General features: G+C 35.4%; 3 protein-coding genes, 1 long non-coding RNA gene and 1 other non-coding gene across 12 annotated transcripts; 3 read left to right on the top strand and 2 right to left on the bottom strand.

Moving 5' to 3' along the window:
• Window positions 1–21,298: 21,298 nt before the first annotated feature.
• LOC142348049 (myeloblastin-like) lies at window positions 21,299–22,120 on the top strand. The gene has a single exon (XM_075399216.1). It carries the CDS (start codon window positions 21,299–21,301, stop codon window positions 22,118–22,120), a length of 822 nt encoding a protein of 273 aa, XP_075255331.1.
• A 4,625-nt stretch (window positions 22,121–26,745) lies between these two features.
• Window positions 26,746–32,127, top strand: LOC142348623 (myeloblastin-like). Of its 2 annotated transcripts, none has more exons than XM_075400032.1 (2): window positions 26,746–26,767; window positions 31,256–32,127. In XM_075400032.1, exons 1-2 carry the CDS (start codon window positions 26,764–26,766, stop codon window positions 32,077–32,079), a joined length of 828 nt encoding a protein of 275 aa, XP_075256147.1. In that variant the 5' UTR covers window positions 26,746–26,763; the 3' UTR covers window positions 32,080–32,127. The 2 variants fall into 2 exon arrangements, 1 of the variants encoding a protein (XP_075256147.1); XR_012760756.1 differs by lacking the exon at window positions 26,746–26,767 and adding an exon at window positions 27,325–27,414 and having other exon boundaries at window positions 31,256–31,340.
• Window positions 32,128–52,979: 20,852 nt separating this feature from the next.
• Window positions 52,980–100,727, bottom strand: LOC142348177 (anoctamin-7-like). Of its 2 annotated transcripts, XM_075399417.1 has the most exons (14): window positions 100,400–100,727; window positions 99,700–100,063; window positions 91,891–92,087; window positions 83,147–83,253; window positions 77,487–77,599; window positions 74,298–74,501; window positions 70,914–70,928; window positions 66,710–66,913; window positions 63,490–63,660; window positions 58,710–58,950; window positions 56,119–56,364; window positions 55,331–55,520; window positions 54,569–55,000; window positions 52,980–53,721 (listed from the first exon to the last, which is right to left on the bottom strand). In XM_075399417.1, the coding sequence occupies exons 2-14, from the start codon at window positions 99,987–99,989 to the stop codon at window positions 53,303–53,305; spliced, it is 2,829 nt and encodes a 942-aa protein (XP_075255532.1). In that variant the 5' UTR covers window positions 99,990–100,063; window positions 100,400–100,727; the 3' UTR covers window positions 52,980–53,302. The 2 variants fall into 2 exon arrangements, with proteins under 2 accessions (XP_075255532.1, XP_075255533.1); XM_075399418.1 differs by lacking the exon at window positions 70,914–70,928 and having other exon boundaries at window positions 99,700–100,726.
• Window positions 100,728–121,251: 20,524 nt separating this feature from the next.
• LOC142348624 (uncharacterized) lies at window positions 121,252–127,663 on the bottom strand. 6 transcript variants are annotated; one of them, XR_012760762.1, is made up of 3 exons: window positions 127,585–127,663; window positions 125,943–126,197; window positions 121,252–121,952 (listed from the first exon to the last, which is right to left on the bottom strand). It is a non-coding gene; the product is annotated as an uncharacterized LOC142348624 (long non-coding RNA). The 6 variants fall into 6 exon arrangements; XR_012760761.1 differs by having other exon boundaries at window positions 125,943–126,194; window positions 127,549–127,663; XR_012760760.1 differs by having other exon boundaries at window positions 127,549–127,657.
• A 1,180-nt stretch (window positions 127,664–128,843) lies between these two features.
• Window positions 128,844–129,036, top strand: LOC142348852 (small nucleolar RNA U3). Its single transcript, XR_012760782.1, has one exon. It is a non-coding gene; the product is annotated as a small nucleolar RNA U3 (small nucleolar RNA).
• The last annotated feature ends 1,552 nt before the right edge of the window (window positions 129,037–130,588 follow it).

The following is a 130,588-nucleotide window of genomic DNA, read 5'->3' on the forward strand; positions in this document are numbered from 1 at the left end:
AGAATCTATTCGCTCAACAACACGATTTTTTGACGACAATTTTTTTACTGTGGGCTAACAAGCATAGAGCGATATTTTAGTGGTATCAATGGAAATAAAAAATTCGGACGTAGAATATTTTAATTAACAGATTTTTTTGAATTTCAGCGGCCTCAAAGAGATATAGAGGCTGAAACTTTTTTTAAGACGTTAAGTTTTTGCACTACTTTTGTTTTTTTGTTCACTTTTTTTTGTTGAATTTAGTTTTTTTGCCGTTATTTCACCATTATGTAATTAAATGGCTGCTTAACTGCTAGGGCGAAATTTCAAGTTTAACTTTCAGTTAAAAAACATTAAAGGTTCTGATTGATATATGTATCTCAGCCACTTTTTAGCACTTAAGCTGTGATAATAATTTTGAGGTCGAATGGTCAAATTATTCGATGTCTAATGCGATTCTAATGCTCAATTGTAAATCTAAATTGTCAGTGTTAAAAGTTTACTACTGTTTATACGGACCAAAATTTTCAGCTAAACTTAAGTTTTTTACTATCATGGCGTTTTTACTATCGTTCAAAATTCAAAAATCACATTTTCGTGATATTGAAGCTATACTCCAAGTTATTGAAATGCATGATAAATATCTTTTTAGAACGTTCTAGGTTAATACAATACTGGTAATTGAGTGAGATTAACATATACCTTCAATATATACCTTTAATTTAGTGAGTTCATACACTTTAAGCATTGGGGTGAAATTTGTTGAGCCTTTAAGTGTCACCTAATTTCGACATTATATCGGAAATAAATGTCAATGACTTCTCTTCTTTCGATAGTATTTTAGACAATTGTCAATAAATTATGCAACAACTTTTTACTGCAGTTTTATGTCTGCTCGTTTCTTGTTGCAATCTCACTGTAATGGAGAAAACAAATTTTGATCAAAAAGATGTACCAAAAAAGGAAACTCTTCTGACGTCACTCTCATCTCTCATTATCAACGGAGTCGATTCAACGCCGAGATTGTTTTATGCTCGGCTCCTTTATGGAGAACAATTTTGTGGCGCTACAATTCTAAGTGACAGATTCTTTTTGACAGCTGGTCATTGCGTGAACAAGTTACGACACCAGACAAATTTGCTCAAACTTGAGGTCGGCGATTTCAGCCAAAAAAATTCGCTCAAAAAGCTGTACAGCATCGAAAGCATTTTCGTGAACACTCTCTATATAGAAAGAGGTCAAATGCCCAGGAATGACATTGCACTGGTCAAAACTGAAGGAGCAATTGAAAATGGTGATGCGATTGCTATTCGTTTATGTGAAGATTCAATGATTACAGAAGATATGGATAAGACAATTATTGGATTCTGTGGAATGGGATCAATTAGTACAAAGTTTAAGAACCTTGTTATTCCGGAAAAGCTTCAGCAGATGATCTTCAAACAGACAGTGCTGTATGAACTCAATCAAGTCCTCGGGTAACTATTTCGTAACCAAATACTCAGCACTGTTGGGCTTTGTACTTAGAAAGTTTGCATCTTTCTCTCTACCCCAACTCCCCCCCCACACACACACACACCCACACAAGCACACACACACACACACACACACACACACAAACACACACACACACACACACACACACACACACACGTACGCACGCACATACAATCAAAATTTTAACCCTACTGTCCCTCCTCCCAAATTATGAATATTTGCGGTATTTGTTGAGTGCATGGTCCCATTGAGGAGGAGGAGGAAGAGGAGGAGGAGGAGGAGGAGGAGGAGGAGGAGGAGGAGGAGGAGGAGGAGGAGGAGGAGGAGGAGGAGGAGGAGGAGGAGGAGGAGGAGGAGGAGGAGGAGGAGGAGGAGGAGGAGGAGGAGGAGGAGGAGGAGGAGGAGGAGGAGGAGGAGGAGGAGGAGGAGGAGGAGGAGGAGGAGGAGGAGGAGGAGGAGGAGGAGGAGGAGGAGGAGGAGATGGGAGGGGCAAGGCTGTGAACACTCTCGTGATGAGCCATCGTCCTCACCAAATTATCGCCAGGACAATTTTTCCCCTTTGCACTTGAAACAAGTCGGTTTCTTAATTGCTCTCGAATGAGAAGCAGTTCTTGAAAACGTGTGTGTCTCTTTATAACTCGAAGAGGAGTATTGAAATTCTACAGGTTTTTACGACTCGAAGAGAAGAGGAATATTGAGATTCTACATGTTTTTTTTACTCGAAGAGGAGTATTGAGATTCTAGATGTTTTTACGACCAGAAGAGGAGTATTGAGATTCTACAGGTATTTACAACTCGAAGAGGAGTATTGAGATTCTACGGGTATTTACAACTCGAAGAGGAGTGTTGGGATTCAAAAGGTTTTTGCGACTCGAAAACGAGTTTTGAGATTCTACAGGTTTTTACGGTTCGAAGTGGAGTATTGAGGTTCTAGAGGTCTTTACGGCTCGAGAGAAAAATTGATAATCTACAGGTTTTTACGACTCGAAGAGAAGAACAGTATTGAAATTCTACAGTTTTTACTACGTGAGGAGGAGTATTAATACTCTACTGATTTTTTTAAGCTGGCACAAGTTTGTTCTTTACTTGAACATTTGATTTTTGTTTTCGAAACTTGAACTTTGTTTTTGAACGTTGATTTCTTTTTTTTCGAACAACTCACTTCAACAGTAGCATAGATACAACTACAAAGAAACAAAGAACTGCTGATTAAACTCAAGTTTTCCCATAACAGTTTATTCTCACTATTCAAACTACAGACACCATCTACCCCCACAACCTACCAACCAACCGCAGTAATCAGCTATCCACATATAGATACCTTCACCGCAATTAAAGCCCCCCCCCCCCACCGAGACTATCACACTCAATTTATAAAACTGCCCCCTTCCACCTCCCCCCGCCGCCTACCCAGATCCCTAAATCAAAACCTGTGCCCTCATTTATTAGATTCATGTCTATATTCAAAGCAATAGCTGAAGCTAATATTGGTCTTCTCTTGATTTTTCATTTCGTCGAAAAGTTTTTTGTTTCAACGATATGACGTCAGAATCACTCACAAATCTGCTTTTGATCATTCATTCATGCAATTTCAACTAAACTTTTTGTGAGAATACGTATTTTTTCAAGTTTATTTAGCAAGTTCTTTTGTTCTTTCGCTTGATTAATTTTCTTGTCACACGTGATTTACCTCAATCTAAAACTGACAATCCTTCACTTTAATTCAAAGCGATAAAATCAAATGAATGTTCGTCCTTCTAGTTGAAGATTTCGTGAGAGCATTTAATAGAAGCAGCAGTAAGTTCTACAGATTCTTAATCGAAAAATAACAAATAAGCACTTAATAAAAAGAAATTAATGTTCATTTTTGCTTAGCTTCATTTATTATCTTTTTGAGACTGCAGAACAACACCGCTATTGCAGCTATTGCTAGCAATCTACCGGCTATGTTTTCAGGTAAGGCAGGGATAGTAAAAAATTAACACTACTAGTCTATCCGTTTTGGGTGTTCTATCGGCTATGTTGGTGTAGATGACGCAAGTTTGTTCATTATTTATTTGAACTTTATTTTTTTTTCCAAAATTTACTTTCCTGTAATTATCTTTAATTCCACCTTTAATTAAACGGATAACTTAGTTGAAATTTTTTTACACTCTTTACATTCTTTTCCCTGTTATTTTTCGGGGAAATTTTTGATTTCCCCAAAAATAACGGGAAAAAGGAATGTAAAGAGTGTAAAAAAAACAAAACCCTATTTATCCGCTTAATTAAGACTGGAAATGTGTAATCACATGAAAGTAAACTTTAAAATTAAAAAGTAAGAGCGTGTAAAGAATTACTTACACTCCAATTCTTTGCTACACTCTTCCTCTCTGAATTATAAAATTAAGGGCTTATAGTTTGCATCAGTCTTCTTTTTTGTGTACTCTTATAAGGAAAGAACAAGGTATAATAAAGTAAAATAATTGATAATAATGATGGAAAAAGCGTGCAATTTTCTTCGGTCCACACTAAGTTTTACTCTTTGCAAGTTCAAGAAGAGTGGAGAAAAGAGTGTACATATCATGCAATTTTTCAGAATTACACTCTTACACTCTTTTATTCCGACCCGGAGCACGAATCATTATGTTTTATTCCGTTTTTTAGACACTGATGAAAAGCATTTGAAAAATCACACCCACGCGGTTCAGAGCAGTTCTACTAATGCGGTTTTTTAAATCTCAAATAAATTATATTGTACGTTTCGTCAACCGAAAGTTCTTATCGCTTCCCTTTAGAACCTCTCCAAAGAACTTGGATCAATGAATTCAATGCGGCCTTAAAACCACTTCTTTATCCCTGATAAAAATGGGTCATTTCCGAAATTCTAATATAGGTTATCCAATGAATAGTCAGCTGCTCATTATTTTACGGCCATTATTTTACCGCTCTACTTTTCTTTAACTGGCTTTACATTTTGATCACGTTTTTCGTTTCTTATAAGTCAAGATTTTCACACTTGACTTCTGACTAACCTCACTCACTTTTTCGACTGAATGGATTTTAACCTATTAAATGCATTTAATTATGCAATGCAATGAATTCTGTCAAAGTCAAAAGAACAAATTCAAGGAAAACAGGAAAATCATATACAGCACGATCATACTTTCATAGTGCTTGAGCTTCAATTTTGTTTTTGAAAATTGTTATTATGTCTACTTGATGAGTTTAATTATCTTTATGTGCCTGTTAAGCCTGTTTTAAGCTTAAAATTAAGTAACTGAACAGTTTTTAGAGTCAATGGCATAAGTTTAAAGACAAAAACCTCACGAAATATATAATTATTTCATTAAAATTTTCAATTGTTTTCAATTGAGGATCTGAGCCCAAAGCGGTGCAATTTTTCAGTTTTTTTGCTAGTTTTCAATTTTTTGTATGACCAGTCGTGAATTGAAGTATGTAAAAACTGATGACGGCTTTTGGTAGACCCATTTTTTTCTGACCATTTTGTGAGCTATATGTTTGGGTGCTGCAAATATAAACTGGCAAAACTATACAAACTTCCGCAACTTTTTCGAGTCTTTTGAAAAGTTTTTGTCGTTTTACAAAGTTTCTAGCACGTGCACCAGGAAAATTTCTCTAGGGTAGGGTAAAAAGTCACTGCATATATTTCTAATAGCAAATGAAGGTTTTCAAATTTTTAAATTCACGAAGTTTAGCAATTTCTTTAAAAACCTTCAACTTCCTTCAGGAATTTGGTCCATTTTTTTGAAACTCTCAGACCCAGGAGCACGGTAAGCTCCTCTAGAGTCCGTTTATATTATACTGCAACCTTGCTGGCCACAATCGAATGAAAGTCAATATTTTAATATCAAAAAAAATATTAGTTTGATTGATAAAAATTTGAATTTGTTTTCAAATTATCTGAAAATTCTTCTCATTTTACCAATTTTACCAAAAATTTGCCAAATTTAATTGGCATGGGGGCTTGAAATTAGGTTGCTGAAAAGTCTCTGGAGACAGTTATTTGGTTCTGAAGATAAAAATATCACGACTATCAGCAACATTTCATAGAAGTTGGTAACTGTTTTAAAATTTTTTAATGATTTTTGTCAGTTTCTGGTTTTTTTGGTCTTTTCGGCCTTTAAATCGGTTACTGGAGAGATTGAGATAGCTTTCAGTCTTTTAACACTACAAATTTTTGTAATTTTTTAAGCATGTAATTTTTATCATTTTTTTGAAAATTTTTATTATGCTCCGAATTTATTGATCTTTTTGGGCCTGTGATGTTTTTTTAAAGCTTGAGATCAGGTTTTTAAATAGTTTGCGGAGACAATGGGATAGCTCTTAACACAATAGCGTCACAAATTATAGCGATATTTCATTAAGATTTTCAATTGTGATCAATTGAGGATCTGAACAGAAAACGGTGCAATTTTTCAAGTTTTTCGATTATATTTTTTACTGGCCCTAAACCAACATCAGTAGTCATTCAAGTGCATAGAATGGTCTAGCTGCTAAGAATGTCTTAACTCAAGGTTAAAAGATCGTTTTTCGGAGTTTTTGAGCGCAAAGTTTTTTTTTAATTTTTTTTTTGAGTTTCTGCTGGATTACTCTTGAGTTGACGTTTGTCAAAGTTGATAATGGGTTTTTCAAGATATAAATAACATTCGTCGTCAGCCACTCAACGGCCATTATTTGACCGCTCTCCTTTTATGAAACTGGCTATACCTTTTGATCACGCTTTTCGTTTCTTATAAGCCACGATTTTCACACTTGACTTCTGACTCACGTCAATCACTGTTTCAAATTTAATGAATTTTAAAATTGAATTAAGTTATGTAGTGAATACTGTCAAAGTCAAAAGAGCGAAATCGAATTGATCGGGATAAACATATGAAGCCTGTTCATTAACACCAAGTACTTTAGAGTGATTGATAGCTGGCATTTAAATTGTGCTCATTGGCCTTCAATTTAGAAATTGAATTAAGAAGTGCAAAATCATGAAGCTAATCGAATATGAAGAAATTTCACGTCAAATCAGAACACTCTGACTCTTAGAACAATTGCGTCAATTTCTATCTCTTAGTTTTTTTCCTTTTTTTGTTTCAATGCCAATTTTTGTCAAGCACGTCAACGGTTGCAATTTTCCGACATTCTGCCGGCTGTGTTCACTCTTTTTTTGCCCTTTAGCTATATGTTTTGGGTAATGCATACATAATCATAAAAAATTGATGCTAATTTTTGCTTTTATTGTCAAACTTATTAAAAACTATGTCATTTATTGAGTTTTTCTAGCCTCAGGGGCCATAAACCTCTCTGAGGGTTCGACTATAATTTACTGCATAGTTTTTACTTAAATTGGAACAGTATTCAACATTTAGATGTCATAAATTTTGGCGACTTTTGAAAAGGCCTGTAAACTTTTCAAGCTCATCAGATGCCAGAAAACCTACTCTAGGGTCCGATGATAAGTTTCTGCAGTTCTAATTGCAAGTAATTTGTTTTCAACAATTTATTATTACAAATTTTAAGTTTTCTCTGACATTCAATTTTTGTGGTTTCAGTGGTCAGGTTTTTTCTACTAGGGTTTGCTAGTCTGTTTTTGCATAGTTACTCGGGGTAATGTAATGGTTTCGACTTTTTAATAATGCAATTTTTTGCAATTTTTTGATAAATTTTAAAATTTTTTGCAAAATTTCAAAAATGTTTTTGTCACGCTCCTAGTTTTTCGATTTTTATGAGCAAATGCTCATAAAGACTTTAAAAGTCTTGCTATTTTTAATAAGCTAACTTTTTAGGGCTTGCTATTAGGTTACTAAATGGCCTCTGTAGAGAAAGAAACAGTTCTAAGGAAGCTAATATCTAAAATTTTCGCCGCATTTCCATAAGAATTGCAACTGTTGTCATTTTTTAAAAATGTTTTTAGTCATGTTCTAAGTTGATCAATCGTTACGAGTCAATAGCCATTAAAACTCTTTCAGGTCTTGCAGATTTGTTACTGGAGAGGTTCCAGAGCACAAAAAGTGGTTTTGAACTTTTTTATATTGTAAAATTGAGAATCATTCTTTAATTTTTGCTATTATCAATTTTTAAAAACATTTGTCTTTTTCTCGATTTTTGTTATCATTACTGGCCAGTAAACTTCTCTCAAAGTTTCAGTGTTTGTGTAAATGGGTATGTTTAATTCGATCAAGTTTGGCCTTCAGAGTAAAAATACAAGAATTTTTGCAATGATTTTATTTTTTTAAGTTTTGTTTTAGTTTCTCAATTTTTGAAATTGTTTATATTTTGGTTGACGTTGCTATACAAATATGCTGGTCAGTTTTAGTACTTCTAAGTTTTTTTTTCATACAATTCTTCAGATGGTATTTAATGACTTGTCTGTTTCAGAACTGCTATGTTATGAATTTTTGCTTTTTAGTCTTCTATATTTAAGGATCCCTGTAGTGTAATTAATCATCAATAAAGAGACATGAAAGGATGTAGGAGAAAACCTCATTAGGAAGAAAATTTTTTGAACACATTTTAATTCAATCAACTTGGAGCTCTTATTCAGAATGTCTGCATAGTTCAGAGCGTCAATTAAAAGTTGACGTATGAACAAGAAATATTGGAAAACCATGATAGGCGCTCAACTCAAGGAATACTTTTTTGCCACCTTGGGGAATTGGACCACAAAATAAATGCTTAATCTTTTTGTCGCCATATATAATTATTTCCATTATTGTTACACACATATTAGGGTACGTTAGTTATATTAAGGTTCATTTTTAGAAGTATATTATATTAAGATTAATAATAGTAAGGTATGTTATTTTAAATTTCATAATATCAATATATGATATATTAAGATTCATTGCATTGACGCATTTTATACTAAGAATCAAAATAAAGTGATCTGTTTTGTTAAGATTGATAATTTTAAGGTATGCCATATTAAAGTTCATAATTTTTAACTATAGTTTAATAATTTTCATGATATTAAGGAATAGTAATTAAAGATTCAAAATATTAAGCTTTGTTATATAAAGATTCATAAAAAAGTAGGTTGTAGTAAGACTCATAATATAAAATTAGGTTAAAATAAGATTCATATTATTAATTTACTTTGTATTAAGACTCATAATTTTGGTGTATGTTTTCTTAAGGTTTATAAAATTAAAATATGTTACATTATGATTCATAATATTAGGGTATGTAAATTTACGATTCATAATATTGAGGTATTTATAAAAAGATTCATAAATTTAAGGTATGGTATATTAAGATTAACAAAATTAAGGTATGTTATGTTAAGTCTTAATATATTAAGGTATGTTGTTTTAAGATTCATTACATTAAAGTATTTTAAATAAAGATTCATAATATTATTGTATGTTATATTAGGTTTCGTAAATTTAAGGTATGTACTAATAGTTTTTAGTATATTAAAGTATACTGTATCAAGATTCATCTTATTAAGGTATGTTAAACTAAGATTCATAACATTTCGGTATCTTATATTAGGGCTCAAAATTTTAAGATATGTTACATTAAGATTTCTAATTTGAGTGTATGTCATGTTAAGGATCATAAGAATGAGGTATGTTACAATAAGTCTATTAACTTTAAATTACGTTATCTTAAGATTCTGAATTTTAAGGTATGTTGCATAAAGGTTCATAATATTAAGGTAGGTTATATTAGGATTCATAATATCATAAAATAAAGGTACGTTAGATTAAGATTCACAATATTAAGGTACGCAATTTGAAGTTTAAAAATGTTGAGGTATGTTTCATTAAGTTTCATAGTTTTAAAATGTATTTTATTAAGAGTCATAAAACCAGGGTAGGTTTTATTAAGATTCATAATGTTGAGGTTTGTTATATAAAGATTCATATTACTAAGGTATGTTAGAATAAGGTTCGTAATATTAAGGTATGCTTTATTAAGATTCATAATTTCAGTGTATGTCATTTTAAGATCCGTAAATTTAAGGTAGTTTACTTTGAGACTAGTAATTTTAAGGTATGCTATCTTAAGATTCAGAATAATGAAAAATCTTACAAAGGTTCAAAATACTATGGCATGTTATATTAGCGTTCGTCATAAAAAATATGTTAGATTAAGATTCAAAAAATTAAGGTATAATTCATTAAGTTTCAAAATATTAAGGTGGGTTGTATTAAGATTCATATGATTATAGTATGTGATATTAAGATTCATAATCCCAAGGTATGTTTTTTATGATTCATGATATTAAGGTATGTTATATTAAGATTAGTAATACTAAGGTCTGTTGTTTTAAGGTTCATTATATTACGGTATTTCATATTAAGATTCATAGTTTAAGTGTATGTCATTTTTAGGTTCATAAAATTAAGGTAAGATACATTAAGAGTCATAATATTAAAATAAGTTTTTATGGATTCATAGTATTATTTATGTTATATAAGGATTCATATTATTAAGGTATTACAGTATGTTAAATTAATATTTTTAACATTAAGATGCATACTTTTAATTTATGTTTTTTAGGATTCAGTAAATTAAGTAAGGTACGTTTTGTGGAATTAGGAACAAGTGGACATTAAGAAAAGGAACCAAATGGTCCACAGTCATTGGTATTTGTGATCAGTTGAAACGCTATGTCAACTGAGTGCGTGTGCGTGTGTGCAGGTGTGTGTGTGAGAGAGAGAGAGATTTGTGCGTTTATGTGTGTACGCTTGTGTGTGCTTATGTGTGTGTGTGTGTGTGTGTGTGTGTGTGTGTGTGTGTTTGTGTGTGTGTGTGTGTGTGTGTGTGTGTGTGTGTGTGTGTTGGGGGGGGGACTCGGGGCTTTTCCTCGAGATTTCAATTTTTTGGGTTGAGCATACAGCCAACGGCAACTTATGTTTCGCATTGTTTGCGGCGGAAGATGGACGCGGTATGGGTAGGGCGTTCAGTCGACAACCAAAAAATGAGAAAATTAGCCGACCGTTTACGTAATATGAGCGAATAGGTTCGTTCTTAAGCTGTTATTGGCCAATTTAAAACGGTATTTCTTAAGTGGACAAATAGAGGGCAGTTTTTATCATGAGTTTCAATGAAGGCCTATCCGTGGTTGCAACCCTCCAACCTCTCTTTTGTTCTTATAAAAGATGGAGTGAGCTAAATATTGTATATACATTTTGCGGCGTGATGCATTGACTATTGAGGGTCAATAAAACGACAACATTTAATATATGAAACAATGATTGAGTAAAATGTTGTTTATTGACAAATACATTCCACAGGGAGCGAAGGAACCTAATTCGTTACAATTATCCTAGATTCGCACTCCCATGTCCTGATGAGTTGATCTGTGTGAAACCAGTGATAGAAGGAGGTAACATTTGCGGAAGAGATGATGGGGGGCCTCTTTACAAATTCTTCTGTGGTACTATGGTTCCAGACTGCCTTCTGGGAATTGCCAGTTTTCCAGTTGCCAGAGACGACACACCAGACGACGACTGTAATGATGGAAGCTATTTCACCAACATACCTCTGTTTAAAGACTGGATAGAGTACGTCATGAGTTATCACATGTAGTGACGTCATCATTGTAATATGTAATGCATCTCAGATAACAGTAACCTACATGATAGGAATGTTACCGTTTAGATAATATAAATCGGTTTTGCCCACGTTAACATGCCACACTCAAATCACCTCTGTCCAGAACATAAAGGTCGCACACGGAAGACAGTGCGCCTAAAAATACAGGGTCTGGAATGAGATAGGGCCGCATAATATTCTGGTCAATGGTCGAATAAAGCCGTTGTCAGAGACCAAAATTCTAGACATAGTCTTATAATATGTCTCACAAAAGCCTGATCACAGAACGATAACTGGCCGTTTTCATTTGGTATGGTTTTATTATAGCGTGTCACGCAAAGTTGAAATAAGCGAAAGTTTCAAAAGTCACTGGAGAGGTTTCAAAGGCCATAGTTCAAATTTAAAACATGTATAAAAGGAAAAAAAGCGTTGACATTCAAATGACCAAGTTAATGCTCAATTGCATGTTTTTGCAGTTTTCGAACATTCGATTATTTCAATTTCATGGGACAGACTATACCTCTGTTGCCTTTGACTCAAATTTATGCATGAATTATGTTTGATGGCATAAGGAAACAAACATTGTTTATCATTTTGTCGATTAATTTCCCCCTAACGTTAATAATATGTCCTGCCTTATCCAAATAAAACTACGGTACTGGGAGCTGGAATTGCTTATTTCATACGAATCTGCATAATTCATACAAAAAGAACTAAACTTCATCGCGAACAAATGGCTAATCAAGCGTCGCTTTGGTGTGGCATCGTCTGATCAGAGACTATTACGGTCGCGCAAAGACCGCACTGTTTCTTGGGTAGCAACAAATGTCTGATCGGAAACCATTCTAATCTGATCGTAGGAGAAAGTCTGGAAAGGGCTGTATCAGAGATTGCATGGGTAGAAAAAATCCTCGGTAGAAAAAAAATACTATTGGACATAATAATTGCAGACATAATAATTGCAGTACCATAATAAAAGCATTGGTTTTAACTACACTGACAGTTAAAACCAATGCCTTTTTCAGCCCTTATTTATCAGGTTTTTAGATTTTTCCCAATGGGGTCTTTCAATTTGACGACATTTTAAGCTATCTGCTTAGCCATAGTCAAAAATTGAATTTAACTAGCTATCCCTAGGTTGAATTGCGGAAGCCAAGCCAGCTCTGAACAGACCGTTCTGGGTCAAGCATAGGTCGCCCGATTAATCGGGTTGCCCACATGGGGTACCCAACCCCCTTGCATCTGGGATTGGAATTGCCACAGGTACTTGCGTGACGAACTTTCAAAAAGCACTGTACTCAAACAGGTTACTTAACTATTCTTTTTCCGGAGGCTGCATGTTTTTACGACTGGACTTCATAGTTCTGATTAGAATATCCAGACTCTGGAAAGGCTCTGATCAGAGTGCAAGGCTGTGGAAAGAGCTTTGTTTATATTATCCAGACCATACCTGCAGAATATCCAGGCTGCAGAATGTGCTATGATCAAACTGTTCAGGCTTTTGATGTCGCACTGGCTTGACTTTCACGACCATAGATCTGCTGTCAGAGAGACCTGTGCCCAACCCAAGTCACTCTGATCCGGGCTCAGAACTGGTTCACGAACTGCAACATGGATTTTAACTATATTTTACTGCTATTGTGAGTATTGATTTGAACCCTTTGCCTCTCCTCGATTGAGAAGGTGGTTGATGTAAAAAGAATAAGAAAGCAGTGGACTCACAGGGAAAAAAGATAATTCCCTACTGGATAAACTTACAATTTTGCTGCAAAAAACCAAATGTAGAGAATAAGCAGGACGAGTAAAACAAACGCAAGAGATGAGTGAAATGCACGAGGAAAATGTATCGTGACGTCTATAGAACATATGGCACGCACAGAAAAATCCGCTCAAAATTTGTCTGTTTTTTGAGCGGAAAAGACGCCGCGAAGTCATTTTAAATAGAACACTCACGTGTACATTTTGAAATGCCGAAAATCTGTGGCACCAGAGTATATGATTGCAGAAGTTCCAATATACTTAGCCAGAAGTTGACTTTTGTGAATTTTTGTCATTTTAAAACGCCGTGCCCGGACAAAATTGTCCCAGAAAAAACAGTCCCAAATTGCAAAATATTACCAGACAAACGAGTCCCAGACAAAATAGTCCCAAATAAAATATTAAAACAATTTAAATATAATATACAAACAATTAACAAACATAATCTATGAGTTAAGCTTCTGAATGCAATGTTTTTGATTGATATGATTTAGGGTTAATCCAGAAACTTGTTCCGAAATGGATAATTTTTCAAAAACTATGTTATAATCAGCTTAATATTTGTTCAATGAACATCAATCATATGAATAACTTAAGACATTTCAGTGCTTAACTCTATTTTTAGAACGGCCTATTTTGTCTCGGACTGTTTTGTTTGTTTTCTTTGGACTATTTTGACTGGGACTGTTTTCTCTCGGATTATTTTGCTATTATGGACTGTTTTGTCCGGGACTGTTTTGTCTGGGACTGTTTTTTCTGTTCACCCAAAACTACGTATAGCCAGCCATAGTAAATTAGGTTTTGACAAATTCTTGAATAATTTTAGTCTTTTGTGATCATTTTTTATCATAATGGAAGTAATGAGCAACATGAATGACATATTGAATAAAGATGAAACAAAATAAGAAATGGTTTATTCTTATTAGGTTAAGATTACACGGTGCATACTGAGATGAAAGTTCAAAATTCACATTAGTTAATTTAGACAAACTGCTAGGTTTTCTTTACCATATAAGCGCGGGGGGGGGGGGGGGGGCTCGTATGCAATCTTATTGGCGCCAATAATTGTCAAAACAAACTGTTTTGATTTCAATCATTTTTGAACTTAATTTGATAAATTTTATAATTAATATTTTGACTGTGCTGTGTTTTTAGTTCAATCAAAACCAAGACTGAAACCAGAAGTGCAAAAGTATGAAGTAAAAAAGCATATACTGTAAGATAACTTTCGGTTTATTGTTAATTGGTGAATGTATCAATTTTTCTCAAGATTTTCTTTTATTAGATATTTTCGAACATAACAAATATATTTACGCCTTATTTACGAACTCAACAGAATTTCGCACCTATAAAACAACTCCATGTCTCACTTGAGCTTTTTTTCACTGCTGGATGCTCGGATTTGCTTGAGGATCTTGTACATTAGTTACTATCATTGGTTCATTCTTTTCTCCAAAATGAACGTCATGTCTTTATTCATATATATTGATCGTTAAATTTTTGGTCATCTTTTTGATATCATATAAAAAAATTTGTAATTTTGTCGAAATTTCTCAACTTCCAGATTTTTTGTTGAAAAACACAGACCACAACGTCATCTGCTCCCAAAATTTAAGGAGAAATATGGAGCGAAAAAAAACCGCTTGCATAAATCACTCGCAATTAATGTCTCAATCCTAAAATCTTGAGTTTTTATTTATTCATCTAGCACAAAGTTCTATAATCCATAGAGGTAGCTAAGTCCGTAAATGAAGTCAATAGTTCATTTTCTAAGACATTTAATCCCCTTCTAGAGTTCTTGGGTTTAAAAGTTATGCAGTTTTTGTTCCGACCCTCTTGAGGGGGGAGGAACTATATACTCAACTGGGTTTTTTTTTTTTGTTCCGTGAATTTTCGCCGCTCGATATATTCATCGTAGAGAGTTGAGACTGGTATCATTAGAAAGCTCATCCAGCGTATAATATGGAATTAAAAAGATTTTTTTAATTTTCGATTTCTACAGAGAGTTATCGAGGTTTAAAGTTCTGAGAAAAGAAGAGTGAATTCACGTTGTTTTTATTCACATTTTCCGGAATTTTTGCCTAAATTTTCGTCAATTTTGCTAAAATTTGTTATAATTTTTAAGAATAGTGTCGTTGATTTCATTTTTGAAGACGAGCAAGCATTGTTGATTGTTTTGATTTATATTTTTTGGTCAAAAAATCTGGATAAACATTTCAAAATTTAGACTTTTTCATCAAAAACAGCACGAAATAAGCTAATTTAGTCCACTTTGATTACATTTGCCGACAGTACATCCCCAAACAACACTCAAAAAATCTTTGTAGACACAGAGGGGGGCTATTTCTACTTCAGAGTCCGCTGAGAGTGCACTGTAGTTAAAAACTTGCCGTTTTTTGCCAACTTTACTCGTTGATTATCAAAAATGCAGAACTTATTTTGAGTTTTCAACTAACAAATTATCTATATGTACAACATTCGAAAAATCAGTTATTCCTAGGGGACAATAAATATTATTAGGGCTTGTTTTTGGCCATTCTAGGACTGTTACAATCCAAAAATATCGGGTTTTAATCAGTCGGTCTTTTTTTAAAAAAAAAAAGACTTTTTTTAATAATAAAAAACAGAACATATCAAATCAAAGCTCAGGAGTGATAGGTCCAACCAATTCGCTTGCTAAACAGCTCCAGGCTAAGGCATTTAGTTTTTTAATTGAAAGTTTATGGTCGTTTCTTTTTTAAAAATAATTGACTTTTCAATAAATTATGGCTTAATTAACTTTTCCTCTATTTTTTTCTTAATTTGTTCAACTTCCAGCTTAGTGTCAGCAAAAAAAAGACTGCTTCTTCTTTCTACTGAGTTAACATTTATTCTCGGTTGCAGTTTTAAGTCTGAAATTATTGTTTTCTGGCTTTGATACTACAAGATTTTAGATTTTTGTTAGTTTTGATATTTGCCAGTTTTTCACGTTTTCTAATTTTGTCACATTATCACATTATTGACAGTTCTCATGTCACCTTATTAGCATTCAAATTAAAGCACAATTGAACATATTAAAATCCTGAAAGATATACATCATCGTTTTAGCGGCCTCGACGCCTCTTTCTTGAAGAAATCAATTGAATTTTTTAATTTTGTCTCTAACTGTCATTTATACTTTGTCATTTCGGTCGTATGAAATTTCCTGTATAGTGATAGTTTTCATTGGCTTTTCATAAAAGAGTAGAAGAACCGATATTCTGATATTAGTAGATAGCTGATGGCTTTCATGACGATCAAAACAATCGTTTTCCAAAATTTAAAAAAAAAAATTTTTTCAACTTCGCAATTTTGTTCTTTTTATGTTTCTTTTTGTTACCTAATCTCGTTAGTTAACTACAGGTCAAATATAAAATTATGAGTGTCAAAGGAATAAGAGGGATTGGTGTCCCAAAATCTTTTAAAGAATTTGCTATGACCTTACTGGCTTCGACACCGGTTTTTCACAAAAAAAAGTAAACTAATGTGATTTTTGTCATATTTGACTTTCTTTTTATAGATGCAAGAAATATTCTGGATAATTACATGTCTCGAGGGCTTTATTTTGAATAAACGACCCTATTTAAATAGCTCTTTTTGTTATTAATGCCTTTCATGACATTAAATGTAATTTTGTTTCGAAAAAAAATTACATACTTTAGCACTTCGCTTTTTTGTCTGCTTGTTACCTAGTCTTACTAATGAATAGCCACGTACTAAATTATAGCTGTTTGAAGAAGGCGCAATCAAATGTATTTTGAGTGCCAAAAATTGGCTTCACGGTTTTGACAGCGTTTTCTGGCAAGTTTCAATTGAAATTTTGTTTGTCCTTTGTTGTTCTTTTTAGCCGCTTTAAAAAATGAATAAGGACAGGTCCTAATGCCCTTCTATAGAAGTAGTGGAAATCGTAAATTTGTGTTAATATTAATTGATTCCTAATGGTATTTATTACTTTGAAGTTAACTGTTTCAAAAAAATAAGTTAATTTCTTTACTTTACTGTTTTTGTTCTTTCTTGTATAATTGTTACCAAACCTTTTTATGGACTGGTCGCATATGTTTTCTGGGGATTTATAAGTTATTTTTGTTTAGTTTTGGATTTATCTGACGGTATGTTGATTTTGTTATTATATTTAGTTTTTAAGAGGGACATAAATTTTTTGATGTAATTAATGTTTGTTGTTGTTGTTGTTTGATTTTGCTTTTCGTCTTGACTCGCTTTCTTAATATTGGCATATTACAGCAACCTAATGCATCAACTTTTACTCCACTGAGTTATTTGCTTTGGAGGCTATCTTATCGTTGATACAGAATTTTTTGAAAAAGACTTGGGCTTTTTTGGGAATCGCAAAAAATAACTTTTGGGTTCTTCTATCTGTTCCTCATTTGGTAGACAATTATGCCAAATTTGTGGATGGGCGGGGTCGGAACCTTATGTGCCATCGCACATTACCGAGCCGCCTTGTTTTACATTTATTGAATAACGTTACTACTATAATTTACTACTTTCCACAAAAACTGTTAAAGAATGGTGTCAAAAACTATGAAAACAAAGTGCAGTTATAATTTACAAATATGAATGTTGGATTGACCTATATTGTAGCAACGAATTGAAACATTGCTGTGTCTCCTGTTAAACAAAAATGAAAAGATAATTTACGCTCTGCGCAGAAAAGCTTAGTCATAGAAGCTTCCCCGTTCACATTAGAAACATCTACTTTTTGTAAACTGACCTTCTTACGTAGAAAATGGCTGCAGCTTATAAACCATCTGCTTTAAACTGGTGTAAAAGGTTTCCAAATTAAGCATTTTTCCAAAGAATAATACCAGTTAAGAGATAATGGTTGAGAGTGAGGGAAATTTACATTTACTCTACAGTTTGGTTATCTTAGACGTTTCAAACTACAACCAAAAGTGCCTTTTCTAAATTAGCTTTCCATATGGATATAGTTTCAGGATAGCAATAGCGCGCCCTGTTATTGGGCGTCCCCTGAATCTTCTAAACTAGTTACAAATAAGCAAATCTTTTGGTAATTATATTGAGATCATTTTTATAAATAATCAAAATAATTTTAGAGAAACGCATAATCATATCTACTATCGGATGAAGCGCAAAAAAATGTGAGATTGGCGCTGAATGTGATCAATCTGGGAAAGATCAAAGCTAAGAGCGTTAACTACAAAACGTCATAATTGTTTGTGTCATAATCTTATGTTAATTCAACGCTTATATTTTAGGAATGATCAGACGTATTTCACATTTTTTAGCATTAAATTTTACAAAATCAACGCTTATCTGTTAGCGATGATCTTACTTAAATTAAAAGCTTAATTCTTGTCTAACTGTTGGGGTAGCATATAGCCAGTTGTTGGATAATTTGAGGTTCTATAGATGCGCTGCTGTGTAGGTGATCAGTCTAGTCGGCCCATGTGATCTTCAGCGTTGAAAATTTATCTGAAATTTCTACAAAAAACTTTGAACTAATAACAGTGCGTGAAATATCTTTTGAGATCAGTGTAGTGTAAAAAGTGATCGCGGGAGTTTTTGAAGACAACGGTTGTTAGCCAGGTAAGCTGAAATATTTTTTAAAGACATTAGTTTCTCATCAACTTTAGAGTCTACAAAAATGAAGTTTTGGATGTCGTAATTTTTCATTGGGGAGTGAGCGTTGAGAGGAGAAAAAAAGCGGGAAAAGAGATGGGGGAGGGCAGAGAATTGGAATTTTAGCAATTCCTTAACACACGTCAATCTTGAAAATTATTTGATTTCAAGTTTTTTTTTGAAAAATTTCCAAACTCTTCTACCGGTGACTTTTTACCGGTTGTTCAATTCCCACCAAACCTTGAATAGGCAATACACCCCTGTCTAGATCCGGAAGAGAAAAAGATTTTCATTTGCTGATAAGCAAAAAATTTTTCAGAAAGTACTATCTTTCACTCGGGTCAAGGAGTTTAAGGTTTTTTATCGGCTATTCTCTGTTGGTGCCTTTTCTTTTTTTCTTGCTTGACAGTAAAATCAGCTTTAAATTGGTTGAGGAAGGAAACGGCGAAAAATTTAAAACGATGTAAGATTGCAATTTCTTTGCGATAGTAAATACAAGAGAAAAGGATTGAAAAGTTTGAAATTTTTTAGTGTCACGGAGAGAAAACGTAATTTTTGTTTAGTTTCAACGCTAGAAACAATTGAAGTTGTGTAAGATCCTTGCAAAGCACTAATTTTGTGAATGATTAGCGCTAGAAAACGATAATTTATATAAGATGAGCGTATATTTGTTTTGAAAATTAGAAATTTCATATCTTTTGTCTTACACAGTTTTGCAATAAATGCAGTGAGGAATCTCATAAATTAGTAGATCATCGCAGAGCTCGAGAGTTGATCTTAAATATTGTTAGTGCATTCACCTCGTTCACTGCAGAATTATGTGAATTGCAGTGAATTTTCAGCGCTAGATGAAATTTCTCGGCCCAGAAACATAGAGGCTTACTCCTATTCGAGACCCAATCTTGTGGTAATCTGGCAGATTTTGGCAGAAAAATGGTTATCCACCAATATCTAGCAGAAAAAAAAATGTTTTCTTGCACGATTCTGACAGAAAATGATAATCTGGCAGAATCTCTCAGCACATGGTGTTATCTGGCAGAACCTGTAGAATTAAAGAGATAGTAGAGAGAAACTGTGGACGGTTGTATCTTGCAACAAAGAACGTTTCACGGTACCGTTGAAACAAAATTTTAACTTAAAAACGTCCTCTCAAAGTGTAAAATGGATCAAAAGTCAGCATTTTTGCATGGTTATTTTATATGAATCTGGCTCATTTTGGCAAAAAGTGGTTATCTGCCAAAATTTGTCAGAGAGATCGCTATCTTGCACAATTCTGCCAGAAAACGATAATCTGGCAGAATCTGTCAGAATATGGTGTTATCTGACAGCACCTGTTGGATTATAGAGCCAGTAGACAGAAATTGTGGACGGTTGTATCTGGCAAGAAAAACGTTTCACAGTAACGTTAAAACAAAATGTTAACTTAATAACGTCCTTTCAAAGTTTAAACTGGATCAAAAATCAGTTTTTTGCATACATTTGATCTAACATCAATGATTCAAGATTAAAACAAAACACTTGTTAAGGAAAATTTCAACGTGTTTTTTTGGTAGAATTAATTGATCAAACAGCAAGGTTTAAATTTTTCCTTTTAACAAAAATTTTTTATTTCAAGAAACTCTTGTTGTGAACAAGAGTTACAAAAGCAATTGAAAACTAACATGCAGGTTCGTAACGGGACCCGGAAAACGTTCTGACTGAAATGCACATTGAACTAAGGCAAATTTTTGGGTATGACAATGAATAACGAAAAACGTTTTCAAAAAAACCTTATGTTACTACGTTTTCCAATCTTCGATTTTCATTTTCTTTTTGGTTTTTGGGTACGCTAAGTTCTCTTTGCTTTTGCTTCTTCCTGCCCTTTTTTGTTTTACTTTTTTTTGTTTTGTTGCTGTTTTTGTGCTGATTTTGTTTTCGTTTTTTCTTTGTTTGTTTCTTTGTTTTGGTGCTGCGAGCCCTCATTTTTTGACATTTTTCGCCTATTTTTTCTCGTTTTTTCATTTCTGTTTTTGTTCTGCTGACTTTTTTCCTTGTTTTTTGGCGCCCTGCGCCCTCAGTTTTTGCATTTTTCTGGCCTGTTTTACTGTCTTTGGACACGATGTGCTCCTTTTTTAAATGTCTATTGTTGAGTTTTTCTCTCCGCCATAGCTAGTTTGGAGGCACCGAGTATTTGTCTTCAACCCAGCCTCAACCCAAGAAAACCAAGAAAAAATCACGATAACAAAAAGTTGATAAAGTTGTGAATTAAAAAAAGACGATCGAAAATGGAAAGACTTCTTCTCTGATATCTTAAATTAATAGTTTTTTGATGCTTTTCTCTCTTGTTTTCTTTTGTCGATGCTCAAAATATTTGTAAAAACAAATTTTGCGATGTTTTGACTTTTTACGAGCTCTTTAGGAACCTAGGACGGTTTGCGCGTGCTTTTTTGCTGTAGGAAATCCTTGAATAAAATGGTTATCTTGTAAGAATCTAGCAAAAAAATGGTTAACTTGTAGGTCTGTTACGGAAAAATAGTTATCTTGTAGGGATCTGGCAGAAAAATGGTTGTCTTGTACGAATTAGCCAGTATCTGCCAGATTCCTACAAGATAACTATCCATTCTTGTCTAGGGTCGACAATAATAATTTCTTTCAAAGCTGTGACTCTCATTTCTTCTCTTTGTCCCAAGAAATGTAATCAAATTGATGAACCTGTTGTTCAACGATAAATATATTTAGGGTGTAATTTATTGAACTTTAATGTTCGTCAATATTGATTGCTTAACGTAAATACAAAAACCAATCGAGTTAGGTTTTGGTTTAAGAATAAGCATTTGAGAATTTACTTAGTCAAAATATGATTTCTATTTTTGCAGCAATATTTCTTCTTTGGGTATCAAAAAGTAACCTGTTAATTATCGAGAATATGATGAGCTCTGCTTCTTCTGATATTTCAAGTAATTATCCAATTATGATGAAAAAGGTGACATCCTTCATTATAAACGGCCATAATTCAGCGCCAAGGTCATTTTATGCACGTTTATTGTACCAACGCGAATACTGCGGAGCTACAGTGATAAGTGACAGATTCGTTCTGACCGCGGGCCACTGTGTTAACCCCGTTAAGCACCACCCCGGGCATCTTAAAATCGAGGTGGGCGATTTCTCGCAGATAAATTCACCCAGAACCCAGTATAGCATAGAACGCATTTATGTTAACCCTCTCTATAATGGACGAGGCGAGATTCCCCATAATGACATTGCTGTTGTCAAAACTCACTTTGAGATTGAAAATGGCAACGAATTAGGAATCCGTTTGTGTGAATTAGAGGAAGCGGCAATTACGGATGATATTGATAAGGAAATAATCGGGTTTTGTGGTATGGGATCATGTGCCACAGATGCAGACCGGTCCGTCCTTCCAAGAATTCTGAAACAGATGATCTTCAAGCGAACTGTAATGAATAAACATATTCGAGATCCAAGATTTCCGGAGCTTTGTCCAGAGGAAATGATTTGTGTTAAACCAGTGATTGAACATGGCAACATTTGCTTTATGGATGATGGGGGGCCTCTTTACAAGTTCCTCTCCAGATCTATGGTTCCAGACTGTCTTTTGGGAATTGCCAGCTTTTCTGTGGCCAGAGATGACACCCCAATGGATGTTTGCAATAATGGAAGTTTCTTTACCAACGTACCTTTATTCAAAGACTGGATTGAATTCCTAATGAACGGTTACATACATTGACCTCCCCAGGTTGAGATCCTCGTTCAAAATTCCCTATGAAAATACCCATCCAGACCATTTTTGTCTGTGAAAATACCCAGGCAGACCAATAATGCTTATGATTCAGACATTGCCTCGTTCAAAATTTTGGTGCGTTCATGTGCTCGTTCAAAAATGCTTATGAAAAGACCTGTCCAGACCAAAATAAGATATGATACAGACTTTGGCTCGTTCAATTTATGAAAAGACTCACAAAGACCAAACAAATTATGATCCAGACTTTGGCTCGCCATTTCCTTTTTGCCCATTTGGGGACCGTTTCTCACGTGCTGTAGATTAAATGTGACTTAATAAGTGTGCTATAAAGACCCTCGATTGTTTTTGCTGCCAGGAAAACTTGAACATTTTGTCTTGTCGTCTTGGACGGCAAAAAGTGCTCGAGAAAGTACAGACTTCGCCGGCTTTGCATATTGAATTTTTTTTCGAGGGCCAGTTTTTTCTTTTTAACTTATGTTTCAATTTAGACGGGGATAGTCGCTTTCTGTTGAATGTAAGTTCTTCTTGTCCACAGTATTTAATTCGTTGCTTAGATCTTCCTTGCTCAAAAATTATTAGGCTCTCAGTTAAAAAAAATTTAAATAATTATTGCTTCAAAATGATTTTAGTTTTGACGCAGCTTTCTTTCATTTGTGGTGTTGCTATTTGCAAACTGTGTTATTTAAGCTTTGTTTCGGTCCATCAAGTTTTTGGAATCCTCATTTTTTGGAATTCAATATGTCTTCTTTTTTAAAATTTATGAAACTCCTTTGTGAGTTCTTTCTTTGACAAATCGCACAAAGCAACCTGCTGGGTTATGCGAGGTGGGAAATTAATCCTACTTCGTGGAAGAAGTTTTGAGCGTTCAGAAAGTACAGACTGCGCTTGCTTTACATCCTAAATTTTTTCCGAAGTCCAGTTTTATGTCGCTTTGTTGGATTTTGTTTGAAAAATATAAGTTACTAGCTGAAAAATCGGAGCATGCTTCACGTTATAATGATTTCTTCTAAACTACTGTGTCAATTTAGACGGTCATAGTCGTTTTTTGTTGAATGTAAATTCTTCTTTTCCAGAGTGTTTAATTTGTTGTCCATTTCGAAAAAAAACTTGGCATGGAGTATCACCAGTGTGATGAGAGTGTAAAGCAAAAAGAATTTTCGGTATAGCTTGCCTAGGAAAAAAGTTAGTTTTTCATCGGAAATTTGCCGATTAGCGAATTTTAAAATTGGTCTTTTTTCATCGGATAAAGGAGTTGTTCAAAGTGAACCAAATTGATATCCCAGACTACCAGAACTATTTAGGTTGTAATGCAGAGAGAATGGTCCGCCTAACTGTCCTAGAAAAAAGTTCGTATTTCAATCGGAAATATCGACTTATTTGCTTTTTCTATTTTCAATAATATAGAAGTTTTATCGGGCCAAGGATTTTTTCAAATCAATCCAAACTTGGTATGTTTAATAATTATTCATTATTATTTGTTTCATGATATAAACTTGTCATTTATAGTTGTCATTTTATAAAGTTGTCTGTTTTGGAGAGAGCTTTTCGAGCCTAGTTTTTTTTTCTAGTGCTCTGCTCAATTCTCTTATAGTTGTTTGTTCGTAACTCTGCCGTAGCCGGTCCCCAGGGAAACACACCCAGAATATACTGAAAAATCTCGAAAGTTGGTTTTTGCAATCAACTTGAGACAGTTTTCCGACAGTACTGCTATAAAAAAGATGTTTAAAAATTGTATTGTGCAGACGTCAGCTCGCCTATGATAAAATTTCTAGCTCGTCTGTGGGGCTGAAGGTGGCTCGTCTATGTTGCAGAAGTGGTGCGACTATGGGATAGTTTTTGGATCGTCTATGTTGCAGAGTTGGTGCGCCCATGGGGCAGTTTTTGGCTCGTCTATGGGGCAGACTTTGGCTCGACCGTAAGTACTGGTGCCTTCATGTTGCTCATTAAAAAATCCTCGTCTGTGTATTTTTGAACGCACCATAACCCCTGTGTGCGTTCAAAAGCGGTCTGCGTCATTACCTCGACCTGGGTCATTACACAGGACAAATTATTACCTCGACCTGGGTCATTGCGCAGCGAAGACAAGAGGGACTGACCACGCCATCGGCAGACTGTGATTTTCAGTAACTGATATTTTGACTTTAAAGGGGAAAAAGAAAACAGACTACCCCTTTATTATATTATATATAGACTTTTAATAGACAGTTGTCCCACTTATTGTTAATTACAAAAGAGAGAAACCTTCAATTCCAAAGACAGATATAGTTACCATGACAATTGGAGCATGGGTTACATGAACAAATAAAGTAACGATGAGTTGGGGAAAACTGATTGATGAATGACTTACGCCAATACCACAATTTACTCTGAGCTTTACCCGTTATTAAAAAAATTAGTGCACGTCTTTGAAAATAAAAACCAATCTTTCGGCAACAAGAAAAAGATCTGAAAAACTCCTCCTGTGCAAAAATGTCTCTTCCTCATTTTATTTTCCTTTTTCCTGTGTTTATTTTCTTTCAGCTTTCTTTCCGTTGTTTCTAAACACGGACAAGGTAAACTTTTGCGTTACGCTATACAATTGAAAAACCAAACTAATTCTGGAAATTCTCATCGTTCAAAATCTGAAAATTTTCTGACACATCATTAGTTAAGCGATGAAAATTGTTAGGCAGCTTTTATGTTAAGAATTCAAACACAGTAGATCTTAGAGAATTCTATCTACCAAGAAATGTGTTGTAGTCTCATAAGCCCTAAATTAGATAATGATTCAATCAAAAGTAGAGATCAGAGGTTACATAAGCTAATTGCAGAACTTAGCAGTAGAACTATTGATTAAAAAAAACTATATTTTCAGCATTGCAAAATGATTGTCTCTGGTATACCTTCAAAGATCTTAAATTAAGCATAAATGAAAAATGGATTGAGCTCGCGTATTCATTGATCACAGTTCTAAAGTTTTCTTTTGGACGTAGCCAATGTTTTATATATTTTTTCCAATTGATATATTGCTTGTGAGGGCATTATCTTTAATTTTTCAACAAAATTTTACTTTTTTGTGTACATTTCTCTTTTTGGATCTTAAACGATAAATATCCTTTCGATCAAAAATTTGGTCTGAAAAATTCGCACATGAACTGAATGGACATAATCGATGTATAATTCTCATTGATATCATAATTCTCATTGATATCATAATTCTCATTGATATCATTGATTCATAAAATTGCAATTTAAAAAACATTGAAAACTGAACTATCATCCGATTTGACCTTTTTCAAAATATCAAACCTTACACGATAATAACTCAATTATGGCGGAAAATTTCATGTGTAAGAACTAGTAGACAGACTCTAAAAAAGGAATATTTTTTAAACTCCCAGCAGAATAGTCTAAAAACTGGGAAAAGGCACTAAATTAAACACATGCAGATACGAAAGTCTGAAAATAAAATGGCTTATTGACTTACAGCTATACTAAAGTGAGTGTAACAAGTCCGTAATTCTCATTTAATTCATGGTTCAGCAAAAGAGAACTTTAAGGCGATAGGCTTCATTCAAATTATTTAACATAGAACCATTCCACGATTCGTCCAGCGTGTTTCACAGATTTTTAACCAGAATCTAGGACTAAATTTTGGTTCTGTAATAATGTGTTAAAATGGTAGAACACGGTACAGAGAAACCAAGTAAACTTTTGCCCTGCAAGTTTCAGTCATCTTTGCATTTACGGACTAAAATTTTGTTGTTGACTTGAAGTTAAGGACAGTTAACTCGCAATTCACTAACAAAACGCAAGTTTCCCTTAAATCACAAAAGCTCCCTAACCTAATAAATTGCGTGACTAAAAGTTGTTTTTATAGACGCATTATTCCAAAACAAAAGTGGTTTTTAAAATCAAAAAAGTCAAAACTTGACACTCTTGAGAAAAAATTTTGCTTGCACTAATTGTATTTTGTATATAGACTATCGTTCATGAGAGCTGTTTTAGAAAAACCAACAGTTCAATAATTAATTGCGTTTTTGTATCGTCCTTAAAGACTCCACTGCTTTTTGCCGAAAATGAGCGCGAAAGACTCGCACAGAGAGAAACTGAGTATAAAATATTTTAAAGAAACAATTCCAGGCATCAGCTCACAAAATGAGAAACAGAAATTGATATTCTTTAAAACTTTGAAAAGTACCCAAAACAACCTGTTCAATTTTACTAGTAACAAGTGACCTCTAGCAATTCAACTAGTGTCAATATGTCAACATAATTTTAACTTACCTATAAAATTTGCAAAAAATATCAACGAAACTTATGCCCAGGAAACGAATGAAAAACTAAAATAGAGAAATGGCATTATTTATTTTCTTACATTATTAATTTTAAAATTTTGTTAAAAACTCCATATTAGTTTTTGCGAGTTCATTTTAATTAAACTAATTGAAACACAAATAGTACATTTTCAGGCAAACAACGGTGCTTATGGACTTTGATCTACAAAACACCATGAATGGTCATTTAGCATTACTGATGAACAACCAGGAAACAAAATTGATCAATATCGGCTGAAACAATTTTAATTCTATTTAATTACGCAAACAAAGAATATACTCTAGTAACAAACACTTCTTCTAACCATTACAATGAGTAAGTTCTATCAACTATTCTCCCGGGAGTTTTGAAAGTCATGCCACATTTAGGAGCAGAATCTTGAAGTGGACATAACTGGAGACAACGGAGTACGACCATTCTTTTTAGCAAAAAGCTCATTTCGGCTGTGAAACAAGCATTTTGGGCGAGAAACAGTGTAACTGTCCCCTAACTTGTGTGAAATTATTTTACCTCAATCAGAGCATTAAGCAAAAAATCAATTTCGTCAAACAAATTTTGTTGTAATTTTTTTTCCAGCAACGTGATGCCGAATCATCCGTCTGATCACAAGTAGCAACCGATCCAAATTATCGTACAATCATCAGTTTGTAACTTTTGTAAACTTCTTCATTTATAAAAACACTACAAGGAGGCTCGGCAATATGCATTCTCACATAATGTTCCGACCTCACTCATCCACATTTATGACTTAATTGTCTGACAAATGAAGAAGTTAAAGATATACACAAATAAATGTTTGTCGACAAATTGGTATTCAATTGGTATTAAATTGGCATTCTCAAAGTGGTGTGATATTATCTCGTCATGGAATTCGGAAATCGAGTTTGTGATTTTATGATAGTAGTTGTTGAAAACTATTTAGTAATTTGTTCACGTGTTAAATTGGATTTTGTCTAAATCAGGTTTGTGATTCACGCACTATAGCATAATTTGCAAAATAGCATTAAGATTTTAAAGTCATGAATCTGAGTGTAGCACAAGTCAGTACCTCCCATCCCTGTTCATAGGTATTTTTTCAAAACATTAATTTTTACAAGAATAAATAATTTATTTAGCTTTACTTTGCAAAAATTAAGCGTTGAAAGTATTTGAGCTTGAACACCTGTTTAAAGTTCATGGTGGCTTCTTAATATTGAGAGTTTTCCTCTTGAAGAAGAAATTACGATGACCTGAGTTATATAGTGCGCATCAACTCGACTCATTAAACAAGCTGCTAGTTTATACCTCATCGCAAGCAATTGAAATCTGTCGTTTACCATAATTTGTCTGAAAACCACAAAAAATGCAAATACAAAAAAAATAATTGAAATCATTAAGAAAGCGGTGCTGCAACAGTTAAAACAATTAGCCATTCATGAACCACATTAAAATTTTTCAATTGCACATGCAACGCCAAATCAGCTACCCCATTAGTGTGACAATGTGGCAGGAAACCAAGGAAACGCAGAAACGGGCAAATATCCAAAAATTACTTGCGTAGTACAAAACAAATATGTAGAAACCCTGAAAACGAGTAGTACCTAAGCCAAAAAACCATTAGCTGAAAATAAAACCATTAAAAAATGGAACCTCTGTAAACCAGAAAATGGAAGTGAACTGTCGCTACAGAGACCAAGCTATAAAATGATAAAAATTGAATAAGCTAAAAAAAATCCACTGAATATTCACCATAAATATTTTCTAAAATTAAAAAATACTATAAGTTGTCAACCTATAGCAAAAAAAAATTAAGTGGCAACTGCTTGGGAAGCCAGTTGTGCCTGCTATTATCAAAACCGAAACATAGAGTGACAAAATAGAACAAATATGGACAGAACACAAATAAAAATATGGACAAAAAATTTCACAAACAATTTATCGAAACAGCAGTGTTGAAGACATTAAAATAACACTTATTTTTTCCATACATATGCGAATGAGACCAATTAGCAAAAAGAACATTTCATTAAACCAAAAATAAGGAATGCTTTTTGTATAATTATTGAGTTAATTCTTTGAAAAAGCGGCAAAACTGGAATTCCAGAAGACTCCTACAGGAAACAAAAGTCACAGTAGACTTTTTTTTGAAGTTGACAAGGTTTGTGACAGCGGACATTAGATCTTTTTTTCCTGCATATTTAAACAAAGGGAGACATAGAACGTACTTGGAGCCATTGTTAATTTTAAACGTCTGAAACTCGAAAAGTTTTTCAAATTCGAAAGAATTTTAACCAATGGACTCCGATAAAACCAACCAACAAGCCTCCCTTAAAAGTGAAAACACTAACATTTTGTTAACAATTTCAACAAATTTTTGCAAAACTGGCAAAAATTTGGTCAAATAAGAACGGAAAATGTGAAGAAAACAACGGAAGTCCGTTAAATGCTCACAAAAATTTAAACCTAGGTTAATCTTTTCACGCATATAATCTATGTAGGATGGGCTCTTCAAATAAACAACTCACAACTCTCTACGGTGAATATATCGATCAGCAAAAGTTCCGAGAAACGAAAAAGCCATTTGAATTCATAGTTCATCCCCCACTAAAGTGAGGCCGGAACAAATATTGAAAACGTTTTTTCTATCAATGTGATGCCGTTTTCTTGGCACTCACACTGCTTTGGCTATTGTTGATCTCAATCACACTACACTTTTTTACAATGAATGTGTAAGACTGAACAGAAACTTCATGTGAAGGCCTGACGTTGCACGAAAATCAGCAACAAATTTTTCACCTGTAGGCCTGAAATTATTTCAAATAGAAAACAAGGGCAATCAAAGTTATGTGGCACAATGTAATTTTGTGTCAACATTAAGAAATCTGAAGAAAAGTAAATATAATTGTATACAAAATATCAAAATATCTTTATTTCGCATTTTGATACATTACATTTAATTTGATTCATGTTCTTGATTGAATGAGCCATCTGATTACCAGTAACAGCCATTACCAATGATCTTCAGATCAAAATTTTAAAAATTTTGTATTTTTCATTTATTTTTTATTGACAACAGCTATTTTGCTATAACTTTCTTAAGTAATGATGGATTTTTGTTAGCTTTAAAGTTGTCGCGAATATTTCTGTGCAACAAAAGGCTGACTAATGTAGCGTCTGAAAAGACTGTTTTTTCTTCAGTGAAGTTTGCACTTTGGGCGTCAATGATAAGCATTTTTCATAGTTTCAAGCGAACTTTTACTGAATTGAGCATGCCAGTTGTTTGGTTCTAGAGATCTGGAAAATGCGCTCGTCAGAATGTCATTTTTAAAAGAATTTTTGGCTATTGTATTTGGCTTTTGAAATTTAAGCAGAATCAACGAGTCAGACGGGTTAAAAAGAGTTTCATAAGTTTAATTACCAGTTTAACATCTAATAGTTTTGTTGATCTTGTTTTTTCATGCATTTTCATTTATTGTATGGCCGAAGCTCGTCAATATAAGATTCTAGTTTTTGGGGATAACAATCTGAATTCGAAAATAAAATGTTGATGGAGATTTTTTAAGAACTATCATTAATATTTGGAAAGGTCTTCGTATTGGTCTCAGTAGTTAGTGGGGGAGGATCCGAGGTTTTTTATATTGAATTTTTTTCCAAATATAAATGACAATCCTCCGTAGAAAATTCTTAGTTCAGAGCTTTTCAGTCCAATTTTTATGGTTTTGAGGGACCACCAGACTACCTACGCAGCAAAATTTAAGGCCGCATGATAATTTTGTTAAGGCAAAAATTAGAGAAATAGCGAATAAAGAAATAGCTGCACACGCTTCAAGTCAATGCAGAAAAATTTAATAGCAATTTTCAAAAGATCTATTGTTTTCTGGTTACTCCAAAATTTTTACCAAGATCTTGAATGATAATTTTCGTAATAATGAGAGTAATTAAACCGCACTCAAAAGACCCATGTATTTATATTTATTGTCCGGAAAAGCATTTTCCAATTAAAAAATCAGGGTTCTGGGCTTTTTTTGAGATTTATGTAGATATTTCAGGTTATAAAGCAAAAAAAAGTTCTGCCTAAGGAAGTTACATTAATTTTGTGTACTTAAACTGTAGAGTATTCGAGTTCTAAGCTTGTTGTAATTAAAAGTACCTTCCAAAACTGATTTAATGGTTAAAATTTTAAATATGTGTTTTTTATTGGCACAAAAGAACAGTAAAGTAGAAAAATTAAGCATAAAAATTTAAGAAAATTCCTCAAACATGAATACCGAAAAAACTTTTACAAATTATATCAAAAGTTTGTTAATTTTCATTTGATTTTAATAGTTGTATACTCTGATAATTAACTAATTTGAGCACTTAATTAGATATCAGATCACAAGTTGTGTATGGTCATAACTATGGCTGATATGAACATTGAAAACAAACAAATTTGTCATTTACTGACGTGTACAAGAGGTTTTCAGCAGTATCAATTAACAGCTGCATCGCCTCTTGACAAAGTTATTCTGTCAAACACCTTCTTTGCCGTTACTTTTCCATGAGTTCAGAGAGTTTCAAAATTCTAGCACCTCTTACATCTATGATGATGATAGACATGATACTGAACCATTTGCTGAAGCTACCGTATATTTCTTATTATATCCAGTCTGGGGTGTACAAATTGTCCAGCGAGTTTTGTTTATTGTAAATACACAAACAAGCATTTAGAGTTTAGTTTGTTTTGTGATGGCAACCTTGAATACAGATTTAATCAAAATATGGATTTAACATTTTCAGCAATCCTACTTTTTTGGATATCAAGTTGTAACTCTTTAACTATAGATGACAGGGTCTTAACACCGAAGACAAACTCAACTGATAATCGCATTGTGACGTCAAATCTAACTTTTCTCATTGTAAGTGGTATCAGTTCAGCTCCAAGGTCATTTTATGCACGTTTACTGTACCGACAAAAATACTGCGGAGCTACAGTTTTGAGTGACAGGTTTGTACTGACGGCTGGTCATTGTCTCCACTCTATAAAACACCTGTCAAAATTACTCAAAATCGAAGTGGGCGATTTTTCTCAGAAAGAGTCACCCCGGACACTTTACAGTATTGAAAGTATTCATGTGAACCCTCTTTATATGGAATACGACCAACTTCCCCATAATGACATAGCATTGATAAAAACAGACGAGGCGATTGAAAATGGCAACGAAATTGCAATTCGTTTATGTGACTTACACGAATCAACAATTACGAAAGATATAGATAAGGAAATAATCGGATTTTGTGGCATGGGCTCGTGCGTTAGAGATAGAACCCGCACGATTCTACCGAATGAATTACAGCAGATGATTTTCAAGCGGACTGTGTTAAATCATCACGTCAAAGATCCAAGATTTCCAGAACCTTGTCCGGAAGATATGATATGTGTTAAACCTGTGATTGAGCATGGCAACATTTGCTTTATGGACGATGGAGGTCCTCTTTACAAGTTCCTCTCCAGATCTATGGTTCCAGACTGCCTTTTGGGAATTGCCAGCTTTTCTGTGTCCAGGGACGACACCCCAATGGAAGTTTGCAATAATGGAAGTTTCTTTACTAACGTACCTTTATTCAAAGATTGGATTGAATTTGTAATGGATGAATACCTACCTTAAGTGAAGTCATGGTAGTTCTATAACTACTTGAGACCATTGATCGAGATCGCCGAGACAAAGTACCCATTTGAGTTCTAATTCAACTAATTTCCTCATTGTCTTTTACCCCTTTCAATCATTTTAACTTATTGGTAAGATCAAAATATTTTTTGCGCGCTCTGCAAAATTTTATTGAATGATACGTTGCTCTCATTCACTCATCTATATAGAAAAATTTTCGAAAGAAAAATTTGTCACAAATATGAGTCATTCGACAACCATTCTGCGTAGATTGAGTGTTGGAATGAAATATGAACTCCAATAACAAAAAAGTAGAAATTTAATCTAAAAACTGCTGAAAAAATGAATATAGCAGATGCCTTGTAGGTCATAATTTTGACGCATCCCAATTTAGGTTTGGGAAAATTTAGCTCATTATTGAATAGCGCCTGATTGGGATGAAGAGAATCCCTTGTAATTTTAAGACTGATGGCCCAGATTATAAAAAATTATGATAAGGTGACAATGATTGATATTGAGTTGTTAGAGCGACAAAAAAACAAACTTTAGTGTTTTATTGAAACAAACAATTTAAAAAGCAGAAAAAAAACTTCCAAAACACTACTGGTTCGTTTCTAATTTCGTTTTTGTGATATATTGCTCACATCAAAACATAGAGTCTAAAATAAAACTTCGATACAAACAAAATTTTCTTACTTGATTTGGTTGAAGTACACTTTTGAATAATGGCTACAAAAATGAACAGAATCGTTGCTTCAAATTTGTACATACCACAAGTTTACGAATGCTCAAAAACCATAAATTTGAGCCATTAGTTCGACATATACATCATGGGGAAAACCTATTGATACGTAAGGTGTAAGTTAACCATTATCAGTTTATCTATATCTAGACGGTTATGTACATTTTCATACTGATAGCGCCTATAAAGAGCTTCGGAATTTACTGTTAGGCCTAATGAAATTCAAAAATTTAAATAACAAAACTCTAGTTACCCGTGCTCGAGATTGCGACAATGGTGTTCAGACCACCGACCAACAAGAAATTTGAGATCCACAGAATGCAAAATCGGCTACTGAGTGGATTATGTCCTTTTTGGCAAAATATTGCGCAGAGACGAAAGAGGACAAGATCAACAATGCTGCTACAATAGTGGAACTACATGTAACTAACCTCTTTGTTTCTATGTGCGGGCAAAATTCAGTTATTAAACTTAGAAGCCTAATGACTCCCAGGGATGTGATAGGCACTCCGTATAAAGACATCAGATCGGCTAATCAAACTCAAGTTTCTCCTCAAAAAAAAAAGAATAATATCGGCAGAAAAAGCTTGAATTCTGTGCGTTGGCCAAAGCGTTGGAGCATCACACGATGTTTTTCTAGGGTGCCTAAGAAAAGAAGCACGGTATTGTGAATTCGAGACACTAAAAACAGTGACTAACCTCGAGTACAGTTGGTTTCAAAAGTTAACTTTGGGTTTCAGAGTCCCTGAGGCAAAATTGAGACTATTAGACAGCATCAAAACTAAATCAATGATGATTTTTTGTAGAATTACAGAAAACATACAGTTCAGAAGTCAAGAAGAGGTTTTTTTGAGTTCTTCAACAGGTAATAAACTGGTTATAGTTAAGAAGGAAGTGAGATACAACTTCAAAAACTCCTTCAGAAAACCGAGTAAAAATTTCACGGATAGTAAAGGCAATGGTCATTTGTGTGAAAGACAAGAGAGGGTCAAAGAGAAACTTGAGACGATTGTATTTGTGGTATGGGCTCGTGCGTTAGAGAAAGAACCCGCACAATTCTACCGAATGAATTACAGCAGATGATTTTTAAGCGGACTGTGTTAAATCATCACGTCAGAAATTCAAGATTTCCAGAACTTTGTCCGGAAGATATGATATGTGTTAAACCCTTGATTGAGCAAGGCAACATTTGCATGATGGACGATGGAGGTCCTGTTTACAAGTTCCTCTCCAGATCTATGGTTCCAGACTGCCTTCTGGGAATTGCCAGCTTTTCTGTGTCCAGAGACGACACCCTAAGGGAAGTTTGAAATAATGGAAGTTTCTTTACTAACGTACCTTTATTCAAAGACTGGATTGAATTTGTAATGGATGAATACCTACCTTAAATGAAGTCATGGTAGTTCTATAACTACTTGAGACCATTGGTCGAGATCGCCAAGTCAAAGTACCCACTTGAGTTCTAATTCAACCTATTTCCTCATTGTCTTTTACCCCTTTAAATCATATTAGCTTATTGCTAAGATCAAAATATTTTTCAAAGGCTTAAAAAAACGAACTTATTTGCGCACTCTGCGAAACTTTATTGAAGGATACGCTGTTCTCATTCACTCATCTACATAGAATATTATTTGAAAGAAAAATTTGTCACAAATATGAGTCATTCAACAACCATTCTGCGTAGATTGAGTGTTGGAATGAAATATGAACTCCAATAACAAATAAGTAAAAATTTAATCTAAAAACTGCTGAAAAAATGAAAATAGCAGATGCCTTGTAGGTCATAATTTTGACGCATCCCAATTTAGGTTTGCGAAACTTTAGATCATTATTTAATAGCGCCTGATTCGGATGAAGAGAATCCCTTGTAATTTCAAGACTGATTGCCCAGATTTAAAAAAAAATTATGATATGCTGACAATGATTGATATTGAGTTGTTAGAGCAACAAAAACACAAACTTTAGTGTTTTATTGAAACAAACAATTTAAAAAGCAGATAAAAACTTCCAAAACACTACTGGTTCGATTCTAGTTTCGTTATTGTGATATATTGCTCACATCAAAACATAGAGTTTAAAATAAAACTTCGATACAAACAAAATTTTCTTACTTGTTTTGGTTGAAGTTCACTTTTGAATAATGGCTACAAACAAAAATGAACAGAATTGTTGCTTCAAATTTGTTCATACCACAAGTTTAATAATGCTCAAAACCATGAATTTGAGCCATTAATTCGACATATACAGCATGGGCAAAACTTGTTGATACGTAAGGTGTAAGTAAACCATTATCAGTTTATCTATATCTAGACGGTTATGTACATTTTCATTCTGATAGCGCCTATAAAAAAATTCGAAATTTTCTGTTAGGCCATTTGAAATTCAAAAATAAAAATAACAAAACTCAAGTTACCCGTGCTCGAGACTGCGACAATGGTGTTCAGACCACTGACCAACAAGAAATTTGGGACCTACAGAATGCAGAATCGGCAACTTCGTGGATTATGTCTTTTTTGGCAAAATATTGCGCAGAGACGAAAGAAAACAAGATCAACAATGATGCTACTATAGTGGACCTACAGGTAACTAAACTCTTTGTTTCTATGTGCGAGCAAAATTCAGTTATTAAACTTAGAGGCCTAATGACTCCTAGGGATGTGATAGGCACTTCGTATAGAGACATCAGATCGGCTATTCAAAATCAAGTTTCTCCTAAAGAAAGAATAATAGCGGCAGAAAAAGCTTAAATTCTGTGCGTTGGCCAAAGCGTTGGAGCATCACACGATGTTTTTCTAGGGTGCCTAAGAAAAGCACGGTATTGTGAATTCGAGACACTAAAAACAGTGACTAACCTCGAGTACGGTTGGTTTAAAAAGTTAACCTTTTGTTTCAGAGTCCCTGAGGCAAAATTAAGACTATTAGACAGCATCAAAACTAAACAAATGATGGTTTTTTGTAAAATTACAAAAAACATACAGTTCAAAAGTCAAGAAGAGGCTTTTTCGAGTTCTATAGCAGGTAATAAAGTGGTTATAGTTAAGGAAGAAATGGGATACAACTTCAAAAACTCCTTCAGAAAACCGAGTGAAAATTTCACGGATAGTAAAGGCAATGGTCATTTGTGTAATAGATGTGGAGTTAAGCCACACAGTAGCAGGCGATGTCCGGCTTTGAACAAAAAATGTGACATCTGTGAAAATGTGCGGTACTTTGCGAAATGATGCCGAAGTAAAAACCAGTTCAAGTCAGGTAAGTCCGACCGGCACAACATCTTCTGCGAGGAACACTGTAATTTGTCTGATCAAAAACCTTTCGACATGGAGAAGGGAATGAAATATACGCGGGAAAATGTGTTTAGTATGTCAGTGACATCAGAGTACATTACGTTGAAAGACCACAACAAAAACAATCCAAGTTGACAGCGGTGCTGATAGTAATGTAATATCATCATTCATCCCGACAGTTTGGTAAGCCTCAGTTAGATGGGAAAATAAGACGTCTTGGGGCCTATGTTGAACATCAACTGACGCTTCAGGGATCACCGACTTTTGATGTTGAGTGGAATGGAAGTAAGTATGGGCAACAACAACGTGCAGTTGGGTAATCGGACAAAGAATTTGGACTACTTGGGAAAGACATTCTACACCAAAATGGAATCAACACAATGTGTGATGGAAAAACACCTGAAGTCAAAAGACACAAAGCTCTTCTGATACTCTTACCGGTAAAACAGCCTATGTTCTGCAAGGCTAGAAACATACCTCCACTTCTACAAGAGAGGGTCAAAGAGAAACTTGAGACGATTGTATTTATGGGCATCCTGGAGCTCGTGCAACCTGGTGAGCTCACGGATGCATTACCAGTACCAGTAGTTTGGCAGCGGTTTGACAAAGTTATTGACGAGGACTATCTTACCCCAGACAAAAAGAACATATTCCATAAACTACATTGAGTCTTTTACATTGGCCAAATTGAGTTACCAGATGAAAAATATCAAATCGAGTAGGCCGACGATTCAAAAAGAAGGATTGCAAACGAATCTTTCGTCGGCTTAGCGAATTTGTAAGAAAGAATGATACCAGATTTTGCTTAAAAATTTTTAATTTGAAGGAAATTCAAAAAATTGACTTCAGATGGGGAATAGAAGAACAAAACGCTTTCAAAAACAAAAGAAGTGAATTATATCCTAACCCACTAGTACAGCCTTTCAGCTTGACGAAAGAAGCGAAGGTCGAGGCTTCTTACGTGAAGGACATCCTATGATCTATGTCTCAAGGAAGTTTTCACAAGCTGAACAAAAATAATCCAACATTCCGCGAGAAGCACTTGCACTCGTCTTTGTGGTCACAAGATTGAAAAAATTTCTGCTCGGAAGGAGGTTCAATCTGCAAATTGACAAAAAAATTTTTTCAAATACCTCCTTGCACCAAACAAGGAAATTCCTAAAAACTGCATCAGTATGAATCACGAGATGGGTAATAGCGCTGATGGGATTCGACATCGACTTGGACAATACAATCGGAGAGCAGATTCACGGCGCTAATGCTTTGAGCAGATTAGACTTCGACGACAGCGATGAAGATGATTGGGTCGGCTCTGCTCTTGACAGTATCTATTCTGTTCCCATCAACCTCGTGACCCAGTCAAAAACCAAAATGGAACTGAGATCGAATCGACTCTTCCGAGATGTCATCATACGAATTAAAATCGGAAACTGGAATCAGTTTTCAGAAGCAAAGAAAGGTTTTGAAAAACAGAAAAACGCCCTAACAATCACCAACGGAACCTTCTTTTGTGGAGCTGTACTTTTCAATCCACCCGAACTAAGACATGTTGTGGTGACCAAAGCTCATGATATCCATCCAGGCAAAAACGCAGCTGAAACAGCAGTCCGAATGATAGCTTGGTGGCCCGGCATTAATCAAGACGTTCTTCGATATATTAGTAATTGTAAAGAATGCCAAGAGCACAAGCCTAAAATGGGGAAAAAAGTATCTGCTTGGCAGGCAGCAGAACTTTGGAAACGACTCCATGTGGATTTAGGTTACGCTAAGGACAAGGGTAGTATCTTAGTCATAGTAGACGCGAAATCAGGTTGGATAGAATCCGTCCAGCGGCAAATAGAGCTTCATTCACAGTGAAGTTGTGCATGGGTCAAATCCTTGCAAGCCACCAAAAATTTGGCATACCAAAAACGTAGTATCAGACGATGGTCCCGAATTTTTTAGCGGTTACCTAAAACAGTGGTGTGAATCACTGGGGATTAAAACGATGGATTCATCCTTCAATTATTCAAGAGCAAATGGACTTACCGAGTGAGCAGTCAAAACAGTGAAACGGGCTATTCAAGCTTGGAGTCCAAATCCTAGTGTGTCGCTTAACGCTTTCCTACAGCAGGCTTTGATGACACATTGAGATTTCCATCAGTCACTGACTTTGATCTTTGAGAACAAGACTTCTTCAAACCAACGAGCAGATCACCAACAGCTCCAACTACCTTCATTTTACTCAAAGGAACGACAACTTTATTCATCCAGCCATAATTCGAAGAAGAAAGTGTTTGTTAATGACAACCAATTTGTGTGGCTGGAACCTGATGATATCAAGACTGAATCTACTGATCATTAATCTACAGGCTCTCAATCTGAGAGCAGTATGAACAATGTAGAATTGGCGTCGTCCAACTCCACAACAGACAAAACTCCAGCAACTGAAGGAGGACAAACTTCAGGGGCCATGAGAACTTCAAGCAGACATAAAAAAAAACAAACAGCAGGACTTTTGAGAAGCTGTCCCTAGCAACTTGCTTTAAAAAGAAGGAGAATGTGATATATCACAAAGATCACAACTTAGAGTGTTAAGTTAAAATTTAAATATAAACAAAAGTTCTTATTTGATGTCTTATTAGGAGTAATTTTATTGAACAATGGCTAATCAAGTCAACCGAATCATCGATTCAAATTTGTTCATACCACATTCTTATCACTGTGCATATACCATAAATTTGAGCATTTAATTCGACCTCCCCACGATTAGTGCTGTCCGTAAACCAACTCGATTATCCTCCCTGTAGATACCAGAGACATGTTCTCAGGTTAGAAGAACAATGTGTTTAGTGCGAAAAAACTGCACAAATACTTGCCATTTACAGCAAGGGGAAAATTTGCTTACACGTAAGTTGTGAATTAACCATTATCAGTTGCTCGTACTTAAGGTGTAAATTAAACATTATCAGTTTATCCTTATCTAGACGGCTCTGTGAACTTTCATACTGGTAGCGACTATATATACCTGTGATTCTTTGTACTGTTAGGCTCTTTTAATTTCAATTATTGAGATAATAAGTATCGTGTTGCTTGTGCTCGAGACCACTACAGTTTTGACCGTTCTTGTTGGCTGCATTTACGGGCCAAAAAAATCAGGTTTTAAAAATTGTTAAAGAAAATCGATTAGAATAAGCACAGTGCATTAACCTCATTTTGTACATACATCGAACACAACGACCTCGAATATGATTTCTGTGATTGTCAAAAAAAAAGCTGTTCAAATATCTCAATCAAACCATTTTTTAATATAATATTCTTTCTAACCTAATGTTTGCAACAATTATCATAAATTGTTACGCAAGAAAAAAGACATCTGTACCTTATCAGAATAAAAGATTAACTGCTTGGACTTCGTTCATATGTATCCTTTAAACGGACCCAAATTTTTCCAAAAATTACACAAGCCCAAGAAGCTTTTAAGAACTGTTCAGCTTCCGCGTTTTGGAAATAGAATTTATCAATTATTAAAGAGTGTTTTCGAGTTGCTCACTTGGATTGATGCCAAGCCAGAGTACAGAAATCCATTTACTGTCACTACTTGATAAAAGAGAATTAAGGCCCGGAAAACTTTTCCAATAAAATTCATTTCGGTTGAAAAAGTTTTGGTTTGCATAACCGAAACAGCGCATGTTCCAACACACGGATTAAGATAACCATCAACCAATTTCAATTTAAAGCTAAATAGAATTTAGTAAAAAAAAATTGTGAACAGATTAAGATGAAAGATATGTAAAGAAGAACAATTTTTATTAAAGAGAACTTTTTGTAAATGAGAATATTCTATTTATACCTTGCTGCATTATCAAAATCACCTCTACCATAAGCTTATTTCAGTTCTCATTTGGAAATAAATGTTCGCAACGCAATTAAACTGATAGGTATAAGATCAAGAGATATTTCAAAACATAAAAACCACGAACTGTTTTACAAGCGTAGAAAAAATTTAATCAGCTAGAGTCCGCTGCTCTCATTAGTTTTTATTCCAAGAAACGTTTTTCACAACCAAATTTTGTCACAAACTTCTGCTTAGACTGATTGATGAAATGAAGTCTGATTTCTAATCACCAAGGAATGTACAAAATCACCAATCAGTCAAAAAGCTGCTAAAAAGAATTTTTCACATGCCTTTTTGTTGATAATGTCGAAGAATTTGGGTTTGAAAACGTTTAACTCAATGTCTAGATTTTTGATTATTAACTAACTGGAATGAAGAGAATCCCTTGTCACAATTTAAAATTGATTACTCAAATAGAAAAAATTAATGTTAGTGATAAAAACCCAAAAGCATTTTTCAAGGCTGCATTCACAGTCCGAAAATAATCAGCTTAAGTTTGTTAAAGGAAGCTGTTTCAAATAAGTACAATTTGATACATCCATTCACAACAAGTTCGAATAAATTTTCCGAAATTTATCAAACAAATTTTTTAAATATTCCAATCGAACCATATTTAAAAAAAATGAATAATGCAAATTTTTATCTTATGGAGAAAACTATACTCAGTTTACATATAAAAGTTAAGAAGTTTGTAATTTATCAGAAAAAATGGTAAAATTATTTTTTTTGTCGTTGGTTCATTTGTAATCTATATATTGACACAACTTTTTCCGATAATTTTGTAAAAATAACTAAAAAATATGATTCTAAAGCACCTTTGTCCAAATATACAGACAGCGTGTACAGACCTAAACAACATACACTAAGTGAGGACTGTAATTAATTCCGCTTCCTGGTTATCCGGAGCTAAAACGTTTGCTTTTGGATCTTTATCCCAATTGCGAAATTTATTCTTGATATATTAAATTCCCCTTTGCTAAACGATGGATTACGCCTAAATTTGTAAAAAAGTAAGCATTTTTATTTGTCGTATAGCAAATAGTATTGCCAATTTTGGTTTTATTGATTTGAGTGCAAATTTTTGCAGTAAATTGGGTTAGCATTATATTTGGCCCTGTCCTATAAAATAGACCTTGAATGTTTAGGCCAATTTCACACAATACTGTTTTCATTTAAAAGTTCACTAAATGAGTCGTCTCGTCTACAACAAATTGAATCAGAATGAACATGTATTTTGTTCCGAGATATAACGTCATGGTTTTTAGGGCTTTTACAATGTGCTTTTTAAACATTTATTGATTATTTCTTAGTTTTGCTTCAATTCGATTCTCCGGTCTTAGTCTTACGCCTTAATCTGAAATGTAAATAGTCTCAATGGATTCCCCAAGAGGTAAAGACTAGCCCTTTTTTGAATTTATTTCAGCCAAATCGTACCTCAACCTCATTTTTGAGCTCCCATCTTCTTTTTATAGCAACGAAAAATTAACCTGTAAACAGTATTTATGTTTTAAGTGAAATTGTCTTAAATTTGATTAGCCAATTTCTTTTCAAGGAAAAAACATTAGCAAAAACATAATACTTGTAAGCAGAATAATTTTTGTTCTGCAAGAAAGAGGATGGGACCTGTCATTACTGTAACTAACCTATAAGCTGGCTGAAATAAGAAAAAGGGAACAACGCTAAAAAACCTGTTTTGAAAGAATTTGAAGGAAAAAACTTTTTCCTCCAAAATCCTAACAGCCAACAATGTCAATTTAATAGATTACATGGGTACAATTATAATATTTCGGAAAACTGATTGGATCTTTGGTTAATGGGTCTAAGTACTAAGAAAACAAAAAACAACAAATGCAACAATAACTCAGTATTTCATTAAAGATTCACAAAAATACTTCCAGTATATGCAGTTTTGTAGGTGTTTTGTTACAATATAATTGCATTAACAACCACAGCTCCCTTTGTTGTTGAAGGAAGGTCCAATTCAACAAACATAATGTTTTGAGTAAATTTTGTACGCCTTTATTGGTTTCCACTTTTCTCATAAATTTTAATTGAGTTTTATCCATATTACATATTCTGATTAATAGCATTTCTAAATGGCTTTGTAAAGAGATATCAAACTTTGTAGTAACTTCTGTTTATAGAACGTCAGTTCTGTTGACTTTACGTTTATTTGCTTCAAAAAATCTATAAACAGCTTTGAAGATTTTAATTTGATTTTTGGTCAATTTTTAACTTAGTTTCATTCAAGACAGGATCCGTTAAGTTTTGCGAATCAGGCTTTAGTCGAACCAGTTTTCTGTTTTAACTGATTTTTTTTATAAATTTGACAGTAAGTTATTACTTTAAAAAATGTGAATTTTGATAATGGTCAAATGTTTTGGTTCCTTTTGTTATCTTTTTTACATTGCCCCTTAAAAACTTTTCACCGGAGGTTGACAATCACAAGCACATTTATTGACAATCACATGAGGCCTAAAAAACACATATAGTCATTTTGTTCAATAAGCTTTGATTTCAACGTCCTCAGCACTTTGAATTTTCTGAATTTTATTTTAAAATTTTGAGTTTTGTTAGTTGTTGTTGATAGCTGATAGCCTTATGAAATGGTCTCATCAGTGGCAGGTCCCAATGAAATCTCTTGAATGTACATGTGAAGTAAATGAAAGAAATTTTGGGTGAAATTGATGACCGTGACTTCCGAAAGTATTTGGTGTAAAAATTTCCATGGATATTTGAATTTTGTCCTATTTTGTTATTGTTTTAGACTTATTGTTAACTAAACTCAATAAGGACAGATCCCATTAGCTTTGTGGTGAATAAAAACAAATGAGTTTGATTAGCGCAGCTTTATTCCGATACTTCATTGTTGCCAGGCGTTTTTTTCTGAAACAAATAAAGACTGAATTTTCACCGTAATTAGATTTCTTTGTTTCTTTTTGCTGTTTTGACCTCTCGTAATCTCATTAATAGCAAGCAGTTCTCTATAGTCCAAGAAAAAGCCAAGATTTTATTTAGAAAATTTAGTTGTTTGCATGTTTTTACTTTTTTTTAATTAGTTGTTTGATTTAAAAAAATTTGTACCCATGCCCACACAATGTGAATTTTTGGAAACTTTGTTTCTCGACAATAAAGTCCAAATGTGTATGAGCGGCGTCGGAATGCTACATCTGAACGCACATTTCTGAGCCTCATGTTGTTATAGGACACAGATATAGTGGAAGAGAAAAAAGTAAGTTAGTACAGAATTCAGTTTTTGCGGAGAAATTCTAATTGATAATTTCAATCAATTTTTGTTTTTTCTCGAAAATTTTTTTATCAGTTGGTTTCGAAATTCCGTGAACTTTGTGTGATATACTGTGCTTAGCTTTCTTAAGAATTTAGGCTCACAAATATATAATGGAGCGTAAAATTCTCAGGATTTTTGAGTCTTCTTCTATTTTATATGTACTAAACCAAGTCAGTCTGTCAAAAATCATCAACAAATCCGAGAATTGAAAATCTTTGGAAACCATTTGCAACAAACAGATTTCACCAATAATCCAGGGAGAAATATCAGTAAAAAGTTTACTAGAAAACCTAGAACTTCTGATGTAAAACTGGATAATATTTTTGGCAACCTACTACTTTATCAAATTAATCATTTAATTTTGAGGCTTTGTGGACAGTAACAGTAACACATCAAGTTTTTTACTTTGCACGATAGTTGTTCACAATTTAGGAAGACGTTTTGACAGCTGGCATTATTGATGAAAATGCGCGGATTTTTTTTTACTCGTGCTCTTGGATAATTTGTTGCCAATGTCCACGCTCCTGAAAATAATAACAAAATTATACAAAGAATTTGAAAGCAAAAAAGTTGCACATTTTTCGTTTTTGGAAGAAATTTAAAAAATATCTTGGAACTCATACAAGGTCATATAAAACACTGACTGATGTCAAAGCTTCCCGCATAATGTATTCAGAGGTCATTTGAATTTAATATAATGTAGGTGCAGTCCACACTGAAACAATAACTTTGGATTTGATACGTATCTAAAAAAGATTTTTAAAAAATTAATGGCAGAAAATGGTATTTTTCTATTGAATGTCCATTTATTGGAACAAACTGGCTTCAGAGAAAATGAAAAGGCTAGTCATATATATATATATATATATATATATATATATATATATATATATATATATATATGTGTGTGTGTGTGTTTTTCAATTAGCCCACAATTTTGCGTTTCAATTAGCACACTTTTGAGAAGGGAAATCAATTTTCTACAAAAAGAAATTAAAAGGGCATTAAAACGTTCAAATGAAAGTCTAAACAGAACGCTAATTGACGCAGCAAAAACAGCAGCAAAAGAATAAAGGGTTCCGGAGAGCAACTAAAATACTCACAACCGATCAACAACAGCCAAGCAGATCAGATTTACAAATAACGTTTAAAGACAAAATTTCTGTAACTGACCATGATATAAGTGAAAGGTTCAAAGCCCACTGAGTGAGACAAGGAAAGAACAATATTACTAAAATGAGGAGCTGAAGAGGTGTACTTTTTTGAGACAGAATTAAACATAAAAATTCAATTAGCAACAGATCCAAACAAAAAAACTCAAGACAGTTTTTGAAACGTTGAAGAGTTCAATGAAATTTCGAAGCATACAAGTAAATCATCTCCCGGGCCAGACAAAATAAGCTATCAACTACTGGAGGCGCTACCTAAAAACGTTAAATTTTTCATATGCATATTTATATCAAGCTCAATCAACAATTCTTACGTTCCAAGTCTTTGAAACAAAACTCTCAAGTAATCATGCTTCAAAAATTCTCTACAAGACAGGAGGAAAACAAGAATTTACAGACCAATTAACCTTACCAATTGCATTGCAAAAGCTTGTAAAAGTGTTATTTTACATCTCATACTAGACAACAGTGAAGCAACTAAAAACTTTGGATCGCAACAAAAGAAAACAGATGCACAACTGATAATCTCGATGTATTGACTCAGCATGAAAGTGAAGCATACCAGTGATCAGAATGATGGGACTTGTTTGCTTCGATATAGAAAATTTTTTTGATACTCTCTGGAGAATAGGATTGGTTGACTAACTAATCAAAATTGGTATACAAAAGAAAATCATCAAATGATTAAATGTTTTCCTCTCACAAAGAAAAGTGTACGAGAATAATAAGATTAGAAGAAGTAATAAATATGTCTCATCAAAATCTTGTGTCCCTAGGCTAGCGTTGTGGCGCCTATTTTGTTCCTAATTTCTGTCTCAAACATTCCTGTTTCTCCAGATAAAATTTCTCAGATTGCAGATGACGTCGCACTATATTAAAGGTAAAATTGCAGTCAATTAATACAGAGAATACTCCAAGCATCACTTGATAAACTCATAAATTGTAGTGATAGGCTCAAGATCAAAATAAATCCCACCAAAACCAAGTACATGCTGCTCAGAAACACTTCGAAAAAACAAGCAAGCCTTAGTCTAAGTGTCAACGGTAAACAAACAGAAGAAGCCAAGACCATGAGTTTCTTAGGAAAAACAAAGACACCACGCCTCAACTGTAATGACATAAAAACCAGAGCAAACAAGCGAAACGTCCAGCTGTGGCGTTTAAGCAACTTGAATGTTGACCAAGACAATTTACTTTTGCTGGAGAAGTCCCTCATCCGACTGTTAGTTATTTATGCAAACGCTTTTCGGCCCAACCAATCGAAAACAATAATCTCTAACATGCAAAAAACACATAACAGAGCACTAAAAATCTGTTTTAGAAAACATCAATGGTATAACATGCAAAAGTTAAACGAAGAACTTAACGCGCCTAACATAAGGAAACTTCAGGTCCGACAGATCAGAGACTACATCAAGCGAGCAAAATAGAACAAAATTGAATCAATTTTACATTTTATAGGAAAAAAGTCAATGTCCGAAGAACAATTGCAAAACCACCTTGGCTTTCTGATTGGGCAACCTACCTGACAATCAAACCTTTTTTTTTCGTCTTTTTACTCATTTAGACGTCAGTGATCACCGAGTAAGACCGAAAGAATCTTTTGGACAAAAGTCAGTGTTACATTTTTTTTCAGGATGCCGATAAAAGTCAGGATCACGATAAAAGTCAGGATCGCTATAAAAGCGCGATCTTTTTGATTCAGGTGACCAACGTTTCCCATTTTTTAAAATACGCCTTGGACGTCTCCGAGCCCTATACGCCTCAACAAGACCAACCGGTATTAACCTCTCAAACAGACGAAACTTCTTGTAGGCAACCTCCCGGGGCACCCTGGCTCTGTCACCAAAGCTCTTTGGAGGTGTCGTACGCGAGTGAAATTGCGTACTTGATCTTGAGTCGCGAGTTGTGTTTATGTTCTATGTCCTACTTGCGCGGCGAGTGCGCTTTACACAATTTCCAAATGAATCCGCTTTGCGAATCACGTAAGGACTAATTGTTTACTTTACTCGATTTGTAAAGACAGTTAATGAAGAATAAGTTAAATTGAGCAACTGTACGCGAAGTGCAAAACTAAGAGAATGAAGAATAAGGCAACTGGTATTCCAGAAGTCATAACAAAATGTGAACATTAATTTCCCGTTGTGGGAAAATGGGAGCAACAGACTAGCATGTGAAATAATAATGACTTATGCACATGCCCCTCAGGAATAGGTACATTAAATAAAATTAAGTACATCGTATGATAAGTTTACTGCACTAAATTAATTTATGATGTATGACATTTCTCCCGCTTCAAAGAAAATTAAAATTGCATAAACTAAAATTTTAATAACAATATGAATAATAATAATACTTATTCACCGGTTAAATAGTATCAACAATATATTTACTGGTTATCATAGCTAGTCATAATTAATAATGTATCAGTATTAATGTATCAGAGTTTTCACATGTCTTCTTCATCGATGATCAGTTCATTTGAAGTGCTGTGATCGGCTGGCCGTATACGGGGGTCAGTCGGAGACACCTGTCCTATGATAGGCGAGGGAAAGTCGTTATGAATCGGTTCAACTCGAGTAGCTGTATCCACAATTGTTTGTATCACTGAAGGTTGAATCGATTCGATGTCGCCTACTCGTCGCTTCCTACGGGGTGGAGCAAAGTTCGGAGGACACGAATTAGTAGAGTCACCTGATGAATCTTCTTTGTCATATCCATAATATTTAGGACTTTTCCTAGTCCCTTTGGTTGTTCGTGTTAGAGTATGGGCTAAAGTTGTTGTTGGAACTGAAGGAGATGATATGAGTGCTTCTTGCTGAGTATTTGTAGGCGGGGTGCAATAAATACTTCTTCAGTTATAATTGGCTGTTCGGGAGCAGCCTCTGGAATTTCGAGTACTACTTGGGGAGCGAAATTGTCCGGAATTTTCGGCATGCGTACTCGCATTGCGCGAGCAATGTTGGATTTATTCGAGGATACGCCACTACCAGTTTCTCGTTTTCTGTGTTTCATTTTTCTGTCTCCTTTCTGGATGCGGGTACACTCTTTAATGTGGCTAAGTATCTTAGACTCAGTTGTTTTCTCGTGTGTGCGGGGTCCTCTGCGGTTTATGTAGTCTGTCAATTTGGTTTTTCGTTCTTCACGAGTAACAAATTTTGCAATATCGCTATTGCGTATAGTCACTTCCATCTTACCCGGCTCGCGAATGACCGAAGTGTATTGGTCGGTCTTTTGTACTACCGATCCTGGGGCCAACACCTCATACAAGCCGTCCAGATTCTTCTTGGATCTCTTATGAAGGTGCTTCTTTCGGGCAATGTTTAATTGGACGGCGTGTTCTTTCAATGGGAGTAGACGATGTGCTTGCGTGGTGCGAAGGAAGCGTGATTCATTATCCGTTGCTAGCCGTTCGCGAATGGTAGCATCCTTTGTCGCCTTACACATATTACGTTTGAGTTCGTCGTCACTCCGGCTGTTTCTTAGTGTTCCTCCGGCAGCAATTCGTTAGGGGTTACAGTATCTTCATCTAAATAATGATTCAAAATTTTTTCATAACTTAAGTCAGATGATTCGGGTTGAGAACTTATATTACTAAGTGGTGTATTGGCCGTACGCCCGAAGTGAGATTCGAATGGCGAAAGCTTAGTTGTTTTATGTTTACATATGCGAAGCTGGTATATAATTGATTTTAATGCTGCTTTAATGGTGAACGTATTTACTTCTTTATGTGCGTCTTTAATACATGCCAAGCGTTGTTTAATTGTACCAATTAGTCGTTCAACTAAACCTATTGCACGATGATCATTTCCCGGAGCTGGTATTAGTGTGATATTATTTTTTGTACAAAAATTTTTTACTTGGTTACCTATAAGACAACGGGCTTGATCTATTCTTAAGGAACGAGGAACTCCATGAATTTGTATATAATTATCTAAAGATTTTATGACATTCGAGGCATTTGCATTATCAACTAATTCCGCAGAAGGGTATTTTGAAAATCTATCAATGCATGTTAAAATGTATATTTCATGTTCTTTTTCGTTATTAATGGGCCCTGCGAAATCTATTTGTATTTCTTGGTTTGGAACTATACATGGTGTATGTGCTTTAAATTGTTTTGCAGGAATAACAGATTTTAAGTTTTTACCGATAGCAGTGCAAGATTTGCACTCTATTGCTTTGACAAGCAAATCGCGATTCATGTAGGGCCACCAGCAGTGCTGAGCCATACATATCATCCCCCAGCTACCCGGGTGAATTGCATGTAGATCGTCAATGAGGGCCTCTTTGAGTGCATTCGGAATGGCCACCTTCTCGTCCATGCAAACACACCCGCCGGTCACGTGAAGGTCTCGCCAATAACTATGAAGGTATGGGTTGAGGGCCTTCAGTCTTTCTTCATCCCCCCGAATTATGCAGTCTCGCACTTCTTTTAGAACTGCATCCTTACTTGTGAGTGACGCAATGAGACCTTTGCTAAAGACTTTTCCCACCACTCGTTCAAACGACATTACTTGGGGGCTATCCGTTAGTGGGGTACTTAAGTTTGAATGCGAGGAGGATCTGCGTGGCGTACTCGTTGTTGCATTGTCAGTGAATGACACTTGAGGCGAAGCTCTGGTAGATCGAGAGGAGAGTGTTTTTCCCTTGAGAGAAGAAGCTTGTTGACTCATTGTTGATGCGAGTTGAGTTTTTTCAATTAAGTTAATTGACATGGAGGAAACAGAATGTATTTTTAAGTCCAATCAGAGTGTAATCCATTGCCTTCTGAAACTCAGCAGGCATGTCTGTAAGACCGTAGAATCCTGTCTTGAATCGATATGTGCCTGTCATGTCACCACTTATAATATTAAAATTACAATGATTAGCAGTTTCAGGGTGTAAGTTTAGTTGGTTGTAAGCGTATTTAAGATCAATAGTAGAGAAATATATTTGCTCCGCGGGTTCTGTTTTGTAATTTTTTATTATTTGTGATATCGAATCCATAAGTGTTTCAATATTTGGCATCTGATATTTGTTCTTATGTATTGCTTTCTTAAGAGTTTTAGAATCTAGTGCTAATTTTATGGTTTGATCTCGTTTGACTGTGATTACAATAGGTGAAATAAAATATTGGTCAGAACAGTTATTCAATTTTTCTATATGTCCCTCTGCAAGAAGTTTTTTAATTTCAGTATTTACTCGTTCTTGCAAATTGATGGGTACTCTTCTACCCTTTTGATGTTTTGGCTGGAAATGACGATGAAATTTAGATTTGACAATGTGTATTTTTGAGCGACCAATACGTGTAATAAGTTGAGGGAATTGTTGTGCGATACGTGTTTTAAATGGACATTGAGATGTGATAGTGTTGACCATACTACCTTCCTGTTTTGGAATTTGAGTTACTGATATTCCAAGAGCGTCAAATAGATCTCTTCCCACTAGTGGTTTTAGTCCATCACGGACTACTACAAATTCAGCTTCTTCAAGTCGCCATCCATTGCTCGCAATTGGTGCCTGTATCATACCTATCACGTTTATGGGTTCGTTTGAAAATGTTTTGAGTTCCTGGGGAGGCGCTATCATCAACCAACGAGCAAGAGGAGAATTTGCCACAATTTCCGAAGCAAGAGACTCGGGCAAAATACTGCACACAATGCCGGAATCAATGAGAAGTCCAACATGGGTGTTACCAATTTGTAGGATAGTGTTCTTTGGTTCGATCTGAATTGCGTTACTTGCGATGCTAGCGACCATATTGTCATCTGAGCTGTCGTAATCCGATTCGCATTGCGGGTTATAATTCATATTTTGTATGGCATTTACCGTTTGATCAATTGTAGTTTCTTCAACAGAGTTAACATTAGAGCGATTAGATTTGTTTGATGATGATTTCGGTTTTCTGCACACTCGCGATAATAGTTTTGGAGGCCACAATTGTTGCAAGTCTTGCCTCTCGCAATGCACTTGACTTTATGATTAGCTGACCAAGTTAAGCCACAGTTCCTGCAGAGTTAGTTTGGTGATCGAGGAAAGCTGGATGTAGTCGGCAGTTGATTCGGTGGTCGAAAAGGTCGTTGAGGAATTATTGCATTACCTTGCGGAGCAGATTGCGAGTTTGTAATTTGTAGTTGGTTTCTTTGACCTAGTTCCATATTTATGGCCAAACGTAATGCTTGGGCTGGTTCTAAAGTTTCTCGCAACAATTCCCGTTGAATTTCTGGATCTAACATATTTGCAATAAATAAGTCTCTGATGAGGGTGTCTTCTTGACTTCCGAGCTCACAATTTTCAGAAAGTTCTTTCAATTTTCCGAAGAAATGTTCGATAGACTCTCTTGTCTGTTTCGTGGTGAGAAGTACATATCTGTCGAATGTGATGTTGCGCTGACGAATAAATGCTGTTTCCATGATTGTGCACAGTTCTGCTGTTGAGAGACTGTCCATCTTGAGATGTGGGTTTTGACTACAGACAATTCGACGTCCTTCAGTACCCAAACTGACATATAGCATTGACACAGTCTTTCGATCGGCTTGTGCCCATGGCTTGTCTCCGCACATTATTCCTATCTCCAGTTGTCTCTGGCACCGGTTTTCCCAGTTCATTTTTGATTGAGCGTTCCTCGCCAATCTTTCCCGCTCCGATTGTGCCGATGATCCCGTTATCGTAACCTCATAGATCGGTTCAAGTGGTAGTTGCACTGTTTCAGGTTTTGGTTCCAACAAAGTGTCTATTGTGATATTTTCCTTCGCAAGAAGAGCTAACTTGGCCTGCATCTGCCACTTTTCCCATTTCAGCGGCGGGTCTACACTAGGTTTATCCCAAAATGGCTCAATGCCAAGTGGAGTTCGTTTTTGAGCTGCTGACTGCGCCATGTCGTACGCGAATGAAGTTGCGTACTTGATCTTGATTCGCGAGTTGTGTTTATGTTCTATGTCCTACTTGCGCGGCGAGTGCGCTTTACACAATTTCCAAATGAATCCGCTTAGCGAATCACGTAAGGACTAATTGTTTACTTTACTCGATTTGTAAAGACAGTTAGTGAAGAATAAATTAAATTGAGCAACTGTACGCGAAGTGCAAAACTAAGAGAATGAAGAATAAGGTAACTGGTATTCCAGAAGTCATACCAGATTCATGTGAACATTAATTTCCCGTTGTCGGAAAATGGGAGCAACAGACTAGCATGTGAAATAATAATGACTTATGCACATGCCCCTCAGGAATAGGTACACTAAATAAAATTAAGTACATCGTATGATAAGTTTACTGCACTAAATTAATTTATGATGTATGACAGGAGGAATCACCCAAATAATTCTGTGTTGAAACTTCTCCTCTGGAGGAGGACTCTCGTGAGTGTTGCGCACATACATTTTGTTACTCTCCACATACATTTTGTTACTCTCAAGCGGAAAAATTGAACACATGTATAAATTACGAGACATATCGAGACCGGCAAACTTCGAAATTAAGGATTTTAGAGTTTCTAATTTACGTATAACAAATTTAATTCAAAACTTGAGACAAACTCATTGGCCACAAAATTGAACGAAAACTGTACCGGAAAGGCAATTCTTCGGCCAAAACGTCTGTATGTTGGCGCAATAAATCAGTACACGAAAAAAAGTCACAGCGGAAGTTTGATCCCCTCACGCGCTACAGTTCTCTCGAGTAAAGAGACATAGCAGATTGATATTCAACTCTGATTTTATTTTTAGCTTGAATCACTTTCTTTTTTTCCTTTTTTACTTGCTTATTCTTTTGATTTTCCTCGCGGACAAAACAGTTATTTACTTACCTTCTAACTTACCTTTCAAAAATGACAACTATCAACCGCAAACGCTGCTAGCCAGAGGTACACAACGACAAGAAGTCACATCGATCAAAAACCAGTAAAAAAGCCCTACACGGTGTTTAAAAGGGTTCCGTGCCCCAGAAACAGTGCACAGTTTAGAGCCAATGACCCAAAATCAAACATAAAGTAACAAATATGCACTTCAGGGTGTTTTGGTGGATCACAATGTGACACCGGGCATTCATATAAAAGATACCTTTAGGATAAAAATGAAAAAAACTCAACTCAGGGCAAGAGATGTATGATTCTTCGTAATCACACTAGATCATAAATGATTTCTGAAATCATTCGAGATCATATCGAGCATGGACAGTATGAAATAATCAATGATCCTTGCATGAAATCAACTTCAGCCCGATTTTTAGTAAAGAACTGTTAGATATAACTAATCGCCAATTAATTTTTGCTCAGATAAAAAGTTTCACGAAATAAGATAAATGTACTTTATATGATTTGATGAATTCCAACTATTTAAAGATTTGGCTGGTCATTGTTATTTTTGAGCAAATCTAAAACCAGGACACCATGAAGGAAACGAATGATGGAGGAGTTATTGTCTGATCATGCCTGATTATCCTCATGATTGTCTGGCTTCTCACAGTGGCTGACGTTGTCTGGGTGACCCTAGCTCATTGCTCATTTTAAGTCCGGACCTTATCATGCGCAGATGTTCTAAACAAGTTTCAAAAAAGCCGGTTTGCTCAAGTTTCTGTTCAGTTGAATGATTTGTCAACGGTAAAGGAAAAATATGTGTAACATTAAAAGGAAAGTTATATTTACAATTAAAACATTGAGTTAGCCATGAAATAGTCGTCGGGTTTATACAAAACTACTGATTCTCGAACCCCCCTCCCAACTCATGCCCAATTTTTAAAATCGAAACAGGCACAAATCAGGCAACATATTTGCAAATTAATACTAAATTAACATTAACCTTGCATTTAATGAGGTAAGATAGATTTCTGTGATAAAATTAAGGAAAAGTCAATAATTTTTTCATCAATTTCTTTGTTCTGTCTTTATCGCTCATGGACGTTTTGTCCGGGCGAATCCTGTCTATATGTATCTTTATGTTTCTTCTCTCGTTTCCGGATATTTCTGGGAATCTGTTTGTATGGTGTTCCTTCCAGAATCTCTCGCGAACTTCGATACTTGATCTTGGATTTCAACGTCTCGCCTTTCTTTGTCGCTTCCTCAAGTCGGTTCTCGGCTTCATAGTTCTCCTTTCTCATCGCTAGGACCACGTGACTTGGCGTGTCGGGAATGACGTAAGCCAATAGGAATTTGGCAACGAAGCAGATGTGTTCGAATATGAGGAATATGAGCAGCTGGTCTTTCAAAGATTCATCTTTGCCGAATGAGCTGGTAAATGCAATCACACCTGCGTTTACGACTACAGCCACCCACGCAATGAACTCCAAAATTGCATACCAAGTTCCTAAATATCCAGATATGAATTTTACTTTGAATGAATTGATAGAACAATTTGTATTCTTTAGTTACAATTTGTGAGAAAAACATAAGAGTTCAACTCAACGACCGTCCTTCGCATCTTTTCAAGTCCCTAATAGGTTCTCACATAATAGTCTAAACAATAAACTAGACTAATAGTCTGAATGTTAACAAACTAAATATGTTACAAACTAACATAGATTACAAAAACTAAATATGAGATATTCACAAGGTCAATAACTTCATCATGTCCATCTTACTACAACATTAATAGTTAATCTGATTTTAAAAATTATCTAATAAAAATTTATACGAGTTAATAAACTAAGCGAGCCAAGACTAATAAATACTCTATAAGAATATAAGGAAACCAGATTTTGACACAACTTTCATTCATTAGTTAACCTCGCGTTAAGTTCCAGCCTGTCAAAATATTTTTAGAGTCCAGTTTTTGTTCAATCTAAAATGAATGATATCGTTTCGGTTATCGCTGCTACCCAAGTTGAGGTCCCAGACCAAAGCGACCTCTGATCAGATGATCCTCGAGCCCACACCTGCGCATCGTGGGCTCCAATTACATAATCTGCAAAAATTTTATCGCGCACGAAAGTCGACAAAATTCTCTTGCGCACGAAAGTTTGGACAATAGTCTGGAACTTGTCTGATCAGACGTCACTTCGGTCTGGGCTGGTCTCATCAGAGGTCAATTCGGTCTGGGCTGGTCTGATCAGAGGTCACTTCTGTCTGGGCTGGTCTGATCAGAGGTCATTTTGGTCTAGGCCAACTGGGAGTTTGAACAGAATAATATAAGTGATGAAGGAATTATGACATACCAATATCTTCAGCTATGTAGGCCACCGGTCGCCGATACTGCCACAACATTCTCTGGGGATCCAGTCGGATATCGACCAGCCAGAAAATCAACGCCACCAGCGGACCCAAAGGAATCGATGGAGCAAACAACACCTGGTACCCAAACGCAATCGTCTTTTCTAAATACTCTTCCAAGGTAAAATTTTCCAGCGGAAGCTTAACGTATTCCCTGATCATCATATTTTCCTTCAATTTTTTCATGTCGTTTTTCTCAGGTGAGACTTTGGATCGTCTGCACTTTGAAATGCAGTCCAGTGCGAGTGACTTGACCCTGGGTAGAATTATGTCGTAGCAGAACTTGGGCACTGGCTTCGCGGCCATCAGAACCAGAGTTTGAAGCGCTAACTCCGACATACAGTTGTCATTTGGACATTCATCCGTGAATTTGTGACCTTAAACAAGTCAAATTGACCTTTGATGATAAACGAGATTTTTCTAATAGTTATCGTATGAAAATCATGAATCGTTTGTGCTTTTCAATGATGCATGCTAAGACAATGTGAAAAGAAAAACAGTGTATTTGGGAACAAATTCTTGATTTCAGGACGTTCAGACGATCTTTGAAACCCTTGATCCATTTTTTAAAATAATGTTGATGCAAAAATTTGAAAGTACTCCATAAATTTAAGATTTTTTGGTGGGTTCGGTTGTAGAAATTTTATCGTTGAAAATGAATTTTTTCAGCCAATGAGAATCTGTGAAGAATCTGTTTTAATATTTACCCAATCCCAGTATTCCCTTAGTTCCAGTGCCTCCTCTGATAAAAGCAATGTAGAAGAGTGAAGAGTAGCTGTTCACAAAGTAGAATGCAAATATCTTGATGATTAGGGCATCGTCATATTCCGTCTGAGTCCTGTGGTTCTCCCAGTCTGTCAGAATCCATGCCAGTTTCTTGTAGATCTGCTCCAGGATCTAGCAATTTAATAATCCAGATAAGATTTAGCTCGACATTATTGAGGACAGTTGTTGCCACATATATTATGCTATATATGTCTTTAAAATTTTTCTAGTTTTAAAAAGGTTTACGCTAAAAAAAACAAGTCCATTTCCCCAAATTTACAACTTAATTTGACGCCAGAACAACCTGGAAAAGGTGATATTTGACTATGCGCCAAAAATTGAAGTAAAGGACCAAGCCAAGTTCAATAATTCAAAATAGCTCTGGCAATATTTTCAAAGCTCCTGTTGAATTCCGCTTGCTAATTCAGTCTTGTGGATTACAGGCTAGTATCACAATCAATTGCAACACGTCAAATTTCGAGCGAAAAGAGCCATTTTGAAGATATTTTTGAAGCCATTTTTCAACGTTTCGTGAAGCCATTTTTCAACGTTTTTGAGACCGTTAAGGTAGAAACCAAAAGGAACAAAAACAACGTAAAAAGCGGTTATAAGATACAATAAGATAAGCAATTTCAAGGATGTGGTTTTATATTAGAGAGAATCTTGCAAAATTCTTTCGAAAGTCTTGCAAAATAAGTGTCGTCCGGTTTTTCACTTGAGAAGATCTTACCAAAATGGCACAAGCGTTCATCACAGCAGCCAAACCAGTAGAGAGAACCAACTGACTGAAAGCGGAGTTCTGCCATTTCCAAGAGGAGAATGCCCTGTAGATGATGACCCCTATTGTGGCAGCCAGCACTACACACACCATGAACAGTAGAGTCACAAATGACCCAATCAGTCGAGGGATCTTCCGGCTGAAGGGGAACACTTTCACCATCTGACCAGTGAAGGGGTCCATTGCGTCCGTGTCACCCTGGAAAAGTTCATGAACAATTATTTAAAAGCCCGTATCTAACGCTCAGAGAATGAGAACATCAGTACAGATTCAGAACAATTTCAGAGAAATCTTGATTTTCAGTACTGATTCAGAACGATTTCAGAACAGTTTTGTATCGATTCTGAAACCTCTCTGATTCAGAGCAAAATTCAGAATGCATTTCTGAATTGGCTCGGAAGACTTTGGAGCAAAATGCCAAAAACTCTAGCCAAAAAAATTAATCCCAACTCTGCTGTTAAATTCTTCTATACTGGAACAAATTGATAGTGATTCTCTGCAAAATTTTTGAACTCAGACAACCTCATTGAACAATATTTTTTGAACTCGATTTATATTTTTTAAGGACTCGAGAGCGGAAGCAATGGTAAGACCTAGCTTGGCTCATAAATTTAGCCGAGTTAAGCACCCAGAGCATTGCATTGCAGAAACATTGTAATTCCAGAGAATTTATATAGACTTTTTTACAATTCAAAGAATTCGAATTGTATTGGGGCGCTGTCTTTTTTTTTTTTTCGTTCACACATTTTCATGATTTTTGAAGTCAAATTGGAGTAGTGATTTTGGTCACGCCGAAACAGGAAGTGGAGCGAAAAAGCGAGTGGTTTTGCGGCGTGAAATTTTTTCGCTCTAAATTTAAAGTAGAGTGAGAAAACGGGGTTTGAACAAAAATTCGCTTTCTCGCTAGTGGTTTTTTGTTCACATGCGGCAATTTCACTTTGATTTTTACAGTTTTTTTACGATTTTTTGGATCGGATTTTTTTCTAAATGGTTTTCCCAATCCATTCATAGTCCGTTCTTGGTCTAGTTTTCTGTTTAGTCAATCAAAATTCTTTGAATTGTACGTCAGGACTTGTCCTGCTATGTTTTTATAATTGTACAGATTCTGTTCATGTCAAAATCTACACTGAGCAGTTTTTTTCAGAGTAAAATTGTACTTCTGATTTTATCCTGATTTTGATCTGTTCATAGTTATTATCATGCAATTATCAGCCTAATTAACATTATTGAATTACTCTTGTAAGCTTAAAACCATTCTGTTTTAAACCTGTTTCATGATTTTTGCATGCTTTTCTGACATGCTCAGGCAGTTTCATCGTTTTCAAAAATTTCTTTACTAATTTTACTATAAAATTACTCTGCACAGCATGAATAGTTTTACTGGTTTTTTTTTCTGGAGATAACGACCTACTTTTTTGACGAAAATAAGTCGTTTCAGTACTGGTTTTACAAGTTAATATTTTTACGCAGGTTTAGTTCTGAAACACTCTGGGTGGTCAGCCTGGGTAGTTATGAATTTTCTCTAGTTCAGATAAAAATAAGTCTGAATCAAAGCTTGACTTCGAACATATACCTTCCTTTTTGAATGTTGAATTCTGTTTTTGAAATCTAGACTTTAACAGTAGCTTAGTTTGTAATAAATAGTAATTAGGAACTGCTGATGACAAGATCATTTCGAGAATTTTTGATCCCATATAAGACCCTATCTATCTAACCTACACCCTCCCCCACCTACACCCCACCTAACCCCTGCGCACCCCCCGCCAGCCCAGCCTCCTATCGCCATTTAATACACTGGGTACCCGCCTCCCACAACAACGGACCCCCCAACCCTCTTAATCTCGGCTATTTTTTTCCTATATAGTCAACTTTTACTTGAGCTGGGTAGTGACGCTACTTCAAGAACGGCCGACAGAATTTTCCAATTTTTCGAAACTAGTATTTGCAATTAACGCTGGGATTTCTCAAAGCAAAATAAATGACGCAAAACCAACAATATTAACCAAAAACTGCCACAAATGTCTTTTAGCCACAAATGTCCCAGAGTCCATAAATAAGCCGTTTAAAAAACATTGAATCGGCCGATGCTTGTCAAAGCCAGAATACCCTTATGTAAAACTTGACCCTCATTCACCCATTGCCTGATTTGGGGGATGTACAAGAACTCATTTCATAATCAGTGGTGATTTTTTGGTCTGATCAGGTATGGCATATTTGGCTCAAACAATCTTCTAGCATAACTTTTAGGATCCTTTTTTTGTTTTCCTCAATAACCATTATTTCATAAAATGAACATTGCAAGGGCAAAGAGTATCAAAGACATGTTCATCTATTTTGGGAGAAAAAAAACTGTCCAAATAGCTTTTCTCATCCAGTGAAACTGCACATCAAAAATATTTATTCTACAGACACTTATTCTCAGACTTTTCATAGAATTGTCAGCCGATGTGTAAACTGGGTCTTAGATTGCACAGAAAAACAGATGCGCGTAATTCATAGTGTCGATAATCAAAAATAAGTCGATATCCAAGAACAAAAGAAACCTTAAATTGAGGTCGATCTGGCTCCAAGTCTTCAAAACTGTTCACGTCCCACTCATATTTTAGGGAAGCGTTTCTCCTCTTCCACAGTTCAAGGAAGACAGTGGCCCAGAGACATATGAACAGACTGTAATAAGGGGTGAGAGTGTTGTCCACTGCAGTGTTCACTATGTCCAGGATCTCCTGCACGTCCAGTCCAGTCGAGTTGCTGTCAGCACTGCTGTTGTCACGCAATTCAATGTATCTGGACAAAATAAACACCCGAGTTGAAAACAAAAGTCAATAAAAGTCAGGAAATAGGATAATATATAATATGGATAATTTTAATATATATTTTCGATTATTCCGAAGGCATGTAAACATCAACCTTTCGGTTAAATTACTTATTTACATGTTTGGAAAAAAGTTCTGAAAAGAATATTTTTTTCCGTATGCTTAGTTTATTTCATTTGCATTTCTACACAGTAAATGAAATTAAGGTAAATGTCATAGTCTAATCTCGTGTCTGTACGCGAGAGTCGTGTTCGTCTACTAAGTGCATAAGATGCAAATAGGAAGAAAATACTAAATGTTACAAAATGTTGAAATGCAACCGTCCTAATTGAGAACTCAAAAGAGACAAAGATGTTCAGATAAATTAATGCAGAGACAGACAATAAGTATATGGCAATTGCAATAAGGAGATAGCAAGGTTGCACGATCTTAAAGGTCACATAGCTAGAGAAATAATGGTAAACGTACCAAAAACTGATATCTATCAATGGAGAACTATATAGTAACGCGATTGTCGGATACCAAACGTAACCGATATGAGTCGCGTGTACCACATTTCCCCTTTATTGGGGAAACTACGAATTGTTAGTCTGCGTAAAAGAAAATTAATGGATATGCAACACTGAAAGGTGTAATCAAGTTTAAGTAAAACAATGCATGATTGAAATGAATGAAATGGTTGAACAAGTTTGGGTAACAAATAAATGAGACAAATTATTTGAAGATTTGTTACAAATTAATTCATTATATACGAAGTATAAGTTATGAATCAAAGTAAGTGATTGAAGTTTTTATGGCAACATAATTTTTTGATGATCACGCTTCATTTCTTTCCACTAGCAAAAAGTGCTCTCTGGAGAGAAGTTTTGCTCTGTTTCTAGAGCGGATTTCTCAATTGGTTCACAATTCAACATATCTTATACGTATCCGTCCAGGGTTGAAGTCGATAATGAACAATATGGGCTTTTTTATGCATCAGAATCTCTCTGAGTTCTCTCTGGTGACGCAATATTCACGTATAAATTCTCGATAGCGTTTTGTACGGACTCGACTATCGAAAATTTAGTCAACAGGGATGGGATGCACCTATCTTCCTGATATCTGGTTAACAGGGGCATAATTTTTACTCCTTTCTGTTTTGTGCTGCATGATGACTGTTTCATGGATTTAGGTCTGGACTCTCTGAAGCCGAACAATTACCTTACGAATGTGTCTTCTGCTAGTGCTTGTGCTCTTCATGGAGGAGGTAGGGCGAACTTCCGTCGTATGAAGATCCTGACCGTCCTGTTTGTCAATTTCGGCTTTTTAATGGATATCGGCGCTTCGTCTTGATGTTTTTTTGGGCTTTTCATTTTTAGAACCTTTATTTGCAGGGCCCGTTGCACATTTGAAGATTTTGTCTTCCTTTTTCCCTAGTTTAGACCTTGTCTGTTTCAATTAAGTTAGATATCGCTATTTACACACCGTCTCAGTTCCGATGCGTGTACATTGAGTTTTTCTTTTGTGGATTTCTTCGTTGTCTGTTCTTCGATCAAGTTGTCTGTTTGCGTACTTTGCAAGAGGGGTCGAACGTTCTTTTTTGGTACCAAGTTTTGGCAAAACACAGTTTTTGACGGGAACCACCCGTCGTCCTGGTTCCTAAAATTTTGATATTGACGCACCTGAATCAATCAATTGACCCTGCAGCTAGAAGTTCAAACGATATATCCAGATGCTTTTAACTCGCTTTTTGGGGTCGACTTTGCGGGATTTGGCAAGGCGATATTATTCGTCGGTTCTGGGGATCAGGTTACTCACATCATTAAGATAGAGATAGCGGCTTCCTAGCACTGGATTCTCGTTGTTTCTAACATTGACTTCCTTGATAAGAGCTGACTTCCTCGACTTGATCTCTTCATAACTTCTATAATTAATGTTATTCAACTGCTCATCCGAAAACAACTCAATACTTGTCATTGTTTCTGCTTCTAAATAATACATTTTGGTGGTATTATAATCAAGAGTGTCCGAGTTCGGACTTGATGATATGTTTTTAAATGGTTTATTCGGTGAACGCCCATAATGAGCGTTAAAAAGTGATATTTTGATACTTGTTTGTGAGCAAATACGTAACTGATAGATGACATCTGTAACTATCTCCGGGGAGTTTGTATTATGTTTCTTTATTATGTTTTGATTATTATGTTTCTTTATTATGTTTTGATTTTTAATGCAAGCAAGTCTGCTTTTAATCGTCCGGATCGTTCTCTCAACTAAATCAATTGCTCGATGGCCATTTGCCGGAGCATCTATTAGATTTGTATTTTGTTAGATTCGGAAAAACTGAAACCCTAACATTGTTGGAGGAGATTGTACAAGCACATACAGGTTTAATACAAGCTTTTACGGTCTCACGGACAAACCCGTCGAATTCCAAAACGCTATGAATTGTACTCTATCATTGTTGAAAAACACGTACTGTTTCATAGATGACATTATAATTGTCTCACCAGGCTCGAAAAAAGATCACACCAAGGACGTCTAAGCGTGCCTCAAAGTACTGGAGGAATAGAATCTTCGAATTATTCTCCCAAGATTTTTCTTCGTAAACTTGGAGTTGCACCTGCTTTCGCTACGTCAAAATCTGATTTCGTGTCTGTATGTCTGAGTCATGTTTGTCTAAATGCATAATCTGAAAATAGGAAGAAAAGACTCAGAGCTGCAATATGTTGAATTGCAACCGTTCTAATTGAGAAATCAAAAGAAATTGAAGGATGTTCAGACAAATTAATACACAGACAGACAAAGTGGCAATAAGTGCATTGCAAGGTTATATGTTCCTAAAGGTCACATAGCCAGAAAAAATACAGGTCGTCGTACAAAAAAGTGATAGCAAATGTAAATCCGATAGGCGGGATCAATGGAGAACTATTTGGTAACGCAATTGTTGGATACAAAACGTAATCAATATTAGTCGTGTGTACCATAGTAGATTTACCTATAAAACGTCTTAACATTCCTCAAGCGTTCAAGTATTTTGCTTTGCCTGAATTTGCTTTAACTTATCTCAACTCTACCTAAAAACAACCTGAAAAAATAAAAAGGAAAATCACCTGAAGTTTTACTCGAACATATCTTCAAATTGATAGAAAAGCGCAGGTGAAACGTTGATGTAAAATTACATCAATTTACCAGAAAAACTTTCAAAATTTTGCTAATTTTTAACTACAAAAAACGAAAAAAAAATCCTGAACTTCAATATGAAAATACCTTAATTTTGAATTGAAAGTTTAAGGTAAAAATAACGGTTAAGGTAAATTTGCCGTAAGAAAGGTGAAAATATAATGTGTTCTTAAGGTAAGAAAAGTTTTGTTCCAGTAAAAAGCATTGATGAGTTAATGTTATACCGAAAAACATCTTTGATCCACTTTACCCTCACTTTGTTTTTGGCAAGCATCAGCTTTTTGTTCATATATTTAAAAAATCAAATTATAGACTGCAGAGCTTTATGAACAAAAGTTATGGTAATTTAAGATAAATTTACCGTAACATATATAATGTAAATTTTCACCTTAACTCAAGTTAAGGTACCGTTATGGTAAACTTTACCTTAACTTTAGCTTAACGAAAGTTTCCTTTAACTCCGTTCAGGTAAATTTACCTTAACTTTTTTAGTGTGTAATCGCATCAAATTTAATGGCTGTATTCGCAGTTGTCTTTCAAAACCAGATCATACAAAATAAATTTTGGTTTGAACTAAGGCACATGAAAACAAATTGAGATCTGGGATGGTCTTCTGGATTTAGTAAGCTGTTTTCTTTACCTAATAGAAGCAAAATATTCTGTTTTCAATAGACTGTGAGAACAGTATATTGATGTCTGTTTTTGCACTGAAAGTGGTTTTTGTTGCCTAAAATGTTCTGTTCTCATCCATTGCAGTTTATAAATACTCTTGGGGGCTGTAAAATTAGTTATTATTTTGAACTAAAATGGCGCAAGAGCATAAACAGCTCACTAGGGACTTTAACTACCCAGGTTGAGGTGTCATTCGGAAGTGACCTATGATCAGACCATCCCAGGCCAAAATGAGTTAACCACTACGCCAAGTGAGACAGGAAATGATAGATTTTGAGGGAATATAAAGGGAAATATAGTGGATAAAACAAAGGGGAATAAAGTAATGTGTATATGGCCGCAGATCGTGGCTCATTGGCACGGATGCGGCCATATACACATTTCTTCTGGCACCTCAACCTGGGTAGGCTTAATCGGAACAAATATTGACCAATGTTATACTTTGTAAGTCGAAAAGAATTTTGTTGAAAAATAATGAAAATTAAAAAAAAATACACGTTTCACATTAAAACTGTAGCAAAATCTTTTTCATTAATTAGAACTATCTTTCTCTTGACTATTCTTAAAATTTCATGACAGAGTTATCTTTCACATATGCATTTGTTAACTTCAAATTTACTTCTCTGCCTCATTAAGAAAATAGTTGCTGGGTTTAATGGGAGGGGAGTGTACTAACGTGTTGACAGATCGAGTGAGTCCGAATACGAACACAATGATTCCGAGTATGGCTGGAATCCAAAGTGCCATGATCATTGTCTCAGTCCAGGCGAAGTAGAGTGCTATCTTCTCTCCAAAGTAGTTTCTGATTCTCATCAGAGGCAGCATCTTAAGAATAGGCACGCACCACCTGCAACAGATACCCAAAAAAATTCTCGAACAATGCGGCATATCTTGGATTGCCAAAAAACGGCATAATAATTTCAGTACAGGTAATATACCGGCTTACAAAATAAGGGATATCAGCCTAGTAATTTCTAGGAGTGGTAAAATGTGTTTTTTAAAACCGATGGTGTGTTCACTAAATAAAGTTAGACCAAAGTCTGATCATGAACAAGTGTTCATCAAGTGAAGAAGTCTCATTATTATCGAGCTAGCGAATTAATTTTTTACAAGAAAAAAAAGCGAAAGTTTTAAAAAAGCAATTTTAGTTTGCTAATTTTGTTTCACTTTTATGGCTTGTGCTCAGTAAAGAATGTGGCTCGTAGCTGTGCTAATATACTATGAAAACTGAGAAAAAGAGAGAATGTTTGTTAAAATGCGCACTCAAGTGGGTCGTCGCAAAAAAAAGATGAACTATTATGTAATTTAGTATTATTTTTCTCATATACGAACCAAATTAGAGGACATTTGTGATGGCAAAAACAAAAACTATAAAAAAAATCACGGCATTTTCAAAATTGCAATTTTTTTATAAACGATGATTTGGAAATAACAAAGAGAATATTTTATGTCCAAAAAAAATTGTGGAGTAAATTAAGTGATTACCTAAAAATGAGTCGGAGCTACATCTTTACAAGTCTTATCTGAATGAGCGTGACTAAAATGAGCTGAAAACAAGTAACAACTCGAAGTAAAAACAAGTAGCTAAAAACGAACAAAATATTAAAAGCTAGCTAAAATCTAACCCAGCCTGATTTTTGTCTGGATGGGTCTGATCTATGACAACCACATCAACTTGAGAAATAATTACAAAATTGAGGAAAGATTGGATAAATTCATCATAAAGGAATGGTTTTCAAGCAATCTACTTTACGAAAACTTAACAACGAAATGGAACCATTATGAGCCCACTCTTATCCAAAACTCCCAAAAAGATAAAAGAAAACATTTCAACAAAGTTTTTATATTCAATTCTAATCTAAATTAACTGTCATTAGGCAAGTATCCAGAAAAAATAGCCTTCTCAATTTTCCGCTGCTTATTCCAACTGTAATAGAAAAGCCTGAAAGGTTCTCAAAGGCATGACTAAAGACGGGTGGCATATATTTCAACAACTTGATGAACCAAGAGTTTTTTAACCATAAACATGTAAAATTATTAGGAACTTAAAAAATATTTTGAAGCTATAGATCGGTCAATTTTTGTCCCTATAATTATAATTTTACAAACTAATTAAAGATTTTGCCCCAAGGCAGTAAGAAAAAGTTCTTATTGGTAAAACAATAACAGTCCTTTAATAGACCACTAGACTTTTTGGATTAGCTTCGGAGTGTCATTTTTATGAACATATAAGCTTTATAAGGAGAAAGCCCTAATAGGCCTTTCCAAAATTAATATTCGAAATCAAAAACTCAAGCCTCTAATAATCAAGAATTTGGCACTACTTAAATGCACACTAATCAAATCAGAAGTCATTTTATTGATCGTGATAATTCACGCAATTGACCTAAAAAAACAAAAACGCGGGACGCAGGGTAACACGAAACAAAAATCTGTTAGACGAAGTAAAAAAACATAGCAGGACCAGTACCGACGTACAATTCAAAGAACTTTCATTGACTAAACAAAAAACTAGACCTAGAATGAACTGTAAATGGATGGATTGGGAAAACCACTTGAAACAAATCCGATAAAAAAAGCGAAAAAACAGTAAAAATCAAAATTAAATTGCCGCATGTGAACAAAAAAAACCACTAGCGAGAAAGCGAATTTTTGTTCAAACTCCGTTATCTCACTCTACTTTAAAATTAGAGCGAAAAAATTTCACGCCGCAAAACCACTCGCTTTTTCACTGCTCCAATTTGACTTCAAAAATCATGAAAATGTGTGAACAGATCTTAAAAAAGACAGCGCTCCAATACAATTCAAATTCTTTGAATTGTCAAAAAAAAATAGGAGCGCAATAATAGCTGCCTGAAATTGCTGACGCGGCTATCAACAAGTATTTGAAAAATTACTGTTAGATGGATGAGAGAGAACAACCTAAAGTAAATTACTCGTAAGATAAGCTTGACATAGCTCTTCTTGTTCAACTCATACTTGGCTAGAGAAATGATGCCTTGAGGAGCAAGACAGAACATGGGAATGGGCTATGAGTTGCCATGTTCAACAGCTGAAGAAAAGTTGGTGTAATGGTTAGCATACTAGGCTTGTAAATAAGAGATGCCAGCAGAAAACCAGCACTGCTCCGTTTTCACACTAGTTGCGCCTGTTTAGTCCCCGTAACAATTACGATTTTTGAAATACTATGACTCGTTTTTACTAAATGCCAAGGATATTTTTTCTTAGTTATAGACGGCTATATTCAAAACCACTCGCTTTTTCGCTCCAGTTCCTGTTTCGGCGTGACCAAAAAATCACTGCTTCAATTTGACTTCAAAAATCATGAAAATGTGTGAACAGATCTTAAAAAAAGACAGCGCTCCAATACTCCAATACAATTAAAATACTTGAGTTTATGAGGATTTATTTTGAGCTTTTTGATCTAGGAATGAAAAGCAAAGAGGGATGAGTTCTACAGAAAAAAATATCAGAAATTAGTTGTTAACTTCATTACTGCCACAAATAATTAACAGGATCTTAGTTTTCATCTGAATTTTATAACGTGCCGACTACGGCCTAAGCGTTTTTGTAATTTAAAAAAATCAGTCGATTCTTTTGCCGTTCCCAATCAATCAGTGTTCAAACAATATGAACTCAATAATTGGGGGCACAAAAGGAAACGATAATGTCAGTTGCATTTTTGTAGGGAACAGCAAAAAACCACCAGAAGTTACATCAGCAAAAGACATCAAAAGGGTGAAAATTACCGGTTTGGTTGAAATTTTTACATGAAGTGCATGATGCCATTTTACATGAAGTGCATATGCATCAAAAACAAATTGCCGATTTGCATTAGTGAAAAGGCAAGAGGTTTACGTTGAACCCAAAATCAAAAGTCATTACAATTTTGCAACCTAAAGTGGAGATCTTTTCTGGCGTCATAATAGAATTTCTTTCCTCCTCCTCCTCCACCTCCTGTTGACTTTGATGACTGTTTGTTATTGGCTGTGCCCTCTGATGACCCTTTGACCTCTGTCTCCGAATCAGACGATGACGAGTAAACTGTTTCCTCTTTCAGAGCAATTGCAGTTGAACTCGATGCAGTTGATTTGTTCCCCCTGAAGAGCACTAATTTTTTTAGCGTAAATAAATTTTCATTTAAATAGGATTTTTGGTTAGTAAGCTATGAATGTTTGGAAATAGTTATGACACGGACGCGTTCATGGAGATTTTACAAAGACATTTTAGCATTTAGTTTTTTCATGGTAGAAGCTGGAATAAAAAGGATAAAAAAGGAAGTCATCAATTTAAAACAAGGCGCTGTAACTAGCTGGGAAACGGCGTTAATTAGAAGAAATGAAGTAGACGCAACAAAAGCAATCAAACCCGGTTTATTGAACTGTTTTTTTTTTCAATCATCAAACAGAATTTTTATACAAGAAAAATACTGTTCTCAAAATTTCTTGTTTCGTCAATTATGGCTTATAAATCGTAATTAGAGTGAGCACGTGTCATTACAAAGTAAATCATCATGTAATAATTATGGTATGTCCGCTTGGAGGTAGAAATAATACGCTACCACAAAGCTGGGAGGGGCACAGACTGAAAACATCTAATAATTGTATGAACGGTCGTATTCCACATTGAGGGTTGGGAGAGAGAGAGAGAGAGAGAGAGAGAGACGCGGAAACAGTTCGCATTAACAGCATGATATCAATACCTGACATCAACATTGGAACATACAAATATAATTATTTTTATATACTTTGATTTGTAAACCTTCAATGGGTTCAATGTTAAAGCAAGTCTCTAAACAGAATTAGAGGATTTCAAAAACTGAAATTTTCTCAAAATTTAAGGTTTTTGGTATTTTCAAAAGATTTTCAAAAAAAATTGTTCTCACGTTAAAATTAATTATTTAAACTAAATGCTTGTAAAAATGGAAGCATTTATTGATTAGATTTTTAACGATCCTAATCAGCTAAAATTTAAAAATGGACAAAGTAGCATAGACAAGATGTAAAAAGGATCAATTGTAAAATATAAAGATTTGAAAAGATACTTCCAACTGAATTAGTGCCAATTTAGTTAATTGCATCTATCGTGCAAAAATTGCATGCTTTTGCAATCACAAATAGATAACATAATGACTTTCAGTATGTTCAAATAAGTTATTATCATCACGATTTTAAAGAAATTTTTAAATTACTTTTTCGTTCTAAAGAATTAAAAAAGTCATAAACTTCATCGAACTGTTTTTGCACATCAAAATTGATGCCAATTTTTGAAATTAATTTTATTTTCTGAGCGAATCTTCTCCAACTGAAAAAAAATGTAGTAAGAAATTTCGAGGAATCAGACTGATAAACACTTAATTTAAAATCTTTTCCATTTGATCCACGCCAATTAAAACCATCAAGAAGGAAGTCTAGAAAAACATCTGCAAAATACTTCTAGGCAAACAGCTTTATCGTAATTTAATTTTACAGTAATTTTACAGTAATTTTATCGTAATTTAATTAACAGTTTAATTTTTCTTCCAGTATAACATGATGCCAGATAATAAGAACTCTCATTACCGATCCACTTTTGACATTCAGTGTAAGTGCTGGTAAAAAAACATATAGCCGGCAGATTGCCGGAAAATAGCCGCTGATGACGCGCTTGGTGCACATCGGGATTGAAATAGAAAAAGAAAAAAAGAAGAGATAAATTGACCAAATTTTTTCTACTTTTTCTCAGTGTCAAAAAGTGTTCTAATGGGGCGTGCGCTTTCGGTTGGATTCTAAAACTATATTTAATTCAGCTTCTAAATTGAAAGCTAATAAACTTAATACCAATGTCAGCTAGCAAAGACTCTGATGAACTTTGATAACTTATTTCTCAACGACTTAATGACCGTAATTTATCGGTTTATCCCTTCTCTTTTTGATTTTGTTCTTTTGACCTTGACTGTATTCCCTATCTTGCGTATATCATTGAGTGAATGTATTTAAAAACCATTCAGTTGAAATAATGAGTGAGGTAAGTCAGAAGTCAAACGTGAAAGTCGTGACTTATGTAAAACGAAAAACGTGATCAAAAGGTAAAGGGATTTAAAAACACAACAGGACAAGTCCTGACGTACAATTCAAAAAATTTTATTGACTAAACAAAATTTAGACCAAGAAAGTAATATGAATGAATTGGGAAAACCAGTTCTAAGGAAAATTCTAAATCAGATTTAAAAAAACTGAAAATCAATGTCAAAATGACGCATGTGAATAAAAAAACCACTAGCGAGAAGAGGAGACTAGGTTAAAACAAAAAACTAGGCCTAGAATGAACTAAGACTGGATTTGGAAAACCATTCAGAAAAAAATTCGATCTAAAAAATTGACAAAACAGTAAAAATCAAAGTGAAAATGTCGCAAGTGAACAAAAAACCACTAGCGAGAAAGCCTATTTTTGTTCAAACACCGTTTTCTCACTCTACTTTAAATACATCCCAGGTTGCATTTTAGGCTATTTTTTTAAAATATCGCTAATTCTCCAGGTGCTTGTTTAATTGGTTCAGCGATTATAAATTTTGTGAAGATAAATATGGCATTAAATTAGGGCCTTCAAAAATTTCACGAAGAAATATTGTCTCCGTTTTTTGATTCTCTTTTAGTAATAATTTATAAAACACTTCCAGATTTTCAGAAGAACCTACTTATTTGATAGTGTTTGATGGTTGCAGAAGACACAGCTAGTAGTTAATTGGTAGACAACCAAACCAACAAATATGAAAATGCAGGCTTGGCGTTGCATGAATTAGTTGAGATTCTTGTTTTAATTTCCGACAAAGTTAATTTGGTGAGCAATAAAATCAATATTTGTTTCATCTTATTTTTGTTTTTGATATGTATTTATCAACGGTTTTGTCAAAGCAAGCACAAAAACATACCGAAGCGTCAAATTATTTTTTTGTCATTGTATTCGGAACGGTGACGCCCTCTTTACATCATATCATGTTTTTACATATTATCGCATTTTGTGGAAATAAGAGTTAAGATGGACCAAATGATCTACTTTAAATGCTAAGGGCGCTGGCTTGTAAAGCGTTCTCTGGAATATTCTCCAAATCTTGAGCTAAGAGAATTTTGGTTCTTTAGGTGTTCTATGATAGAAATGTAGTAGAAGGTTCCATAAGAAGAAAATAATAACCTTTTTGAATCGTTTTAACAGTCAAGCGAACAGCATGCTTTTACGTGTTATCATTTTCCTTATCATTTATTAATCTAAAATTTTCCATTATTATTTTGCAGACTTGATATTATATTTGTTGGTAAACGTTTTGATTATACACTCATGAAATAAAAACGAACAAAGTATTCTCTCAATTTTTGAGTGGCTTTTACAATTTAAATAATAATTGAATTAATCATCGTTTTGTCTCATATGTCCTCTTTTTGAGCTCGATGTTGTGTAAAATTGAGCTCGGTTTGCAGGCTAGCACATTTTACCAAGCTTCCTTATTTACTATTTTGAATCCTTTTTCTCCTTAAGAACTTTTCAATTGATTTGTCGCGTGAATATCAGCATTTAAGAATGAGCATTGCGGCGTAGCTTACAAAATAAATCCCGATAATCATAGGTGGTATCGTCGGAAACTTTAAATATACAGGTCACCATTTTGAGAACTATCTGGGATCGCTTTGTTTGGATTTGACACATGTTGAGGTCTCAAACCGTAATCAAGTATGTCTAAACCAAAAACGGTTGCACATGGATGGCGTGGTGAGCTAAAAATTACATGGTCTCAAAAAAATAGAAAAACAGACAAAAGTCTGGAAGTCTGGACACAACCAATTTTTGTCTGGGACGGCCTGGATGCATCAATTAATGGTCTGGCACCCAAATGACACAAATGAGTTTAGTGACGTGAGTTCATTGTTTCGTACTGGTTTGAAGCTCAGTTCTGATTTAGAGTGATCAGTTTTAAGCTAAAAGCTCAGACGGGCATTCTATGCTAAGCGAGGTGAAGAATTTAAATTTCAAACAAATTTCAGCTGGTTAATCGTGAAGCTGTCTTGGAACTCAAGCATTATATAAACAAGTTTGGATCGAAGAGTTTTGTTTTCCAAGAGAACTAACCATTTCGATAAAATCCTGCCAAAATAGAATATTATGTTTTCTGGGTCACTTTTTGAGAAACCGAAAATTGAATGGAGGACGACGAGCTCTAAAAAAAACTTTCTGACTTTTCTGGGCCACACAATCTTTTCTGATATAGGACCACAATATATTGAAGTTAGAGGAGGAAACATAACAACATTACGTGGCAAAAAATATATATTCGCTGTTATAGCGAATATATATATATATATATATATATATATATATATATATATATATATATACACATATATATATATATATATATATATATATATATATATATATATATATACCCTCGCCTGTCAATGTTTTTGGCGCCTGTGTTTTAATATTAAACATACTCTCGTTACGATAACATTAGTTGCATAACTTATTAGCAGCCAAAGACTACATTACTACGAAAACATGAAACAGTGGAGAAACTCTGCATTAAGATTAGACATATCTTTTCTACCACTCTCTTCTCACCACCTGTTATATGAATAATAGGAATAAATAGCAACAGAAAATTATCAACAGCCGTGTCGCCAAGATTTTAGGTTATGTAACTGTTTTAATTGAAATGGGGGCTAATTAAGAGCATTACCACACGGTTGTTATCGCTATCTCGAAGTTATTCAACAACTCAGCTTTACCTCGAAGTATTTTAACTTCTCGGTGGCGATAACAGCCATCGGAAATAATTGACAAAACGGCTGCACGAGTGAGAGAAGTGACAGTTTGCTCAACCTCAGAATTAAAATTTTGCAATTATCATCAGCGCAATTGGTTTCAAATTTTTTTCAAAAATCAGTGGCCATTTTCTGTCAACCTTGTTTGGTTTCACCTTCAGAATTCTCGAATGCCAATGTAAGGATGTCAGGAAAAAAATCCCAATGCCAATATACCCAATGTGACAATCCGAAAAAATAATTACCAAAATATACCCAATATTTAATTCTAAAGTTGAAACTACAAGAACGATTATTCAACATAATATTTAGCTAGTGCATTGGCCACGCCTCAGCGGTCCTTGGAACTGGATATAAACCATCACAACTGAACATGAGAGTAAATTATCTGCTTAAATATGATAAAACGTAATTGAAATACCGAGTACTAATTTTGTTATCGGATTATTGAACGCTAATATCAAACAGAATAAAATGGACATAATGACAACGGCATAATGGCACATTGGGTATTTTGCCATTGAGTATATCGTCATTTTACCGAAGGTAAGTTTTGTACAGCTAAACTGTTTGAGACTGTTCTCAGAGGGAACCGTCAAAATTACACTAAAACAGGATTAGAATCACTTTTTCATCAAATTATTATAATGAGTTCTAATTCAGATTTCAAAAATTTTGAGATAACTTGATTTTTAAAACAAAATATACTACAAAAACATAAAACTTTTCTAAAACTTTGAATCTGTCACCTGGTCATATATAATGGTCACCTGGTCACCTGGTTTTTGATCTATATTTCCTGATTGTAAATTCGAATTTAATTTTAATTAAAAGTCCTAAAATTTCCCAAAAAAAACCTCTTGAAATCAAACGCGTAGTCTAATTTGTCCTCAGTTCATAAATTTCTGTTCTACACTGTTTTCTCCCAAATCGCTTGTTTTTAAGGCTGGGAATTTAGCTACCCTATTGGCGAGGATGGTTTACAAATATTGTCAATAATTTGCCATTATTTTCACTTTTCAACAAAAACTTTCCGAAACGTAAAACCAAAAACAGCTATTAGCCACATAATGACGTTCCAAAAATACTAGTGGTTATGCAACTTAAAATTATTTTCATTTTCAGTACCAGTCAGTGCACTTGGTTTCACTCAACTGGACCTAAACACCTAAACAAAAAACACTTCAACAGGTCAACAAGTTACGATCTAGCTGACATTTAGGTGTTTATTAGACTACTGCCTCAGATGTACAGAGTTATTAATGGATTGATTGGAAAGCAAATTTGATGCTTACAATTTACAAATGTAAGAAATTTTACATTCCGGCTGCACTTCCTATCCAGTGAAGGATTCTCCTAATGTAGATTTGGATTATTGGGAAATATTGACGATCAATTTTGCTCTTACTGTTTGGTTAAGGGATACAAGAATGACGTCCTTTCTTGTAAATTACAGTAAAATGTAGATGAATTTTATATCCGTTAAATTGGCAGTGCATACCCGGGTCGAGGCCGAATGGTTGTCTTATAAGAACTTCTTGCAGATCTTCTTCAAAAACTTGCAAGTTCTGACAAGTTAACCATTCGACTTGCAAGTTCTTACAAGGTAACCAATTGACTTACAAGGCTGTTACAAGTTAAACACTCGACTTACAAATTGCTTACAAGTTAACGATTCGCACAGCCACCACACACCACACACACACACACACACACACCACTCACACACACGCGCGCAAATACACATATCCGCATACATATATATATATATATATATATATATATATGTATATATATATATATATATATATATATATATATATATATATATATATACACAAACACACTAAACCGTAAAAAAAACGTTGCAAGACATGAATGTAAACGGATGTTTGGAAAAAATAGAATCTGGAAAAGTGTGAGTTGAAATTATAAAAAAAGGTATAAAAATGAAGACCTACTAAATTATTTTGAAAAAATGCTGACATATGAATTTGAAAATTTAATCAAAGTCATTATTTTGGGAACATTTTTTAAATCAATCGTGAAGAAGCTAATTGAGATCTACTGTTTTTTAATGGAATTGCAAAAGGAACTCTCTTGAATTGAATATTAATAAATTGAAAATTCAAAAAGTAACATTTTGTCCAATAGGTCGATTTTTATTATGTTATCCAAATAAAGCAACTAACTCCACCGCGCTTTCTACGGTAAATGACTAAAAATTTAAATTGAATTAACCAATAAGAGTTGTGCTCGACCGGAACGAACTTGCAAGAAACTTACAAGTTAGCCATTTTCCTTGCAAGTTCTTACAAGTTAACCATTCGACTTGCAAGTTCTTACAAGTTAACCATCTTTTGCATGAAACTTGCAAGTTCTTACAAGTTAACCATCTTTTGCAAGAAACTTGCAAGTTCTTACAAGTTAACCATTCGGTCTCGACCCGGGTATATTTATTTAACAATTGTGTTTTTACCACATTTTGTCATTTACACCGTAGAATACTGTTTTCAAGGCCAGTTATTAATGCGGTCACTCTGTTACCTTCGGCGTTGTTTAAAGCAACTAATAATGCGATACGGCATCAGGCAGTAGTCTAATACATCTTTTGAGAGCTGTTTGGAAACTTTATGTATCAAGTTAGCAGCTTCTGAAGTTCTTCCGTTTTATCATTCTGTTTTCTTACTTAATAACGGCAGATGTTTTCCCATTTTTGATGGATGCGTCTGGTGCAGGGTGGAGTTTCTTCCACTTGAGCTGTTTGATTCTCTCGTTGATGTAACTCTCGTTTTTCAGTTCAAACGGATCCTCAGATGACTCATCGTGCAACACAAAAGTGTCATCAAAGATCTTCTCATGCAGGAACCAACTCAGATTCCACTTCTTCAACCTAGAATGATTAAAAGTCAGTTATGGATAATTTTTATCGGGCATAACTTTCACGTCCCTCCTCCCCCAGGCACACGTGCTATATTTTTACATGATAATGTGTTTGTAAGTGGGTGTCATAATTGGTAGCTATAATGGGAACCCCGCCCCACTATTTTAAGCCTCAAAATATGAGACACCCGTGCTAGACCACGAAATGGTACAAAACTGATGAGCTCGACTTGTGTCAATAACTTGACCTTAGGTCGAACCAAAAAGGGATAATGGACCTAAATTTTACCTAATATTGATACCAGAATGTAGTTTGACACAATACCTGATGTTACATCAACTCATCTTATCACTTTCAGTAACGCAGGCAAGACAAGCACGAAAGTTGTCATTATAATTACAGTTGAACACGAATTATGAAAGAAGGCAACACACCCTCTATCACTTTAAGTGAAACAAAAACTTACCAGGGAAACCTATATTTTTGATAAACAATAAAAATTAATTATGAAAGAAAGCAATAAACTTTCTCCCAGGCCGAGGAATTTTGGTGACACTATGCAAGATAAGCGGCAACTCGCGTTGAAGAGATAGAAAATTTTTCGGCAAATATTTTTATTTTCGACCTCATTTCCTAATTCACCAAATTTCATGAACAACCCATGTTGTAACGAAGTAAAACAAAGTTAAATTAAATTCTCGGCCAGAATCGACCGAGGTAATTCAGGTCTGCTTTTGCGGTGTAATGATAACTTGGGATTTCTAAACCTAGATTTTACCTTGTTTTGGCGTTTCTACGCATAGTTCTTAACTGATTTAACCCTTTGTAAGCGCAGATCTTACGTACATTTAGAGTTTCTACAGTTTGCTCTCACATTGTTTCAACTCTTAGAGTTGGGTCAATGATGTCAAAACACTGACCTCCGCGTGCTTTTCGTCTGTATATAAATATATATATATATATATATATATATATATATATATATATATATATATATATCGGCATCTAACTCCACGTATCTTACGTGGATATGCACGCGTTGAATTATTTGTTTTTTCCAAGGGTAGATCTCACAGCGTTTAATTTACGTTGACCTGACATAACATTTTCGTTTAAGTTTTAGCATTGATCTTTTATTTATATTATGAAATTTTTTCGTTAAACCACAAATGACATCTCGGCGCTCAAATCTAAAACTTTAAAATCCCGTAGAAAAATCACGTTTTAGATTAATGAAAGTAGACAATTTGCTACAGAGCCACAAAACGTCATTAGACGAAACTATTAGCCGTGAAAACTTGTAAGATCGACGCTAAGATGGACGCTGTTCCCTAGTTCAAAACTAATGCCAAATTTGCAAACATTTGCAAATTTTTGCTCAACAATGCCAAATTTGTAAAAATTTGCAAATTATCTCTTCACAAGTTTCAATTTTATAAAATTTTGTAAATTAATGTTAAGTTTGCAAAAATTTGCAAACGATGGGCCGAGTTCGTTCCGGTTGAGCTCTGTTTAATTTATCAATTTGGGTTATTTTTCTAACCATTTCTCAGAGATTGCTTACTTTAATTGAAAAATGTTCAAAGTACACCTTGTAAACGACTTGTGTGGTAAAATCACCCTGCAAGGCCAACTGCGAACTATAAGAGACACAAATATTCAGATCTGTTTGCAAATATTTGTGAAATTAATGCATTATTTTACAAAATTTGCAACTTTCTTTATAAATAATTGCAAATTTGACATTAACTTAAAACTGGGGTTATTAGAAAGATAAACTTTTAGATCAACAACCAAAATTTTAAGTGTTGAATTTATTTCAGCTGAACGCGCGAGTAAAACGCTAAAAAATATAGGATCAATGCTAAAAGTTAAACGTTGAAATTATGTAAGATCAACTCTAAATTAAACACTCAAGTAGGTAAGACGCTATATTCTAAGCTTTGAAGTTAAATAAGAACTGCGCTGCCAAACTAAAATTTATGTAAGATCAAACGTGAACTCGGCGCAAAATGAATGGTCTAGGATTAGAACTGCAAATTTATGTAAGATCAAAGATATTAAACGCAAAATTTTGTGAGTTATACACTTAGAAACCCAAAATTAAAGATTAAAAGCGACAATAGTTACTTTCCAAGGAGTTAAATGTAGATCTTACATAAATTCAACGCATTCAGCGCCATTCTTACATAGTTTAGCGTTTTTAAGCGTTGGAATTTCGGCCTGGACTCATTTTAAATTGAGTTGGATCTCAATTATTACAGAGCATAACACACCTTCTATCACTTTCAGGGACACAAAGCAACACACACGCGAAAGTTAAAATTATAATTTATTATCGACAGAAAGCAACAAACACGTCCGGACGCCTGCAAAACTTATAATTTTAATTAAATATATTAAAGAGATTAACTTACCCCCCATCACCTTCAGTTACGCGGGCAACATACCTGAGGAACATATTATTTTGATAACAATCAAAAATGAAAAAAAAGCAACTCACCTTTTACCACTTTCATTGCCGCTCGACACAAATCAGTTTTTGAAGATACCTTGACTCAACAACCCATCTAAACACGCCGGTTGACCTTAATTAAAAGACCGTGCTTGAGCCACAAAAAGACTTCAGCTCGAATTTAATTGGAATCTGGATAGTATAATTATAGTAAGTATTGACCATATACTGTCAAAATTTTTTCATAAGTCGAGATCTAGACTACAAGACTGAGGAAGCTACGTCACGTTTACTTATAAAGCAGTTCAAATCTTTTCAGTTTCTGCCCCCCCCCCTCCCTCCGCAGTTCGTTATGCACCTCCTGGGGGAGGGGGGGTTGGCAAACGGAAAAGATCCCACAATTCACATTTGCATCTGCTCGCAGCCTTCTAACAAGGAGAATCAATGAAAAAATTATACATCATTCAAACTGAGCAGCCAAGTTTGATTAATTAGCAATTAATCCAGGTTTTTAGTTAGAATTGAGTATTGTGACTAACTTTTCCTCCTCCGTGATCTCAGCCTCTGCTCTTGCATCCATACTCTCTAGTATGTACTCCGCCACCAAACTTCTTATTGAGTTTCGGAACAATACAGTCTTGTCAGTGAAGCCCTATTAAACACATGCGAGAGTCAGCAATTAATGGTCTTGCAACAACCCAACTGAGGTATTAGCTAACTCCATATACTGCTATAGAATTAGAACTTAGAGGACTTGAACCTACTTTCTCCAGAACCGCGGCCAGGCATGCTACCGTTGCACCACAGCCCTGCTGAAGTTTCAACTTTGTTGGCTTGATATACCACAAGATGATTTATTACAGTCCACTGTTTTTGAACTTGTCCATCACAAATTTTAAATTTTTCGCTTAGAAACAAATCGAGCGGTTTATGGTTAATTGGAACAGCCTGTTGGATAACCTAAAATTTCCAGATATCTTTTTAAAAAATATTTTTTAATCAATTACTTTTCTCTTTGATTTTCCTCCTTTTAAAAATTAAACATGATTTTTTTTCGCTACTTCAATGAAAACAATTTTCCATAGCAAAATGAAAAGTATCTAATTCATGGAATCGATTTTTTCATTTTGTTCTTTCATCAGACGATTCTTTTTCCTCAATACAATTTTTGTCGAGACAAATTTTACAAATATCTTGTTAGCACTTCGCAAAGATAATCGTAGCTAAATTTGGATGCAATCATTTGGAGACTTTGATGATTAATGAACTAAATTAGGTTCTCAAGACTTTCATCAGGCTTAGTAAAAAATTATGGAACAAAGCAAATACAATGTTCACGTTGGAAAAGCTAGTTTCTTCTCTTCAGGCTCTCGTTTATTTTCATTGGCACATGAAATGTAATTTACTACGGTAAAAAAATTCAAATTTATAGTTAGACCAGAATTCTTTTTAAAGAAACCATTAACGGCAGTAAACCAAACTTCAGGCGTTATTAAAACTGTCGATCAAGCAAAATTGAAAAATAGTAAAAAGCATTGCATCAATATAAAATGAAATACCTAATATTTGCTGGAATTGCGAAAATTACAAAATGACAGTTATATGATATTTACAGGTTTTGGTTTCCTGCATCGATAGAATTTGTTCCTGAATGACTTCAAGCTTTCACAGGTAAAATGGTCAGCACAGTTACATGAGAAGCACCTATATTTTCAATTCTAAATAATTAAATCCGGAGAAAAACCAAAAGTTTTATTGAACGCGTGCAACTAAAATCTAATAATTCTACATTCTGTTTAAGAGAATTCCACTGAAGTGATATTTCATGTAAAATTAAATGAAGTTTTAGTTTACAATAACTGTAATTTTTCAGGTATAGTCCAAGTAAAATTTTGCAATTGTGCAAGATTGCTTTTCAATTTCATCATATACTTCAAAATAAACAAGACGGCTCGGTAATGTGCGATCGCGCATGAGGTTCCGACCCCGCTCATCCACAATTTTGGCATAATTGTCTACCAAAAGAGGAACAGATAGAAAAACACAAAAAATTCAAGTATTTTTCAAAAAAAAAACTGGTGTATGAACGAAAAGATAGCCTCCAAAGCAAATAACTAAGTGGAGTAAAAAATGACGCATTAGATTTTTGAGATATACCGATATTAAGAAAGCGAGCGAAGACGAACGGCAAAATCAAACAACAACAACAAACATTAATTACATCAAAATATTTATGTCCGTTTTAAAAAACAAAACTTAATAACAAAGTCAAAATAGCGTCAGATAAAACTGAAAATAAACAAAACAACTTTTAATTCACCAAAAAAATGTTTATTCACCAGTTCATAATAAAGCTTGATAACAATTAGACAAAAAAGAACAGAAACTTTAAAGTTAGAAAAATCTCTGAATTTTAAAAAAAAAACAATTAATTTCAAAGTAATGAAAACCATTATGAATCAACTAAAATATCCCATAAGTTAACAATTACCAATGCTTCCATAGAAGGGAATTAAGAACTCTCGGTATTCAATTTTTTATGCAGTTACAAAAAGAACAACAAGTAGACAACAAACTAAAAATCAACTAAAACTTGCCAGAAAATCCTTTGGAAACCGTAAAGCCATATTTTGGCGCCTAAAATATGTCCCATTGCACCTTCGTCGGACACCGATATTTATTATCTGGCCGCTCATTAATGAAAATCAGCAACAATTAGACAAAAAAATGCAAAATTATGTGGTACTTGTTTTCTTTCGAAAAAAATTTACTTCCAAAGACATGAAAGCCATTAATTACAAAATGAAAAAGATCAATAGATTCGTCCATTCTTCCAATGGAAGCCTTTGAGACCTGCAATTAAACAGAATATGTCTTAGATCTACAAAAAGAACGTCAAATATGACAAAAATCAAAAATTCATTTTCTCTTTTTTTGTGAAAAACCCGTGTGGAAGCCAGTAAAGTCATAACGAATGCTCTTAAAACATTAGATTTTGTGGCACCAATCCCTTTTGACACCTTCCCTTGAAACATATTATGTGACCTCTCATTAAAGAAACTAGGTAACAATTAGACCAAAAAGAAAAAAGCAAGATTATGTAAAACTTGTTTTTATCGAAAAAATTTTATTTCCAAAGACATGAAAGCCATTAATTACAAAACGAAAAAATTGAACAGGTTCACTTATTCTTCGAAAGGAAGCCCTCGAGACCTGCAATTAACCAGAACATGTCTTACGTCTACAAAAAGAAAGGTCTTACGTCAAATATGACAAAAATCAAAAATTAATTTACTTTTTTTTGTAGAAAACCCGTATCGAAGCCAATAAATTCACAACGAATTCTTTAAAAACTCTTTAGATTGTTTAGATTTTGTGACACCAATCCCTTTTGACAACTTCCCTTGACAAAACTAATGTCATTCTTAACCATTAATTAACGAGACCAGGTAACAAACAGACAATAAAAGGAACAAAATTGCGACGTTGAAATGTTTGTTTTTTTTTCATTTTGGAAAACAATTATTTTCAAAGTCATGAAAGCCATTATCTATCTTCTAATATCTGAACGTCGGCTTATCTACTCTTTCGGGAAAAACCAATCAAACAGGGTCTTTGTACAGGAAATTAAATATGACTTAAAAGACAAAATAAAAAGTACAGTTAAAGACTAAATTAAAAAATTCAATTAAATTCCTCGAGAAAGCAGTGTCGAAGCAGTAAAGAACCACAATCTTTAAGGATTTAAATAGTACCAATTGTGCGTTATTTTGAACGAGAAAAATGTGATATATGAACTGACAATAACGTGACAATTTGACAAAATTAGAAAACATGAAAAATGGGCAAATACCTAATAATTAAAAAAAATTTGTTAAATCTAGTAGTATCAAATCCAGAACACCATAATTTAAGGCGTAAAACCACAATAAAGACTAAATTTGAATTCAGTAGAAAGAATGGGCACTCTTTGATTGCTGACACTAAGCTACAAGTTGACCAAAGTAAGAGAAAAATGGAGGCAAAGTTCAATAAGCCACTTTTTATTTTAAAATGAAATATTTTAAAAGTCAAAGCGACCTTAAGCTATCAAGCAATCAACTAGATAAATTCATTTCAAGCTAATTAGGAAGTCAGTAGGATCTACCACTAGTGAGCTTTGATATGAAATGTTCTGTTATTTAATTAATATAAAAAAGATCGTACTTTTTTAATAAAAAACCGACTGATGACAATCCGAATTATTTTTGGAATGTAACGGTCCAAGATTTGTACAGAACTAGCCCTGCTAATGTTGATTGTCCATTAGGACTAATTAATTTTCGGAATGTCATTGATATTGATATTTTGTTTGTTAAGAAATCAAAAGTAAATGCTGCGTTTTTGTTTAATCAACGAATAAAGTTAGCAAAAAACGACAAAGTTTTATTTACAGAGCACTCTCAACGGAAGTTGAAGTAGAATTAGCCCTCCTTTGAGTCTACAAAGATTGTGTTAGTGGTGTTTGGGTGTGCACTTCTCGCAAATTTAATCAGAGTGGACTAAAGAAACTTATTTCGTGCTGTTTTTGATGAAAAATCTGAATTTTGTGAAATTTTTAGCCGGAATTTGTGACAAAAAAAATTCAATGAAAATAGCCGACAAAGTATTTTGTCTTTAACCGTAAAATCAACAACTTTTTTATGAAATATTTTATTAAACTTTATCAAAATTGGCGAAATTTTAGTCAAAAATTCCGAAAAAAAGGTGAATGAAATCAACGGAATTCACTCTATTTTCTCGAAAGTTTAAACCTCGATATCTCCCTGTCAAAAACGAAAATCAAAAAAAAAAATTTAATTCCATATTCTACGATGGACAAGCTTTCTAATGATACCAGTCTCAACTCTCTACGATGAATATATCGATCGGCCAAAATTGACTGAACAAAAAAAAACCAGTTGAATATATAGTTCCTCCCCCCTCAAGAGGGGTCGGAACAATTAATATCGCATCAAAGTATGGAAAACACAAAATTGAACGTTTACTTTTCACATGAGTTTTGAAAGATGTAAAATCAACTAAATATGTACTTAGTTTTAAACGAAGCATGACTCTTTTCATCTGCATGAGGCAGGATGGGATATTGTAGGAGCTATTGTATCAACAATTGATGAAGACAAACTTTTTTCAATAACCAGAAAACCCTTAATTGAGGGATAAATAACAATATTTTCGTATTAGTTCCAGTATTATTTGTTCAACATCTATGCAGAAAAAAGGTCTTATTATATTTCACACAAGAAGAGTAAACTTCCGAGCATTGAACTTTTTATTACAAAAATTTGTATTTTTATGTTATAAATATTGTTTAACGCATGAAAATCAAACACGCATCAATTTTTCCCTAACAATAGCAAGTGTTGCGAATATTAGCCCATTGTGTAAGATGCATCTATTTATCATTTTCAAATCTAATGTCTTGATTATAGAAAATTTAATTGCTTAAGATCTGATTGGACAAAATTGGTGTCTTTTAATGTTTCTTCATGAGAATTTTGTATCTTGCATATTCTGAAATTAATAATTTTTTATCGTTTAAGATCTCTATTTTTAGTTCGACATCTTTACCGGAAATTTGTCAGATTCTACACGACGGGAATTCACGAATCACGGATGAATAATTTTAATTGAATTTAATCTATTTATATAAACGCAAAAATGTAAACAGTTATCGCCCGATTTGACAACATCTGTTGTTTTTTGTGAAAACATTGGTTTCCTTTTTGATCTATGCGATTCGTGCGATTCGTGCGATTCCATGATTCTGTGCGATTCGTGCAATTTTGTGAGGTTCTGTGCGTATCATGGCACGTTACGAAACCTTATTGGTCAATTCAAAATTTTTAATAATTTTTTATTACGACTTGTCAAGTTTTGGTTAAAATTTGAAATAAGACGTGATCAGTACTGATTAGCCGACCCAAGACTTGTATTTCACAGGAGAAGTACTGATCAAGACTTGGAACTCGTTCCGGTCATGGATCAACCTTAAGCTTATTAAAGTTAGATGCTGTATCGCAAACTATATATGTGATCTGTGTAAAGATCTATACACAAAATAAAACAATTAGCTTAACAGAAAAGCCTTGCTTCATAACGAAGCCTGTAGTCAGTAGATAGTTCACATGAAGAATTTGAAACAGTTTTGAAATCTTGCCTCAAACAAGTACATCTTTTCTTTGATAAATGGTGCGCTGATGTAATCCGGGTCATCTTCAGTCCCAAAATGATCCACAAATTTCTTCCTGAAGAAACCTGTCGCTCCTGAAATGCCATATTTATCTTAACCTGTTAATCTAAACCTAATATTGTACCTCTTGTCAGTCTTCTAAGCTATCAAAGTCTGTATACTCTTAATTCTTTATTGCTACACAACATTCCATTCTGACCATCCAACTCTTCTTCCATTCTGACTACCCTAGCCCACATTAATAGCCTCGCTCATGACTCTCTACTCTTTTCTCTAACAGACATCCCGATTGGGATAATTAAGGGCACATGAGAGATAGAATGGATCGAGAATTCGAAATGAATATTTGCTCGCTACGACGATGATCATCATAACAAATCCCATCACAAACAAATCCTGTATTCTGTAACGAAGTCATATATGAAATCACAGTTTGTTACTAAATTTCTAAGTTCTCTTATTTTTTACATAAGTGTCTTCGAAAGAATAAAAACTTTGGGTGCGTCCAACTGATCTTGCATGATTTGCAGTCTTACCATTTTTCTTGGATATCGTTCCCCTGTGTTTTACAGTACGCAAATCAACTCCCAAGTCTCCTTCACAAAAACAATTTAGAAAAAAAATGTTTAATCATCAGTTAAAAACATTTTTTTTAAACATGTAAATTACTCAGATATAACCCTAAGGTTAAACATCTATATGCTTTAAAAAGTTAAATAAAATAATCCGCATTGTTATTAGTATAATAATCTTCAAACTGTGGTTATTCGTTCTCATAGGTAAAAATAAGATTTGAAGGCTCCTATTTGTCAATTAACGGGTACTTTCTTGTGTTGATCGAGCAAAAACTCGGTTAAAACATTTTTAAAGCAAGTTTTACTATTAAAAGTTCGTATTGAGGAGGGCAATTTGTTCCATTTTTGAACGCTTTTCAAGATTAAAGATTTGTTAATCCACTTCGTTTTCGTTTTCTTTTTATAATAATTTGATCTGTTCTCTTGTTCTGTCTAGCGTTATGGCGACTGGTAAACATTTTAAAATTTTCGGATGTCTCCCAGTGTCTTATATCTGTTTGTAGCTTCATTAGGCTAACTTTTGAGATAAACAATTCGGCTGGCAGGATACGGTCCTTAATGAGAAGATCAATGGAGTGGTCAATATTTTGTCGAAAATAACAAACTTTTATTCACCAGTTAATTTGCCTGTTTATGCGGTTTATGTTTTTTGCTGTAAGATGCATTAAAAATAAGCGTACGAATTAAATATATATATATATATATATATATATATATATGTGTTTGTGTAAATCACACTTTTCTGCCATTTTTCTGCTCCAGTGCACATATCCCATTGCTTTGAGAGCAGAAATCAAGCTAACAAATTATTATTCAAATGAGAAAATAATTGGCTTCTCGACCGTCATATTTAGCATAATTGAAGCAAGCTCAAATCGCACCTCAACTTTGACCAAAGCTGTCGGTACTTATTCATCAGACTTTCAGAAGAACCAATCCCAACCCAAGAAGACTAAAGCATAGGTTCGGAGATTTATCGGAGGTCCTAGTTCTTTGAGTAGTTGAGTCCCGGAGTCCCAATTCCTCTTAAAACCATATTCCGGGACATGGCAGAGCGTATTTTTTTCCAGACTAAACTTGTAGTGCAGGCAATCCTGATCATTTTTAGCTCTGCGGTCAGCTGCAACACTACACCTTAGTGTTATTATTGACGCTATCACTAGCTCTATTTGGTTTGAACCTTGCAAACAAAGCCTATCGTACTAGAATTTATATCCAGATACAAATTTTGCACAGCAAACACACACAGACTTTTCTTCCACTGTTAGTATTCTTTCGGTTACAAAGTGAATCAATTATCCCAACCTCCCTCAAATCAATTCTAAGCAAACCTTGAATTCATTGGCTAATAACAATAAAACTAATTTTGATTGGAGTTCCGAAGAGACTATTAGTTCCAATTTCACTTTAGTTATTTATTTGGTTTTTTATCCAGTTTGACCATTGGAGACATTTCAAACAGCAGAAAATGGTGATACATGAATACAAGCGCCACTTATTTTACAGGGCCCCAGAAAAAACCACTTTTACGCTCTTTTTTCAAGGATGCAAGGGATGGTCTGTCTCAACTTCTTCATTCCAGGTTCTCGCTTGTGCTGATGAGTATCGGAGTGGCGAGGAATTCAGAGCGGAAATTGGTTTGAATCGCAGCTGGTTTGTTCTGTACATCATCGTCAGACTATCCGCATAGCGAATAACCTTAACTGAGCTGGTAGTAGTCAAACAGAGACAACAAGTTGAGGTTGCAGATCACGTCTTTGCACCTCCGTTGGTTTTAGCATAACCAAAGCAAATTAAAGGTACATTTTCTGATCTCAAATCAAAATTTGAAAATGGCTTCTAACTGAACAAAAAACATTTGGAAGTCAAGTTGTGGGCAATTTGGTGGAAATAACAATAGCCAATTACTCCGAAGATCTCGCCATCTATTATCTGACAGACTTCTGTCAAAGTTGTCATATCAGGACTTATAGAAAAGTATGTTGACTGACGGAAAATTTTTTAACATTTTGTTAAGTCTTACACCAGAAAACCAATCTATAGTGTCTTCAAGGGAAAAAAATCATTTAGGAGAGACCTTAGAGAAAAGGAAAACCTCAAAAGTTTTTTAAATAATGAAGTAGTTGCTCACACAAGCTAACATCTTCATCGACCGTACACAAATCGGTCCAAATTTGTTTTAGTGGATCTTTTCAAGTGTAACCTCCGGATTTTCAAATCTGACATTCTGTATCTTCTTCAAAATGATAGCACAAACTTTAAGCAGCAAAATAAATCAACACCATCCTATAATTTTGGAAATCAGTTTTTTTTCCGATTTTTATTTTTTGTATGTCCATTATTTTGAGGTTTTGAGAAAAATAATTATTTATTTTTTTATTTGACAGTGTGAAGATGTCCCTCGGACAACGTTTTGTGCAACAAACCCAAGTTTTTGCACTCTTAAATTTTTTAAAGCCCATATAGAAAAGCAGTGACTTTGTTGGAAAAATTCTGGTTAGAGAAAAAAATTTTCAGACCAATATTATGTTATTTCATAGTATAATGCATCCGAGCGGATTTTTGTATCGGTTATGAACTGGTCAGATCCTAAGCACTAAAGATTAGTACCTCTTATCAGTTTTTTTTACAATAAAAATACCTGCAGCTTTGTGGGCAAACGCCGGAAAATTTTTGGTGACTTTCAGAAAGACGTTTTGTCTTTTATCCACTTCCTTATAAGTTCATCACAAAATTTGGCGCTCCTATCTCTAAAAAGAGGAAAAAGCTGGAAATACTTTTGATGACAGAAAAAAAAGCCCGTCGTTTCCAATGAAAGTGTTGCCTCATTTAGCCTCGTGTCGAAAGTTCAAAATTAGATTGCTGTCAAATACCTTTTTTTGTTTGGTACCTAAAAATGGTCATACCGGGAGATGCATCGAAAGCACGACTCAATGAAAAACAATTGGGAAAACACTGACAATGAACTGAGCATAAATGTAGCTACCGCGTACACTCTTAAACACTTCAAACATGAGTACATTGAAATGAAAATCACTCATATATATCTTATACCCCCTTCCATAATGATAGTAGTTCCAGGAAACACATAGTGTCGTGTCACATTCCTTGCACCTAAAAAGAACCCTTCAGTGATAGCATTGTGTAGTTCTATTCTGTTCCGAACAACATTAAGTTGATGCACCCATGCGGGTGCATCATCTTATTGTTGTACCTTATCAACCATTGACCTTATCACAAGTACCCCGGGTTGAATTTTTCCGCCCAAAATGATGTAAGAGTGGGGCTGCAACGGGAGGATTTTTTAGGAAAATGCAGCTCAAAACTCTTACGTCTTTTTGGGCTGCATTGGACTTCCAAGGGGGGGTAAAATGTTGTAAGAGTGAGGGGGTAAAAGACAAATTAACCCCCCACTCTTACATCTTTTTTGGTCTGCCAAGGGGGGTAAAACAATGTAAGAGTTGGGGGGTAATTTGTCTTTTACCCCCTCACTCTTGCACCTTTTTACCCCCCTTGGCAGACCAAAAAAGATGTAAGAGTGGGGGGGGGGTAATTTGTCTCTTACCCCCTCACTTTTACACAATTTTACCCCCCTTGGAAGCCCAATGCAGCCCAAAAAGACGTCAGAGTTTTGAGCTGCATTTTCCTAATAAAATCCTCCCATTGCAGCCCCACTCTTACGTCATTTTACCCCCTGGCAGCCCAACTCTTACATCATTTTACCCCCTGGCAGCCCAACTCTTACATCATTTAACCCCCTCAATCTTTTAGCCCCCATACCTGAAGACTGCCAGTCTTGAACCCACAACCTCTGTACCCTCAGCTGCGTCGCCATATCCTCCAGACCATCGATGCTTCTTCAACTCTTGACGGTCTATATATATATATATATATATATATATATATATATATATATATATATATAAATAATAATTGTTAGAATTGCCGCATCACAACAAATTACCCCCTCACTCTTACATCATTTTACCCCCTTGGCAGCCCAACTCTTACATCATTTTACCCCCTCTGAACAAATTACCCCCTCACTCTTACACCATTTTACCCCCCTTGGCAGCCCCACTCTTACATCATTTTACCCCCTCTGAACAAATCACCCCCTCACTCTTACACCATTTTACCCCCTTGGCAGCCCAACTCTTACCTCATTTTACCCCCTCTGAACAAATTACCCCTCACTCTTACACCATTTTACCCCCCTTGGCAGCCCAACTCTTACCTCATCTTACCCCCTCTGGACAAATTACCCCCTCACTCTTACACAATTTTACCCCCCTTGGCAGCCCAATTCTTACATCACTTTAGCCCCTCTGAAAAAATTACCCCCTCACTCTTACACCATTTTACCCCCCTTGGCAGCCCAACTCTTACATCATTTTACCCCCTCTGAACAAATAAACCCCTCACTCTTACACCATTTTACCCCCCTTGGCAGCCCAACTCTTACATCATTTTACCCCCACTGAACAAATTACCCCCTCACTCTTACACCAATTTACCCCCCTTGGCAGCCCAACTCCTACCTCATTTTACCCCTCTGGACAAATTACCCCCTACCTCTTACACAATTTTACCCCCTTGGCAGCCCAATTCTTACATCACTTTACCCCCTCTGAACATGGCAATTACAGTCAGGGGAGGGGGTAATTCCTTAAAAGTCCTCCCATTGCAGCCCATTGCAGCCCACTCTTACATGACAATTTCAGTCTTGGGGGGTAATTCCTGAAAAGTCCTCCCATTGCAGCCCATAGCAGCCCACTCTTACATGACAACTTCAGTCATGGGGTAATTCCTTAAAAGTCCTCCCATTGCAGCCCACTCTTACATGGCAATTTCGGTCAGGGGGGGGGGGGTAATTCCTTAAAAGTCCTCCAATTACAGCCCACTGCAGCCCAATCTTACATAGCAATTTCAGTCAGGGGGTTAATTCTTTAAAAATCCTCCCCTTGCAGCCCATTGCTGCCAACTCTCACATGACAACTTCAGTCATGGGGGGTAATTCCTGAAAGGTCCTACCATTGCAGCCCATTGCAGCCTACTCTTGCATGACAATTTCAGTCATGGGAGGTAATTTCTGAAAACTCCTTCCATTGCAGCCCATTGCAGCCCACTCTTACATGGCATTTTCAGTCATGGGGGGTAATTCCCTAAAAGTCCTCCCATTGCAGCCCATTGCAGACCACTCTTACATGGCAATTTCAGTCAGGGGGTAATTCCTGAAAAGTCCTCCCGTTGCAGCCCATTGCAACCCACTCTTACATGGCATTTTCAGTCATGGGGGGTAATTCCCTAAAAGTCCTCCCATTGCAGCCCATTGCAGACCACTCTTGCATGGCAATTTCAGTCAGGGGGATAATTCCTTAAAAGTCCTCCCATTGCAACCCATTGCAGCCCACTCTTACATGGCAATTTTAGCCAGGGGGGTAATTCCTGAAAAGTCCTCCCATTGCAGCCCATTGCAGCCCACTCTTACATGGCAATTTCGGTTAGGGGGGTAATTCTTTAAAAGTCCTCCCATTGCAGCCCACTCTTACATGGCAATTTCAGTCAGGGGGTAATTCCTGAAAAGTCCTCCCATTGCAGCCCACTCTTACATGGCAATTTCAGTCAGGGGGGGTAATTCTTTAAAAGTCCTCCCATTGCAGCCCATTGCAGCCCACTCGTACATGGCAATTTCAGTCAGGGGGGTATTTCCTGAAAAGTCCTCCCATTGCAGCCCATTGCAGCCCACTCGTACATGGCAATTTCAGTCAGGGGGGTATTTCCTTAAAACTCCTTCCATTGCAGCCCATTGCAGCCCTCTCTTACATGGCAATTTCAGTCAGGGGGTAATTCCTGAAAAGTCCTCCCATTGCCGCCCACTCTTACATGGCAATTTAAGTCAGGGGGGGTAATTCTTTAAAAATCCTCCCATTGCAGCCCATTGCTGCCCACTCTTTCATGACAATCTCAGTCATGGGGGTAATTCCTGAAAAGTCCTCCCATTGCAGCCCATTGCTGCCCACTCTTACATGACAATCTCAGTCTTGGGGTTAATTCTTGAAAACTCCTCCCATTGCAGCCCACTCTTACATGGCAATTTCAGTCAGGGGGGTTATTCCTGAAAAGTCCTCCCGTTGCAGCCCATTGCAGCCCACTCTTACATGGCAATTTCATTCAGGGGGGTAATTCCTTAAAAGTCCTCCCATTGCAGCCCAATTTTACATGGCAATTTTAGTCATGGGGGTAATTCCTTAAAAGTCCTCCCATTGCAGCCCATTGCAGCCCACTCTTACATGGCAATTTTAGTCATGGGGGTAATTCCTTAAAAGTCCTCCCAATGCAGCCCATTGCAGCCCACTCTTACATGGCAATTTCAGTCAGGGGGTAATTCCTGAAAAGTCCTCCCATTGCAGCCCATTGCAGCCCACTCTTACATGGCAATTTCAGTCAAGGGGTGGGGTAATTCTTTGAAAGTCCTCCCATTGCAGCCCATTGCTGCCCACTCTTACATGACAATCTCAGTCATGGGGGTAATTCCTGAAAAGTCCTCCCATTGCAGCCCATTGCAGCCCACTCTTACATGACAATTTCAGTCATGGGGGTAATTCCTGAAAACTCCTCCCATTGCAGCCCACTCTTACATGGCAATTTCAGTCAGGGGGGTTATTCCTGAAAAGTCCTCCCGTTGCAGCCCATTGCAGCCCACTCTTACATGGCAATTTCAGTCAGGGGGTAATTCCTTAAAAGTCCTCCCATTGCAGCCCAACTCTTACATGGCAATTTTAGTCATGGGGGTAATTCGTTAAAAGTCCTCCCATTGCAGCCCATTGCAGCCCACTCTTACATGGCAATTTCAGTCAGGGGGTAATTCCTTAAAAGTCCTCCCATTGCAGCCCAACTCTTACATCATTTTACCCCCTCTGAACAAATTACCCCACACTCTTACTTCAATTTACCCCCCCCCCCCCCCATAGACAAATTACCCCCACATTCTTACATCAAAATGGGAGGATTTTAGGGAGGACATTCGACCCGGGACCTTATCAATGATGTTTTACCTTATCACAAGTACCTTTAGTGATAGCCGAGATAGTGGCGTGATAGCCAAGAGGTAAGGTGTGTGATTCACACGCCAATGATTGAGAGTTCAATCCCCTGCCTCCGTGAAGCTGTCTGCGTAAGGATGAGCTCTTACTTAACCATAGATTCAGGTTGACCATAGCCTGACCATTGTTGGCTGCAATTATGGTACAACGTGAAAGTTTCAGACGCAAAAAAGTGGCCATAGTCACCAAAAAAGAGCAATGCTGCTCATAGAAAGAATAGTCTGAAATGTGGGGAATAATAAGAAAAAGGGCAGATGAGAACAGGCTATACTTTAGGCATAATGCTGTTCCGCTGCGATTACGCAGGAACCAAAATCATTATTTTTATTAAGTACCTTATCAACGATTGATTGGGTAGTCATAACCAACGTTGGCGCGGGGGTTTGGAAGCTACTTAATTGTTAAATCTGAAATTTGCGTTGATATGTTAGCAACCTAATGAGTTTACAACCGAAGTCAATTTTGGAGCGATAACAGAACATAGCTACAACACCCGCCAGCATTATGTAAAATTATGGCACTTGCACTTAGGGCATGCAAATAAGGTGAACCGACTAAGCTGGGGCATAATCGGAGAGAAAATCCAAAACATCATTTGACTGGTTTTCTGGAACTTTTTCAGCCCCTTCCCAGCCCCTTCAATAAATGCACAGATTGTGTAGCACAACAATAAAAGACTCTCTTGCATGCAATGCTAGCTTGTTATAAACTCGAAGAAACAAATGTAAACAAGTTTTAGTTTTTTTCACCCCAAACCGTTCAGCCCCAACTCAAGTTTCAACATCTTTTCTTTTCACTTAACCCCGCATACTTTCCGCCCCAAAACCCTAAACCCCAACCAAACGTGTTCAAAGTCTTAGTTGGAATTATTAATAAACGACTGCGATTATTAATAAACGCTAATGGTACCAATTAAGTACAGAACTAAAATTGGGGTGAGGGGTATATTAATCGGGGTCAAATGAGAGGGGGTGAAACTAGTAGGAAAGCTAAGGTGGAACACCTGAAGAATGCATGAACAGTATTTAACCTTGGTAAAGGTAGTCCTCGTTTAGAACATCACAGCCAGCCAATGGTAGTTCAATCTTCAGCTTCTCAGCATAGTCACAAAGAGCATCAAATGTACAGTGCAATTTGATGAATGTTTTCATCCCGATTGCTGGTAGAGTTGCACTTTCTTCACTCATTTCGAATCCCTCTTTCTTGCACGTGTCCAAGAATTTCTTCCTTTAAAAGAGCAGGCTGTCAAAACCTATGTGAAAACTTCCGAGAAAAAATTCTGATTTATCTCTTAAGAATGGACGTTCAGCCAAACAGTTTGCTTCAATTTACTGATCAAAACACAAAATTCAGATTATTATATTATCAACTTTTTTTTAAATATTACCTTCTCAGGAGTGGCTGGCTGTATAATTTTGCTACCTGGTTCAAACATGTTACTTAAAAAGACAATTCAGTACATAAGGGACATCTCAAAAACTTGATTGCGAGAAATATTGTCTACGACCATAGACAAAATTCATGCCCGGGTCGAGGTTTGGCGGTGAACTTACGTAGAAAATGAGGTGAAATGCGGTGGAAAAAAATAATATTCAACGCGTATTTTTTATATTTTTTTGCGGTGAATGCGGTGAATCGCGGTGAATTATTTATTATCAGTAATCTTACAAAAAAACTTCATTACACGGGTTCGGACCTCTTACCCTTGCACAACTTCACCTTCTTATTCCAGTGCGCTAACTCCCTTTTACTGCTTTGATATTTCATGTGAATTTAAATCAGATTCAGTAAATGTTGGAAAGCAAATGCGGTGAAGTTTTGTAAGAAATGCGGCGAATTTCGCTGTGAATTTTTGTAAGAAATGCGGTGAAATATTTTTTCACCGCATTCACCACAATCACCGCATTTCCTACAAAAATTCACCGCATTCAGCGCATATCTTAATTTCAAACAAAGACATTGGCCGGGTGGTTCATTTGGTGATGACATGGAATAGTCCTTTAAGCACATCGTTATATCGCATTATCTAGCCAATGATTTACAAGACAGAATTTTGACTTTGTGTCTGAAAGCATTTAACTTCAGTTTTTTTGTAGCCAACGTAGCAGGGAACCAACAAAACGACTCCCGCAAAACTGGCTGTACTTAGCACAGAATGTTCTACCATACGTCTCAAGATGGTCAAAAACATTTTTGAGTCTGATTTGAAAAGATCTTCTGACTGTCATTTTCCGAAGCAACCTTGAGTACGACTTTTTTACTTTGCAAATTTCAACATTTCAGAACCCTCATATTAAAATAATTCACCAGTTGAAAAACAAATAAACTTGCCAGTTTCTTTGCAGGTATTCTCACGGAGTCCTGCATTTCAAAAAAGCGCCAATTGAAAATTTGAAGTTAACCAAAAAATGAACTAAAAAATAGAGTAGGATATTATGAGACGTTTAGGTTTCCGCATGAAGCTAATTTCAACTTAATTTTAATTCATGTGTTCTATAATCGCAAAACTTCGAATTTTAAAGTCCGAATCGAACCAAAAAGATTTTCTTGTTATCAAGTTTAACGTTACAAACAAAAAAATATTTAAAAAAAATGTTTTTCTTGTTGAAAAACGTTTTTGTATATCCATTAAGTCAAGCTGGTGTGTTCTGCTGTATGCAATTTCAATGTTTCATTGGTTTTTAGATCGATTAAGGATATGTTTAAAGACCAAACAAGCATCAATTGAGAAGAACCGATTGTTGAAAAGCATAATATCTTCTTCGTTTTTTCTCTGATGATGTTTCAGAGTTCCGAAATTCTTCAAAGCTTCGAATGTAATCAGTGTTATAAAAAAATCACAGCTCCATCAAATGGAACTCTTAGTTACCTGCAACACATTGTTCTGGAAACTATTTTGCAGCAATAAAGAAAAGCGCTTTACTACTTCACTAAAAAAAAATACTTCATATATTTGAAGTATTAACGATGAATGAACTCATAGAAATACTCCAATCCGTGGAATTTAAACCTATTTGACGGAGACCTTTTGCTAATTACGGTGAGTCCAACCGGGCAACACAAGCTAGAAGCAATAGTTAAGTCTTTAAAATCAAAGAATAGGATAGAGTAAAAACATTTTAGCCTATTTTCAAAATTTGTCTCCGTTGAATCAACAAATCTACACTTTAAACATTCAAAAAAGATTAAATAGATACTAAAGTGCAAACAATTCAGAAGGGTTGTGAAACCGAAAAATCAGTAAGAAGATGAGCGAAATATCTCAATTTTTTTTTAAACTTCTCTTTCTCTCGAAAATTTTTCACGTAATTTTCGTTTACATCATAAGTATCACGGTTGTTTTAGTTGTTTTTAGTATCACAGTTTTTAAAGTTAACAAAAATAGGGAACAATAGTTTTTTGATAATATCTTAACAGTTCAAAGAAGCGAGGAAGAATTTATGACTTTTCTATTTACGAATTTTTAGCGTCTTTTGTTTAGCCACTTTCGGTTTGCACGTTCTTTGGCAATTTTTTGTTTTGGTTCCAACAAGAACCTGGTGAGAAATTTCGTTGAAAAATTTTATATTAAAAAATTAATTAGGGGAAGGATTCCGAGATCGTTTTATAAAACATTTTATTCAGTTTTTTTTGTCTTTTGAATGCGTGGTTTTTCACAAGAGGTAAAACGCAAACTCGATTTTCGTTTGTATCGAAATTGCAAAATCTAATAATTGGGAAATTAATACCGTTGATCCCTTTTATGCACATCGGAGTTGAAACAGAAAACGAAAAAAGAAGAGATAGAATTTGTTAGACCTCTTTACAAGTGTCAAAAAGTTATTGAATGTGAAGTTTCGGTGAGGTTATAAAAGCATCAAAAAATCAATTTCTAAAATAGTCAATAATTCGTTTTTAGCTAATGACAGCTAACATTTGCTCAAATGAATTTCGATCCGATCACCTAATGCACTATGACCTAATAACCAATCTCCATCAATTTATTCAAATTTTTGCCCTTACACTCCTTTTAATCAACATATTGCATAATTTAATAAGTGATTCATTCGGTTTTCTTTGAAGTAGAAACAAGAGTCAATGACTCCCAAATTGGACTGGAAGGTCCTGACTTGTGTTAAACAAAGGAATGATCGAAAAGAAAATTGATTTAAAGAAGAAGATAGGGAGATGAATTCGGGAAGAGATTCCAAGAGTCCTCAAATGACTAAATTGGCAATGAACAAGTACTCACTAAAAATCCCAGGCTCACAAAGTTTTCGTTGAAAAGCTGCAGAGAAATCCAAACAACAGATATAAAATTTATCGTTTTTCGTTATTTTTTTCGTTATTTATCATTTTTTTCGTTATTTTTCTCCACTGAAACACTGTTTTATAACACAGAAACTGTAATCTTCTGGTAGCTACAAAATATTTTTTAAGAAAGTAAGATTTGGTAACAATTTGAAAGCCTAAAAGTTGAGTGGAGGACCCCAAAATTGTCCAAAAAAATCCACAGCAAGTTGATACAAAAATGCTTTAGAAGAAAACAACAACAGAATTCGAACGTATAATAATGATATACATCTCGTTTTCCAGCTACAATAAATTACCCAAAAAGGGTTTGAAGGGCAAAAGCTATTGTTTTCCCTCTAAGCTTGTGAAAGAATGAATTTACTGATAAAATCACAATGTGCAATTCCAGTGTCGAAATTATAGAGTTTTTCGGAGCAAAAGAAGAATTTTTCTAGAAAAAAGAGTGCAAAATCTTTGATTTCAGGCATGCAACCATTTGGTTTGTGCGCGATACAATCAGACGAGCGGAATATAGTTGTTAGATGTCCAATTAAGCATAAATTTTAATAGGAATTACTGAAGAATTACGTCGGAAAAAATTTCTTCCTGCACCTATATTTTCAATATAATTTGTTTAAAAAAATAATGCTCCTATGCTTAAAATAAAGTTGTTGCGACATTTTGAATATATAACAAAAGTGAAAGGAGCGAGAACGCCCAGCAAAGAAGTCAAATTTGAATAAAAAAGAAATTTTGAGCAATTTGGAATCAAATACTACTAAAAAAAGATTTTTATTTCAGAAAAATTAGAATAAAAAAGTGCAGTTGACGGTAGCAAAAAGGTATAGGCGTAGTTGTTGTTAAAACCTATCATAAAATTTGTTCAAAAAATTTGCTTAACGTTGAGAAAGTTTAAAATCTAATTCCTCTAACTGGAGAACTAACTTTAACTAAAATTTTTGTTTGACTCATCATTTCTGAGACATTCTTTTCAAATATTCAACTTTAGATAGCTTTTTGATTCCCTAGTCTATTTAATATATTTGCTCATGTAAATTTCGAAATGAGAGAGTAGGTTTTTATATTGTTTGAGCTTCAATAAAAATAAAGCAGTCTTTTGTCGAATAAGCATTAGTATTCAGTGACTTTTTCCATATAATGGGGAAACACGAAGAAGCAACACAGCAGCAAAGAAGGTCTGGAAAACTCCAAGATGTCAAATCTGAAAATTGAAATCTTTAAAATTTATTCACTTTTTTACTGTGGATCATTAAGTGAAACAAAAGCAACGAAATGTAAATTTTGTTTGAGGAAAAAATTAAATGGTCTTTTTTATTAGACCAAAATTTGTGCTAAATTTTCTAAAACTGCGACAAAGTATCGGTCAAAAAATTAGGCAAAGGTCAATACATAATAATTTTTAAGTCAAACATATTATGCAATCGCCTATTTAAATATGAAAAAAATTGAGTACACAATGTATTTCTAATTAAAATTAGGTTCAATATTAATGTATTCACATAGACAGCAACCACCAATTTTGATAATAAAGTTTACTGTTACTTCGCGGTTTTGTTGTTGCTGAAAGTTTGTTACCAAAATATTATCTAAAAGCAGAAAAACAGTTATGAACATAATATTATCAAAAATTAAAACATCAAGCCAAAAAACTTTCGATTAAGAGTGAAACTTTTTTATTTTCTTTCTTTTTTCTTCAGCAAGAAACATCGGAGGATCGTTTTGTTGACAAATTTTTTCTCATAACCCCATTTTTTGTTAATTTTACTAGAAAACAGGCAATTAATCTACATTAAATTACCTAAGTTACGAATTGACCTAAGTTATTGACCTACAAATTACCTAAGTTATTCTTGAATTGTTTATTAATTAAAATTAAAGAAAATTGATGAAAGTTGATTTGACTTAAGGATCTGGCATATTGAAACATAAAAGTATTTCGAGTTCCGGTTGCCAATTTTTAAAATTTGATGTTTTCTGCTGTCCTGAAAAAAATTATTTCGCTTAAGAGGCGGTTATTTTTCATTAAATGCAGAGAAAACTTTATCATAATACGGACTCATGTGAGGTTAATGAATGGTTTAAAGCACATTTATTTCTCAGAAAATCTTATGACTATGATTCACAATGATGCGTGTTGCAATTACCAAAAAAGATCTCGCGAGATTTATACTTTCTTTATTCTAAGTCATCATTAACTTTATCGAGCACGATTTTTGCAACGCACAATTGAATTAATAAATCAATGAAAAATCATAGAGCGTGATTAACCTCTGGTTAAACATATATCTTGTCTCCGGAATAGTGCACTCACGTTGACATAGTGTTATAATGGTAGAACTTTCAATTCGTAGAGCATCCGACTTCATTTTTTTCAAGAAAAGAAGTCTTGTATGTGCAAACATATGTATTTACATTTTTTTATTCTGGTCATAAATTTATAAGGATCTCAATTGTTTTTCTCAGAAAATAGGATATAAGCCATAAAACACCACAACTGGTGATCAATTCTGAGACAAAAAAAAATTCAAGAAGGTGAAACGGCACTAAATTTGGTCAAAGCAATGGACAAATGGTGATTTTGAAACGATTAATGTGATCTTTCTCTCTAGTTAGTTAGAAAAACTTGAAAATAACGTTCAAGTAAATTTTGATCCTAGGAAAAGCGTAAAGCAAAAATGTCTGCGCTTTAGCACCGAAATTGCAATTTGGGTAGAAAAACTTTACGTGATGAACCGCTTTGCCTCCCCCCCCCCCTCTACTTGTTTAACCCCCTATCATTTCACCCCTCTGTAACTTCACCTCAATTTTGATCCATTATATAATTGGTACCATTAATATTTTACTGCAATCATGATCAGACATTGTGATTTGATATGAATTTACAAAAACGAATGGAATTAAACTATTCCGTTTAAATAAGCGGAAAAAAACATGCTTGTAATGCCGACGGCTAATTTGAGGCGTGAATGATATGCTATGAAATTAATTGGCGTGAAACGAAATTGAACCATTTTCAGCACATCGAAATCGGACAGCATGTGTGAAACACTGTCATTAAAAGTAAAGATGTTTTTGAATATTTTCTACCCGGACATGACGGCTTGTCAAAATCAGTACTAGGCACTTCTATTTGCAAGTCTTATATCGGTACTAATTCAGAGCTATGATCATGTCACTTTTTACGACTACCAGTCTAAATGCAAGTCTTAATCACGACGTGCACGTGTAAATGCAAGTCTTTGCGAAGATGTGCAACGTCTAAATGCAAGTATTGGCCAAGATGTTCACTTCTAAATGCGATCCGATGCGGACCACCATTGAACTGTGAACAATGTGTCCGCGGGTGAGAACAACCCAGGTTGAGGTCCGCGTTCAAAACTCCAAATCGAACCAAACCTGTCATTGAGCCCCTGTGTACTTAGTGTGCAGAACAAAAGGAATTTTTGCTGTAGGAATTATTATTTTATTTGGAGATAGAGTTTGAGCCCGGTTTTTTACCTAGTGCTCTTCTCAAAATCTCCTACAGTTGTTTGCTTGTAACTCCGCCGTAGCCACACCCCAGCCCGGTTGAGAGAAGGAGGAGGGGAACACACCCAGAACATACTGGAAGATCTCAAAAAGTTGATTTTTTAAATCAATTTGAGACACTTCCGACAATTTCATTGCAAAATTTTTCGTAAAAGCGTATGATGCAGACTTCAGCTCGCCTATGATAAAAATTTTTGGCTCGTCTGTGGCTCAGAAGGGGCCGGTGTATGTGGCAGAATGTGCCTCTTGTATGTTGCAGAATCGGTGCGTCTATGTTGCAGAATTGGTGCGTCTATGTTGCAGATTTTGTCTCGTCTGTGAGGCATACTTTGGCTCGACCGTAAGTCCTTGATGTGTTTATGTAGCTGGTTCAAGAAAATTCCTCGCCTGTGTATGTTTAAACGCACCGTACCCCCTGTGTGCGTTAAAAAACGATCTACGTCATAAAGGAGCACAAACGAAAACCTCGACCTGGGAATGACTGTAATAGCACGTTTAAAAAACTCTTGCCGCGTTTCAAAACTGACATTCGAACTATCTGAAAAGGTAAAATTGAGAAGTTTCGTGAAATTTGGGATACAAAAGCTGAAACGTCTGAAAAACGGCTGCAAACGGCTCATAACTAACTGAAATGACCCATTTGTGACCTACCGGGGTTGTACAGTATTTTTTGGTAGCATTTCGTACCAGTTTGGTATCACTTTTAAGAGCCCAGGAAAGTGGATGAAAGTTAACCTCGAAATTGTGGCACGTTATAAATTTTTGAAAATGAAAATTGTTAATGGAAAGTTTTTGAAAAGTTGGTTTTTCACTTGGAAATCAACTTGCAAGTGTTATCCAATTCTTGGCCGAGGCTTGTAAGACTTGTAGACTTGCTTTTAGACATACCCAGTACTTAAAAACTGGAATATACCTCCAATTTGACGTGCCCAGTACTGGTATTGACTTGCCGTTAGGTCCCAGTATGGTTTAGGTCGATTAAATACTTTTTCAATAATGTTTTAAAGCCCCCTCTTGCCTTAAAGTGTCTATCCTGTCTTGCTCGGCAATCTCTTTCTGTTTCGTGGGTTCATGCTTTCTCGGAGTGAAGACAACCACGAAGTCGATTCGTTTCTCCAAACTTCCATTTAAGGTACTTTGCAAAACTCCTTCAACGACGTGCAGAATTTTAGCTTTCTTTCTGATGTGCTTCAAATCTTTGGCACTGAGTTTAACTTCGTTCAGTTCAGCGTCAATTGCAGTTTCTAAAGTACTGTTGCTGACGTTAGTTTGTTCAGATTCTTTATTTTGAGATGTTTTCACATCCATAATTGGACGCTTATTTGGGATAACAAAGAATCAGCTGTTTCTAACAAACTTTTTGGACCATTTCTGCTAAGAGCCTGGGTTTTATTTCAGTTAATCGAACAATTTTCAAATGCAATTTGATTTTCGAATTTTGAGTAAGTATTTTAACGGAAAACTACAAGGTAACTGCTACTAAATCCAAAGTTTAGAAAAATTTGAGCAATTATTAATTTTATGAAATCGCAAATTGCAATCCAGTTTGACCGCAAGCGTTACAGTAAAACTCAAAGAAATTTGAAAGGCTAAAATTTATTTTTCGCTGGTTTGCATTGTCTTCTGTTGTAAACAAACTCAAGGAGAAATGTAGCTAAAAATGACGTAAGATTTGAAAATGGCCGAAGTAAAATAAATTGCACTGAAAATGGTTTGACTTAGAAAAGACTGGAACTAAAACGTATTTGAGAGAGAACTTTTTGACAATTGAACCTCTAAAAATAAATTAGTAACAGTTTTTGATCAAAAGAAAAGATTAATTCAATGTTTGATTTTTGGTTGAAGTGATACAAAAAATATGTGAAAATTTCTGTCACCACGAATAAGAGCTATAAGTCAAGAATAATTCCAATTCAACAATTGAACAGAGCACAAATAAAGCATTTGTAACAGTAGTTTTATGAATCTGATCGAGCAAAAAATTTAACGTGATTTTAGTACTAAATGTAAAGTTTATAACTTTCGCTTCAAAAAGTAACGTGTTTGCGTGTTAAATAATTTATATTTGAGATTAATAAACTTATCAGTAGCTGTTTTTTGAACGCAAGTTGAAAATGGTAAATGAACAATTTACATGTAGGTTTACATAATCGTTGTGTGTTTATTTTTCTACCTGCGATGGTTGCTTTTTAGCTTCGAGCAATAAATCTAAGCCGCCGAGGATGATGAAAAAATAAGGCTCTGGATTTATGGCACAATACTTTCGATTGCTAATTAGCGCGATTTAATGATGTTTAAAAGGTGTTTTTATGGCGCAAACAACCCACGAAAAATTGTTGCGATTGGCGACAATTTTTGGTACAGATTTAATTTGTTACTTTCTATGTAGCATGAAACAAAGTTGAATGAAATAATCATTTTTTCAAATTTGATTTTGAAATACATGAACAAATAGCTCAACAAAATTTGCCGTTCATATTTAAAATATGTTCAATCCTTTTTATCAGAAAATTGGTGCTTTTGTATATTTTTGAAGTTGTTTTCAGGAATATGCGACATATGTTAAGAGCTCAATTATTTTCAAGTAAGGCGGTTTTTGGTATCTAACAAACAATATGTAAATAAAATGAGCAATTCTTTAGGACACTGTTTTTGTTGACCGTATTCATAAAACGGGACAGAATGTCATAAAACATGTAAAGAGATCCTGACCCTAACAACTGTTAACAATAACGCATTAGTTGTCCAAGAAAGACGGCGATATAAAAATTCGGCAGCGGTAAAATAAAAATTTTTAAACTGTATAGAAATGGTATATTTTGGTGCTATGTCATTGCTCCACAGTTCATCATAAATGTAAGCTGATGAATAACCTTCAATCAAGAAGGTCCTTCTGAACAGCCGTTCTTAAGGACCCTTATTTATGAAAAATAATGCCTCAATTTTTTTGAAGTTTTTAGGAGAAAACTGCATAATTTATCAATTCTAATTACTTTATCATCTCAAAGGAGTGAGGGGATATAAATAGAAGGCCTTTTTCTCCAACCAAAAGTATTCCAAGAAAGCTTCTCTCTCCCCAGCTTGTCTACTCTTGCCACTAATACGCCTGCGCATGTCCACTGAAGTCTTCCAAAACATTTTAAGTTAGTTTTGAAGATTTTTCCTATTTTGGAGCAGAAACTAAAAGCTCTATCGTTCCAACAGGAGACGGGAGAAATTATATAAGACCCTATTTTAATCCCAAAAAAAATATTACTCAAAATTTTTGAGTCACTGTTACAAAGAAATCCTCAAAGTGTGCAAATCTAATTGCCAAAAAAACACATTTCAAATTCCTGAAAAGAAAAGCGAGTACCCCTATCAAATCGTTTCTCAAACATATGAAAAAATTTTAAAGACGTTCATGATTGAACAGAAATGTCCCGCAAGTACACTTTTTGGATTTTGGACCACTCCTGAACTCCGCTGGGGAAAACTGTCCCTTCTTTTCCAAAAGCTTCAGCCTAGAAACAAGTGTTACTGATAACCTACCCGGGTTGAAACCATAATTCAAAAGTTATAAAATTACAACTTCATATTATGGCGTCTATGAAAAGTTGTAGTCATAGAACTTTCATAAAAGGGAGTTCTATGGAATTAAATTTTTATGCAAAGTTTTTTATTATCATGAAAAGGAGGGAAAAATATGTTTCAAAAACTAACTTGAAAAAAAAAATGAAAAATTGAGTCATAAGCGAACAGAGAATTATGGAAAAGTTGTAGCCATAGAACTTCATAGAAAAAGAAAAAAAATTGGAGAAAAGTGAAAAACATTTTTTCAAGTTAAAAAACACCTCGCATGCCCTGAGTTATTCAGTGATACCGTTATACTGTTTTGACAGTGCCTTCTATCCATAAGGATTGTAAGGCACCACGTTTTTTTGGTTTGGCGTCTTCGTTTAACTTTTGGGGGGTAAAATGGTTTTTTTATAAAAAAAGTCGATTTTTTGTTAAATGTCCATCCCTTTGTGCCCTTACAGGCACCTTCTCCCATGTGCTGTATTTTAATTGTGCTTTGTTTCTTTCTTCTATGATGTGCTATAATGTTCCTGGCCTATCCGGGATTTTAGGTTTTAGCTATATATATGTCTTGGAATAAAAGAGTCTCTATTTTTGCTTATTCTGCAAGAAAAACAGTCTGTTTTCCCTTGTAGTTTAAGAAGCTCATGAGGACTCACGAAAAAACCAAGACTCTTTAAATGTCTCGTTTCTGTTATGGATAATTAGTAGCCATAGAACTTCATATTATGGAGAAGTTGTAGTCATAGAACCTCCACTTATGAGAAAGTTGTAGTCATAAAATTTCCATTTATGGCAAAGTTGTAGTCATGCCAATTTCCTAAAACTTTTTTGAATTATGAAGTCAATGGTCCATTATATGAAAATTTTATGATAACAACTTTTTGTCATCCCGGGTATGCTGTTGATTAAAAAACCGAAAAGAAAAGAACAAAAAATTTGGAAATCTGATTGCTGTTAAAGGACCAATTTCCCATGAGCTCATACAATGTTCATCAACCTAAAAAAGCACAGCTGGTCTTTTTCAGTAAGGTGCGTCAAACGGCTAAATTAACTGCTAAATATGGAAAACAATTAGTGGATAAGTACTTCTCGATCTCTTCATAAGTACTTCAATGTCTTGATAAGTACTTCTCCATTAAAATAGAGGTCTTGGGCTTGCAAAAAAAACTGATCACGTCCTTTTTCAATTCTTTAGACTTTCTAAGACTCTCCTAAGGCTTGGCAATTCTTAGCCAAAACTTGGTAAGTCGTAAAAATAATCGGACAATATTTAAAATAGACCAGAAAAATTTCGCAAGATGACATGATTTGCTCATAAATTCACAAATAGTGTACGTGAGGCTTGATAGTGTGTTGTACTTTTGATAAAACGGAGTTCCAGTAGGTACACGGTTCCCTAAAGCCCATTTAGTGCCCATTTTTTGCCCATATAGAGCCCATTTAGCCGTTTGAGTTGACTATTCGGCACGTTGCTTATTTTCTCCTGGTTTTGGTTATTTTCGCTCTCTGTCTCCGTCAGGATTGTTTCAGATCTTTGACAAGATGTTGAGGAGAGTATCAAAAACCGTTAAAAGACCTAGCAACCTCTTTGTCAAACACATCCGAGTGATCACCCTTTTTGCCGGCTCATTTTACTATTGTCAACGAAAACGTCAATTGCAACTGACTGACATCAAGATTCATAGACCTCAAACATTGAACTACAACTTCCAGGACCATAAGAATGTACGTCAGCATATTTTCTAACAACGGAACCATTCCAGGAGCGAGTGTGTTCAACCATTGTCTTAGTTTTCAGAATACGAGCAGGTTCCTAAATATGATTTTTAAGGGATTGCGTGTCGACCTTGAATTTTTTGTATGCCAGCGTTTGTGCTATGCCATTTACACCATATTAGAGCGCAACTATATCAAGTTATGTCACATCTTTCTTGATCTCTGGGAGTTTTTTATTTAGATTTTAAGAGCACATAAATAACTCTAGGGGTCAAATCGTGCGCTAATAAGTTATTGATCAATGAAGTCGAATCGATTTATCGGATACCAAATTTTGCTCTTTAGTTCTACTATCAGCCCTTATGTCATTATCTGTAACACCGCCTGAGTTAAGAAAATAATGAATAAGCGCTCCTTGTTGTTCCGACCCCACTTGTGGGGGGAGGAACTATATAATCAAATGGGTTTTTTTCTTCAGACAATTTTGGCCGACCGATATAATAATCGTAGAGAGTTGTGAGTGGTATCATAAAAAAGCCCCACGCCCGTAGAAATCGAAATTAAAAAGATTTTTTTGAATTTCGTATTTTTCGAGGAGTTATCGAGGTTTAAAGTTTTGCGTGAACACGGGATATTTGCATGATTTTTGCATGTTTCGTCACATTCAGTATAATTTTCGTTCAAATTTAGATCTTTTCTTTAAAAATTAATTATTCAAAATTACATTTCACGCTACAAAATGAAACAAATTTGTGTTATCAATAACCCAAAGATGATAAAAAAATACAAGTTCTGGTATCTTAGGGAAGTTTACTATAAAAAATTTCGAATTCAATTTGAGAGCTGTTTTTTTGAAAATTTCCCTATTTTTTATTGTTTTTTAATCACTTTGAGACTATTCATATTTCAAATCGAAATTCCATTATTGGCAAACGTTATTTACAGTCAAATGATGCCCAATGATTAAAAAAATCCGTTTTCATGGAATCATTTTTTTTGCCTTCAACTCAAAATTTTGAAATTTTTAATTAACTGTTGAATTTCTTTTGGAGATTTTGTTATAGTTCTGGAGTCCTATGGCATAGACTTGCTCCCAAAAAAATGCATTGAGTTTCTTAAAACGAATTAAGTGAACCTACATAGTGCTTTGACCTATCTTAAAAACTTATATTTGTAAACTGTAAGTTAGTCTCAATAATTAGAGGACCCACTTCTTCTTTTTTAGTGCAACTAAAATACTCTGGTTAGCGGTTTTGTCTGCTAACTGTTGGTTTTTTAACTTCGATTCATTGAGTTTGATTAATTTTGAAAAAAAATGGATGTTTTGTTTCGTAGTTTTGGTTCTTTTTGAAATCTTATCACCTTATCATATTATTGATAGTTCCCATTGACTTAGAGAAAATATCCAACGCATCGTAGATAAAGTCCTCCGAGAAAAACTTTTGGTTCAAATGACTTCGACACCTTCTCGGACTTTGATGCTGAAACTTTTGGTTTTTGCCTGTATCTTTCGTTGTTTTCATAGTCCTAATACTTAGGGTGATGTCTTATTGATAACCTATGAAATGCAAACATCTCAAATTTTTTTAAACATTAACCGATCCTAAACAAATTTTCGCGACCCGTAAGTCAGTTTCAGCAAAAGGATGAAGCCCTTCCTTTCTAGCGCAACCAAGATTAATCTGGTTAGCGGTTTTTTTATCTTCTAAGTATTGGTTTAATGACTTCGATGCCACGAGTTTTCAAAATTTTTTTGGATACTTCTTCGTAATTTTGTTTCCCTTAGAAATTTTTTCACGTTATCCTACTTTTCTTAGTTCTGGTAGGCTTAAGGAAAACGTTCAATGAATCAGAGATGAAGTTTTCAGAGAAAAGATAATAGTTAAACTGGCTTCGACACTTCCTTCTCGCACGTTTTCTTCTGAAATTTTAGATTTTACCTCTGTTTGTTGTTGTTTTCATAGTCAAAAGACTTATTGTGATTTCCTATTGATAATTTATGCATGAAAAACAGTCTTGACTTCCCATCGAGGCATAACTTGGCGTATTCATTGACTTCCAGTGAACGCTATTGAATTTAATGGCGTTGAAACTATGGGTTCTATCAAAATTTTCGTGGTTTTAATATAGTTGTTCATACCTTCGAAGTCATATTGTTATAAAAAAGAATACTATTGCTGTAAAAAACAGTAATATTATTATTGTAATTTTGATATGAAAACGAAAAAGGTTTTTCTCAAGAGTTTTTTTAATGGCTTCGACACTTTTCTCGAACTTTTTTTTAATTTGCTGCTTTTCCCAGTTTTTTTCATTTTCCATATAACCGTAAAATATTTACTGGTCTCATAAGCTTTTAATTGAGGATTTAATGATCGATATTACTCAAACAAATAGTATTTGGCGAATAGTCTTAAAGTTTATGATAATCGTTTTCAAAGATTTTTTAAACCTTTCAGTTTTTGTTCATTTTGTCAACTTGTAACTTATTCTCAAGATTGAGAGGCCTCATCCAATTTCATGTCATTCAAAAATTAAATGGTCTTATTGACATTTTGCCTTAATTGTTTTTTTTTGTTCGACAATATGTGTTTTCAAAAAAGCTTTCTTAGTGGTCAATATTAGTGTTTCTTTTTCTCTTCTTTTGGCACATTCAGGTAATAACAGATCCCACTAATTTTCAAATGTGGCCAACTTGGACTTATTAAACCTTTTGTATAATCTTAGCTGATTTATTTTAAATAACAATTGAATTAAAAATATATAATATTCAGATAAAAGCTAATGATTATAATGGCTTCAATAGTTTGCGTTTTCGCGAATTCTTTTTTTGTGCTTTTTGCATCTTTGTTCCCTTTCTGTGACCTAGTATAACCTAGTATAACAAAGACAGATCCTATTGGTTCCGTAATGACTTTTAGTACATCTAATAAGAAAATTTTTGTCAAAAACTAATGATTTTTAAGATGTTTGAAATTATTTGGTTGAAAAAAGGTTGTTTTTTTCGAAATTCGCCTAATTGTTTTTACTCTTTGTCGACTTGTTACGTAGTCTCATTAAGGAAAGTTCCCATCTGCTGTGTAGTTAAGAAGAAGTAACTCTGTGTAGTTAAGGTTTCATCCGATTGCATTTTGACGTTGTTACTAGGTGCTTTTAAATTTAGATATTGTGTTTAAATCCAGAAATTGAAATTTTTGTTTCTGCTTATTTTATTGTTTGCTTCTTTCTAGTTTTTTTAATGGCAGATCTCGTGAGCGCTGTAATGAGGTGTGGCATTATGTAATTCGATCTGCAGTTTGGTTGTGTAACAATTTTGTTGAACTCAAACCTCTATTTTTGATTATCTCTTCATTTGGTTGACAAATATGTCAAAATGATAGATGAGCTCGGGTCGGAACATCATGTGCGAACGCACATTAACGGGCGGCCTTGTTTTTAGTATCAATTTAGTAAAAGACGATCATATGTATCGGAGCTTACTAGTCTTGTATTTTCATATAAGGACCGAATTTGGTGTGTTTTTCACACTTCCCTCTGATAAGCCATTTAGGTCTTACTAATAAATTAGTCTTCTCAATCCCAAAATATAGTTCTTTCTGTCAGATCATAGGCTGAGAACTTCTTGGGAATTGGTTTTCAACTAATGTATGGAGTATTCAATTTTCTTTTTGAGCTCTTTTATGAGCTCCGAGAATGTGATTATTTTGAACGCTTATGTTATCAGAAATCAACACTGATTTCTTTTTTTACTACGTTTCCGCTTTTTCTAGTTATCGCGTTATCTCACAGTTGCTGTTGAGTTTCTTGGTTGAGCGTTTACGACGAACTCTGACATTTTTTTTGACGTTTCCCTACCAATTTCAAACAATTTCCAGGCTTTGATGGTTGTTTTTTGATCTTTTTGTGAAGGTTTCTCTGCCATTTTTGACAATTTCAAGACGTTCTTCACAATGTGTCAAATCTTCGCTAAGACTTTGACCCAAGATTTTTTTTTGATGTCTCAAGACTAGATTTAAGACGCGCCAACTCTAAAAATTGGCATGATCAAAGCTCTGATACAGTGCTGATCCAACACTTGACGTTCAGTCCGGGGTTTAAAATTGATGTAAAAAATGTGAACCTTAGAAAACTTTTCCGTTATTTTTTTGTTTCCCCTAATTGCTCAAAAAAGTGAGAAAACTGAAAATTAAAAAAAAAAAGAGGTTCACGAATCAAATTTCTTTTTGGTAATCTCTCTGAAGTCTAACAAAAAAATCTCAATACTCTGGATATGAAAAATATCCTAAGTTGAAGTTGAACAGATTGCAGTAAAGGCAAACCAAATGACACAATTTGACAGATTGTAAACAAAGCAAGAATGATACTTTTAAAATTGTATTAATCTTAACTGGTAAACTTTGTTACCGTTGTTCTTGGAACTGACAGTGAATGATGCAATCTGATTAAATGATGCCACATAAATACAGTTAACAATGAATGACTTATTCTGAAACCAGTAAAACAGCTTTTAAATTGCCAGATGATGAGCTCCAAAAATTGTCATTGTTCCTAGTTAAAAGAAACACGGGGAACAAAAAATTCAAAATCTGATGTTCAATTCTACCTATCTATTATAAGAGCTCTTAGAAGCGGTTTTTCCGTTCAAAAAGAGATTTTTTTCCTAACTTAGGTGCAGAGGGTAAAAGAAAAGCAATTGATATTCCATAGGTAAATTATGCAAGTTTTGCAAACATTTATTCTTTTGACCAGAAGCTGACATCCCAGGTACCTGTGATACGTATGGATACCTAAATATATATCGAAACCTTTATGTGTACGAAATTAGTTATCCTCTATATCTATAATTATATCATGCGTTTTTATAACTAAAAGTTATGACTTCTATTTATTCACCTATATTAATATTCCCGTTAGTCTACTAAATTATTTCATATTTTGTTCATGCTAGTTTATTAAAAGTAATCATAATTTCACTTAGTCAGTTTGAATTCAAGTTACTCTGCAAACGCTCTTCATATTCCTGAGTTAAACTTAGCAGTGGATTCGCACCGCGTTTCCAATATTCAGAATTCGTAAAACACAATTATTTGTGTATTCGCTCAGCAATTCCTAACACATTCTTGAGACAAAGTATTCGCAACGCGAATCCTAAACTATTCAATAAGATAAAGTATAACATGGCGCAGTCAGCGACAAAGGACAGCGGCAAATCCCCACTTGGAATTCAACCCTTTTGGGAAAAGGCGACACTAGAACCCCCAATTCGCTGGGAGTATTGGAGAATACAATTGAAACTCGCAATCTTCGCCCGAGAAGGAATTGAAACGGACCTCCTCTTGGTGGACCCTCCAGAACATGTTCTCTTGCCTCCTGAACCAGCATATGAGGCCACAGTTGACAACCCGACGGCACAATCAGAGCGAGACCGACGTACCCGCAATGAGCAGGCAAAAACAGCGTGGAAAAATCAGTGTCAACGTGTTATAGCAGTCGACATACTTTGCGGTGACAAACCGTGGAAGTTATGTGATCGGAAAGCATCTTCTTTGATGTACTTGAGCTTAGGCATGGAAGGGAGGCGCGTATTCAACTCAAAGAATTGGACCGTCAATCTCGAAACAATCTCAACGAAGGATCTTTGGGATGTTCTAAATACAACTTTCATTCGGATCCATAATATAACCTTCGATAGATATCTCTTCCTCACACGAAAACAGCAAAAGGGAAAATCTATTGAGAAGTTCTATGGACATCTCAAAGAACTTTCAGAAAACTGTGATCTAGGAGATAAAGGAGACACTATCATCCGGGACGTCTTTATCGCGAACATGCAAAATGAAGACATTCAAAAGAAGCTTCTTAAAGACACAGTAGACCGGAAAAAGCATTGGCAATAGCAATTAATATCGAGATGGGTACGCTCAACCAACTAAAAATGAATGCAAGTAAAACCGAGTCACCTTCAACCAAGTGCAACGGATGCGCATCGCGAATGCTACCCTTCTCTCCAATATGAATACAAAAGCACGGAAAAAGCCTACAACCTGTCATTTCTGTGGATCTAGTTGGACCTCTGACCACCGTAATAAATGTCCCGCTTGGGGAAAAGGATGCAATAACTGTTGTATTGAAAACCACTTCGCAAAGGTTTGTCGCAAACCTAAAGATCCCAGTTCGTACCCAAAACCTAAGCCGCGGGTCAATAACGTAGAAAAAGATCATCAAAATGAAGATGTCAATCAAATGTAGGCCAATTTTGATCCTGATTTGGAGTCAAACTATTCTTCAGATGAAGATAATTGTGTAGCAGTAGTATCTTCAACAGATTCCACAATTTCGGTGGACGCAATCAATCTTCCTGTAATTTTCGGCAATACATCAGCAAATGTTTTGGTGGATTCGGGCAGCGTATGCACAATAATAAATGAATCCTTGGCGAACTCCATCATTTCCCATGACTCAAAATGGAAGTGGATACGCGAAGCGAATCCTAAACAATTGAAAACATTTTCAAATGAGCCTATTCATACGGTGGGCATTCTCCAAACTTCAATTCAAAGCAGCAATTGGTACGCGAATCCAATAGAAACTCAAGTAGTGGCGGATGGACATCGTTCTCTATTGGGTAGAGATTTGTTTCCAGTTCTTGGACTCTCAATACAACAATCAAATAATCATATAACAATCAATCAGGTAGATCAAGAATATTGCCCAATCAAAAAACAGATTGCTACTGATTATCTTGACCTAATCTCCAGAATTGGTAAGTCCAAAGTACATACAGTTCGTTCAAAATTCCACAAACATTATACTCCATCACACCAAAAAGGCCGCCGTGTTCCTATAAACTTATTAGACAAAGTATCCGCTGAGCTAAAGAAACTTTCTGAACAAGGACACATTGAAAAACTACAAGAATGTTCGGATAAAAACTTCATTTCTCCCATTGTGATTACGGTCAAAAAGGACAAATCTGTAAAATTAGCTCTTGATTCGAAAATATTAAATAAAGCGATCCACAAAAACAAGTATCAAATGCCAAATATAGATAGTCTTATCGATTCAATTTCACAACATATTAATAAATCAAATCTGGGAGATAATGTCTATTTTTCAACGATCGATTTAAAATATGCCTATAGCCAACTAAAGCTGCATCCGGATACCGCACGTCATTGTAATTTCAATATCATTTGCGGCGAAGCAACAGGTACGTATCGTTTTAAAACGGGATTTTATGGCCTTACGGATATGCCGGCCGAGTTTCAAAAGGCAATGGATTACACATTGGTTGGGCTGACTAACACATACTGTTTTCTGGATGACATAATTGTAGTTAGCAAAGGCACCAAGGAATCGCACCTCAAATACGTGTACAAATGTCTGCAAAAACTCGAAGCGGATAACCTTAGAATTAATTTAACCAAATGACACTTCGCAAAACATCAAATAAATTGGCTTGGCTTCACATTCTCACAAAGTGGTGTTAAACCTATAGAATCTAAAACAGCGGCAATTGCGGAAATCAAAGCTCCAAAAACATTGAAACAATTACGGTCATTCGTAGGTAGCGTTCATCATTTAAGCAAACTTATACCTAATCCTGCCAAAATATGCCACCCTCTTCGGCCCTTATTAAAGAAAAACGAAAAATTTATTTGGAATGAAAATCATCAATTACATTTTGAACATACCAAAACTGTTATTGCAAACGCTGCAGAAAATACTCATTTTAACCCAACACTGGAAACGCGAATCAAATGCGACGCATCCCGCCAAGGCTTAGGCGCTGCGCTTGAACAATTAGATTGTGAAGGGTGGAAAACAGTAGCTTTTGCATCTCGTTTTCTTAATAGCAATGAAGAACGCTATAGTATAAATTAACTCAAATTACTTGGGGTGGTTTGGGCCATTGAATATTTTAAATATTATCTATTTGGGAAGACTTTCACAGTTTTAACAGATCACAGAGCACTTCTTTCAGTCTTGAAATCACACCGCTCTAATAAATCCTACAACAGTAGATTAACACGATGGATTGACCGTTTGTTACCATTTGATTTTAACATCGAACATATTCCTGGTACTAGAATGGGCTTAGTTGACTATATTTCCCGACAACCAAATCAAAACGCTAAAAGTTTCAATCAATACGATGAGGAATTCATGGTAGCAACAATTTCCCGTATTCGCGACGCAATTACATCTTTATTTAGTCACGCGAATAAAATTCCTTTCCAAAAGCGGCACATAACCAGTAATTATAAGCAACAAGTAAACAAGACGCGCGTCCACTTTTGCAAACCTGCTAAAATTAGCACGAATAATTCAAATGCCTCAATTAATCCACTCATTACTCGAGCACTAGTAAACAATTACAATTCCGAATTCATTTCTAACTTTATTTGCCGTGCAAATCAATTCATTCAAAACACTACTGCATCCGCATCGCAAATCCAGTCAAATAATTTTAATTGTAATTTAGCCGCAAAAGCAGAAAATAAAGTAAACCACATAATAATGTCTGCAAAAAAAAGTGCCTCAATCTAATCCCCCAACTCCTGCTAATGCTCCCAAAGTAACTTTCCGCACTCAATCAACCCCAATAGCGACAACTAGCACGAGCCCTAACATTCATACCCCAATTTCATCATCACCCGAAATTCAAGACATTGAATTGTCCAAAGGGGAAATCTTTGAAAGTAATTTAAATCAACTCTTTACAAAATCATTCCTAGCGGTTCTAACAAGTAAGGACGCAGTATTAAAGGAAATCAGAGATTGTGTCCTCCAAGACGACGAGAACCGCTGTAAAGAAGTCAGCCCTTACATACATTCGTTTTGGAAGGACCTTCACGTGAGGTCCGGTTGCTTGTGTGTTGACGAGCGCGTCGCTATAGCCCAATTCAATAAAGGAAGCTGTACTGGAATCCATTCACATGACCCACCCTGGTAGTTGGGGCATGATTTCACTGTCTCAGTATGCATGGTGGCCATATATGCATAGAGAGATTCTAGCCAAAGCATCAGATTGCGTTCCGTGTACAGAAATTGGTAAGAATTTAAAACCTGTTATACCAAAATCAAAATGGTATCCGCATAAGGCTTGTCAAGAACCAAATGAAGAAATTGAAATTGACTGTGGGGGTCCGATAACAAATGATAAAGATAAAGATATTTACTTTTTGGCATGCATTGATCGTTATTCAAAGTATCCGACAGCTCGAATTTTTGAACATGCAAATGAGACAAATGTGGTAAAATTTCTCCGCGATTACGCTTATACTCATGGAATTCCACGAACAATCCGTTTAGATCAAGCCACTTGTTTAGTAGGTAAACAAGTTACAAACTACTGTAATGAAAATAATATTAACATTCTCGACGCGCCGGTCGGAGATCATAGAGCTATTGGATTAGTGGAGCGAAAGATACAGACAATTAAACGGCGGTTATCCTGTATGAAAACTGAAAATAAAGATTCATTTTCAACATCTAAAGCAATTAAACAAACAATTTCTGACTTACGAGTAACAAGACAGAAAACAACACAGATAACTCCGTTTGAAGCTCATTTTGGTCGTCTGGTGAATACTCCTTTGCGCAATATTAGCACATGTCCATCAAGTTTAAACTTAACATATGAAAAAAGTATTAATCACTATTTAGATGCTGATACAGTTCCTGTAGACAACTACCTCGATGATGCTGGATGGGTCAATCCTGAGAGAAGTGATCTGGAAATTGAGACAGCGATGAACAAGGCACAACAAGATGCAGGCTTCCGCTATCGTGACTCCGACAATAGGGAATCGCGGTTCATAATACACCCCAAACTCACGAACCCCATTCCGAGAACGGAAAAGTCATTAATTGTGAAGCTAGCGCGAAAACTACCAAACAAAAAGAGGGCGAAAAGACAGCTCGCTGGGCTATACAAAGTTTTAAAACCCGGATCATTCGTCACTAAATCCTCCCCCACGACAACTATAATTAACGAACCGGGGCGATCACCAGTTAAAGTCAGAGATAGTGATTTGGCAATGGCAAAGTTTGGCACCAAAGCTGAAAGATCCACTAATCTCTGGGCATACGCACAAAGGCGTCCTGCGCCCTATGAGCAAACAACAGAAATAAAGATTGCCAAACACAGCAACGACATTAAAAAGCAAAAGCGAGGGGAAACCCAAATTCGACAACGACATCGAGACACTACTTCAGTTGTTTCCTCTGTCAACTCAAACGTTTCTCCAGCCCTCACCGTACGCAAACCTACAAAACCGCAGCCCAAACGACGTCGAAATGCAGCTTCAATCAACGACAATGATAACGCGACAGCTCAGGAACAACAACTGATATCAATAGTACCCGCTCCACAAATGTCTTCTTCTCAAAACCAGCAGAATCAAGACACATATTCCGACCCGCAAAAACAACAAGGAACCCGAAAACGAAATCGGCCCCAATTTTACGGCTTCACAGACGCGGATATTTCACCAACCAGTTCTCTGACCTCTACTAGTTCAGGCAAACAGAAAAAACGCAAATCGAAAAAAGAGAAGAAGGATGCAGCAATCGCGAATACAGTGGTAGCCATGATTCAAAGTGCCGAACATTCAAGAATCCCCTCTCCCCCAAGACCGGACATTCAAATTGGCCAAGTTTCGCCACCAGATTCAAGAGTTAGATATCACGAATATGAACAAGAAAGAGAACTATCTGTTTGGGATGCAGAAAATGAAATTTAAGCTAAAAATTCAGTAAAACTGTCATAAACTACAATCACTTATTTAGTCTTGTTCCCGCTTCTTTAATCTAATTTTAATGTTAACCTTGCTTTTAATTTATTACAGTTGCTCTTCAATTGTTAGTCTTAAATTCATTCAAGTATTCGCCCTGCGAATCCATTTATTACTGTGTGTGCACTTAAATTATTCAGTGTAATGTATTCAGTTTACACGTTGAGAATTTTGAAGCGTATTCGCTTTACGATTCCAAAATTATTGAACATTTAGAATTTTATGTGCTGTAATTGTCTGTCAAGTGGTGATAATTTACATTCATTAGCACACACAACCCATGTACGATTGAAAGTCCTCAGACTTTTAAGCCTCGCATATACTTAAATTTTGATCGTTGTTATTCTTAAATTTAACATTTCCAGTACCTCTACAATTTTGAGATAAGTTATGTTCATCCCACTCGTTTGCATGTTTTGTGTTGATTCTAAAAAATTTTAAATACATTTAAAAATTTTTTTTGTCACGAGGGAAATGTGATACGTATGGATACCTAAATACATATCGAAACCTTTATGTGTACTAAATTAGTTATCCTCTATATCTATAATTATATCATGCGTTTTTATAACTAAAAGTTATGACTTCTATTTATTCACCTATATTAATATTCCCGTTAGTCTACTAAATTATTTCATATTTTGTTCATGCTAGTTTATTATAAGTAATCATAAATTCACTTAGTCAGTCTGAATTCAAGTTACTCTGCAAACGCTCTTCATATTCCTGAGTTAAACTTAGCAGTGGATTCGCACCGCGTTTCCAATAATCAGAATTCGTAAAACACAATTATTTGTGTATTCGCTCAGCAATTCCTAACACATACTTGAGACAAAGTATTCGCAACGCGAATCCTAAACTATTCAATAAGATAAAGTATAACAGTACCATAACTACTAACAACCAAATTAATAGGTGCGTGTCATGAAAAACAAAATAAAACAGCTTTCTCTCTCATCAGCTCTGAACTTTTTTTTAAATTGATCAAAACTTTGGTTAAACTTTTACTTTCAACTCAAAAACATCAGTTTCACAACCCAACATCAGTGGATCAGATCTTCAACGCAAATTTGACAATTAACGCTGAAAAACGTCTGATAGAGTTCAATTCAACCACCAAAATGATGTACAGCAACTATTCATGAGGTAGGATTTATCACATTCCTGGTGTTCCTCAATGCGGTTGCAGAGGTAGAGACTATATAGATATCTTCAACTTAAAACTTAAAGGTTTTTATGTGAACAAAAACTGTTTGGCTAGTGATTAGTGTGTGAAGGCACTAATGTAATGAAGGAAAAAAGTGAATATGCCTACATTTTTAAAGCGAAGTATTCATAAAGAACCTCAAAAACGTTCACGGCTGGCTGAGTAAAGATCAAGTATTTGCAATGGCTCCAGAGCAGAAATAAGCTTCAGATTTGAGTTCACAGGAATTTTAGTTCAGACTACTGCTTTTTCGTAATAAAAAAATCAAAACTTGGAAGTCTGAAACATTTTTTGTCAGAAGCATTACAAAGAAAGCAACTAAGAAAGCTTCAAAACACTACGATTAGAGATTTTATCAGGAATTGTAGAGCTTTAAAATGTTCAGATGAAATTGGCAGAAATAATATCAGTTCACCATTGTCATTGTATTGTCATCTCAACTTTAAGGCTATCAACCCATTGCTACTTTTGGCTATGTATATTTGTATATCTAGCAAGGTAAGGTCTGCCTCAGAAAATTTTTTAAAAATTTCTCTCGACTTGAATTAACTATAACGCAATAACCACGATAGTCTTTGAGGTTGGTTGTTCACTCATATAATCGTATAAATTGCCACAGATCACGTTATTATACGAAATTTCACGAAAAAAGTTACTCAAGTTTTACATAATCGGAATTTTAATGAAATGTTGCTGTTGCTGATTGTTCATTGCTATGTTCGTTCGGCGTGCGCGAAGTAATTTCTATGGTAAAAGCTGGATAGGAAATAAATAGAGCAATTTCACTCTCGGACTGTGCTCAAAATATCTGATTCAGGACTTTTCTCGAAAACTGCTTTTCAATTTTTTTAAATTTTAGCAATCTTTTACCCAAAGAATCACCTTGTAGGGGCCAAAAAAGAATTTGCATTCAAACGCAGGAACAGGAATACTATCCTTTTCACATTGCCACAAAATTCCTCAAAATGTTTTAACATTTTGCTACAAGTACAAACAACAGGGAGGGCTGGCAATTTAACAAGCCATTGGTCATCTGGTACTTACGGCTACCGCAGACCATGGAGAGCCTACCTGATTCGCCTATTCATACCACATGGGTCATACTATCTTGCCAAGTATTCTAAGAGTAGGCAACCCTACACTCAGTGAGGTTTCACAACATGGTTTCCTGGAAAGAGCGCAGCCTGTCAATACTCCGAGGAATCAGTCGTTTTGGTGACGTCCATGGTCGTCTCTGATGTCCTCCGGGTTTCTTTTTCTAACTTAACCTACTTTCTGAAAACGCTTCATTTATTTTTTGAGTTCCTCAGGGACTTTTTAAGTAGGTTAAAGAGGACAGCAGGTATTCATCTTTATATTTTGAAGTCTAACAAAGAATCAATACCCAATTAATTAAAGCTGTACTGAAAGAATTAGGTTATACTATAAGGATGAGAAGCAAAGCTATTTTATCTTATAGCCGTACAATGCTCCCCTATAAAAACACAATAATTATTTAAAAGTCACTTAGTATTAATCAATATTAGGTTTCCTTTTCCTCCAGAGAACAACGTAGAAATTTCTTTTACAGCTAAGCATCTCAAGATTAAGCACCGATTTGGCTGAATACAAGCTTTAATCCCTAAGAATAGAAGAAGAAGTCAAGGTAAAGCAAACAATGGCTGAATTTCTGATATGATTTAATCAGGAATCATAGTCACGTGATAAACTAATTTCTTCTTCGCGCGTCTCTATTCAACGCTTGATTAACACAAGTTATAGCCAGAAAGATTGTCTGATGAAGGGGCTTAAATTTAACTGTATATACAACTGACAAACTTGAGCTCGAACTTCTCAGACAAAGTCTGATACACAGCCAATCAGTTTCTTATTAGACAACCACATACTGATTTCGTTCCTCAGTATAGGATATTTAGCGTTTTGGGATCACCCAGGCCGAGGTGGTCAGACCGAATTGAGCCCAGATCAGACAATCTTCGAGCGCACACATGTTCTCGGTGCGCTAGAATTACAATGACTGGAAAAGGCTTCGAGCGCACTTTTGTCTGGACAATGGTCTAGAACTTGCCTGATCAGAGGTCACTTCGGTCTCGGACGGTCTGATCAGAGGCATTTTCAAGCGCACGCTAGTTTGATCAGAGGCCGATTCGAGCGCACACTTGTCTGAGGCTAAGTAGAGCTAATTTTTTTTGAAGTTGTTTTCTTAAATGATATTTGTTGTCTCTGGTAAGAGTCAACAATAAAGCAGCATTCTGATCAGTACTTTATCTGAAAACTTGATGAGGTTGATCAGAACCGAGGGGTCCAGCTGATAGCAACTTCCGGTCCCCTCAAGAAAGGATTTTCATAAATATTAACAATTTATGTACAACCATTCGTTAAAAGAAGTTTAATACATATTAAGAAAATGTTTCAGTTTAAAAAGAAGTATTGAAGAAGAAAGTTCTCGTTAAAACTGAGTTCTGTTCCTGTTGTATTAAAGACTTCTTCTGCCTCCGGTGCACTCAGCCATTTCAAGCACCATGTAGGGCTTCTACTGGCTGAACTTGGCATTTCAAAAAGATAATGGATCGGATACATGGCTAGCCTCGTAGGAGATGATGTGATCGGCAATTTTCTTTATCATAAGGTAAGTAACAGGTTCTGTTAATTAATTAAAACGAAAAAAAAATGTCAGGATATTAAAAGTTTGATGACGTTGGTGGGACTCGAACCTCATTGTGTGGATGTCAGAATTTTAATCGATATTACTGCACTGCACTAAGTTTTCTTCTGTATTTGGAGGTGTTTTGCATCATAGTTTCATTGTTTTCAGTTTGGAATTGTCTGAAAAATTGAGACGGATAAAATTGGCTCATCCTGAGTCTCGAACCCACGCGCGAATTGTTAATATCCAGTTAGCTGACCGCGCTAAGTTCCATGTTGGATGGCGCATATTTTCAACTTATACTTTTTCGATCGCAATACCAATTAACTTCCAACCAATTAAAGCAGATAGGTAGTATAAAACAAATAATCTTATTTCGTATAATATAATAGTCGTCAGTCTAAGGAGAACAAATGCTAAAATTTTCTGTTCGAAAAGGGAGGACTGAAAAAGTGAAATTTAACTTTGTTTTAATTTCATAAAGAAAAGTGAATAAAAAAAATCAAAACGGACAAAAAATAAGAAGTGCTTGATTAAAACTGCTACGCTGACCTAACCATAAAACCACTGAAACCAAACCGCGCGTAGCACAGAACAAGATATAGTTTAATAACAAAATTGCACTGTTATGGTTCTAATCTTTAAATCAGTGGAGTAACGCAATTGCCGTTCCTTGTAACTTGTAAAACATGTTGTAGAAATTGTAAAGATATGCAAATAAAGAACAATGAATGCGCAGGGGTTTGAACTTCCATCGACCCCATTTAACAATTTCTTGTTCGCGCTTTTAGCCACTGCACCATTCTGTTGATTTTGAAGTTTAAGAGATAAGTTGATAAAAACAGCTGGGAGCGACAAGAGCTGCGAAAAGGTTAAAAGAAGAGGATTTTGGATCAAATTAGATAAAGAGGTTTTTATGCAAAACTGTCTAAGTTCATTTATTCAGTTATAAACAAAAATTAACGGCATACTCAATAAATTTATTGGCACTTTTTTGGTTTTTCATTAGGAATACATTTAAAATTGGCTTTTCGTTATTGGAATATAGGATTCATAACATCGATTTTTATGAAATAAATATATTATAGCTATATTGAGGGATTTGTTCATGTTCAAAATCTCATTCTCTGATCAGACAATTTTGAACGCACTTTAGTCTAACTAGGGGTAACTTCGAGCGCACTTTTGGCTAATCAGAGGTGATTTCGAATGCACTTTTGTCTGATCAGAGATGATTTCGAGCGCAATTCAGTCTGATCAGAGGCTATTTCGAGCGCACACTATCAGGGGATGACTTTCGAGCGCACAGTAATCTGATCAGAGGAGGTTTTCGAGCGCACTTTAAGCTACAAGGGCTTCAAGCGCACGATAGTCTAATCAGAAGACACTTCAGTCTGGGTCGGTCTGATCAGAGGTTGCTTTTGTCTGAGACGGTCTGATCAGAAGCCAATTTGGTCTGGACCTCAACTTGGGCATAGACTTCAAATGGACGGAGACACTACTCAACCGTAACTCCAGCAGTTTGGTGCGCGAGTCTGCTCCAGAGCTCAAGACATCAAATTGCACGAGTAATGTTAGTGGCAGCGGATGTTTGTCATTGTCTTCCCAAGATTTTTCCTTGTCGAGGCATGTGACTTCTAAGAATAGTGACTTATAGACTTATAGGATAGTGAAAACTCAATGAGCATCAAAACACATGCAAGGAGATTTGAAATAAAGAACTGCAGGCTTTATATGATTACCAAAAGTTACTCTAAGTCGTATTCTTCGAAAAAATTCTTCAAAAACTCCTGTGGTAAATCAAATTTACCAGAAAGAACAAAATCTAGTTGATCTAAAATTTTTTTGCCGCTTGCTCATTTCATTTTGGCTTGAGCTTACAGGAATCAAGCTCCACTATCACTTCGTCGGAGTGGACGTATACAGTTTTTAATAATGTTACCAACGTTATATAATAAGTCAATAACCATTACAAAAAGTCACCGTAAGTTATACTAAGGTTTTTATTTAAGATTTCTAGCAAGCAAGTTACCATTTTGAATCACATTTTGCCCAATACTTGTGCAAACTGTTTAGCCTAAACATCAAACACACATTCTCATCGAATAGTGCATAGACAACACTGCATCGATTTTGGTTCACTAGATAACTCTAGTTTGGGAACTTTGGAAAATTAATTTTTTCATTGAAGCATTGGTGCGTCAGTTTATACACGTAACCTTGCCTGAGACAAATTGGGAGTTCAAAATAGCCAAAAACCCACTGAATTCTGGCTATATTTGTAGAAACTTCTGGAATTACTCTGGCAAATTACTTGTTTTGAAATTCTGTACACTCCCGCTCCCTGCCGTCTATTAAAGTGAGGCTTTTACCCAATCAGAATGGCATTATTATAGTTGTAGTGGCCAGCCTAGGCTATGCAAACCATTATTGGTTCAGAAGTCAAAGATATCAAAATTTAAAAAAAGTGTAAAAAAAAACAATCAAGGAATGGGAAAGTATTAAAAAATGTTTTGAATTAGAGTTATCACGTGCTAATTGTAAACGTGCTAATTGTAAACGTTATCACGTGCTCAAACGGAAAATATCCCATCTCTTAATGTGTATATCTCGGGCTTCAAATATGCATTCAAAGATTTTGGTGAAAATCTTCAATTATAAACTACATTAAATATCGCATCTAGCACACAGAAAATCAGATGTTTATTAATAGTGCTATCTTTGAACGATGAAACCACCTCAAAAGCAACTTTCATTGCGTTGTTCTCAGACAGTTGACCTTTACTCTTCAGCAAAATTTGTGTTAATTGTCGAATTGTTTGCTTTTCTGTCATTATTTTGTCCTCTAATTTTCTCTCTTGATCGTCAAGTTCGACCAATTTTGAATTCGGCCAAATGAAATTGGTGACCAGTTGAACCAATTTTCTAGCCATTGATACGTTCAGCAACTCTCGCTTGAGGGCTTCTATCTGTGCAGTTATCCGATTCCCGATTAGAAGAAAAATGATATCTTGCAGAAAACAAAACTTCGTCAAATTGTACGGCAAAAAATTGAATAAAATTTGACCGAAACTCAAAATTGAGATATTTAATGGCAAAACTGATTCGGAAATATTTGTTCGGCAATTTTCTGATCTAAAAACGCTAAGTTGAGTTAAACAAATTGAAAGAGGATTTTCAATTTTGTCGTCTTCGCAAATTTGTGTTGTTGTTGAATTGTCGACAAGGTTACGTATGAATTGGCCATTGATTTTGTGGAAATCTGAATATTCGTTCACATTGTAAGTGTAGGTGACTTTGCAGATCGTTTGGGCAAAACTGGCCGCGTTGATAGCCCCAACAAGCTAAAAAAACAAAAATTATTTTCAAAGTAGGTTGAGAGTTCAATCCCCCACCTCCGTGAAGCTGTCTATGTGAGGATGAGCTCTTACTTAACCATAGCTTCAGGTTGACCATAGCCTGACCAATGTTGGCTGCAATAATGGTACCATGTGAAAGTTTCAGACGCAAAAAGTGGCCATATTCACCAAAAAAAAGTGACCATATCACCATGCTGCTGATAAAAAGAATAGTCTGAAATGTGGGAATAATAAGAAGAGGGACAGCAGAGAACAGGCCTAATGCTGTTCCGCTTCGATTACGCAGGAACAAAAGTTACGTTTTTTTTAGCGATCTAGTGATTTCGAGCTCCAGTGCGAAGCTGACCGTGTCATGCATCTCGTCCGCTGTGGGATTTAATATGGAAATTTAATATGCGGGCTGGCTATCGTGACGTGACAGGCCTGCCACGTAAAATCTTTAAACGGTTATCTCGAAAACTTTTTTGGCATTAAATGGCTATTTCTTAATTCGGCTTGGTTGTCTATCGGCTTGCTTATCATCAACTTAGCAAATCACTCAATTCATAGAATGTTTTGATGTTTTTAAAAAACAAAAAAAATACATAAAACCAATATCCACTAGGGGAATAAGAAAAACACGAATTGGTTACATAACTAGCAACGAATACAACAAAGCTAACGGCTTCAATGCGTTTACAAAATCTTTGCTTTCTACAAATAGAAACAAAACTACCAGATCAAGAACAATGTTATAGGTAAAAAAGCTTTGAAAAGTAAGTTAAAACACAGTGAATTATCCATAGCCTTGTCAAGAAGCAAGAAAGTTATTGGAAAAAATCTTCAGTGTATTCGCATGTGTGTGGATTGACAAGTATGACAATTTTTAGGCCCAAACTAAAAAATTCGTTTCAGAGACCCCGATGTTAACAACCAAAAGAGTAAGGGACAAAATTACAGAAATTAAAAAATACATAGAAAACGATAGCAACCGCTTAGCCCAGAAAAAATTTTTAAAATATCTTCTTTTCTCAATAATAAGTTTTATTTAGACCTGGATTGCGGAGACTCAGAAACTCGTAAATAACTTGCAACAATTTTATCTTGAATGACAGAATCAGTGAAATTGAAAAAAAGGGCAGATAAATGAGGATATTGACAAAATCTTAATTCTTTTGATAATTTCTGTTCCATCTGGTGTCTGATTTCCTTTCGCATACAGTTTTCTATAGAAATTAGTAAATGAATTCATGATTTTGTCAATATCTTCACTTATCTGCCTTCTTCGTTTTTCAACCGCACAGATGCTTCCATTCACAAGATATTTTAGAGCTCCAGAGTCTCCGCAATTCAGGTCTAAATAAAATTTTCAATTCAGTAAAAAGATTCTTTCAAATGTTTTTCTGGGCTAGGCGGGCGTCATCACGTTTCATGTATTTCGTCATTAAGACCTTCAATTTCTGTGTTGGACTTTAAAATGGTCGTAATCGTAATTGACCTCACATTCAAATACATTAAAAGTTGCCTCAAAAATTTTAAGAATGTAATCAGCCGTTAGGGTTGCTCGCAAGAAAATGTAACTAACGTAGGAAAAAGCACCTCAATATACTGAACTCATCAAACCCGATTAAAATCGTGAATTGAGTTAAGAAAAAAAGATACAGAAAATGAAAAATTGTAACTCTATTTATTGTTTTAAAACTTTGCGTTCTTTCCGACTATAGACCCCCCTGAAAATATAGCTCTACCATTATGATATATTAATTTTGATTGGGGGGGGGCTATAGGTTATCTGACCACTAAGCTGGAGAGGTTTTAATAGGAAAGACGCAAATTTTGTAATGAAACTTGATTTTTGCTCTTTTCGCATCTTTCTCACTTTTATGGCTACAAATATTGGTTGGTCCTACCACACCCATTGTGATTTAATGATGTTAACAAGACTCTATCTAGACCTAGACGATTAAAAACAGACCGTTAAAAATAAACCTATTGTTTCTTTCCTAAACCCCACACCCAGCTAAGTAGATATGTAACTTTCACGCCACCCTACAGGAGCAAGTGCGATTTTTCAATTCGGGATTTTCTATACGACAACAATCAAATTGCGGATTTTTAGTGGGCAAATAGTTTCTACATCCCCTAGCGGCACGTGCCAATTTATACATAGCAAGGTGCTGTACAGCAACTCATAAGTTAAAACCGGGTGCATACAAAACAAGGGAGGAGCAGATTATTTTGTTTTATTTGGGGTCAAAGAGATACACTGGCGCGGAAAAATAGATTCAAACAATGATTTAGATCTTTTCCGTACTTGAAACACCCCCAGTACGTTATGCACACCCTGCTTACAGAGCATGTGCCCTTACTGTGTAAATAACAAAGTAAAAATATGGCACGTGCGTCCGGGGTTGCAAATAATACGCACCAACTGAGCTGAGTGGGTTCACAAAACGGAAAAGATCCTTTTCCAGAATTGTTACCTAGGTTTATGCGCCAGACCAAAAGTCGATATGTCAAGACCTTCCGAAACATTCCCAGACAGAAAGTACCCATATCCAGAGTTTCGTGCGTTGAAAATTGCCTATGTCAGTTTTCATCCGTTCCAATCCAGAATTTGTGCGCTCCAAAACTGAAAATATGTGCGTTCATGTCCAGACCATTATGCTATCAAAAATCCCGGATCTTTTCCGTTTCTGCCCCTCAGTACGTTATGTGCCGCCAGTTACAGAGCACGTGCCGTTACATAGTAGATCATTATGTAAAATTATAGCACGTGCGTCTGGGCGGTGCAAATAATATGCGCCCGCTAATTTGGAGGGAGCACAAACGGAAAAGAACCAAAGGCCCTATGTCTAGGTTTCCATGTGTTCAAAATTGCCTATATACGTGCGTTCCAATGATTTACGTGCGTTCCAAACCAAAATTGTACCTATTCTGTTTTGCCCCCCCCCAGCTTTGTGAGCATGAATCTTTTATGACCCCCAGGCGCACGTGCAATTTTCTTACAGAGTAGAGTGCTATATAACATATAATTTGTAGGTCATAAAAACACTGGAGGGCCGAAAAATAATTGATCTCAGGTTTTCATGCGTTCACGTGACGTAAAAAAAAAATTTGTGGGGCTTGAAGAACAATTGAAGAACAACAAATGTTTTTGTAATATCTAGCCCAAGAAACAGTCAAGAAATTGGATCTGTTCTGCCCCCCCCCCCCCCCCCCCCCCCCCCAGCTTAGTAGGCATAAATCTTTTATGACCCCCAGGCGCACGTGCTATTTTCTTACATAGTAACGTGCTATATAACAACACAATTTGATACTGGGGGTCATAAAAAATACTGGGGGGGGGGGGGGGGGGCGAAACAGAATAGATCCAAGAAATTTGAAATTATATAAGCGCATTACCGCCTAATTATATTCTATAAGTGAATTCTAAATTGTAAACTTCAATCTTATTCAATCGGGTGAAAGAATTATTTCACACATCAAACTTGCTATGGAGTCCCAGTGGATTTAGACTGTAAAACAGAAATCGTTTTTGCTATTCGTGCGTTCATTTTATTCCAGACCGTGTAATTTTGAACGCACGACGCCCCCAGTTGCGTTCTGTTAGAAGGTTGAGAGAACAACCTAATGTAAATTGTGCATAAGATAAGCTTGACCTAGCTTGACAAGAAGCTCTACTTGTTCAACGTATACTTGGCCAGTTATAAGAAGCAGTTATAAGGAACAAGAAAGAACGTGAGAACGGGTTATAAGAGATGCCCAAGTTCGAGAGCTTAAGACCAGTTGGTGTAAATGGGTAGCACACTAGGCTTGCAAGTAAGAGATGCTGGTTCGAATCCAGTACTGGTCCATTTTCACAGTAGTTGCACCTGCGTAGACCCCCTAACACGTTCAATTCGATCTGGACGTATCAACTTGGGGTCTGGGACCTCACTGGGTAAAAATTGCTAAATATGTGCCAAAATACATGCAGTCTCTACTTTGACTTACTTGGTGTAAATTTGGAAAATTGTTTGTAAAATGCCTTCACTGTGTCAATAATTAGATTAGAATGAGAATGAGGACCACTGTGACTGTCACGCAAATTACGGCTCCAATGATGAACCAGTTAACACTGCAAGCTTTGTTGCCTTTTTTCAGGGCCGAAATCTCCTCACTAGCCATCTTAGTCTTATATCAAATAAACAGCCCAGTCCAGGAAACGTGTACGTTCTTTTTCAGAGTTTCCAAATGCGAAACAAGCTTCTTAGTTACCGAAGTTAGTTCTGCATCTTGAATAGTTCTAAGAACAAAGCAGGACATTTCCCATTATGGCGCGTTTGTTATATGGGCACTATGCTGATGAGCAGTATATTGAGTGAGACCCAAAGTTTTTTCCCGCGAAGCGGGGGGTGGAGCGGGGAGTCCGAAACAGGGGTCTTTCCCATTTTAGCCCCCATTATGGTATGTTTACCATGATTCTATAGGTTATCTGACCACTAAGGGGCGAGGGTACTAAGGGGCGAGGGAGCTTTAAGGGGAAACACCCCGAAACAGAATATTTACATACATTCATACATCACTTAATAAATCTATTCTTGAATTTTCCAGGCAACAAAGGAGTCTTTTCTGCTACCCCCCCCCCCCCCCCCCCCCCCCAGCCCTATATAGCCGTTAATTTAGCACCCCCAAAATCTAAGTATTCGCTAATTTTAAGAGCCATATTTGCATTTAATTGATAATTATTATTATTATTATTATTATTGAAACAAGAGTGTGTGGTGTGGATCTATTCTGGTTTGTTGCTATTTTGTTACATAATGTGCTATCACAACATAAAATTTGGGATCTTTTCAACAATTGCCCCCCCCCCCCCCCCTTTGGTACCTAGTAGAGAATCGCCTCCCCTTCTGTGCTATACTTTACCACGATATTACTTGGCCTACAGTTTATATAGCCGAAATAATAGTTTAAGCGCAATTGCGGACCGCTGTTCATGGCCATGCCTCTCATGCGCTGTGGGATGTAATCCGGAAATCGCGGGTCGGTTATCGCGGCGAAGCGCGCCCACCGACCCCGCTAGTCGGAAATTCTTTTCGCTTTGTATTCCGAATCGGCTAGTTGCCATACCACGGTGTATTTTATTCTATTCAATTTAACATAGTATGTGCATGCGTGGAAAGTTATTAGTCGTCTCTGATTGGTTAATAAATGGCTAGCTGAAATTCTATTCAAGAATAGCCACCCCTTTTGCAAAAGGGGGGCAATTGTTGAAAAGATCCAAAATTTGTAACTGGGGGGCGTAAAAAAGTAAAAAAAACACTGGGGGGGGGGGGGGGACAGAATAGATCCGAGAGTGTCTAGGTACTTTGAAGGCAGTTTTATAGAATGGCTTCCTTATAAAATTAAAAACTGAGTCCTTATTAGCCGATAACACCAAAAATGATATAATACAATACTTTTTTTGGGTCTTTCCCATTATGTGTTTAAACCACACTATGTTTAACCCACAGTATGTTTAACAGTCTTTCCCACAGTATGTTTAAACATATATAAATGGAGGGGGGTTGCCAAACTAAGCGCGGGGGGGGGGGGCGCTAGTAGAAAAGATCCCAACCAAGATGCAGAAAGATTTCTGTAGGAAGTTATCCACTGATTGTTGATAGCAATTGTGCTTCTGCTTCACAGTTGAAATACAATGAAGCACGTGAGAATTTTGAACTCAATTATCTTTGATATTTCAATTAGCAGATAGATCTGCGGCTTTTTTAGGCGCTCAGCGTTTACGAATACGTCTTTACGTCTTTATTAAGGAAATCAGGATCTATTCTATCCCCCCCCCCCCCCCCCCAAAGCTTAGTGAGCATAAATTATTTTATGACCCCCAGGCACACGTGCTATTTTCTTACATAGTAACGTGCTATATAACATATAATTTAACTGGGGTTCATAAAAACAAGGGGGGGGGGGGGGGCAGAATAGATCCGGAAATCAATGCGATCTTTATGTTATTGTAAGTACAATTTGTAAAATTTGCGTGTGTCCTCAAATAGTATTGGGATGGCAAAAGGCGATAATTGCAAAAGGGGGATTGTTGAATCAGGACAATTTACCCAATGCCATTATACCCAACCTGTCGTTTCAGAACGACTAGCCGACTGTATAATAGAATCGCCCGTGTGACTTGATACAAAACTATTCCGACCGAATATCGGATTATATTGTAATCAACTTGCTAATTTGTCAGATCATTGAACGGGATCAAAGGGCATTTGTGTAAATTGGTAGTATGGCACTGGGTAAAATGGAATTGGGTAAATTGTCACGTAACAATTGACTGGAATTAAAGAGCAATTTCAAATTATTGGCCAATCAGAGAAGAGAATTCGCGGATCTTTTTCGAATAAGTATGGCTACGATAGGGGAGGAGATTGTTTACTGGTTACCAAAGGGAGGATTGTTGAAAAGATCTGGTACTTGGGGATTCTAATTTATATTTGGTTTTCTCTCAATTGAAAGAATTGTATGGTCATCTCCAATCTCCGGGCCACCGTTTCATAAGCACAATATATAAAGATCTCTTTCGGCCAAATAATGCTTATGCTAAAAGAGACGACCAGCATTATACAATGTTTAAGGATAGCAAAGAATTGCATGTTTTAATTTATCTACTTTTGCCGTATAACGTATTCACAAAGCTTTTACTGTTTATAGAACACTACTGTTGTATTCTGGTGGTGTTAAATGTAATTAATTATGGAGTGCTGTACCTATTATGCTGTTAATGCGCATTAAATGAGGTAATAAAAGCTTCTAAATAATTTATCTGCATTTAATCAACGGAAAAAATTAAGCGGCTTCACATTAATAATCAAAGTCTGAGAAAGCGCCTAGCCGCGCCAATAAGAAGTTAAGATCATATTTTCAGGGATCATTTCTTGAGTATGTATCTTCGCCTTCCGAGGCAAATTTGACAATTGTTGTCAGCTCGATGATGACAGATGGAGTGTCTCTTTAGCATGAGAGTGCAAGTGAAGTTTGACTTCTCTTGTGTCAATGATTGCTTGCCTTTCGGGGAAAATGGAGTTAACTCTATCTGAGAGCTCTTTTTAATATAGAACACTTATAGTAGGGGTGATTGCTGTCTTTGAAGTTATTAAAGTTAACACGCAGTAACAAAAGGGTCATTTCGTATTAGAAATTAATGTAGTATCCAACAACAGCTGCATAACTCATTTAAAGCGACGATATTTAATACTGTAGAGAGGAAACGACCTTCATTGTACGTTCAATAGAAGTATTTCCCAATCGTAGTTCTACTCGTCATCATTATAATTTATTCTTTTCAGCGCAGCTATGTGGCATATTTTTGTTCACTACTTGATGTAAATATTTGTGTTATCCAATACAATGATGCCAATTATCCTCGTTATATTCCCCCGTATAGCGTTTCAAAGGAAATTATAGTGTGTGAAATAATCAACGGTACCGCTTACATTTGATATATACCTTATCCCGCCGCTAGATACGCAGTCTGATCATGGTCGAGCGCGAAAGTCTGATCATAGTCGAGCCAGTTTTTGTGACTTCTTCTCCGACGGGAGGCGGAGTGAAAATTGCGAACTACCAAACTTGATAGATCGACAGATAAGAGAAATTACGAAAGGGTTTAGAGAGAGAGAATTTTAAGCGTCAGTCATGGTGGCAACCTGAAAGGCGATTTATGTAGTTCGTAGGATTGTATTACAGGTTGCGGATCTTTTCAACAATTGCCCCACCCCTCCCCCCCCCCCCCCCCTTGGTACCTAGTAGAGAATCGCCCCCTTGTGTGCTATACTTTACCACAATATTACTTGGCCTACAGTCTAGATAGCCGAATATCAGTTTAAGTGCAATTGCGGACCGCTGTTCACGGCCATGCCTCTCACACGCTGTGGGATGTAATCCGGAAATCGCGGGTCGGTTATCGAAAACTCTTTTCTCTTTGTATTCCAATTCGGCTAGTTGTGATAGCATGGCGTATTTTATGCTATTTAAGTTTAACATAGTATGAGACGTGGCCGGTCAATTGGCCGACATACAAATTAGCCGACACGCCTTGTTTAGCCGACACTTAAGCAAAATATGGCTACTCGAAAACCACAGCTCATGATAATACCCGCGCGCTAATTGGGTCAAGTAGCGTCCCTTTAGTTTCAAAACAAACAATATTTGGCTATTACTGCTAGCTAATTTGGCCATGCCTCAGCGGCCCGTGGGACTTGATATGAATCTATCACAACCGAACAAATTATTACGGCCGAACATAATTAAGTCGAAGCTTCTAATAACACTACTTAAAATATACAGTTCCGATTTCGGTCATTTTCACGTCGTTTTGATGAAATCTGTCGGCCACATTGGCGTGTCTTCTAATTTGTGTGTCGGCTAATACCCCTAGCCCCAGTATGAGAGTATGTGGAAAGTTATTACTCTTATCTTATTGGTTAATAAATCGCTCGCTAAATTCTATTCAAGAATAGCCCCCATTTTTGCTGGGGGTGGGGGTGGCAATCCGAGGTTGCGGATCTTTCCGTTTGTGCCCAAAAAACCAAATACATATAATTACATACATTTAATAGGATACGAAACAATCTTCTTTGCAAAAGAAAAATGGA

This window comes from Convolutriloba macropyga, chromosome 10 (genome assembly GCF_964194025.1).
Source record: "Convolutriloba macropyga chromosome 10, txConMacr16.3, whole genome shotgun sequence".
Classification (NCBI taxonomy): domain Eukaryota; kingdom Metazoa; phylum Xenacoelomorpha; order Acoela; family Convolutidae; genus Convolutriloba; species Convolutriloba macropyga.

Excerpts from the sequence above, each read along its gene's own strand:
- LOC142348049 (XM_075399216.1), top strand. The coding sequence starts at position 21,299 with ATGATGAGCTCTGCTTCTTCTGATATTTCAAGTAATTATCCAATTATG.
- LOC142348177 (XM_075399417.1), bottom strand. The coding sequence starts at position 99,989 with ATGGATGTGAAAACATCTCAAAATAAAGAATCTGAACAAACTAACGTC. Across the intron at positions 92,088-99,699 it reads GACAGGATAGACACTTTAAG|GAAGAAATTCTTGGACACGT; the intron begins GCAAGAGGGGGC and ends GCTCTTTTAAAG. Across the intron at positions 74,502-77,486 it reads GAGATCACGGAGGAGGAAAA|GTTGAAGAAGTGGAATCTGA; the intron begins GTTAGTCACAAT and ends TAATCATTCTAG.